The sequence below is a fragment of the Triticum urartu genome, chromosome 7A, assembly GCF_056163025.1.
Source record: "Triticum urartu cultivar PI428250 chromosome 7A, HENAU_Tu73, whole genome shotgun sequence".
In the NCBI taxonomy this organism is placed as follows: domain Eukaryota; kingdom Viridiplantae; phylum Streptophyta; class Magnoliopsida; order Poales; family Poaceae; genus Triticum; species Triticum urartu.
The window spans coordinates 378,172,917-378,317,095 of NC_141879.1; the positions used below are offsets into that span (position 1 = coordinate 378,172,917).

General features: G+C 44.3%; 1 pseudogene; it reads right to left on the bottom strand.

The window, feature by feature from the left end:
* Nucleotides 1-8,271: 8,271 nt before the first annotated feature.
* On the bottom strand, nucleotides 8,272-86,026 carry LOC147959658 (uncharacterized; annotated as a pseudogene).
* Nucleotides 86,027-144,179: the final 58,153 nt, after the last annotated feature.

The window sequence follows — 144,179 nt, forward strand, 5'->3', positions numbered from 1 at the left end:
GCTGTAATGAGACAACAATTTTTCCCTCCTTATTATCGTCGTGAATTGCTTCGCAAATTTGAACAATTTAAACAAGGCAACAACAATGTTCATGCTTACTACCAAGAGTTCAAATCTTATATGCATCATTGTGACATAGAAGAATCTGAGAATGATACAATGAATAGATTTTTTGGTGGTTTGAACCATAATATTCAGGCAAGATTTCAGTATATTCCTCGTTGCATTACTGGTATGTATGTCCGTGCCTGTACCTTTGAGAGACAGATACAGGAGGATGCATTAGGTGACTACGACAACTACTATTCCAGTTCATGCTCACCACCGCCGGTGGGTTCCTCCATCATTGCACCTCGGATTATGAGCACGGCATCATCTCAAGGGTATGGTACATTGTCAACGTCCATACCTACATCAGCTACATCTTTGCCACAAGGTAACAGTAAAGGTATTGATGATATAACTTCACATGAGAATGATGCATGTCTAGTTAACTTGAATGCGTCATGTATTGAGTTACCTGTTGATTTGAGCACACCACCTATTTTAGAGAATCTTGTTACTGTCATGAATGCGTCATGTGATCAAACAACTGAAATATCAATAATTTTGAGTGCACCCATTGAATTAACTGTTGATGCAAAAGAACCAATGTTTAATCATTTTGATATGACCTCTAATCTTGATGATGATTCTGTGTCCAATGACTTATTGCATGTTTGCTTATTTAAGCATGTTGTAGCATGTAAATTTGATGCAAGTAAGGTTTATTCATCGAAGTTAGGATGGTTTAATGATGAACATTGCCAATCTTTTGAAATGAATAAGAGCTTCACTTATATGTGCAAACCGAGTTCTAATATTTTCATGCCTTCTACTTCTTGTGATAATGTTTTGGCTTTAGTTTTTATGAACTATGAAAGTTACTCATGTATACATGTGTCATACGTGCAAAAATCAAAGGAAGTTAAACTGGATGACATATACATATACAACATGTACACCTTGTCTCTTTTGTTAGCCACATTTCAGATTAAGCAACGCGGAGGACGGCTTTGTTTTCAAAAAGGGGAGGATGATGAGGACATGACTACCTTGGATACGACCAAAAATATTGCATACATGCATATTTGTCAGGTGATTTCTAATGCAAACTATTCAATAATCTATTTATGTTATCCGGAACAAAAATACTTCACACACTTTTGTGTTTTGTCTAATTGCAGGTGTATGGGACATTTGTATAATCCACATATGAAGATAAGGGAAAAGGAGAAGTTTATGTTGTGTTCAAAAAGTCATCTCATGTCACTTTTGGGCCAAGAGAAGATAGAGTCCAAGTCTTTCACGTTCTGGATTCAGATTCGGACTGCACAGACATACCTGACTCAAAACGCCAACAACTTTTTCATACGGACTCCGAATTGGGTGATTCTTTTTTTGTTGGAAACTAGATTTCGTGCTCTTTCCAACCCAATTGGATTCACCTTCAAATTCGTCCGGAGCATTGATTTACGGACGAAACAATCTGATGTTGCAGCAGAATCCGAGTCAAACTACAAGCCCAAAGGTGTTGCATCACCTCCACTTGGGCCCATGAGCCTTGTACGACCTAGGGTTAGTTTTAGGCTGCCTTGGGACGTCCTCCCACCTCCTTGGCCGCCACCCCTTTCTCCTATATAAGTAGATCCATCTAGTAGCTTTTTCCTTGGGATTTGTTTAGTTAAAAGTTAGCCATTGCAACTTCGTGTACTTCGTTTGTGTCCAACGATCAGACCAAGACCGCTTACGGATCCCCACCATTATCAATACCTCATATATATTTGCAATATTCAGATTGCTTTATCATATTCTTGCTCGTTCTTCGATTGCTTGCAGGAATAGACCTTCGTGGTCAGGCTGACCGTGCTTCCGGCATCGTCAGTAACCTCAGGAGATTGGTTTAGCGATTGCTAAGGCGCAACGTCGTGCACGTTTGTAGTCGGATCGTCAAAGTCGTCTCCACCAAATCGATAGTTATCATCTCATCGAAAGATCGGGACACCCTCGCCTCTATCAGATCTTTCTTGATGGCATATTCATACATCATGATCATATTACCCATCATCAATTGCATGATCACATACTCATCTTGAGCAACCATTGCCATATTCATGCTAGTGATAAACCGTCTCTCTATGACATCATTTTGCACCGTGGTTGCATTGATCATATTCACAACACATTTGTGTGCACATTGATTGCATTTTCTCCCACGAATGCTTTGCATATCATTCTAGATCTTCTCGATAAGCTTCATGCGCTTTGTCACGAACAATCTTGTTGCACGGACTCATTCTTACATGATGGACACTTTGTGTGCACTAACCATTGTATTTCTGAGTGTCCCTTGTGTTTGCTCTTTTTGCATGTACACCACTCCGGAGACACCTTGGAGTACTTGGATAGCGCAATGTCTTCCACTTCGTCCTTCTACAAGTCCGTCCACGACAACCGTTTTCATGGTGATGAGGTTTTCGATCCGATGTCGGATCTTTCCCAAGGGAGGGGAGATGATGCGGAGCATCCTACTATCATCCCCATATACACTTCGACTACTCCCCAAGCCCCAAGAGGACATACGATGAGACCTCGACCATACGCCATTGGACACAAGGTGAACTCACTCCTCTTCGAACCGTCACTTTCCACATATGAGACATGGCTACTACCTCATGCATGGACCTTGCATATACTCAGGTACAACCGAGACGACCATGGAGGATCCAAGGACCAAGGCCAAGCATGGAAGAGGAGAAGGAAGAAGAAGCAGGGACAAGCTTCTGGAAAGCCCGGCCCTTCCGGCCTGCCCGGAACCTCCGACCCTCGGAGTCCAGACCAGTCCCGATCTTTCGATGAGATGATAACTATCGATTTGGTGGAGACGACTTTGACGATCCGACTACAAACGTGCACGACGTTGCGCCTTAGCAATCGCTAAACCAATCTCCTGAGGTTACTGACGATGCTGGAAGCACGGTCAGCCTGACCACGAAGGTCTATTCCTGCAAGAAATCGAAGAACGAGCAAGAATATGATAAAGCAATCTGAATATTGCAAATATATATGAAGTATTGATAATGGTGGGGATTCGGAAGCGGTCTTGGTCTGGTCGTTGGACACAAACGAAGTACACGAAGTTGCAATGGCTAACTTTTAACTAAACAAATCCCAAGGAAAAAGCTACTAGATGGATCTACTTATATAGGAGCAAGGGGTGGCGGCCAAGGAGGTGGGAGGACGTCCCAAGGTATCCTAAAACTAACCCTAGGTCGTACAAGGCTCATGGGCCCAAGTGGAGGTGATGCAACACCTTTGGGCTTGTAGTTTGACTCGGATTCTGCTGCAACGTCAGATTGTTTCGTCCGTAACTCAACGCTCAGGATGAATTTGAAGGTGAATCCAATTGTGTTAGAAAGAGAACGAAATCTAGTTTCCAACAAAAAAAGAATCACCCAATTCGGAGTCCGTATGAAAAAGTTGTTGGCGTTTTGAGTCAGGTATGTCTGTGCAGTCCGAATCTGAATCCAGAACGTGAGAGACTTGGACTCTATCTTCTCTTGGCCCAAAAGTGACGTGAGAGGACTTTTTGAACACAACCTAAACTTCTCCTTTTCCCTTGTCTTCATATGTGGATTGTACAAATGTCCCATACACCTGCAATTAGACAAAACACAAAAGTGTGTGAAGTATTTTTGTTCTGGATAACATAAATAGATTATTGAATAGTTTGCATTGGAAATCACCTGACAAATATGCATGTATGCAATATTTTTGGTCGTATCCAAGGTAGTCATGTCCTCATCATCCTCCCCTTTTTGAAAATAAAGCCGTCCTCGGCATTTCTTAATCTGAAATGTGGCTAACAAAAGAGACAAGGTGTACATGTTGTATATGTATATGTCATCCATTTTAATTTCCCTTGATTTTTGCACATATGTCACATGTATACATGAGTAACTTTCATCGTTCATAAAATCTAAAGCCAAAAAATTATCACAGGAAGTAGAAGGCATGAAAATATTGGAACTCAGTTTGCACATATAAGTGAAGCTCTTATTCTCTTCAAAAGATTGGCAATGTTCATCATTAAACCATCCTAACTTCGATGAATAAACCTTACTTGCATCAAATTTACATGCTACAACATGCTTAAATAAGCAAACATGCAATAAGTCATTGGACACAGAATCATCATCAAGATTAGAGGTCATATCAAAATGATTAAACATTGGTTCTTTTGCATCAACAGTTAATTCAATGGGTGCACTCAAAATTGTTGATATTTCAGTTGTTTGATCACATGACGCATTCATGACAGTAACAAGAGTCTCTAAAATAGGTGGTGTGCTCAAATCAACAAGTAACTCAACACATGATGCATTCAAGTTAACTAGGCATGCTTCATTCTCATGTGAAGTTATATCATCAATACCTTTACTGTTACCTCGCAGAGATGTAGCTGATGTAGGTACGGACGTTGACAATGTACCATACTCTTGAGATGATATTGCGCTCACAATCCGAGGTGGGGCTGCTCTAGTAGGTGCAATAGTGGAGTAACCAACCGGCGATGGTGAGCATGAACTGGAATAGTAGTTGTTGTAGTCACCCAATGCATCCTCCTGTATCTGTCTCTCAAAGGTACAAGCACGGACATACATACCAGTAATGCAACGAGGAATATACCGAAATCTTGCCTGAATATCATGGTTCAAACCACCAAAAAATCTATTCATTGTATCATTCTCAGATTCTTCTATGTCACAATGATGCATATAAGATTTGAACTCTTGGTAGTAAGCATGAACATTGTTACTGCCTTGTTTTATTTGCTCCAATTTGCAACGCAATTCACGAATATAGTAAGGAGGAAAAAATTGTTGTCTCATTACAGCTTTCAAAACTTTCCAAGTTGTGGGTTGGTTATCAATGTTTTTCTTACAATGTACACTCCACCAAACAGAAGCAAAACCAGTAAATGCTCTAATGGTAGCTCGTACTCTCTCAAGTTCAGAAAAATCATGGTGACTAAAAACTTGTTCTACTTCAAGCTCCCAAGCTAGATAAATAGCAGGATTAAATCTACCCTCAAATGATGGTAAAGAGATAACCTGACCATATGCTTGTGTGTGTTGTCCCAACTCTCGTGATGGTGAAGATGTGTCCGTCATCCAAGAACTTCTATCTCTGGAACCTGTCATGATTAGTAGACACAAGAACCAAAATTCGAGAATAATGTTCCTATGAACTACTAGGATGTGGTTGTAAAGTGCTCACAGTAAAGCAAATATCAATATCTTACAAGTTCTTACCATGCAGCAGGTGGTGAGAGGCAACTAACGGTGTCAAATAATTTCGAAGATTGTGTAAAGCGATTGCCAGGGGAACATGCATATACACGATGTAGAAATATGTGGAGCTGGGTTGGCTATATATGGTAGCAAAAGATTAGCAATAATCAATCCAGAGATGCAATGTTGAATAAACGCTCAACGACGGTACTGTGCTGGTCCTAGGCTAGACCGAACTAGAGACGCGAGACTAGAACACTAATGAGGTCACGTCGTAGCACAACTAGCATCAATGAAGGATACTAAGTAGCTCTGGACAGCAAGATATAAGTGAAAATCACAACGGCAGTAAAGATAATGATGTGAAACAACAGCCAAGCTGTTTTACTGAACAGTGCACAAAACAGATTCCAATCCGAATTCAACTACGAGATTGAGTCTAAAAAGATCTGAATTTTGTTTTTTTTTCTCTTTTTTTTTCCTCACACTTTTTTTTCTATCTCTCCTTTTTTTTCTATGACTTTTTTTTCTCGTTTTTTTCTCTCTTTTTTTCTCCCTCTTTCCAAAACAAACTAGATAAGATGCAGATTGGATCAAGTGAAGATGTGAACGATCTCAACTATTATTATGACAATGAATGGTGGGTAGCACGTGGTGGAAATTGATGGATGGGTGGTGGACAGCGGAAGAGATAATGATGCAGCGGTGGCGTGACTAATGTGAACAGAACTCGAAACTCTAAATGAACTAGACACTAAGACCAGCAACTCGACACGACGATGCAACCGATAATTCAACTATGCAAGCAATGAAAAGAAAATTGCAAAGGCTCAGACTGGCTTGACCAAGGATGAATAGATCTAACTCTTTTTTGTGGCTTTTTCTTGGACAATAGGTAAGAAAATAAATCTAATCTAGGAAAACTGGAAATTCTCACCGAGCAACCTGAAAACTGATACCACTTGATAGAGGCGAGGGTCCCGATCTTTCGATGAGATGATAACTATCGATTTGGTGGAGACGACTTTGACGATCCGACTACAAACGTGCACGACGTTGCGCCTTAGCAATCGCTAAACCAATCTCCTGAGGTTACTGACGATGCTGGAAGCACGGTCAGCCTGACCACGAAGGTCTATTCCTGCAAGAAATCGAAGAACGAGCAAGAATATGATAAAGCAATCTGAATATTGCAAATATATATGAGGTATTGATAATGGTGGGGATCCGTAAGCGGTCTTGGTCTGGTCGTTGGACACAAACGAAGTACACGAAGTTGCAATGGCTAACTTTTAACTAAACTAATCCCAAGGAAAAAGCTACTAGATGGATCTACTTATATAGGAGCAAGGGGTGGCGGCCAAGGAGGTGGGAGGACGTCCCAAGGTAGCCTAAAACTAACCCTAGGTCGTACAAGGCTCATGGGCCCAAGTGGAGGTGATGCAACACCTTTGGGCTTGTAGTTTGACTCGGGTTCTGCTGCAACGTCAGATTGTTTCGTCCGTAACTCAACGCTCCGGATGAATTTGAAGGTGAATCCAATTGGGTTGGAAAGATAACGAAATCTAGTTTCCAACAAAAAAAGAATCACCCAATTCGGAGTCCGTATGAAAAAGTTGTTGGCATTTTGAGTCAGGTATGTCTGTGCAGTCCGAATCTGAATCCAGAACGTGAGAGACTTGGACTCTATCTTCTCTTGGCCCAAAAGTGACGTGAGAGGACTTTTTGAACACAACCTAAACTTCTCCTTTTCCCTTGTCTTCATATGTGGATTGTACAAATGTCCCATACACCTGCAATTAGACAAAACACAAAAGTGTGTGAAGTATTTTTGTTCTGGATAACATAAATAGATTATTGAATAGTTTGCATTGGAAATCACCTGACAAATATGCATGTATGCAATATTTTTGGTCGTATCCAAGGTAGTCATGTCCTCATCAAACTCTCTGGATAACCCAGAACCCGACCGGAACCTGCCCGGAACTTCTGGAGCCCGGAACTTCCGGCCCCACCCGAAACTTCTGGCCTGCGTGCGTGCAAAGACTCGGGCCAAGGGCCCATGTATCCCCCCTCTCACTTACCCCTTCATGGGCTAGCACTATATATACTCCCCCACTTCCTCCTAGTTAGGGTCAGCATTGGTTTAGCTCATTGAGAGATAGAGCATTGCTCATCCATATCGGATCTACTCTGCGAGAGAGACCGCGACCCCTCTACGGAGAAGATCCACCTTGGATTCAAGACCCCTTTACGGGAAGATCCCCTTGTGGATTCAAGACCTCCTCATGGAGAAGAACCGGCTACCCTTTTGTATCGTCCTTAGTTGTCCATGGATTCGTGTATCGTTCTATCTACCCGAGGATCTAGCACATGTGTGACTTGTTCTTGTTAGTTTGAGTGTTCCTCTTGTGTTTCCCCTTGTGTTTTCCCCCGTTTTTCCTTGTTCCCCTCTCCGCGTTCATCGTGTTCTTCGCGGGATCCGCTCCTTTCGTGAAAGATCGGGCCACTAGGGTTCTACCCTACATCATCTTGGTATCATGAGCCACGTTGGTCACGATTTCGGAGCCTCCCCTCTTTTTTTTCTAGCCTTCTTTTGCTTGATTTCATCCTAAATTCAAAAATCCCTACCAAAAATAGCCCCAATTTTTTTTGTGATTGGTTGGTTTTGATGATGTTTTGTTGATTTTGATCCATGGATTCGCTGTGTTATGAGTGGATCTAGCATTCCCAATCTTTTCCCCCATTTCTATCCACAAAATCTTCCCAATTTTGACCTTGGAAATTTTCCTGAAGCACCGTTTGATATCCTTTGACTCAGGACTCCAAATTCACTCTCATATCCTTTGTCTCAGGACTCCAAATGATGCACCGTTTGATTTTCCTGAAAGTAGACTTCATATGCTCTCCATTTTGTACTGCCACACATGCTGGATGCTCATATATTTGCGTTGCATGATTCAGCAAGTTCTGGGACGAATTCTGGAACTGCACATGGAACAATAGAGTGTTGAGATGACTTGCTATTCTTGCGGTGTAACTAGTTGTCCTTGTCACCAAAACAAGGCTTTCATCAGAGTTGAAACTTGTTCTCTTTAAACTTATTGAATGGGCTCCAAAACTTGCTTCTTCATTTGCTGAATGTTGTTGGTTGTCCTCGACATTGTACCTAAGTAAAATCAGCAAACGAGATTTAGGCAGTATAAAGTTCTCATGGTCATTTGAATTACGATGAGCTAGGAGCGTGTTCACCTCTTGTGCTATTTGTTTGGCACGGCTCCTTGTCATGAGACCCAAATAGATCTTCTTTGTAGAAGCTTCACTTGATGGCTGAGATTTATCATCAGGAGAAGATGATAAACGAGGTGAACCTGGGATGTCCTCATCACGTGCTCTCATGACATCCTTCATTTGCGCCCAAGTAGTGATGGGTGGATCACCTCTTGCCTCGCGGCGCTCAATGACTTGTTCCCACCAAATGAGGACATAGTCTTGGAACTCAAGAGATGACATCGCGGTCTTCTTCTCTTCTTCATAATTGTGCAAATGGAAGATCTTGTCAACTTTCAATGCCCATGAAAGGTATTCTTCGGGATCGTTGCTTCCGTTGAACTAGGGCATGGTGAACTTGAGCTTGCCGTAGCGTTGCTCTTCATTGTGTTGGGGTCGGGGGTGATGACGCCCATGTTGTAGATGATTGTCCACCTCGTGGTGCTCTTGACACGGAGGGTTGTCAACCTCGTGTTGCTCTTGTCGTGGAGGATTCCCATTGTCTTCATGCTCTTGATGAACTTGATGGTCTTGGAGAGCTTGTGGAGGAGCGCGTCGAGCTCGAGGAGGAACTAGACGATGCATGCGAGCTTGAAATCGTCGTTCGTGAATTTCTTCGCGAAGTGCTTCCTCTTCTTCATGGGCTTGTCGGCCTCGGTCGGCAACGGCTCGACTCGCATCACGTAGAGCTTATTGCGCCTCAAGTGCTTGAGCGTCACGGAGTTGTTGTTCTTGACGTTGAGCCTCGGCATCTTGTGCATTTCGGTGTAGACGCGCGCGTTCTTCCTCTTCATGTTGGCGTTGTTGTTGCCGTTCTCGAGCTAGCGCAAAGGCTTCTTCGGCTTGACGTCGTCGGCGCTCTTGAGAGTCGGTGTCCCGAAGCGGATTGAGGTTTGCTTGACGGTCGGTGCGCGCGGCTCGACGAAGAGTGTTCGATGTCGGTGTACTTGAGTTGGAATGGCGACTTGAGCGCCTCCTTCTTGAAGTGGAAGAAGAGCGGTTGAGCAACAAAGAGCGAATCTCGTCCATCCTTGCATCATTCTCTTGCTTGTGACCGTCGAGCTTGTGGTCGAAGTAGTCCTTTGTACGTTGCTTGGAAAGTCGCAAGTCGGTGGCAAGGTTGTCGATGTGTTCAGTCATAGCTTGTTGCTCTTGATGCAAAGCACGTTGTGCACCAAAGAGATGACTCTTGGTGACGAAGGAGTTCATGTCATCGTCCTGCTCCATGAAGAGTGGGTTGGTAGAAGTACTTGGCTTATCCATCATTCCAAGATAAGTGTGAGTGGTAGAAAGAGAAGAACGAATACCAAATGTACCTTGACCGAAGTTGAAAGTGAATCGATGATCACTCCAATGTAGGACAAGGAAATAGCCCAATTGGTATGAATTCTCGTCGGTTTCTCACACCTACACAAGTACAAGCTTATGGTGGAGCTTGGCTAGGATGGTGGCACAATTTTTAATGTGAATGTAAGCAAGATTCAATAATGTTGGAGAAGATTCGCAAGACTCAATGTAACAAGTAGACCAAGCATATACGGTACACGGAAACACACACGCAAAAAGATAAGTGGGGTTGTGCAACCAAGGATGAGCCAAAATGTGGTATCCACAAAAATGCTCTTGTTGCACAACACTAGAGAGATGCTAGCACGATTGCACGATAGGCGGATACAAGAACTTGTGCACAACCTACTTAGCAAAAATGCAACGACTTCTATCCCAAATATGTTTGATGCAAGGTGTTGCTATGATATGATCCAAGATGATCGAGTATGACAATCTTAATGTTGTATGATGCTATGGTTCTTGCTTAAAAGCTCTTTGCTTATCTTTCCTCTTTGCTTAAAAGCTTGGTTGGCTCTTTGATGTTTGAGCTCTTTTCTCATGCAATGCTTGACGAACCAAGATAGCAAGTGAGTATGCGATGACTACTTTGTGACACAAGAGATGATACCAATATTGGCAACAATGATGTATGTATGTATGCTATCGGAAGTATGATCACTAAAGTGCACAAGTCTCATTGCCGGCAATACTCAATGGCTAGTCTCGATGGGTAAGCAACGCAAAGGAGTAAGGTGATGATGTCTATCAATGTAATGGCAAGAGTGATATGTCCAATACCAAAATGAGGTTACCGGTCTTGCTTCTGGTATGGTGTCAAAATGGTGGCACGAATACCAAGTCGTAGTCGAGGTGGTCGTTGTTGACGACGCGTCCGTGGCGAAGATGAGAGGCGATGATGTCGATGTCAAACCGTACCTAGATAGCCGAAACACAAAAGGATACGGTACCGCAACTCAAATTCTCAAAACCAAAAGGCAACCAAAATCATCGGAGTAGGTAGCGCTTAAGTGGTGGTGTGGGTGGGGATATTGGAAAGGTTTGCGCTAGTTGGAGGTGGTGTAGCGGATGATGTGGTGGAAGCAGCGGTCGTACGGAACTGGACGGATGTCCGGTCGCCGGTCATCCGGTAAGGTCGGACGTCCGGTGCTTCCTGGGTCACCGGACGTCCGGTGAAGTTACGGTCGTCCGGTGGTCGGGGTCAACGCGGAATTTCAGATCTGGGAGGTGATTTTGGGGAGTTTGGGAGGGATTTCGAGGTGGAGATGGTGGGGAAAGACTAGATCCACTTGCAACACAACAAATTCACGGATCAAAACCAACAAAACATCATCAAAACTCACAAAACACAAAAAAAATTGGGAGGTGATTTTGGGGATTTTGGGAGGGATTTCGAGGTGGAGATGGTGGGGGAAGACTAGATCCACTTGTAACACAACAAATTCACGGATCAAAGCCAACAAAACATCATCAAAACTCACAAAACACAAAAAAAATTGGGGCTATTTTTGTGGGGATTTTCGGATTGGGACGAAAAACAACTAAATCAAGCTAGAAGAACGAAGAGGGGGCTCCGAAATCGTGATCAACCTTGCTCATGATACCAAGATGATGTAGGTTAGAGACCCTAATCGCCCGATCTTTCACGAAAGGAGCGGATCCCAGGGAAAACATGAAGAACACGAGGATGAACAGAAGGAAAACACAAGAGGAAATCACTAAACTGACACGAATAAGTCACACATGGGCTAGATCCCCGAGTACATAGAACGATACACGAATCCACGGACAACCGGTTCTTCTCCGTGAGGAGGTCTTGAATCCACAAGGGGATCTTCCCTTGAAAAGGGGTCTTGAATCCAAGGTGGATCTTCTCTGAAGAGGGGCCGCGGTCTCTCTCGTGGAGTAGATCCGATATGGATGAGCAATGCTCTATCTCTCAAATGAGCTAAACCAGTGCTAACCCTAGCTAGGATGAATGGGGGGTCTATTTATAGTCTAAGTGCAAAAGGGGGCGAAGTGAAGGGGTACCTGGGCCTCGGGCCTGAACTCTGTGCGCAGAAAGGTACCGGACGTCCGCTGGGGACCGGTCGTCCGGTGTCTCAGGAGCTGCCGGACGTCCGGTGTCCTCCGGTCGTCCGCTGGTTCCGCTCTGTGATGGGGGTGCCGGACGTCCGGAGGCTCCGGACTTCCGCTGACTTCGGCTCGGGTGCGGTCGCGCCGGTCGTCCGGTCGGTGCCGGACGTCCGCTCATTGGCCTCGGGTGCAGGGGCGCTGGTCGTCCGGTCTGGACCGGACGTCCACTGGCTGGGGCTCGGCTAACGCTTCAGGCGCCGGACGTCCGGTCCCGGCCGGTCGTCCGGTGGCTGGGACTTTTCCTGCAGCCCTTCTTCTTCTCCGTCTTCTCGTCCATCTTCCTCTTCTTCTTGTCCTTGCTCCTTAGCTTCTCCATTGTACCTGAGTATGCACAAGGTATCCATATGAGGTAGTAGCCATGCTTCATGTGCATCGAAGTGGAATTGTGAGAGGAGAGATGTCACCTCAGTTTCAAGGGCTCGTGCACGTGATCGAGTCATGGGTCCGGTAGGCGCTTGATGAGATGATGGTAGGTCCATGGGGATGACCTTGGGATGCTCCGCATCACATAGTAATCGAGTCGTGCAAGCTAGTAGTGCGAAGATGCAACATACTAGAGGAAATCATGGCAATCATGTCATGTGAGCAAATAATAGACATAGACAATGCACATGACATATCGCAAGCACGAACACAAAGCAATATGAAAGTATCATCATATGCATGGGGCACAAAGCAAACATGGCAATAACAAGAAATGTCTCCACCAAGCTTGCAAATACACATACAAGTATGAGAATCAATCATCATGTGTAATGCAAAGCATGGGTCACGAATGCATGGCAAAAGCATAGTAATGAGCATAACATGCAAAGTGAACATGGCAAGATGGGCATAGAATATGTAGTGTACAATAATCCATAGACAAGTGAGGGTCATGTAGAAGAAAATGCACGAAGACTTTGCGTGAAGAGAGCGGTGGGAAAGGCAATCCATGGGATCCCAAGTCATCATTGCTCTCTAGAGCTCGTTTTGTCAACTTGTGGGATTGCAAGGTTGACAAGTATTCATGGGTACCTACACAAAAGAGGCACAAACCAAAGAAATTGTGCGCGTGATAAATGTAGACATCATCCATCATGATGTGTATTTGCACGTGGAAGTTAGCACAAGATAAGCATCGCTCAAAGAAATTTGATGCATGGTATAAAAACATGTCATCCATCATGAAAGAATAGTTATTGTGTATAACATGATGGGGATGCATATTGAGCATACAAGTATTGGGATCATTGATGTAGGGTAGGAACCCTATAGCCTGATCTTTCACGAAAGGAGCGAATCCCGCGATGAACACAAAGAACACGAGGAGGGAAACGAGGGGAAAATCATGAGGGAAACACAAGAGAACACTCAAACCAACAAGAATGATCACACATGCGCTAGATTCTCGAATACATAAGAGAAGATACATGATCCACAATCAACTAAGGACGATACAAAAGGTAGCCGGTTCTTCTCCGTGAGGAGGTCTTGTATCCACGAGGGGATCTTCTCCGCGAGGAGGTCTTGAATCCAAGTGGATCTTCTCCGAAGAGGACGCGGTCTCTCGCAAGGAGGAGATCCGATATGGATGAGCGTAGCTCTATCTCTCAAATGAGCTATCACAATGCTAACCCTAACTAGGAGGAGGTGGAGGAGTATATATAGTCTAGGTGAATGAAAGGGTAAGTGGCTTCGGCCCAACACACGGGCGGGCGCACAGGCGTCGGACGTCCGACAGGTACCGGACGTCCGGTGGCTCGCGAGGGTCCGGTCGTCCGGTTTATGTTGGACGTCCGGCGTTTTGGCTCTGGACAGGTGGTGTCGGATGTCCGGTCGGTGTCGGTCGTCCGGGCGCTGGAGAGTGTCGGACGTCCTGTGTCTGGTGGTCGTCCGGGCGCTGGGAGTCGTCGGACGTCTGGTGGCTCCAGTCGTCCGTATATTCGGCTCGGGTCCTCAGGGGTCGGATGTCCGGGCTGGGCCGGTTGTCCGGTGGCTGTAGCTTCGTGCAGCTTCTTCTCTGGGTCCTTGTACTTGGCGTCCTCGCTAGCTGTTCCGTTGGATGTGGTGGCTTCGTGGCTTTCCTCCAAGTACCTGATCATGCATAGAACACACGTTGGAGGTAGTATCCATATCTCACATGTAGAAAGTGATGGTTCGGACAGGAGCGAGTTCACCTTGTGTCCAATGGCGTATGTTCGAGGTCTCGTCATATGTCCAATTGGGGTTTGGAGAGTAGTCAGAGTGTACATGGGGATGAACGTGGGATGCTCCGCATCATCTCCCCTCCCTTGGGAAAGATCCGACCTCGGATCGTGATCCTCATCACCATGGAAACGGTTGTCGTAGATGGATTTGTAGTTTGTCGAAGTTGAGGACATGGCGCAATCCAAGTAGTCCAAGGTGTCGCCAGAGTGATAGACATGCAAAAAGAGCAAACACAAGAAACACTCGGAAATACAACGGTTAGTGCACACAAAGTGTCCATCATGTAAGAATGAGTCCGTGCAACAAGATTGTTCGTGACAAAGCGCATGAAGCTTATCGAGATGATCTAGAATGATATGCAAAGCATTCGTGGGAGAAAATGCAATCAATGTGCACACAAATGTGTTGTGAATATGATCAATGCAACCACGGTGCAAAATGATGTCATAGAGAGACGGTTTATCACTAGCATGAATATGGCAATGGTTGCTCAAGATGAGTATGTGATCATGCAATTGATGATGGGTAATATGATCATGATGTATGAATATGCCATCAAGAAAGATCACAACAAATTTGCTAAGGAAATGCACAAGCTCATATATCATGGATGACATGGGAATACAAGATGCAACAAGGCAATCATGATGTGAGTCAATCCATGCATAAGATGCAAATTTGTCATGTGTATGATATGTCCATCGAGCATGACATGTGTGAACACAATCAAATAATATGGAGGTGTTGGTATACCAATGCTCGATGTCGTGGCATGAGTGGAGGTTCGAAGGTGCATCCAATAAATCCGAGCGCTCCTCAACTTGAAGGTCCATGGGTTCCATCTCCAATGTCGGTCCTCCATCCAATAGATGTAGCATGTAGACAAGAAGAAGGAAACAACAATGAAAGAGTGACCCATCCAATATGCATATTTGAGATGGCTCAAAGGGCAGGAGTTCACCTTTAGGAGATTCTCGCAAATGTTGGTGTTGCACATCGTGTATGCCTTCACATGATCAAATTGTGTCATGACGGTATCGCCTTGTGAATCCTTCAACATGAAAGAACATGACAAACACTCGGAAAAACAAATGAGGTTAGCGGAAAACCTATTGTTCGTGCGGTAAAATACCCAACAAGTGGATGCATCATGCTCATCATAATGAAGGACAACGGAGCATTTCATAGTACGGATGCATATGATGTGAGAACAACCAAATAGAATAGGCGCAAGCAAGCAAGCATGCATCACAAGATGTATCATGTGAGAGGCATGAACATATACGTCATCAACCCAAGAAAGCAAGTAATAATGGAACATGGGTGATGCGACAAAGCAAGCAATCATATGAATCAAGGCAAGCTGATGAGGACATCAATACCATTTTTACACCCACAGCCCCTACGGTTACATATACTGGACCAATTACTAGAGCTCGCGCACGCCAATTAAATTACCAGGTACTTTCGTTTCTTGGTAATGATTCTAATGTTCATGAGATTATGATGCTGCCTAAATTGGATACATTTGTTTTGCTTACAAATGAAGGGCCTGGCTTGGAGAAGGATGAACATTGGAGCAAGAACACGCATGGAGTTGATGGCATGCGCAAGGGGATCAAGAACGGAGTTACAAGTGATGATTTCAGGACTTTGAAGCCGCCATAAGGAGTGCATGAAGCCTTGGACGAAATATACAAGATGCCACTTCATAATATTCGTCCATAGGCTATTCTAGGTGCTGCGTCACCTTATTAATGGGCCAGGCCCATGTAATTTCGAAATACTTAAGTATAGGCTATTTTTAGAGTCCGTATGTGTGGGGAAACAAGAGTTAGGGTTGGTTTCGGACCCCACCCTCAAGGGCCACGAAATTCCCCCCTCTTCCTCCATATATACAGCCCTTAGGGCGTCGTTTAGACTTTGGGTTTTGTTTAGATTAAAAGTTCGCCATAGCTGCAACTTCGCGTACTTCGTTTGTGTCCAACGACCAGACCAAGACGTCACAGAACCCCACCTTGATCAATAAAGCTTTCATCTTATATTCGCAATATCCAGATTGCAATCTCAGTTTCTTGCTTGTTCTTCGTTTGCTCGCAGGAAACAGACCCTCGTGGTCAGGTTGATCGTGCTCCGGCGTGGTCAATAACCCTCGGAAGTTGGTTTAGCGATTGCTAAGGCGCGACGTCTCGCACGTTCGTAGTCGGATCGTCAAGGTCAACTCCCACAGAAAACGATAGCCACCATCTCATCGAAACATCGGGACACCTTAGCCTCTATCATGTGGTATCAGATTTCCAGGTTGCTCGGTGAGATTTTACAATTTTTCATAAATTAGATCGAGTCTGTTCTTCATACCTACAGTCCACGAAAAAGCCAGAAAAAAAAATTAGCGTTAGTTCATCATATCTGAACCAATCTGAGCCTTTGCATAATCTTTTTAGGGTTTTTGCTTTGTTGAATTTGCGGTTGCATCGTCGTGTCAAGTTGCTGGTCTTAGAGTCTAGTCTTTTAGAGTTTCGAGTTCTGGTCACAAGTTGTCACGCCGCCGCCGCACCATCATCATCGCCCATATACCACTTTTGCTTATCCGCCACCGCTCTGAATCCATATCCATATACCACCACCAATCCGTATCCATATACCACCATCAATCTCTATCCATATACCACCACCGCTACCATATACCACCACCGCTGCCATATACCACAACCATATATCCACCACCAATCCGAGTTCTTCTCATATTAGGTTTGTTCTTGAGATTAATCCAAATTCCGATTCGTGTTTCCTTGCCTGCGTAGGTCTCGAAAAAAAAAGAGTCTGGAGACCCCCGGGCAGTTTTTAGGCCAAAATTTTCACGGGCAAATTTTTTTTTCCCTATCCTATTTTTAGACTTTTCTGAGTCTTTTGAGCCACGTGCCATCATAGTGATTTTTTGTCGCACTTTTTCGTCGTCGCTCCCCTGATTTCCGAAAAAAAAGTGAAAAAAAAAATTTCGTGCCCATCCTATCAGTTTGACGAGGGAAGAGTTTTGAGACACTCGCCATTATAGTGATTTTTCACAAAAAAAAGAGGAGCGCAAAAAAAAAAGAGGAGCGCAAAAAAAGGAGCGCAAAAAAAAAAGAGAGCGAAAAAAAAGAGAGAGTTCCAGAGTGTGCTTTTCCCTTATTTACGTGCAGCGCCGTGATTTTGTTAGTGTTCTAGGCTCGCGTCTCTAGCACGGTCTAGCCTAGGACCAGCACAGTACCGTCGTTGAGTGTTTATTCAACTTTGCATCTCTGAATTGATTATTGCTGACCCTTTTTGCTACCATACTATAAGCCTTCCCAGCTCCACATACATCTACGTCGTGCATTTGACTCTCCCTGGCAATCGCTCTATCCAAGCTTTTGAGAGTTTTTGACTACAACGGTTGCCGATCACCGCCTGCTGCTGGGTAAGAACTGGTAAGAATTTGAGATTTGCTTGACGGATTTGTGACACCCGCCACCACCACCACTTGTTAGTAGTCTGTAGGATCATATTCTTGTGTGTTTCTATTGCTGCTAACCATGCCAGGATCACAAGCCGACGAGACTGACTGGGAGAACTTGACGAACAAGGAGCTTCATGATACGTTTCAGCAAATGATGAATGGACAGGTGCAAGATGTGATAAACAGATTTGAAGAGGCCATGGAGAAGATAGATGGCATGGAGAAGACGTTTGAAACAAAGCTCGATAACAAGTTTGCTGAATTGCTGTCGCGTTTTCCACCACCACCACCGGCTTCTCCTGCCGCACCTCTGCAACAACAGCAACAACACCGACTACCTCCACGTCGGGAAACAGCCCTCCGCCGAGCGAGCCGTGTCCCTCTTCAGTCGGGCCAAACTGCTGGTGTTGCTGTTGATACTTCTGTGGCTCCTACTGTTGATGTGGAGGAGGATGCTTATGTGGGAGATTATGAGGATGAGGTTGATCAAAATCAGAACTACGTGCCACAAACAGCACAGCAACCACCAGGTCGTCCACATGCAAATAATGGCAATGGTAGGGCTCACCCTCAGGTACGAGATCATGACCATCTCCCTAAACTAAAATTGAATATTCCACCATTTGAGGGTAGATATGTTCCTGATATATATCTTACTTGGGAGTTAGAAACTGAACAACGATTGACATGTTTACAATATCCCGAGGAGAGACGTGTTCCTGCTGCTGTTTGTGCTTTTACTAGTTTTGCATGTGTTTGGTGGTCTGAGCATTGTAGATTATATCCTATTCCGGCTACTTGGGCTGCTTTGAAAACTGCTATGCGTACTCGTTGGGTTCCACCATATTATGAACGTGAATTACTTCAAAAATTGCAGCGCTTAAGACAGGGAAAAAATTCTGTAGAAGAATATTATCAGGAATTACAAACTGGCATGATTAGATGTGGTATTGTTGAGGAGAATGAAGCTATGCTTGCACGTTTTATGGGTGGATTAAATAGAGAGATTCAAACGATTCTAGAGTATAAGGAGTATACTAATATCACTCGCTTATTCCATCTTGCTTGTAAAGCTGAACGTGAAGTGCAGGATCGACAGGCATTGGCGCGGACTAACTTTTCTGCAGGTCGACCTTCATCATGGACACCACGTGCATCATCTACTTCCACACGTTCTGCTACACCGGCGCCTCCGTCGGCTGCCACCTCCAACCGTGATACAATAAAGCAGGCACAATCACCACTATCTGCCAAGAGCACACCTTCTGGGCCTGCAAAGAGCTCTTCTTCATCCATGGCATCAACAGGGCAAACACATGATATTATTTGTCGACGTTGCAAGGGTGGAGGTCATTATGCGAGAGAATGCCCATCTAAGTGTGTGATGATTGTTACTGAGGATGGTGGGTATGAGTCCGCTAGTGACTATGATGAGGAGACTTTGGCTCTTATTACACGTGACGAACACGGTGGAGACGATTCTGATCATGAGACGCAATACATGGCTCCTGAAGATGCTGACAGGTATGAATGTTTAGTTGCTCAACGTGTTTTGAGTGTGCAGGTTACACAAGCTGAGAAAAATCAGAGGCATAATTTGTTCCATACAAAGGGAGTTGTGAAGGAACGTTCTGTCCGCGTGATCATAGATGGAGGGAGCTGCAATAACTTGGCTAGCATGGAGATGGTGGAGAAACTATCTCTCACCACAAGACCACATCCACATCCTTACTACATCCAATGGTTCAACAACAGCGGCAAGATTAAGGTAACACGTACTGTTCGTGTGCATTTTAGTATCTCTACATATGCTGATTATGTTGATTGTGATGTGGTACCTATGCAAGCATGTTCCTTATTACTTGGTAGACCATGGAAATTTGATAAAAATTCTATACACCATGGTAGAAACAATCAGTATACTCTTGTTCATAACGATAAAAATATTACTTTGCTTCCTATGACTCCTGATTCCATTTTGAAGGATGATATTAATAGAGCTAATAAAGCAAAACAGGAGACAAATAAGAGTGAAAATCAGATTGTGGCAAAAGAATTTGAGCACCAAATGAAGCCTAATAATAAACCATCTACTGTTGTTTCTGAAATTAAATTGAAAAGTGCATGTTTACTTGCCACCAAATCTGATATTGATGAGCTAGATTTTAGCAAATCTGTTTGCTATGCTTTTGTGTGCAAAGAGGCATTATTTTCATTCGAGGACGTGCCTTCCTCTTTGCCCCCTGCTGTCACTAACATTTTGCAGGAGTTCGCTGACGTCTTTCCACAAGACGTGCCACCGGGATTACCACCTATTCGAGGGATTGAGCATCAAATTGACTTAATTCCCGGTGCTTCGCTACCCAACCGTGCACCATACCGTACCAATCCAGAGGAGACGAAGGAGATTATGCGTCAAGTACAAGAACTGCTCGACAAAGGTTATATACGCGAATCCCTTAGTCCTTTTGCTGTTCCTATCATTTTAGTGCCGAAAAAGGATGGTACGTCGCGTATGTGCGTTGATTGTAGAGGCATTAATAATATTACTATTCATTATCGTCATCCTATTCCTAGGTTAGATGATATGCTTGATGAATTGAGTGGCTCTACAATATTCTCCAGAGTTGATTTGCGTAGTGGATACCATCAAATTCGTATGAAATTGGGAGATGAATGGAAAACAGCATTTAAAACTAAGTTTGGATTATATGAGTGGTTAGTCATGCCTTTTGGGTTAACTAATGCACCTAGTACTTTCATGAGGTTAATGAACGAAGTTTTACGTGCTTTCATTCGACGATTTGTGGTAGTTTACTTTGATGACATATTGATTTATAGCAAATCTTTGGAGGAACATTTGGAACATTTACGTGCTGTTTTTATTGCTCTACGTGATGCACGTTTGTTTGGAAACCTTGGAAAGTGCACCTTTTGCACCGACCGAGTATCTTTTCTTGGCTATGTTGTTACTCCACAGGGAATTGAAGTTGATAAAGCCAAGATTGAAGCTATTGAGAGCTGGCCGCAGCCCAAAACGGTCACACAAGTGAGGAGTTTCCTTGGCCTCGCTGGTTTCTATAGGCGTTTTGTGAGAGATTTCAGCACCATTGCTGCACCTCTCAACGAGCTTACAGAGAAGGATGTGCCTTTTGTTTGGGGTACCGCACAGGAAGAAGCCTTCACGGTATTGAAAGATAAGTTGACACATGCTCCTTTACTCCAACTTCCTAATTTCAATAAGACTTTTGAGCTTGAATGTGATGCTAGTGGAATTGGATTAGGAGGTGTTTTATTACAAGATGGAAAACCTGTTGCATACTTTTCTGAAAAATTGAGTGGGCCTAGTCTGAACTATTCTACTTATGATAAAGAATTATATGCTCTTGTTCGGACCTTAGAAACATGGAAACATTATTTATGGCCCAAGGAATTTGTTATACATTCTGATCATGAATCTTTGAAACACATTAAAAGTCAAGCAAAACTGAACCGTAGACATGCTAAATGGGTTGAATTCATTGAGACTTTCCCTTATGTCATTAAACACAAGAAGGGTAAAGAAAATGTTATTGCTGATGCCTTGTCTCGTCGTTATACTATGCTTTCCCAACTTGACTTTAAAATATTTGGTTTGGAGACCATCAAAGATAAATATGTTCATGATGCTGAATTTAAAGATGTATTGCAGAATTGTAAGGAAGGGAGAACTTGGAACAAGTTCGTTCTTAACGATGGATTTGTTTTTCGTGCTAACAAGCTATGCATTCCAGCTAGCTCCGTTCGTCTTTTGTTGTTGCAGGAGGCGCATGGAGGAGGATTAATGGGACACTTTGGCGTCAAGAAGACGGAGGATATACTTGCTACACATTTCTTTTGGCCAAAGATGAAACGGGATGTTGAGCGTTTTGTTGCTCGCTGCACTACATGTCAAAGAGCTAAGTCACGACTCAATCCTCATGGTTTATATATGCCTTTGCCTGTACCTAGTGTTCCTTGGGAGGATATATCTATGGACTTTGTTTTAGGTTTACCTCGAACAAAGAAGGGGAGGGATAGCATATTTGTTGGATAGGTTCTCGAAAATGGCACACTTTATACCATGTCATAAAAGCGATGATGCTGTTAATGTTGCTGATTTGTTCTTTCGTGTAATTATTTGCTTACATGGTGTGCCAAATACTATTGTTTCAGATCGTGATACTAAATTTCTTAGCCACTTTTGGAGATGTTTACGGGCTAAGTTGGGGACTAAGCTGCTTTTTAGTACTTCTTGTCACCCCCAAAGTGATGGACAAACTGAAGTAGTCAATAGAACATTGTCTACTATGCTTAGGGCTGTTTTGAAGAATAACAAGAAAATGTGGGAAGAATGCTTGCCTCATATTGAATTTGCTTATAATCGTTCATTGCATTCTACTACTAAGATGTGCCGTTTTGAAATTGTGTATGGTTTCCTACCTCGTGCACCTATTGATTTGTTGCCTCTTCCATCTTCGGAGAAGGTTAATTTTGATGCTAAAGAACGTTCTGAATTGATTTTAAAAATGCATGAGTTAACTAAGGAAAACATTGAGCGTATGAATGCTAAATATAAACTTGCTGGAGATAAGGGTAGAAAACATGTTGTGTTTGCACCTGGAGATCTTGTTTGGTTACATTTGCGTAAAGATAGATTTCCTAATCTGCGCAAATCAAAGCTAATGCCACGTGCTGATGGTCCTTTTAAGGTGTTAGAGAAAATAAATGATAATGCATATAAACTTGAGCTACCTGCAGATTTTGGGGTTAGTCCCACTTTTAATATTGCAAATTTGAAGCCATATTTGGGTGAGGAAGATGAGCTTCCGTCGAGGACGACTTCATTTCAAGAAGGGGAGGATGATGAGGACATCAATACCATTGTTACACCCACAGCCCCTACTGTTACATATACTGGACCAATTACTAGAGCTCGCGCACGCCAATTAAATTACCAGGTACTTTCGTTTCTTGGTAATGATTCTAATGTTCATGAGATTATGATGCTGCCTAAATTGGATACATTTGTTTTACTTACAAATGAAGGGCCTAGCTTGGAGAAGGATGAACATTGGAGCAAGAACACACATGGAGTTGATGGCATGCGCAAGGGGATCAAGAACGGAGTTACAAGTGATGATTTCAGGACTTTGAAGCCGCCATAAGGAGTGCATGAAGCCTTGGACGAAATATACAAGATGCCACTTCATAATATTCGTCCATAGGCTATTCTAGGTGCTGCGTCACCTTATTAATGGGCCAGGCCCATGTAATTTCGAAATACTTAAGTATAGGCTATTTTTAGAGTCCGTATGTGTGGGGAAACAAGAGTTAGGGTTGGTTTCGGACCCCACCCTCAAGGGCCACGAAATTCCCCCCTCTTCCTCCATATATACAGCCCTTAGGGCGTCGTTTAGACTTTGGGTTTTGTTTAGATTAAAAGTTCACCATAGCTGCAACTTCGCGTACTTCGTTTATGTCCAACGACCAGACCAAGACGTCACAGAACCCCACCTAGATCAATAAAGCTTTCATCTTATATTCGCAATATCCAGATTGCAATCTCAGTTTCTTGCTTGTTCTTCGTTTGCTCGCAGGAAACAGACCCTCGTGGTTAGGTTGATCATGCTCCGGCGTGGTCAATAACCCTCGGAAGTTGGTTTAGCGATTGCTAAGGCGCGACGTCTCGCACGTTCGTAGTCAGATCATCAAGGTCAACTCCCACAGAAAACGATAGCCACCATCTCATCGAAACATCGGGACACCTTAGCCTCTATCACAAGCAAGCTAGTAGTGCGAAGATGCAACGTACTAGAAGGAATCATGTTAAGTATGTCATGTGTGCAAATGGTAGTCATGAATAATGCACAAGACACATCACAAGCATGAAGGCAAGATATGAGCAAACTAGCATCAATAGCATGAGGCACATGATAAACATGGCAATAGCAACAATGATCTCCACCAAGCATGCAAATACACATAGAAGTAGCATAATGGTGAATCATGGGTAGATGCAAGCAAGGGTCACAATTGCATGGCAAAGGCATAGAAGTAAGCATAGCATGCAAGGTGAACACGATAAAATGAGCAAGAAGCGAGAAGCGGTATATAGCCCATAGCCGTGTGAGAGCCAAATGAGAAAGATGCGCGTAGGCGTTGCGCGAAGAGAGCGGTGGTAAGGATAGTCCACGGGATCCAAAGTCATCTTTGCTCTCAAGAGCTCGTTTCATCAACTCTTGTGATTGAGAGGTTGACGAGTATACGTGAGTACCTACACAAAGCAAAGACAAAGGGAAAATTGTGTGTGCGTGGTAGATGTACACATCATCCATCATGATGTGCACGTGCATGTGTTTGTTAGCACAAAATAGCCAATGCTCAAATAAGTGAGATGCGAGATATAGAAACATGTCATCCATCATGAGAGGTTTGTTATGATGTATGTCATAAAGGAGACTCAAAGGATGTAATGCATCATGAAAAATATCTAGAGCATTGTTATTCATGGAATGCATATGGTGTACACTATCATGGGAGTCATGCAAAGTATGAAATGCATCAAGATCTCCTAATATGTATGAGGAAACTATGGGGTCTCCTCATGAGCATGAGTAGCAACATCACATGGAGAATATTGACAACATGCAAAACAATGCATATTTGGAACAATGTGATCATGGCATGGTATAGTAGATGAATTGCGCAAATCATGTAAAGGAAGCATGGCAATATCATCACAAGAGAAGCAAAAGCCAATGACCATCATCTCGTCATCTATGCCATAAGTGCAAATGGGATGTATTTTAATGGGGCATGCATAGTTACTATGTTGAGATTGAAATGAGGCTATATGGGAGATCTCACTCATAGCATATGACAAGTTCAATGGATTGTCAAACATGAAGTGACCAATAGAATTTTCACAAGATATCCTATGAAGCATAGCATCACAACTAGGCAACTCAACATGCTCATCATCATATTCATCATAAATAATTAAGTCAAGGCATGAAGAAGTCTCACTAGCGTGAAGCATGGTAATAGGTAGGTCAACATCATGGGAGCAATCGATGTCAAGATAGTCCACTAGGGGGACAAGAGAAGTACCATCACCTATGTTACCTTTGGAGCGTCACTCATGTGTTGTAGGTGAGGTGTTGAAGATCGTCTCGTTGTCATCTTCATCTTGATGGAACCATGTGGGGGGTGCATCATCGTCCACCATGGCCATCGTCGTCTCCATTGGAGGTATGGACTCGTCGAGGATAGGCATGTTGTCATGTAGGAGACCTAGCACCAAAGAAGAAAACACACTCGGAGCAGGGGTTAAGTCGTTAGAAATCAAAGTGGCCTCACATGCCGTGTCAACTACCTCGCTCACTAAATGTTGTGGCTCACTCACTCCCTCTCGGATGCTCTCACTCATATGGTTGGTGGAGTCACACAAATGGCTCTCAACCTCACATAGGATGTGTGGCATGCTCTCAAGTGTGGGGCTAGTGGTGGTCACACTCATCCTCTCATAGGAAATGCTCTCAATGTCACGTGTGGTGGAGTCACTAATGTCACTCATGTGGTGGTGGCTCTCCTCACATGGGAATTGGGTCATCTCTTTATATGTGGGTGTTGGAGAGATGTTGGTGCAAACGTCTCCATGCTCAACTCCTATCGCCGCCTTGGTTGAAGGGATAGTCCCATGCTCAACCTTCTTGTCACCGTCTTGTTGTTGGAGGCCCATATGATGTGGCACCTCGTAGCTCGTCTCCATGACCGAAGGGAAATTCCCATGCTCGGCCATCTTCCTTGAGAGGCTTCATAAGATGGAAGTGTCTCCCTCGCGCGTAGTTGGTCGCCTTGTAGTTGAAGATGTCGATGTAGGCGAACTCACGGGAAGTAGGCGAAGATGCCGTACGTCCAAAGGCGAAGATGCCTTGATAGCACTTGGTGAAGATGCCGAAGTGGTTGGTGTAGCCATAGCTCCGTCTTGGTGGTGGTCGTCTCGCGGTCTTTTCTTGTGCTCATGAAGTTTGGACTTGGCGTGAAGTAGGGCTTGTTGGGACTTGTAGGAAGGCGCATCTCGAGCATCTTCATGTTGATGGTGGCGTTGTCACACTTGAGCTCATAGTAGATGTCGTTCGTCGTCGTCGTGCACATGTTTCTTGGAGGTGACTTGCCCTTCATGACAAGGTGGATCACGAACGTGATGGTGGTCGCCATGGAGATGTGGACGTGGACTTCTTGCGCTTGTGTCGCTGGGCGCTCCGAAGAGGATCGATGTTCTTGCCGCCGCCTTGAAGATGACGAAGGGGAAGTAGACTTGATCAAGGCCCGAATCTCCTCCATCCTTGCATCTTGCTCCTCCGTTTGTGCGGAAAGCTTGTTGTCGATGTAGTCCCTTTTCCTCGCTTCGGAGTGACGAATGTCGATGGAGAGGTTCTCGATGCGCTCTCGCAGTCTTGATTGTGCGCCTTGTATTTGTCGTTGTAGATCGAAGATTGACACTTTGGTGATGTAGTTGTTCACGCCGTCATTGTTGTGGAAGACCGGAGATGAAATGCCTTGCCTATCCATCACAAGATTCGAGCCAATATGAGTGGAGAAAGAGAAGAACGAATACCAAATGTACCTTGACCGAAGTTGAAAGTGGATCAATGATCACTCCAATGTGGACAAGGAAATAGCACAAAGCAAATCCATGGATCAAAATCAACAAAACATCATCAAACCAACAAATCACAAAAAAAAATTGGGGCTATTTTTGGTGGGGATTTTCGAATTTAGGACGAAATCAAGCAAAAGAAGGCTAGAAAACGGTGGGGGAGGCTCCGAAATCATGATCAACGTGGCTCATGATACCAAGATGATGTAGGGTAGGAACCCTATAGCCCGATCTTTCACGAAAGGAGCGAATCCTGCGATGAACACGAAGAACACGAGGAGGGAAATGAGGGGAAAATCATGAGGGGAACACAAGAGAACACTCAAACCAACAAGAATGATCACACATGCGCTAGATTCTCGAATACATAAGAGAAGATACACGATCCACAATCAACTAAGGATGATACAAAGGTAGCCGGTTCTTCTCCGTGAGGAGGTCTTGTATCCACGAGGGGATCTTCTCCGCGAGGAGGTCTTGAATCCAAGTGGATCTTCTCCGAAGAGGCCGCGGTCTCTCGCAAGGCGGAGATCCGATATGGATGAGCGTAGCTCTATCTCTGAAATGAGCTATCACAACGCTAACCCTAACTAGGAGGAGGTGGAGGAGTATATATAGTCTAGGCGAATGAAAGGGTAAGTGGCTTCGGCTCAACACACGGGCGGGCGCACAGGCGTCGGACGTCCGGTGGCTCGCGAGGGTCCGGTCGTCCGGTTTATGTCGGACGTCCGGCGTTTTGGCTCTGGACAGGTGCTGTCGGACGTCCGGTCGGCGTCGGTCGTCCGGGCGCTGGAGAGTGTCGGACGTCCCGTGTCTGGCGGTCGTTCGGGCGCTGGGAGTCGTCGGACGTCTGGTGGCTCCGGTCGTCCGTATATTCGGCTCGGGTCCTCAGGGGTCGGACGTCCGGGCTGGGCCGGTCGTCTGGTGGCTGTAGCTTCGGGCAGCTTCTTCTCTGGGTCCTTGTACTTGGCGTCCTCGCTAGCTGTTCCGTTAGATGTGGTGGCTTCGTGGCTTTCCTCCAAGTACCTGATCATGCATAGAACACACGTTGGAGGTAGTAGCCAGATCTCACATGTAGAAAGTGATGGTTCGGACAGGAGCGAGTTCACCTTGTGTCCAATGGCGTATGTTCGAGGTCTCGTCATATGTCCACTTGGGGTTTGGAGAGTAGTCAGAGTGTACATGGGGATGAACGTGGGATGCTCCGCATCAATCATGCAATGGATGGGAGTGATCAAAATCTCCAAATATGTATGAGGAAACTATGGGGGTCTCCTCATGAGCAATAATGGGAACATCATATGGAGAAAAAGGACAACATCCAAAGTAATGCATATCCGAAGCTAGGTGGTTATGGCATGGCATATGAGATAAATGATGCAAAGGTAGCATGTCAATATCATCACAAGAGAAACAAATGCCAATAACCATAGGCTTGTCATCTATGCCATAAGTGCAAATTGGGTTAATCTTAATGGCATATGCATAGTCACTATGAAGAGATTGCAAATATGACATGTGGTCGATCTCATGCATAGCATATGACAAGTCAAGCGGATTGGCAAACATGATATGACCGAGAGAATTAGCACAAGAAATCCTATGCAACATGGCATCACAACTAATAGACTTCACATGAGAATCATCATACTCATCGTAAATGGGCAACAAATCATCACATGAGGAAGTTGCACTAGCATGAATCATGGAAATAGGTGGATCAACAACATGCAAGCAATCAATGTCAAAAATGTCCACTAGTGGGACTAGAGCATCACCTTCACCTATGTTACCATTGTCATTCCACTCATGTGGTGTAGGTGAGGTGGGAAAGACCGAATGGTGGTCAAGATCATCATTGTGATGGAACCATGTGGGGGGTGCATCATATTCCACCATGGCCATCGTCTTGTCCAAAGGTAGAACGAAGTCGTCGAGAATCGGCGCGTCATCATATAAGGGACCTAGCACCAAATGAGAAGACACAATAGAGGTAGAGGTCAAGTCGTTAGTGTTGAAAGTGGCCTCACATGACCTATCAACTATCTCACTCTCTCTATGTGGTGGTTCACTCACTCCCTCAAAATAGGGGCACTCAAACTCACATATGGTGGAGTCACTCATCTCACTCAAGTGGTGGGGGTTGTGGCTCTCCTCACATGGGAATTGTGGCAACACATATATGTGGCTAGTGGTGAAGTCACTCTCACTCTCAATATGGTGGCACAAGTCACTCAAGTCATCATACGTCGCCGTGGTCGAAGGGAAAATCCCATGCTCAACCATCTCGTCGTTGTCGCTGTGGATGAAGGCCGAAGATGGCACATCATCACTCTCGCCTCCTAAGATGGAAGCATCATCCTTGCTCGTCACCATGTCGCTCGCCTCCAAAGTTTGGTCCTTGATGGTGTCCGTAGTCATAGTCGTCGCTGCACCATCTTGAAAAAGAGTCGAAGTAGACTCGGCATCGTCAATGCCACAAAGAGGGATGGCGGTGAAATCGAACTTGGGAGCATCGTCTTGGAGCTCGTCGGGCTTGGACATCTTGGTGATACAATCCTCATGCTCGCCTTCTTGGAGCTTGGTCTTCGAGAAGTGTGCTTGGTGATAGAGGCAAAGGTGTCCTGATGTTTCGATGAGATGGTGGCTATCGTTTTCTGTGGGAGTCGACCTTGACGATCCGACTACGAACGTGCGAGACGTCGCGCCTTAGCAATCGCTAAACCAACTTCCGAGGGTTATTGACCACGCCGGAGCACGATCAACCTGACCATGAGGGTCTGTTTCTTGCAAGCAAATGAAGAACAAGCAAGAAACTGAGATTGCAATCTGGATATTGCGAATATAAGATGAAATCTTTATTGATCAAGGTGGGGTTCTGTGACTCCTTGGTCTGCTCGTTGAACACCAACGAAGTACGTGAAGTTGTAGCTATGGCGAACTTTTAATCTAAACAAAACCCGAAGCCTAAACGATGCCCTAAGGGCTGTATATATGGAGAAGAGAGGGGGAATTTCGTGGCCCTTGGTGGAAGGGTCCGAAACCAACCCTAACTCTTGTTTCCCCACACATACGGTCTCTAAAAACAGCCTATATTTAAGTACTTCGAAAATACATGGGCCTGGCCCAATAATAAGGTGACGCAGCACCTAAAATAGCATGTGGATGAAATTTATGAAGTGGCATCTTGTATATTTCGTCCCATGCTTCATACACTCATTATGGTGGCTTCAGAGTCCTGGAATCATCACCTGTAACTCTGTTCTTGTTCCCCTTGTGCATGCCATCATCTCCATGCTTGAACTTGCTCCAAGGTTCATCTTTCTTGTCCAAGCTAGGCCCTTCATTTGTAAGCAAAACAAATGTATCCAATTTAGGCAGCATCATATTCTCATGAACATTAAAATTGTTACCAAGAAACGGAAGTACCTGATAATTAAATTGGCGTGCGCGAGCTCTAGTAATCGGTCCAGTATGTATAGCAGCAAGGGCTGTGGGTGTAACAATGGTATTGATGTCCTCATCATCCTCCCGTTCTTGAAATGAAGTCGTCCTCGACGAAAGTGCATCGTCCTCACCCAAATGAGGCTTCAAATCTGCAATGTTAAAAGTGGGACTAACCCCAAAATCTGCAGGCAGCTCAAGTTTATATGCACTATCATTTATTTTCTCTAACACCTTGAAAGGACCATCAGCACGTGGCATTAGCTTTGATTTGCGCAAATTAGGGAATCAACCCTTACACAAATGTAACCAAACAAGATCTCCAGGTGCAAACACAACATGTTTTCTACCCTTATCTCCAGCAAGTTTATATTTAGCATTCATACGCTCAATGTTTTCCTTAGTTAACTCATGCACTTTTAAAATCAATTCAACATGTTCTTTAGCATCAAAATTAACCTTCTCCGAAGATGGAAGAGGCAACAAATCAATAGGTGCACGAGGTAGGAAACCATACACAATTTCAAAAGGGCACATCTTAGTAGTAGAGTGCAATGAACGATTATAAGCAAATTCAATATGAGGCAAGCATTCTTCCCACATTTTCTTGTTATTCTTCAAAACAGCCCTAAGCATAGTAGACAATGTTCTATTGACTACTTCAGTTTGTCCATCATTTTGGGGGTGACAAGTAGTACTAGAAAGCAGCTTAGTCCCCAACTTAGCAAATAAACATCTCCAAAAGTGGCAAAGAAATTTAGTATCATGATATGAAACAATAGTATTTGGCACACCATGCAAGCGAATAATTTCATGAAAGAACAAATCAGCAACATTAACAACATCATCGCTTTTATGACATGGTATAAAGTGTGCCATTTTCGAGAACCTATCCATGACAACAAATATGCTATCCCTCCCCTTCTTTGTTCGAGGTAAACCTAAAAAAAAGTCCATAGATATATTGATAGAGGCTAAGGTGTCCCGATGTTTCGATGAGATGGTGGCTATCGTTTTCTGTGGGAGTCGACCTTGACGATCCGACTACGAACGTGCGAGACGTCGCGCCTTAGCAATCGCTAAACCAACTTCCGAGGGTTATTGACCACGCCGAAGCACGATCAACCTGACCACGAGGGTCTGTTTCCTGCGATCAAACGAAGAACAAGCAAGAAACTGAGATTGCAATCTGGATATTGCGAATATAAGATGAAATCTTTATTGATCAAGGTGGGGTTCTGTGACTCCTTGGTCTGCTCGTTGAACACAAACGAAGTACGTGAAGTTGCAGCTATGGCGAACTTTTAATCTAAACAAAACCCGAAGCCTAAACGATGCCCTAAGGGCTGTATATATGGAGGAGAGAGGGGGAATTTCGTGGCCCTTGGTGGAGGGGTCCGAAACCAACCCTAACTCTTGTTTCCCCACACATACGATCTCTAAAAACAGCCTATATTTAAGTACTTCAAAAATACATGGGCCTGGCCCAATAATAAGGTGACGCAGCACCTAAAATAGCCTGTGGATGAAATTTATGAAGTGGCATCTTGTATATTTCGTCCCATGCTTCATGCACTCATTATGGTGGCTTCAGAGTCCTGGAATCATCACTTGTAACTCCGTTCTTGTTCCCCTTGCGCATGCCATCATCTCCATGCTTGAACTTGCTCCAAGGTTCATCTTTCTTGTCCAAGCTAGGCCCTTCATTTGTAAGCAAAACAAATGTATCCAATTTAGGCAGCATCATATTCTCATGAACATTAAAATTGTTACCAAGAAACGAAAGTACCTGATAATTAAATTGGCGTGCGCGAGCTCTAGTAATCGGTCCAGTATGTATAGCAGCATGGGCTGTGGGTGTAACAATGGTATTGATGTCCTCATCATCCTCCCCTTCTTGAAATGAAGTCGTCCTCGACGAAAGTGCATCGTCCTCACCCAAATGAGGCTTCAAATCTGCAATGTTAAAAGTGGGACTAACCCCAAAATCTGCAGGCAGCTCAAGTTTATATGCACTATCATTTATTTTCTCTAACACCTTGAAAGGACCATCAGCACGTGGCATTAGCTTTGATTTGCGCAAATTAGGGAATCAACCCTTACGCAAATGTAACCAAACAAGATCTCCAGGTGCAAACACAACATGTTTTCTACCCTTATCTCCAGCAAGTTTATATTTAGCATTCATACGCTCAATGTTTTCCTTAGTTAACTCATGCACTTTTAAAATCAATTCAACATGTTCTTTAGCATCAAAATTAACCTTCTCCGAAGATGGAAGAGGCAACAAATCAATAGGTGCACGAGGTAGGAAACCATACACAATTTCAAAAGGGCACATCTTAGTAGTAGAGTGCAATGAACGATTATAAGCAAATTCAATATGAGGCAAGCATTCTTCCCACATTTTCTTGTTATTCTTCAAAACAGCCCTAAGCATAGTAGACAATGTTCTATTGACTACTTCAGTTTGTCCATCATTTTGGGGGTGACAAGTAGTACTAGAAAGCAGCTTAGTCCCCAACTTAGCAAATAAACATCTCCAAAAGTGGCAAAGAAATTTAGTATCATGATATGAAACAATAGTATTTGGCACACCATGCAAGCGAATAATTTCATGAAAGAACAAATCAGCAACATTAACAACATCATCGCTTTTATGACATGGTATAAAGTGTGCCATTTTCGAGAACCTATCCATGACAACAAATATGCTATCCCTCCCCTTCTTTGTTCGAGGTAAACCTAAAAAAAAGTCCATAGATATATTGATAGAGGCTAAGGTGTCCCGATGTTTCGATGAGATGGTGGCTATCGTTTTCTGTGGGAGTCGACCTTGACGATCCGACTACGAACGTGCGAGACGTCGCGCCCTAGCAATCGCTAAACCAACTTCCGAGGGTTATTGACCACGCCGAAGCACGATCAACCTGACCACGAGGGTCTGTTTCCTGCGATCAAACGAAGAACAAGCAAGAAACTGAGATTGCAATCTGGATATTGCGAATATAAGATGAAATCTTTATTGATCAAGGTGGGGTTCTGTGACTCCTTGGTCTGCTCGTTGAACACAAACGAAGTACGTGAAGTTGCAGCTATGGCGAACTTTTAATCTAAACAAAACCCGAAGCCTAAACGATGCCCTAAGGGCTGTATATATGGAGGAGAGAGGGGGAATTTCGTGGCCCTTGGTGGAGGGGTCCGAAACCAACCCTAACTCTTGTTTCCCCACACATACGATCTCTAAAAACAGCCTATATTTAAGTACTTCAAAAATACATGGGCCTGGCCCAATAATAAGGTGACGCGGCACCTAAAATAGCCTGTGGATGAAATTTATGAAGTGGCATATTGTATATTTCGTCCCATGCTTCATGCACTCATTATGGTGGCTTCAGAGTCCTGGAATCATCACTTGTAACTCCGTTCTTGTTCCCCTTGCGCATGCCATCATCTCCATGCTTGAACTTGCTCCAAGGTTCATCTTTCTTGTCCAAGCTAGGCCCTTCATTTGTAAGCAAAACAAATGTATCCAATTTAGGCAGCATCATATTCTCATGAACATTAAAATTGTTACCAAGAAACGAAAGTACCTGATAATTAAATTGGCGTGCGCGAGCTCTAGTAATCGGTCCAGTATGTATAGCAGCAAGGGCTGTGGGTGTAACAATGGTATTGATGTCCTCATCATCCTCCCCTTCTTGAAATGAAGTCGTCCTCGACGAAAGTGCATCGTCCTCACCCAAATGAGGCTTCAAATCTGCAATGTTAAAAGTGGGACTAACCCCAAAATCTGCAGGCAGCTCAAGTTTATATGCACTATCATTTATTTTCTCTAACACCTTGAAAGGACCATCAGCACGTGGCATTAGCTTTGATTTGCGCAAATTAGGGAATCAACCCTTACGCAAATGTAACCAAACAAGATCTCCAGGTGCAAACACAACATGTTTTCTACCCTTATCTCCAGCAAGTTTATATTTAGCATTCATACGCTCAATGTTTTCCTTAGTTAACTCATGCACTTTTAAAATCAATTCAACATGTTCTTTAGCATCAAAATTAACCTTCTCCGAAGATGGAAGAGGCAACAAATCAATAGGTGCACGAGGTAGGAAACCATACACAATTTCAAAAGGGCACATCTTAGTAGTAGAGTGCAATGAACGATTATAAGCAAATTCAATATGAGGCAAGCATTCTTCCCACATTTTCTTGTTATTCTTCAAAACAGCCCTAAGCATAGTAGACAATGTTCTATTGACTACTTCAGTTTGTCCATCATTTTGGGGGTGACAAGTAGTACTAGAAAGCAGCTTAGTCCCCAACTTAGCAAATAAACATCTCCAAAAGTGGCAAAGAAATTTAGTATCATGATATGAAACAATAGTATTTGGCACACCATGCAAGCGAATAATTTCATGAAAGAACAAATCAGCAACATTAACAACATCATCGCTTTTATGACATGGTATAAAGTGTGCCATTTTCGAGAACCTATCCATGACAACAAATATGCTATCCCTCCCCTTCTTTGTTCGAGGTAAACCTAAAAAAAAGTCCATAGATATATTGATAGAGGCTAAGGTGTCCCGATGTTTCGATGAGATGGTGGCTATCGTTTTCTGTGGGAGTCGACCTTGACGATCCGACTACGAACGTGCGAGACGTCGCGCCCTAGCAATCGCTAAACCAACTTCCGAGGGTTATTGACCACGCCGAAGCACGATCAACCTGACCACGAGGGTCTGTTTCCTGCGATCAAACGAAGAACAAGCAAGAAACTGAGATTGCAATCTGGATATTGCGAATATAAGATGAAATCTTTATTGATCAAGGTGGGGTTCTGTGACTCCTTGGTCTGCTCGTTGAACACAAACGAAGTACGTGAAGTTGCAGCTATGGCGAACTTTTAATCTAAACAAAACCCGAAGCCTAAACGATGCCCTAAGGGCTGTATATATGGAGGAGAGAGGGGGAATTTCGTGGCCCTTGGTGGAGGGGTCCGAAACCAACCCTAACTCTTGTTTCCCCACACATACGATCTCTAAAAACAGCCTATATTTAAGTACTTCAAAAATACATGGGCCTGGCCCAATAATAAGGTGACGCGGCACCTAAAATAGCCTGTGGATGAAATTTATGAAGTGGCATATTGTATATTTCGTCCCATGCTTCATGCACTCATTATGGTGGCTTCAGAGTCCTGGAATCATCACTTGTAACTCCGTTCTTGTTCCCCTTGCGCATGCCATCATCTCCATGCTTGAACTTGCTCCAAGGTTCATCTTTCTTGTCCAAGCTAGGCCCTTCATTTGTAAGCAAAACAAATGTATCCAATTTAGGCAGCATCATATTCTCATGAACATTAAAATTGTTACCAAGAAACGAAAGTACCTGATAATTAAATTGGCGTGCGCGAGCTCTAGTAATCGGTCCAGTATGTATAGCAGCAAGGGCTGTGGGTGTAACAATGGTATTGATGTCCTCATCATCCTCCCCTTCTTGAAATGAAGTCGTCCTCGACGAAAGTGCATCGTCCTCACCCAAATGAGGCTTCAAATCTGCAATGTTAAAAGTGGGACTAACCCCAAAATCTGCAGGCAGCTCAAGTTTATATGCACTATCATTTATTTTCTCTAACACCTTGAAAGGACCATCAGCACGTGGCATTAGCTTTGATTTGCGCAAATTAGGGAATCAACCCTTACGCAAATGTAACCAAACAAGATCTCCAGGTGCAAACACAACATGTTTTCTACCCTTATCTCCAGCAAGTTTATATTTAGCATTCATACGCTCAATGTTTTCCTTAGTTAACTCATGCACTTTTAAAATCAATTCAACATGTTCTTTAGCATCAAAATTAACCTTCTCCGAAGATGGAAGAGGCAACAAATCAATAGGTGCACGAGGTAGGAAACCATACACAATTTCAAAAGGGCACATCTTAGTAGTAGAGTGCAATGAACGATTATAAGCAAATTCAATATGAGGCAAGCATTCTTCCCACATTTTCTTGTTATTCTTCAAAACAGCCCTAAGCATAGTAGACAATGTTCTATTGACTACTTCAGTTTGTCCATCATTTTGGGGGTGACAAGTAGTACTAGAAAGCAGCTTAGTCCCCAACTTAGCAAATAAACATCTCCAAAAGTGGCAAAGAAATTTAGTATCATGATATGAAACAATAGTATTTGGCACACCATGCAAGCGAATAATTTCATGAAAGAACAAATCAGCAACATTAACAACATCATCGCTTTTATGACATGGTATAAAGTGTGCCATTTTCGAGAACCTATCCATGACAACAAATATGCTATCCCTCCCCTTCTTTGTTCGAGGTAAACCTAAAAAAAAGTCCATAGATATATTGATAGAGGCTAAGGTGTCCCGATGTTTCGATGAGATGGTGGCTATCGTTTTCTGTGGGAGTCGACCTTGACGATCCGACTACGAACGTGCGAGACGTCGCGCCCTAGCAATCGCTAAACCAACTTCCGAGGGTTATTGACCACGCCGAAGCACGATCAACCTGACCACGAGGGTCTGTTTCCTGCGATCAAACGAAGAACAAGCAAGAAACTGAGATTGCAATCTGGATATTGCGAATATAAGATGAAATCTTTATTGATCAAGGTGGGGTTCTGTGACTCCTTGGTCTGCTCGTTGAACACAAACGAAGTACGTGAAGTTGCAGCTATGGCGAACTTTTAATCTAAACAAAACCCGAAGCCTAAACGATGCCCTAAGGGCTGTATATATGGAGGAGAGAGGGGGAATTTCGTGGCCCTTGGTGGAGGGGTCCGAAACCAACCCTAACTCTTGTTTCCCCACACATACGATCTCTAAAAACAGCCTATATTTAAGTACTTCAAAAATACATGGGCCTGGCCCAATAATAAGGTGACGCGGCACCTAAAATAGCCTGTGGATGAAATTTATGAAGTGGCATATTGTATATTTCGTCCCATGCTTCATGCACTCATTATGGTGGCTTCAGAGTCCTGGAATCATCACTTGTAACTCCGTTCTTGTTCCCCTTGCGCATGCCATCATCTCCATGCTTGAACTTGCTCCAAGGTTCATCTTTCTTGTCCAAGCTAGGCCCTTCATTTGTAAGCAAAACAAATGTATCCAATTTAGGCAGCATCATATTCTCATGAACATTAAAATTGTTACCAAGAAACGAAAGTACCTGATAATTAAATTGGCGTGCGCGAGCTCTAGTAATCGGTCCAGTATGTATAGCAGCAAGGGCTGTGGGTGTAACAATGGTATTGATGTCCTCATCATCCTCCCCTTCTTGAAATGAAGTCGTCCTCGACGAAAGTGCATCGTCCTCACCCAAATGAGGCTTCAAATCTGCAATGTTAAAAGTGGGACTAACCCCAAAATCTGCAGGCAGCTCAAGTTTATATGCACTATCATTTATTTTCTCTAACACCTTGAAAGGACCATCAGCACGTGGCATTAGCTTTGATTTGCGCAAATTAGGGAATCAACCCTTACGCAAATGTAACCAAACAAGATCTCCAGGTGCAAACACAACATGTTTTCTACCCTTATCTCCAGCAAGTTTATATTTAGCATTCATACGCTCAATGTTTTCCTTAGTTAACTCATGCACTTTTAAAATCAATTCAACATGTTCTTTAGCATCAAAATTAACCTTCTCCGAAGATGGAAGAGGCAACAAATCAATAGGTGCACGAGGTAGGAAACCATACACAATTTCAAAAGGGCACATCTTAGTAGTAGAGTGCAATGAACGATTATAAGCAAATTCAATATGAGGCAAGCATTCTTCCCACATTTTCTTGTTATTCTTCAAAACAGCCCTAAGCATAGTAGACAATGTTCTATTGACTACTTCAGTTTGTCCATCATTTTGGGGGTGACAAGTAGTACTAGAAAGCAGCTTAGTCCCCAACTTAGCAAATAAACATCTCCAAAAGTGGCAAAGAAATTTAGTATCATGATATGAAACAATAGTATTTGGCACACCATGCAAGCGAATAATTTCATGAAAGAACAAATCAGCAACATTAACAACATCATCGCTTTTATGACATGGTATAAAGTGTGCCATTTTCGAGAACCTATCCATGACAACAAATATGCTATCCCTCCCCTTCTTTGTTCGAGGTAAACCTAAAAAAAAGTCCATAGATATATTGATAGAGGCTAAGGTGTCCCGATGTTTCGATGAGATGGTGGCTATCGTTTTCTGTGGGAGTCGACCTTGACGATCCGACTACGAACGTGCGAGACGTCGCGCCCTAGCAATCGCTAAACCAACTTCCGAGGGTTATTGACCACGCCGAAGCACGATCAACCTGACCACGAGGGTCTGTTTCCTGCGATCAAACGAAGAACAAGCAAGAAACTGAGATTGCAATCTGGATATTGCGAATATAAGATGAAATCTTTATTGATCAAGGTGGGGTTCTGTGACTCCTTGGTCTGCTCGTTGAACACAAACGAAGTACGTGAAGTTGCAGCTATGGCGAACTTTTAATCTAAACAAAACCCGAAGCCTAAACGATGCCCTAAGGGCTGTATATATGGAGGAGAGAGGGGGAATTTCGTGGCCCTTGGTGGAGGGGTCCGAAACCAACCCTAACTCTTGTTTCCCCACACATACGATCTCTAAAAACAGCCTATATTTAAGTACTTCAAAAATACATGGGCCTGGCCCAATAATAAGGTGACGCGGCACCTAAAATAGCCTGTGGATGAAATTTATGAAGTGGCATATTGTATATTTCGTCCCATGCTTCATGCACTCATTATGGTGGCTTCAGAGTCCTGGAATCATCACTTGTAACTCCGTTCTTGTTCCCCTTGCGCATGCCATCATCTCCATGCTTGAACTTGCTCCAAGGTTCATCTTTCTTGTCCAAGCTAGGCCCTTCATTTGTAAGCAAAACAAATGTATCCAATTTAGGCAGCATCATATTCTCATGAACATTAAAATTGTTACCAAGAAACGAAAGTACCTGATAATTAAATTGGCGTGCGCGAGCTCTAGTAATCGGTCCAGTATGTATAGCAGCAAGGGCTGTGGGTGTAACAATGGTATTGATGTCCTCATCATCCTCCCCTTCTTGAAATGAAGTCGTCCTCGACGAAAGTGCATCGTCCTCACCCAAATGAGGCTTCAAATCTGCAATGTTAAAAGTGGGACTAACCCCAAAATCTGCAGGCAGCTCAAGTTTATATGCACTATCATTTATTTTCTCTAACACCTTGAAAGGACCATCAGCACGTGGCATTAGCTTTGATTTGCGCAAATTAGGGAATCAACCCTTACGCAAATGTAACCAAACAAGATCTCCAGGTGCAAACACAACATGTTTTCTACCCTTATCTCCAGCAAGTTTATATTTAGCATTCATACGCTCAATGTTTTCCTTAGTTAACTCATGCACTTTTAAAATCAATTCAACATGTTCTTTAGCATCAAAATTAACCTTCTCCGAAGATGGAAGAGGCAACAAATCAATAGGTGCACGAGGTAGGAAACCATACACAATTTCAAAAGGGCACATCTTAGTAGTAGAGTGCAATGAACGATTATAAGCAAATTCAATATGAGGCAAGCATTCTTCCCACATTTTCTTGTTATTCTTCAAAACAGCCCTAAGCATAGTAGACAATGTTCTATTGACTACTTCAGTTTGTCCATCATTTTGGGGGTGACAAGTAGTACTAGAAAGCAGCTTAGTCCCCAACTTAGCAAATAAACATCTCCAAAAGTGGCAAACAAATTTAGTATCATGATATGAAACAATAGTATTTGGCACACCATGCAAGCGAATAATTTCATGAAAGAACAAATCAGCAACATTAACAACATCATCGCTTTTATGACATGGTATAAAGTGTGCCATTTTCGAGAACCTATCCATGACAACAAATATGCTATCCCTCCCCTTCTTTGTTCGAGGTAAACCTAAAAAAAAGTCCATAGATATATTGATAGAGGCTAAGGTGTCCCGATGTTTCGATGAGATGGTGGCTATCGTTTTCTGTGGGAGTCGACCTTGACGATCCGACTACGAACGTGCGAGACGTCGCGCCCTAGCAATCGCTAAACCAACTTCCGAGGGTTATTGACCACGCCGAAGCACGATCAACCTGACCACGAGGGTCTGTTTCCTGCGATCAAACGAAGAACAAGCAAGAAACTGAGATTGCAATCTGGATATTGCGAATATAAGATGAAATCTTTATTGATCAAGGTGGGGTTCTGTGACTCCTTCGTCTGCTCGTTGAACACAAACGAAGTACGTGAAGTTGCAGCTATGGCGAACTTTTAATCTAAACAAAACCCGAAGCCTAAACGATGCCCTAAGGGCTGTATATATGGAGGAGAGAGGGGGAATTTCGTGGCCCTTGGTGGAGGGGTCCGAAACCAACCCTAACTCTTGTTTCCCCACACATACGATCTCTAAAAACAGCCTATATTTAAGTACTTCAAAAATACATGGGCCTGGCCCAATAATAAGGTGACGCGGCACCTAAAATAGCCTGTGGATGAAATTTATGAAGTGGCATATTGTATATTTCGTCCCATGCTTCATGCACTCATTATGGTGGCTTCAGAGTCCTGGAATCATCACTTGTAACTCCGTTCTTGTTCCCCTTGCGCATGCCATCATCTCCATGCTTGAACTTGCTCCAAGGTTCATCTTTCTTGTCCAAGCTAGGCCCTTCATTTGTAAGCAAAACAAATGTATCCAATTTAGGCAGCATCATATTCTCATGAACATTAAAATTGTTACCAAGAAACGAAAGTACCTGATAATTAAATTGGCGTGCGCGAGCTCTAGTAATCGGTCCAGTATGTATAGCAGCAAGGGCTGTGGGTGTAACAATGGTATTGATGTCCTCATCATCCTCCCCTTCTTGAAATGAAGTCGTCCTCGACGAAAGTGCATCGTCCTCACCCAAATGAGGCTTCAAATCTGCAATGTTAAAAGTGGGACTAACCCCAAAATCTGCAGGCAGCTCAAGTTTATATGCACTATCATTTATTTTCTCTAACACCTTGAAAGGACCATCAGCACGTGGCATTAGCTTTGATTTGCGCAAATTAGGGAATCAACCCTTACGCAAATGTAACCAAACAAGATCTCCAGGTGCAAACACAACATGTTTTCTACCCTTATCTCCAGCAAGTTTATATTTAGCATTCATACGCTCAATGTTTTCCTTAGTTAACTCATGCACTTTTAAAATCAATTCAACATGTTCTTTAGCATCAAAATTAACCTTCTCCGAAGATGGAAGAGGCAACAAATCAATAGGTGCACGAGGTAGGAAACCATACACAATTTCAAAAGGGCACATCTTAGTAGTAGAGTGCAATGAACGATTATAAGCAAATTCAATATGAGGCAAGCATTCTTCCCACATTTTCTTGTTATTCTTCAAAACAGCCCTAAGCATAGTAGACAATGTTCTATTGACTACTTCAGTTTGTCCATCATTTTGGGGGTGACAAGTAGTACTAGAAAGCAGCTTAGTCCCCAACTTAGCAAATAAACATCTCCAAAAGTGGCAAACAAATTTAGTATCATGATATGAAACAATAGTATTTGGCACACCATGCAAGCGAATAATTTCATGAAAGAACAAATCAGCAACATTAACAACATCATCGCTTTTATGACATGGTATAAAGTGTGCCATTTTCGAGAACCTATCCATGACAACAAATATGCTATCCCTCCCCTTCTTTGTTCGAGGTAAACCTAAAAAAAAGTCCATAGATATATTGATAGAGGCTAAGGTGTCCCGATGTTTCGATGAGATGGTGGCTATCGTTTTCTGTGGGAGTCGACCTTGACGATCCGACTACGAACGTGCGAGACGTCGCGCCTTAGCAATCGCTAAACCAACTTCCGAGGGTTATTGACCACGCCGAAGCACGATCAACCTGACCACGAGGGTCTGTTTCCTGCGATCAAACGAAGAACAAGCAAGAAACTGAGATTGCAATCTGGATATTGCGAATATAAGATGAAATCTTTATTGATCAAGGTGGGGTTCTGTGACTCCTTCGTCTGCTCGTTGAACACAAACGAAGTACGTGAAGTTGCAGCTATGGCGAACTTTTAATCTAAACAAAACCCGAAGCCTAAACGATGCCCAAAGGGCTGTATATATGGAGGAGAGAGGGGGAATTTCGTGGCCCTTGGTGGAGGGGTCCGAAACCAACCCTAACTCTTGTTTCCCCACACATACGATCTCTAAAAACAGCCTATATTTAAGTACTTCAAAAATACATGGGCCTGGCCCAATAATAAGGTGACGCGGCACCTAAAATAGCCTGTGGATGAAATTTATGAAGTGGCATCTTGTATATTTCGTCCCATGCTTCATGCACTCATTATGGTGGCTTCAGAGTCCTGGAATCATCACTTGTAACTCCGTTCTTGTTCCCCTTGTGCATGCCATCATCTCCATGCTTGAACTTGCTCCAAGGTTCATCTTTCTTGTCCAAGCTAGGCCCTTCATTTGTAAGCAAAACAAATGTATCCAATTTAGGCAGCATCATATTCTCATGAACATTAAAATTGTTACCAAGAAACGAAAGTACCTGATAATTCAATTGGCGTGCGCGAGCTCTAGTAATCGGTCCAGTATGTATAGCAGCAAGGGCTGTGGGTGTAACAATGGTATTGATGTCCTCATCATCCTCCCCTTCTTGAAATGAAGTCGTCCTTGACGAAAGTGCATCGTCCTCACCCAAATGAGGCTTCAAATCTGCAATGTTAAAAGTGGGACTAACCCCAAAATCTGCAGGCAGCTCAAGTTTATATGCACTATCATTTATTTTCTCTAACACCTTGAAAGGACCATCAGCACGTGGCATTAGCTTTGATTTGCGCAAATTAGGGAATCAACCCTTACGCAAATGTAACCAAACAAGATCTCCAGGTGCAAACACAACATGTTTTCTACCCTTATCTCCAGCAAGTTTATATTTAGCATTCATACGCTCAATGTTTTCCTTAGTTAACTCATGCACTTTTAAAATCAATTCAACATGTTCTTTAGCATCAAAATTAACCTTCTCCGAAGATGGAAGAGGCAACAAATCAATAGGTGCACGAGGTAGGAAACCATACACAATTTCAAAAGGGCACATCTTAGTACTAGAGTGCAATGAACGATTATAAGCAAATTCAATATGAGGCAAGCATTCTTCCCACATTTTCTTGTTATTCTTCAAAACAGCCCTAAGCATAGTAGACAATGTTCTATTGACTACTTCAGTTTGTCCATCATTTTGGGGGTGACAAGTAGTACTAGAAAGCAGCTTAGTCCCCAACTTAGCAAATAAACATCTCCAAAAGTGGCAAACAAATTTAGTATCATGATATGAAACAATAGTATTTGGCACACCATGCAAGCGAATAATTTCATGAAAGAACAAATCAGCAACATTAACAACATCATCGCTTTTATGACATGGTATAAAGTGTGCCATTTTCGAGAACCTATCCATGACAACAAATATGCTATCCCTCCCATTCTTTGTTCGAGGTAAACCTAAAAAAAAGTCCATAGATATATTGATAGAGGCTAAGGTGTCCCGATGTTTCGATGAGATGGTGGCTATCGTTTTCTGTGGGAGTCGACCTTGACGATCCGACTACGAACGTGCAAGACGTCGCGCCCTAGCAATCGCTAAACCAACTTCCGAGGGTTATTGACCACGCCGAAGCACGATCAACCTGACCACGAGGGTCTGTTTCCTGCGAGCAAACGAAGAACAAGCAAGAAACTGAGATTGCAATCTGGATATTGCGAATATAAGATGAAATCTTTATTGATCAAGGTGGGGTTCTGTGACTCCTTGGTCTGCTCGTTGAACACAAACGAAGTACGTAAAGTTGCAGCTATGGCGAACTTTTAATCTAAACAAAACCCGAAGCCTAAACGATGCCCTAAGGGCTGTATATATGGAGGAGAGAGGGGGAATTTCGTGGCCCTTGGTGGAGGGGTCCGAAACCAACCCTAACTCTTGTTTCCCCACACATACGATCTCTAAAAACAGCCTATATTTAAGTACTTCAAAAATACATGGGCCTGGCCCAATAATAAGGTGACGCAGCACCTAAAATAGCCTGTGGATGAAATTTATGAAGTGGCATCTTGTATATTTCGTCCCATGCTTCATGCACTCATTATGGTGGCTTCAGAGTCCTGGAATCATCACTTGTAACTCCGTTCTTGTTCCCCTTGCGCATGCCATCATCTCCATGCTTGAACTTGCTCCAAGGTTCATCTTTCTTGTCCAAGCTAGGCCCTTCATTTGTAAGCAAAACAAATGTATCCAATTTAGGCAGCATCATATTCTCATGAACATTAAAATTGTTACCAAGAAACGAAAGTACCTGATAATTAAATTGGCGTGCGCGAGCTCTAGTAATCGGTCCAGTATGTATAGCAGCAAGGGCTGTGGGTGTAACAATGGTATTGATGTCCTCATCATCCTCCCCTTCTTGAAATGAAGTCGTCCTCGACGAAAGTGCATCGTCCTCACCCAAATGAGGCTTCAAATCTGCAATGTTAAAAGTGGGACTAACCCCAAAATCTGCAGGCAGCTCAAGTTTATATGCACTATCATTTATTTTCTCTAACACCTTGAAAGGACCATCAGCACGTGGCATTAGCTTTGATTTGCGCAAATTAGGGAATCAACCCTTACGCAAATGTAACCAAACAAGATCTCCAGGTGCAAACACAACATGTTTTCTACCCTTATCTCCAGCAAGTTTATATTTAGCATTCATACGCTCAATGTTTTCCTTAGTTAACTCATGCACTTTTAAAATCAATTCAACATGTTCTTTAGCATCAAAATTAACCTTCTCCGAAGATGGAAGAGGCAACAAATCAATAGGTGCACGAGGTAGGAAACCATACACAATTTCAAAAGGGCACATCTTAGTAGTAGAGTGCAATGAACGATTATAAGCAAATTCAATATGAGGCAAGCATTCTTCCCACATTTTCTTGTTATTCTTCAAAACAGCCCTAAGCATAGTAGACAATGTTCTATTGACTACTTTAGTTTGTCCATCATTTTGGGGGTGACAAGTAGTACTAGAAAGCAGCTTAGTCCCCAACTTAGCAAATAAACATCTCCAAAAGTGGCAAAGAAATTTAGTATCATGATATGAAACAATAGTATTTGGCACACCATGCAAGCGAATAATTTCATGAAAGAACAAATCAGCAACATTAACAACATCATCGCTTTTATGACATGGTATAAAGTGTGCCATTTTCGAGAACCTATCCATGACAACAAATATGCTATCCCTCCCCTTCTTTGTTCGAGGTAAACCTATAAAAAAGTCCATAAATATATTGATAGAGGCTAAGGTGTCCCGATGTTTCGATGAGATGGTGGCTATCGTTTTCTGTGGGAGTCGACCTTGACGATCCGACTACGAACGTGTGAGACGTCGCGCCCTAGCAATCGCTAAACCAACTTCCGAGGGTTATTGACCACGCCGGAGCACGATCAACCTGACCACGAGGGTCTGTTTCCTGCGAGCAAACGAAGAACAAGCAAGAAACTGAGATTTCAATCGGGATATTGCGAATATAAGATGAAAGCTTTATTGATCAAGGTGGGGTTCTCTGACGTCTTGGTCTGGTCGTTGGACACAAACGAAGTACGCGAAGTTGCAGCTATGGCGAACTTTTAATCTAAACAAAACCCAAAGTCTAAACGACGCCCTAAGGGCTGTATATATGGAGGAAGAGGGGGGAATTTCGTGGCCCTTGAGGGTGGGGTCCGAAACCAACTCTAAAAATAGCCTATACTTAAGTATTACGAAATTACATGGGCCTGGCCCATTAATAAGGTGACGCAGCACCTAGAATAGCCTATGGACGAATATTATGAAGTGGCATCTTGTATATTTCGTCCAAGGCTTCATGCACTCCTTATGGCAGCTTCACAGTCCTGAAATCATCACTTGTAACTCCGTTCTTGTTCCCCTTGCGCATGCCATCATCTCCATGCTTGAACTTGCTCCAAGGTTCATCTTTCTTGTCCAAGCTAGGCCCTTCATTTGTAAGCAAAACAAATGTATCCAATTTAGGCAGCATCATATTCTCATGAACATTAAAATTGTTACCAAGAAACGAAAGTAGCTGATAATTCAATTGGCGTGCGCGAGCTCTAGTAATCGGTCCAGTATGTATAGCAGCAAGGGCTGTGGGTGTAACAATGGTATTGATGTCCTCATCATCCTCCCCTTCTTGAAATGAAGTCGTCCTCGACGAAAGTGCATCGTCCTCACCCAAATGAGGCTTCAAATCTGCAATGTTAAAAGTGGGACTAACCCCAAAATCTGCAGGCAGCTCAAGTTTATATGCACTATCATTTATTTTCTCTAACACCTTGAAAGGACCATCAGCACGTGGCATTAGCTTTGATTTGCGCAAATTAGGGAATCAACCCTTACGCAAATGTAACCAAACAAGATCTCCAGGTGCAAACACAACATGTTTTCTACCCTTATCTCCAGCAAGTTTATATTTAGCATTCATACGCTCAATGTTTTCCTTAGTTAACTCATGCACTTTTAAAATCAATTCAACATGTTCTTTAGCATCAAAATTAACCTTCTCCGAAGATGGAAGAGGCAACAAATCAATAGGTGCACGAGGTAGGAAACCATACACAATTTCAAAAGGGCACATCTTAGTAGTAGAGTGCAATGAACGATTATAAGCAAATTCAATATGAGGCAAGCATTCTTCCCACATTTTCTTGTTATTCTTCAAAACAGCCCTAAGCATAGTAGACAATGTTCTATTGACTACTTCACTTTGTCCATCAGTTTGGGGGTGACAAGTGGTACTAAAAAGCAGCTTAGTCCCCAACTTAGCCCATAAACATCTCCAAAAGTGGCTAAGAAATTTTGTACCACGATCTGAAACAATAGTATTTGGCACACCATGTAAGCGAATAATTTCACGAAAGAACAAATCAGCAACATTAACAGCATCATCGCTTTTACGACATGGTATAAAGTGTGCCATTTTCGAGAACCTATCCACGACAACAAATATGCTATCCCTCCCCTTCTTTGTTCGAGGTAAACCTAAAACAAAGTCCATAGATATATCCTCCCAAGGAACACTAGGTACAGGCAAAGGCATATATAAACCATGAGGATTGAGTCGTGACTTAGCTCTTTGACATGTAGTGCAGCGAGCAACAAAACGCTCAACATCCCGTCTCATCTTTGGCCAAAAGAAATGTGTAGCAAGTATATCCTCCGTCTTCTTGACGCCAAAGTGTCCCATTAATCCTCCTCCATGCGCCTCCTGCAACAACAAAAGACGAACGGAGCTAGCTGGAATGCATAGCTTGTTAGCACGATACACAAATCCATCGTTAAGAATGAACTTGTTCCAAGTTCTCCCTTCCTTACAATTCTGCAATACATCTTTAAATTCAGCATCATGAAGATATTGATCTTTAATGGTCTCCAAACCAAATATTTTAAAGTCAAGTTGTGAAAGCATAGTATAACGACGAGACAAGGCATCAGCAATAACATTTTCTTTACCCTTCTTGTGTTTAATGACATAAGGGAAAGTCTCAATGAATTCAACCCATTTAGCATGTCTACGGTTCAGTTTTGCTTGACTTTTAATATGCTTCAAAGATTCATGATCAGAATGTATAACAAATTCCTTGGGCCATAAATAATGTTGCCATGTTTCTAAGGTCCGAACAAGAGCATATAATTCTTTATCATAAGTAGAATAGTTCAGACTAGGCCCACTCAATTTTTCAGAAAAGTATGCAATAGGTTTGCCATCTTGTAATAACACACCTCCTAATCCAATTCCACTAGCATCACATTCAAGCTCAAAAGTCTTATTGAAATTAGGAAGTTGGAGTAAAGGAGCATGTGTCAACTTATCTTTCAATACCGTGAAGGCTTCTTCCTGTGCGGTACCCCAAACAAAAGACACATCCTTCTTTGTAAGCTCGTTGAGAGGTGCAGCAATGGTGCTGAAATCTCTCACAAAACGCCTATAGAAACCAGCGAGGCCAAGGAAACTCCTCACTTGTGTGACCGTTTTGGGCTGCGGCCCACTCTCAATAGCTTCAATCTTGGCTTTATCAACTTCAATTCCCCGTGGAGTAACAACATAGCCAAGAAAAGATACTCGGTCAGTGCAAAAGGTGCACTTTCCAAGGTTTCCAAACAAACGTGCATCACGTAGAGCAATAAAAACAGCACGTAAATGTTCCAAATGTTCCTCCAAAGATTTGCTATAAATCAATATGTCATCAAAGTAAACTACGATAAATCGTCCAATGAAAGCACGTAAAACTTCGTTCATTAACCTCATGAAAGTACTAGGTGCATTAGTTAACCCAAAAGGCATGACTAACCACTCATATAATCCAAACTTAGTTTTAAATGCTGTTTTCCATTCATCACCCAATTTCATACGAATTTGATGGTATCCACTACGCAAATCAACTTTGGAGAATATTGTAGAGCCACTCAATTCATCAAGCATATCATCTAGCCTAGGAATAGGATGATGATAACGAATAGTAATATTATTAATGCCTCTACAATCAACGCACATACGCGACGTACCATCCTTTTTTGGCACTAAAATGATAGGAACAGCACAAGGACTAAGGGATTCGCGTATATAACCTTTGTCGGGCAGTTCTTGTACTTGACGCATAATCTCCTTCGTCTCCTCTGGATTGGTACGGTATGGTGCACGGTTGGGTAGCGAAGCACCGGGAATTAAGTCAATTTGATGCTCAATCCCTCGAATAGGTGGTAATCCTGGTGGCACGTCTTGTGGAAAGACGTCAGCGAACTCCTGCAAAATGTTAGTGACAGCAGGGGGCAAAGAGGAAGGCACGTCCTCGAATGAAAATAATGCCTCTTTGCACACAAAAGCATAGCAAACAGATTTGCTAAAATCTAGCTCATCAATATCAGATTTGGTGGCAAGTAAACATGCACTTTTCAATTTAATTTCAGAAACAACAGTAGATGGTTTATTATTAGGCTTCATTTGGTGCTCAAATTCTTTTGCCACAATCTGATTTTCGCTCTTATTTGTCTCCTATTTTGCTTTATTAGCTCTATTAATATCATCTTTCAAAATGGAATCAGGAGTCATAGGAAGCAAAGTAATATTTTTATCGTTATGAACAAGAGTATACTGATTGTTTCTACCATGGTGTACAGAATTTTTATCAAATTGCCATGGTCTACCAAGTAATAAGGAACATGCGTGCATAGGTACCACATCACAATCAACATAATCAGCATATGTAGAGATACTAAAATGCACACGAACAATACGTGTTACCTTAACCTTGCCGCTGTTGTTGAACCATTGGATGTAGTAAGGATGTGGATGTGGTCTTGTGGTGAGAGATAGCTTCTCCACCATCTCCATGCTAGCCAAGTTATTGCAGCTCCCTCCATCTATGATCACGGGAACACAACGTTCCTTCACAACTCCCTTTGTATGGAACAAATTATGCCTCTGATTTTGCTCAGCTTGTGTAACCTGCACACTCAAAACACGTTGAGCAACTAAACATTCATACCTGTCAGCATCTTCAGGAGCCATGTATTGCGTCTCATGATCAGAATCGTCTCCACCGTGTTCTTCACGTGTAATAAGAGCCAAAGTCTCCTCATCATAGTCACTAGCGGAATCATACCCACCATCCTCAGTAACAATCATCACACGCTTAGATGGGCATTCTCTCGCATAATGACCTCCACCCTTGCAACGTCGACAAATAATATCATGTGTTTGCCCTGTTGATGCCATGGATGAAGAAGAGCACTTTGCAGGCCCAGAAGGTGTGCTCTTGGCAGATAGTGGTGATTGTGCCTGCTTTATTGTATCACGGTTGGAGGTGGCAGCCGACGGAGGCGCCGGTGTAGCAGAACGTGTGGAAGTAGATGATGCACGTGGTGTCCATGATGAAGGTCGACCTGCAGAAAAGTTAGTCCGCGCCAATGCCTGTCGATCCTGCACTTCACGTTCAGCTTTACAAGCAAGATGGAATAAACGAGTGATATTAGTATACTCTATAATCGTCTGAATCTCTCTATTTAATCCACCCATAAATGTGCAAGCATAGCTTCATTCTCCTCAGCAATACCACATCTAATCATGCCAGTTTGTAATTCCTGATAATATTCTTCTACAGAATTTTTTCCCTGTCTTAAGCGCTGCAATTTTCGAAGTAATTCACGTTGATAATATGGTGGAACCCAACGAGTATGCATAGCAGTTTTCAAAGCAGCCCAAGTAGCCGGAATAGGATATAATCTACAATGCTCAGACCACCAAACACATGCAAAACTAGTGAATGCACAAACAGCAGCAGGAACACGTCTCTCCTCGGGATATTGTAAACATGTAAATCGTTGTTCAGTTTCTAACTCCCAAGTAAGATATATATCAGGAACATATCTACCCTCAAATGGTGGAATATTCAATTTTAGTTTAGGGAGATGGTCATGATCTCGTACCTGAGGGTGAGCCCTACCATTGCCATTATTTGCATGTGGACGACCTGGTGGTTGCTGTGCTGGTGGTGGCACGTAGTTCTGATTTTGAACAACCTCATCCTCATAATCTCCCACATAATCATCCTCCTCCACATCAGCAGTAGGAGCCACAGAAGTATCAACAGCAGCACCAGCAGTTTGGCCCGACTGAAGAGGGACACGGCTCGCTCGACGGAGGGCTGTTTCCCGACGTGGAGGTAGTCGGTGTTGTTGCTGTTGTTGCAGAGGTGCGGCAGGAGCAGCCGGTGGTGGTGGTGGAAAACGCGAAAGCAATTCAGCAAACTTGTTATCGAGCTTTGTTTCAAACGTCTTCTCCATGCCATCTATCTTCTCCATGGCCTCTTCAAATCTGTTTATCACATCTTGCACCTGTCCACTCATCATTTGCTGAAACGTATCATGAAGCTCCTTGTTCGTCAAGTTCTCCCAGTCAGTCTCGTCGGCTTGTGATCCTGGCATGGTTAGCAGCAATAGAAACACACAAGAATATGATCCTACAGACTACTAACAAGTGGTGGTGGAGGCGGGTGTCACAAATCCGTCAAGCAAATCTCAAATTCTTACCAGTTCTTACCCAGCAGCAGGCGGTGATCGGCAACCGTTGTAGTCAAAACTCTCAAAAGCTTGGATAGAGCGATTGCCAGGGAGAGTCAAACGCACGACGTAGATGTATGTGGAGCTGGGAAGGCTTATAGTATGGTAGCAAAAAGGGTCAGCAATAATCAATTCAGAGATGCAAAGTTGAATAAACGCTCAACGACGGTACTGTGCTGGTCCTAGGCTAGACCGTGCTAAAGACGCGAGCCTAGAACACTAACAAAATCACGGCGCTGCACGTAAATAAGGGAAAAGCACACTCTGGAACTCTTTTTTTTCGCTCTTTTTTTTGCGCTCCTTTTTGTGCGCTCCTCTTTTTTTTTGCGAAAAATCACTATAGGATGGGCACGAAATTTTTTTTTCACTTTTTTTTTCGGAAATCAGGGCAGCGACGACGAAAAAGTGCGACAAAAAATCACTATGATGGCACGTGGCTCAAAAGACTTAGAAAAGCCTAAAAATAGGATAGGGAAAAGAAAATTTTGCCCGTGAATATTTTGGCCTATAAACTGCCCGGGGGCTCCAGACTCTTTTTTTTTCCGAGACCTACGCAAGCAAGGAAACACGAAACGGAATTTAGATTGATCTCAAGAACAAACCTAATATGAGAAGAACTCGGATTGGTGGTGGATATATGGTTGTGGTATATGGCAGCGGTGGTGGTATATGGTAGCGGTGGTGGTATATGGATACAGATTGGTGGTGGTATATGGATACGGATTGGTGGTGGTATATGGATATGGATTCAGAGCGGTGGCGGATAAGAAAAAGTGGTAGATGGGCGATGATGATGGTGCAGCGGCGGCGTGACAACTTATGACCAGAACTCGAAACTCTAAAAGACTAGACTCTAAGACCAGCAACTTGGCACGACGATGCAACCGCAAATTCAACAAAGCAAAAACCCTAAAAAGATTATGCAAAGGCTCAGATTGGTTCGGATATGATGAACTAACCCTAATTTTTTTCTGGCTTTTTCGTGGACTGTAGGTATGAAGAACAGACTCGATCTAATCTATGAAAAACTGTAAAATCTCACCGAGCAACCTGGAAATCTGATACCACTTGATAGAGGCAAAGGTGTCCCTATGTTTCGATGAGATGGTGGCTATCGTTTTCTGTGGGAGTCGACCTTGACGATCCGACTACGAACGTGCGAGACGTCGCGCCTTAGCAATCGCTAAACCAACTTCCGAGGGTTATTGACCACGCCGAAGCACGATCAACCTGACCACGAGGGTCTGTTTCCTGCGAGCAAACGAAGAACAAGCAAGAAACTGAGATTGCAATCGGGATATTGCGAATATAAGATGAAAGCTTTATTGATCAAGGTGGGGTTCTGTGACGTCTTGGTCTGGTCGTTGGACACAAACGAAGTACGCGAAGTTGCAGCTATGGCGAACTTTTAATCTAAACAAAACCCAAAGTCTAAATGACGCCCTAAGGGCTGTATATATGGAGGAAGAGGGGGGAATTTCGTGGCCCTTGAGGGTGGGGTCCGAAACCAACCCTAACTCTTGTTTCCCCACACATACGGACTCTAAAAATAGCCTATACTTAAGTATTTCGAAATTACATGGGCCTGGCCCATTAATAAGGTGACGCAGCACCTAGAATAGCCTATGGACGAATATTATGAATTGGCATCTTGTATATTTTGTCCAAGGCTTCATGCACTCCTTATGGCGGCTTCAAAGTCCTGAAATCATCACTTGTAACTCCGTTCTTGATCCCCTTGCGCATGCCATCAACTCCATGCGTGTTCTTGCTCCAATGTTCATCCTTCTCCAAGCTAGGCCCTTCATTTGTAAGCAAAACAAATGTATCCAATTTAGGCAGCATCATAATCTCATGAACATTAGAATCATTACCAAGAAACGAAAGTACCTGGTAATTTAATTGGCGTGCGCGAGCTCTAGTAATTGGTCCAGTATATGTAACAGTTGGGGCTGTGGGTGTAACAATGGTATTGATGTCCTCATCAGTAGTAGTCCACCATGTAAATATAGTAGTCCGAGCACTTTTGCGATAGTTAGATCGATTGTATGCCCTTGTTTGATTGAATGAAGTGAATTGTTTGCTTTTCCCTCATGTGCATATGGGTAGTGTTTTCTCTCTAGACCCCCTCTATTCTTAATCTCATCTTCTCTAAACCCTTAGATGCCTCCGAGACGTGAGCCCGGATTTACCTTCCCACCGGAGCTCACTCAGCTGATCCAGCAGCAGAACGCATTGATGCAGTTACTAGTCCAGAATCAGAATCAGGGGAACAACAACAACAACCCACCACCACCACCACATGTTGATCACTTAGCCCGTTTTCTTAGGCTGAATCCGTCGGTGTTCTCTAGTAGCACCGAGCCGATAGTAGCAGATGATTGGGTCCGCAAGACAGCTAGGGAGTTGACCACGGCAGCATGCACAGATGCGGAAAAGGTGAAGTTTGCCGCACATTAGCTTGAAGGACCCGCAGCATCATGGTGGGAGAATTTCATAGCCACTTTCCCTATTGATAGAGGCAAACGTGTCCCGATGTTTCGATGAGATGGTGGCTATTGTTTCTATGCGAGTCGACCTTGACGATCCGACTACGAATAGGGATGGCAATGGGTAGGGTATGGGTGGGTACAACCTCCTTCTACCCAAACCCATACCCACAGAAAATTTCTATACCCACCCATTTCAACACCCATGGGCATAAATTGGCACCCATGCCCATACCCATTGGGTATCCTGTACCCAATGGGTTTCCAGTGGATATAATATATAGCATTTAAAATTTTAAAATGTAGAGTAATGGTTTTAAACTTCAAGTGATCATGGACGAGTAGTATATCACCAACACATGCTACTATGGTGGGTGGCCTCTTTGAGGCATCAAGGGAGTATGAGCGGCGATTAGTAGAAACCCGATACAGTGGGAGGTTGTGCTGAGAATGGGGAATCGCTGGATCGAGCGTTGGATAGGAGTCTGGTAGCAAAGAGTCAAGATTTCATCTTTTCAATGAGTCACATAGGACGCGTAAGGAGTGGCAAGCGGGTGATTACGGGCCTATGAGCTATGGTCAATTTAAGGAATTGAGACTTAGGATGGGTCATAGGAGATGGATGATGACCCCACATGTCATAGGAGTTATTTTCATTTATTAAATGTTTCTGGGTATCCATTGGGTTACCCATGGGTGCAATGTCATACCCATATCCTACCCATATATTTTGTGGGTATCGATACCCATTACCCATGGGTACAAAATCTCTTGAAGTCTCGCCCATACCCATTGTTTTCGGGTAGGGTACCCGTGGGTACCCATACCCATGGGCAAAACTGCCATCCCTAACTACGAACAAGCGAGACGTCACGCCTTAGCAATCGCTAAACCAACTTCCGAGGGGTTATTGACCACGAGGGTCTGTTTCCTGTGAGCCGAAGAACAAGCAAGAAACTGAGATTGCAATCTGGATATTGCGAATATAAGATGAAATCTTTATTGATCAAGGTGGGGTTCTGTGACGTCTTGGTCTGGTCATTGGACACAAACGAAGTACGCGAAGTTGCAGCTATGGCGAACTTTTAATCTAAACAAAACCAAAGTCTAAACGATGCCCTAAGGGCTGTATATATGGAGGAGAGAGGGGGAATTTTGTGGCCCTTGGTGGAGGGGTCCGAAAGCAACCCTAACTCTTGTTTCCCCACACATACGGACTCTAAAAACAGCCTATACTTAAGTACTTCGAAAATACATGGGCCTGGCCCAATAATAAGGTGACGCAGCACCTAGAATAGCCTCTGGACGAAATTTATGAAGTGGCATCTTGTAAATTTCGTCCCATGCTTCATGCACTCATTATGGTGGCTTCAGAGTCCTGGAATCATCACTTGTAACTCCGTTCTTATTCCCCTTGCGCATGCCATCATCTCCATGCTTGAACTTGATCCAAGGTTCATCTTTCTTGTCCAAGCTAGGCCCTTCATTTGTAAGCAAAACAAATGTATCCAATTTAGGCAGCATCACATTCTCATGAACATTAGAATCGTTACCAAGAAACGAAAGTACTTGATAATTCAATGCGCGAGCTCTAGTAATTGGTCTAGTATGTATAGCAGCAGGGGCTGTGGGTGTAACAATGGTATTGATGTCCTCATCACCTATTGACACTTTCACATGGGACCAGTTTCAGCAGGCTTTCCGTACTGCCCATGTTTCAGCAGGAGATATGGCCATGAAGAAGCGTGAGTTTCGCAACTTGCACCAAGGAGGACGAACAGTTGGCCAGTATGTGGAGGACTTTAGTAAGTTAGCACGTAATGCCCCAGATGATGTTGCTACAGATGCAGCCAAACAGGAGAAGTTTCTAGAAGGACTGAATGATGAGTTGAGCATGTAGTTAATGGTAGCAACCTGCAACAACTACCAAGAGTTGGTAGATCGTGCTCTTATGATTGAAGGGAAGCAGCAGCAGATCGAGAACCGCAAAAGGAGGTATGGACAAGGGAAGTACAATTCTGGAGCTCAGCAGAAGCCGCGTTTTACCCCTAGACCGGGAGGACACTTTCAGCATACCCATGGAGGAGGTAGCTCGCACAATCATAATGGCCCCAAGAATGGTAATGGGAATGGAGGAAGCAACGGCCAGAACCGTACCAACCCATCAACCCCAGCCAAGAGGGACCTGAGCCAAGTCACTTGCTTTAAGTGCCAGAAGACCGGATATTACGCCAATGAATGTCCTGAATCCCAGAATGGAAATGGCAATGGAAGCTCTGGGAAGAAGCCGAACCCTTTCAATAGGGGACGGGTGAACCACGTAAACATGGAGGAGGTTGAAGAGCAGCCGGATGAAGTAATCGGTAAGTTTTTGGTTAAGTCATTTACTGCACTCGTTCTTTTTGATACTGGTGCATCGCATTCATACATCTCAAGGGGATTTGTGGATAAGTATAAATTGCCAACCCAAGAACTTAGGTCACCCATGTTAGTAACCTCACCTGGAGCAGAGTATATGGCTAGTCTATGGTGTGATCGGTTACCATTAAGGATTGGTAACTACGTACTTCCCTCATACCTAATAGTATTGGAATCTCAAGGATTGGATGTGATATTAGGCATGGATTGGTTATCGAAGTATGAAGGGAATATTGAATGCGCTAGTAAGTCAATTTTGCTTACAACGCCAGAAGGAAGAAGGATCAAGTATGTATCCCGGCATGTGCCAAAGAGGACTCATGTAAATTCCCTAACAGGAGTTGTGCAGGAGGAAGTACCAGTAGTGAAGGATTTCCCTGACGTATTTCCAGAGGAGTTGCCAGGCATGCCACCGGATAGAGATATTGAGTTTTTGATTGAACTTTTTCCAGGCACAGGACCAATATCTAAGAGACCATACAGGATGCCCGCAAAGGATTTGGAGGAGATTAAGAAGCAGATTAAAGAGTTATTGGATAAAGGTTATATTCGCCCAAGTTCTTCACCTTGGGGATCGCCGGTACTTCTAGTGGAGAAGAAGGATGGATCGTCAAGGATGGTTGTTGATTATCGAGGATTGAATGAAGTAACCATCATGAACAAGTACCCACTACCGATGATCAATGATCTATTTGATCGATTGCAAGGAGCTAAGGTATTTTCCAAGATCGATCTGCGATCAGGATACCATCAGTTGAAGATTCGACCAAGTATAGGCTGTATGAGTATACCGTTATGTCATTTGGTCTGACTAACGCACCTGCATATATTATGAACATGATGAACAAAGTGTTTATGGAGTTTTTGGATAAGTTCGTCGTAGTGTTCATGTTGGGGAACGTAGTAATTTCAAAAAAATTCCTACGCACACGCAAGATCATGGTGATGCATAGCAACAAGAGGGGAGAGTGTGATCTACGTACCCTTGTAGATCGACAACGGAAGCGTTTGGTTGATGTAGTCATACGTCTTCACGGCCCGACCGATCAAGCACCGAAACTACGGCACCTCCGAGTTCTAGCACACGTTCAGCTCGATGACGATCCCCGGACTCCGATCCAGCAAAGTGTCGGGGAAGAGTTCCGTCAGCACGACGGTGTGGTGAGGATCTTGATGCACTACCGTCGCAGGGCTTCGCCTAAGCACCGCTACAATATTATCGAGGACTATGGTGGAAGGGGGCACCGCACACGGCTAAGAGTATGATCACGTGGATCAACTTGTCTCTAGGGGTGCCCCTTGCCTCCGTATATAAAGGATCCAAGGGAGGGGTGGCCGGCCCTAGTAGGAGGCGCGCAGGAGGAGTCCTACTCCTACCGGGAGTAGGACTCCCCTCCCTTTCCTCGTCCAAGTAGGAGAGGGGGAAGGAGAGAAGGAAAAGGGGGGGCGCCGCCCCTCCCTCCTTGTCCAATTCGGACTAGGGGGAGAGGGGGCGCGCGGCCTGCCCTGGCATCCCCTCCTCTTCTCCACTTTAGGCCCATGAGGCCCATTAACCCCCCGGGGGGTTCCGGTAACCCCCCGGTGCTCCGGTTTTATTCGAAACTTCCCCGGAACACTTCCGGTGTCCGAATATAGTCGTCCAATATATCAATCTTTATGTCTCGACCATTTCGAGACTCCTCGTCATGTCCGTGATCACATCCGGGACTCCGAACAACCTTCGGTACATCAAAATGCATAAACTCATAATATAACTGTCATCGTAACCTTAAGCGTGCGAACCCTACGGGTTCGAGAACAATGTAGACATGACCGAGACACGTCTCCGGTCAATAACCAATAGCGGAACCTGGATGCTCATATTGGCTCCTACATATTCTACGAAGATCTTTATCGGTTAAACCACATAACAACATACGTTGTTCCCTTTGTCATCGGTATGTTACTTGCCCGAGATTCGATCGTCGGTATCCCATACCTAGTTCAATCTCGTTACTGGCAAGTCTCTTTACTCGGTCCGTAATACATCATCTCGCAACTAACTCATTAGTTGCATTGCTTGCAAGGCTTATGTGATGTGTATTACCGAGAGGGCCCAGAGATACCTCTCCGACAATCAGAGTGACAAATCCTAATCTCGAAATACGCCAACCCAACATGTACCTTTGGAGACACCTGTAGAGCACCTTTATAATCACCCATTTATGTTGTGACGTTTGGTAGCACACAAAGTGTTCCTCCGGCAAACGGGAGTTGCATAATCTCATAGTCATAGGAACATGTATAAGTCATGAAGAAAGCAATAGCAACATACTAAACGATCGGGTGCTAAGCTAATGGAATGGGTCATGTCAATCAGATCATTCACCTAATGATGTGATCCCGTTAATCAAATAACAACTCTTTGTTCATGGTTAGGAAACATAACCATCTTTGATTAACAAGCTAGTCAAGTAGAGGCATACTAGTGACACTCTGTTTGTCTATGTATTCACACATGTATTATGTTTCCGGTTAATACAATTCTAGCATGAATAATAAACATTTATCATGATATAAGGAAATAAATAATAAATTTATTATTGCCTCTAGGGCATATTTCCTTCAGTCTCCCACTTGCACTAGAGTCAATAATCTAGATTACACAGTAATGATTCTAACACCCATGGAGCTTTGGTGCTGATCATGTTTTGCTCGTGGAAGAGAATTAGTTAACGGGTCTGCAACATTCAGATCCGTATGTATCTTGCAAATCTCTATGTCTCCCATCTGGACTAGATCCCGGATGGAATTGAAGCGTCTCTTGATGTGCTTGGTTCTCTTGTGAAATCTGGATTCCTTTGCCATGGCAATTGCACCAGTATTGTCACAAAAGATTTTCATTGGACCCGATGCACTAGGTATGACACCTAGATCGGATATGAACTCCTTCATCCAGACTCCTTCATTTGCTGCTTCCGAAGCAGCTATGTACTCCGCTTCACATGTAGATCCCGCTACAATGCTTTGTTTAGAACTACACCAACTGACAGCTCCACCGTTTAATGTAAACACGTATCCAGTTTGCAATTTAGAATCGTCCGGATCAGTGTCAAAGCTTGCATCAACATAACTGTTTACGATGAGCTCTTTGTCACCTCCATATACGAGAAACATATCCTTAGTCCTTTTCAGGTACTTCAGGATGTTCTTGACCGCTGTCCAGTGATCCACTCCAGGATTACTTTGGTACCTCCCTGCTAGACTTATAGCAAGGCACACATCAGGTCTGGTACACAGCATTGCATACATGATAGAGCCTATGGCTGACGCATAGGGAACATCTTTCATTTTCTCTCTATCTTCTGCAGTGGTCGGGCATTGAGTCTGACTCAACTTCACACCTTGTAACACAGGCAAGAACCCTTTCTTTGCTTGATCTATTTTGAACTTCTTCAAAATCTTGTCAAGGTATGTGCTTTGTGAAAGTCCAATTAAGCGTCTTGATCTATCTCTATAGATCTTTATGCCTAATATGTAAGCAGCTTCACCGAGGTCTTTCATTGAAAAAACTCTTATTCAAGTATCCCTTTATGCTATCCAGAAATTCTATATCATTTCCAATCAATAATATGTCATCCACATATAATATTAGAAATGCTACAGAGCTCCCACTCACTTTCTTGTAAATACAGGCTTCTCCAAAGGTCTGTATAAAACCAAATGCTTTGATCACACTATCAAAGCGTTTATTCCAACTCCGAGAGGCTTACACCAGTCCATAAATGGATCGCTGGAGCTTGCACACTTTGTTAGCTCCCTTTGGATCGACAAAACCTTCAGGTTGCATCATATACAACTCTCCTTCCAGAAATCCATTCAGGAATGCAGTTTTGATATCCATCTGCCAAATTTCATAATCATAAAATGCGGCAATTGCTAACATGATTCGGACAGACTTAAGCATCGCTACGGGTGAGAAGGTCTCATCGTAGTCAACCCCTTGAACTTGTCGAAAACCTTTTGCGACAAGTCGAGCTTTGTAGACAGTAATATTACCGTCAGCGTCAGTCTTCTTCTTGAAGATCCATTTATTCTCAATTGCTTGCTGATCATCGGGCAAGTCAACCAAAGTCCATACTTTGTTCTCATACATGGATCCCATCTCAGATTTCATGGCTTCAAGCCATTTTTCGGAATCTGGGCTCACCATCGCTTCTTCATAGTTCGTAGCATGACTTCTAGAACAGGATTACCGTACCACTCTGGTGCGGATCTTACTCTGGTTGATCTACGAGGTTCAGTAGTATCTTGTTCTGAAGTTTCATGATCATCATCATTAGCTTCCTCACTAACTGGTGTAGGTGTCATAGAAACAGTTTTCTGTGATGCACTACTTTCCAATAAGGGAGCAGGTACAGTTACCTCATCAAGTTCTACTTTCCTCCCACTCACTTCTTTCGAGAGAAACTCCTTCTCTAGAAAGGATCCATTCTTAGCAACGAATGTCTTGCCTTCGGATCTGTGATAGAAGGTGTACCCAACAGTCTTCTTTGGGTATCCTATGAAGACACATTTCTCCGATTTGGGTTCGAGCTTATCAGGTTGAAGCTTTGCACATAAGCATCGCAGCCCCAAACTTTAAGAAACGACAACTTTGGTTTCTTGCCAAACCATAGTTCATAAGGTGTCGTCTCAACGGATTTTGATGGTGCCCTATTTAACGTGAATGCGGCCGTCTCTAAAGCATAACCCCAAAATGATAGCGGTAAATTTGTAAGAGACATCATAGATCGCACCATATCAAGTAAAGTATGATTACGACGTTCGGACACACCATTACGCTGAGGTGTTCCGGGTGGCGTGAGTTGCAAAACTATTCCGCATTGTTTCAGATGTAGACCAAACTCGTAACTCAAATATTCTCCTCCACGATCAAATCGCAGAAACTTTATTTTCTTGTTACGATGATTTTCAACTTCACTCTGAAATTCTTTGAACTTTTCAAATGTTTCAGACTTATGCTTCATTAAGTAGATATACCCATATCTGCTTAAATCATCTGTGAAGGTGAGAAAATAACGATATCCGCCACGAGCCTCAACATTCATCGGACCACATACATCTGTATATATGATTTCCAACAAATCTGTTGCTCTCTCCATTGTACCGGAGAATGGTGTTTTAGTCATCTTGCCCATAAGGCACGGTTCGCAAGTACCAAGTAATTCATAATCAAGAGGTTCCAAAAGTCCATCGGTATGGAGTTTCTTCATGCGCTTTACACCGATATGACCTAAACGGTAGTGCCACAAATAAGTTGCACTATCATTATCAACTCTGCATCTTTTGGCTTCAACATTATGAATATGTGTGTTACTACTATCGAGATTCATAAAAAATAGACCACTCTTCAAAGGTGCATGACCATAAAAGATATTACTCATATAAATAGAACAACCATTATTCTCTGATTTAAATGAATAACCGTCTCGCATTAAACAAGATCCAGATATAATGTTCATGCTCAACGCTGGCACCAAATAACAATTATTTAGGTCTAATATTAATCCCGAAGGTAGATGTAGAGGTAGCGTGCCGACTGCGATCACATCGACTTTAGAACCATTTCCCACGCGCATCGTCACCTCGTCCTTTGCTAGTGTTCGCTTAATCCGTAGTCCCTGTTTCGAGTTGCAAATATTAGCAACAGAACCAGTATCAAATACCCAGGTGCTACTGCGAGCTCTAGTAAGGTACACATCAATAACATGTATATCACATATACCTTTGTTCACCTTGCCATCCTTCTTATCCGCCAAATACTTGGGGCAGTTCCGCTTCCAGTGACCAGTCTGCTTGCAGTAGAAGCACTCAGTTTCAGGCTTAGGTCCAGACTTGGGTTTCTTCTCCTGATCAGCAACTTGCTTGCTTTTCTTTTTGAAGTTCCCCTTCTTCTTTCCTTTGCCCTTTTTCTTGAAACTAGTGGTCTTGTTGACCATCAACACTTGATGCTCCTTCTTGATTTCTACCTCCGCAGCTTTCAGCATTGCGAAGAGCTCGGGAATAGTCTTATTCATCCCTTGCATATTATAGTTCATCACAAAGCTCTTGTAGCTTGGTGGCAGTGATTGGAGAATTATGTCAATGACGCAATCATCTGGAAGATTAACTCCCATCTGAATCAAGTGATTATTATACCCAGACATTTTGAGTATATGCTCACTGATAGAACTATTCTCCTCCATCTTGCAGCTATAGAACTTATTGGAGACTTCATATCTCTCAATACGGGCATTTGCTTGAAATATTAACTTCAACTCCTGGAACATATCATATCCTCCATGACGTTCAAAACGTCGTTGAAGTCCCGATTCTAAGCCGTAAAGCATGGCACACTGAACTATCGAGTAGTCATCAGCTTTGCTCTGCCAGACATTCATAACATCTGGTGTTGCTCCAGCAGCAGGCCTGGCACCCAGCGGTGCTTCCAGGACGTAATTCTTCTGTGCAGCAATGAGGATAATCCTCAAGTTACGGACCTAGTCCGTGTAATTGCTACCATCATCTTTCAACTTTGCTTTCTCAAGGAACGCATTAAAATTCAACGGAACAACAGCACGAGCCATCTATCTACAATCAAGCATAAACAAGCAAGATACTATCAGGTACTAAGTTCATGATAAATTTAAGTTCAATTAATCATATTACTCAAGAACTCCCACTTAGATAGACATCCCTCTAATCATCTAAGTGATCACGTGATCCAAATCAACTAAACCATAACCAATCATCACGTGAAATGGAGTAGTTTTCAATGGTGAACATCGCTATGTTGATCATATCTACTATATGATTCACGCTCGATCTTTCGATCTCAGTGTTCCGAGGCCATATCTGCATATGCTAGGCTCGTCAAGTTTAACCTGAGTATTCTGCGTGTGCAAAACTGGCTTGCACCCGTTGTAGATGGACGTAGAGCTTATCACACCCGATCATCACGTGGTGTCTGGGCACGACGAACTTTGGCAACAGTGCATACTCAGGGAGAACACTTTTATCTTGAAATTTAGTGAGAGATCATCTTATAATGCTACCGTCAATCAAAGCAAGATAAGATGCATAAAAGATAAACATCACATGCAATCAATATAAGTGATATGATGTGGCCATCATCTTGTGCTTGTGATCTCCATCCTTGAAGCACCGTCGTGATCACCATCGTCACCGGCGCGACACCTTGATCTCCATCATAGCATCGTTGTCGTCTCGCCAATCTTATGCTTCTATGACTATCGCTACCGCTTAGTGATAAAGTAAAGCATTACAGGGCGATTGCATTGCATACAATAAAGCGACAACCATATGGCTCCTGCCAGTTGCCGATAACTCGGTTACAAAACATGATCATCTCATACAATAAAATTTAGCATCATGTCTTGACCATATCACATCACAACATGCCCTGCAAAAACAAGTTAGACGTCCTCCACTTTGTTGTTGCAAGTTTTACGTGGCTGCTACGGGCTTAAGCAAGAACCAATCTTACCTACACATCAAAACCACAACGATAGTTTGTCAAGTTGGTGCTGTTTTAACCTTCGCAAGGACCGGGCGTAGCCACACTCGGTTCAACTAAAGTTGGAGAAACTGTCACCCGCAAGCCACCTATGTGCAAAGCACGTCGGGAGAACCGGTCTCGTGTAAGCGTACGCGTAATGTTAGTCCGGGCCGCTTCGTCCAACAATACAGCCGAACCAAAGTATGACATGCTGGTAAGCAGTATGACTTATATCGCCCACAACTCACTTGTGTTCTACTCGTGCATATAACATCAACATATAAAACCTAGGCTCGGATGCCACTGTTGGGGAACGTAGTAATTTCAAAAAATTTCCTACGCACACGCAAGATCATGGTGATGCATAGCAACGAGAGAGGAGAGTGTGATCTACGTACCCTTGTAGATCGACAACGGAAGCGTTTGGTTGATGTAGTCGTCCGTCTTCACGGCCCGACCGATCCAGCACCGAAACTACGGCACCTCCGAGTTCTAGCACACGTTCAGCTCGATGACGATCCCCGGACTCCGATCCAGCAAAGTGTCGGGGAAGAGTTCCGTCAGCACGACAGCGTGGTGACGATCTTGATGCACTACCGTCGCAGGGCTTCGCCTAAGCACCGCTACAATATTATCCAGGACTATGGTGGAAGGGGGCACCGCACACGGCTAAGAGTATGATCACATGGATCAACTTGTCTCTAGGGGTGCCCCTTGCCTCCGTATATAAAGGATCCAAGGGGGGGTGCGGCCGACCCTAGTAGGAGGCGCGCAGGAGGAGTCCTACTCCTACCGGGAGTAGGACTCCCCTCCCTTTCCTTGTCCAAGTAGGAGAGGGGGAAGGAGAGAAGGAAAAGGGGGGGCGCCGCCCCTCCCTCCTTGTCCAATTCGGACTAGGGGGAGAGGGGGCGCGCGGCCTGCCCTGGCAGCCCCTCCTCTTCTCCACTTTAGGCCCATGAGGCCCATTAACCCCCGGGGGGTTCCGGTAACCCCCCGGTGCTCCGGTTTTATCCGAAACTTCCCCGGAACACTTCCGGTGTCCGAATATAGTCGTCCAATATATCAATCTTTATGGCTCGACCATTTCGAGACTCCTTGTCATGTCCGTGATCACATCCGGGACTCCAAACAACCTTCGGTACATCAAAATGCATAAACTCATAATATAACTGTCATCGTAACCTTAAGCATGCGGACCCTACGGGTTCGAGAACAATGTAGACATGACCAAGACACGTCTCCGGTCAATAACCAATAGCAGAACCTGGATGCTCATATTGGCTCCTACATATTCTACGAAGATCTTTATCGGTCAGACCGCATAACAACATACGTTGTTCCCTTTGTCATCGGTATGTTACTTGCCCGAGATTCGATTGTCGGTATCCCATACCTAGTTCAATCTTGTTACCGGCAAGTCTCTTTACTCGTTCCGTAATACATCATCTCGCAACTAACTCATTAGTTGCATTGCTTGCAAGGCTTATGTGATGTGTATTACCGAGAGGGCCCAGAGATACCTCTCCGACAATCGGAGTGACAAATCCTAATCTCGAAATACGCCAACCCAACATGTACCTTTGGAGACACCTGTGGAGCACCTTTATAATCACCCATTTACATTGTGACGTTTGGTAGCACACAAAGTGTTCCTCCGGCAAACGGGAGTTGCATAATCTCATAGTCATAGGAACATGTATAAGTCATGAAGAAAGCAATAGCAACATACTAAACGATCGGGTGCTAAGCTAATGGAATGGGTCATGTCAATCAGATCATTCACCTAATGATGTGATCCCGTTAATCAAATAACAACTCTTTTTTCATGGTTAGGAAACATAACCATCTTTGATTAACGAGCTAGTCAAATAGAGTCATACTAGTGACACTCTGTTTGTCTATGTATTCACACATGTATTATGTTTCCGGTTAATACAATTCTAGCATGAATAATAAACATTTATTATGATATAAGGAAATAAATAATAACTTTATTATTGCCTCTAGGGCATATTTCCTTCAGTTCATTGATGATATCCTAGTTTACTCGAAGAATGAAAAGGAGCATAAGGAGCATTTGCGTTTGGTACTTGGAAAGCTCAGAGAACATCAGTTATATGCCAAGTTTAGCAAATGTGAGTTTTGGTTGAAGGAAGTTGGATTCCTCGGACACGTTATATCTGGAGAAGGTATAGCAGTAGATCCCACTAAGGTTGACACTGTGACAAATTGGGAAGCCCCAACAACAGTTGGAGAGATCCGGAGTTTTCTTGGACTCGCAGGATACTATCGGAGATTCATTAAAAACTTCTCGAAGATTGCGAAGCCTATGACGGAATTGTTGAAGAAAGATACCAAGTACAAATGGACTGAAGAATGTGAGGCTAGTTTCCAGGAGTTGAAGAAACGTTTGGTTACATCACCTGTGTTGATTTTGCCAGATCAGACCAAGGATTATGAGGTGTATTGCGAAGCTTCACGTCGAGGACTTGGAGCAGTGCTTATGCAGGAAGGAAGAGTTGTTTCATATGCCTCACGACAACTTAAGCCTCAGGAGTTGAATTATGCCACGCATGATTTGGATTTAGCAGTCGTAATGCATGCGTTGAAGACTTGGAGAAATTTTCTCATTGGAAACCATTGTGAGGTATACACGGATCACAAGAGTTTGAAGTATATCTTCACGCAGAAGGAGTTAAATCTCAGGCAGAGGAGATGGTTGGAGCTCATTAAGGATTATGATATGAGATTGCATTATCATCCCGGAAAGGCTAACGTAGTAGCTGACGCATTGAGCCGTAAAAGCCATGTCAACACCCTATTGACAGGAGATTTACCAAGAGAGTTAGCCGAGAATCTTCGTGAGCTATGTTTGGAGATAGTTCCGGGAGGCTATGTAGAAGCATTGGAGATTTAGTCTACTCTGATGGATAAGATCAGAGAAGCCCAGAAGACTTACAAGGAGATTTCTTCTATTAAGGGGAAAATGAGCAAAGGAAAAGCTAAAGGATTTCGTGAGGATGAGCACGATACCCTATGGTTTGAAGACCGTGTCTATGTGCCCAATGACCCAGAGATCAGGAAGTTGATTCTGCAAGATGCCCATGATTCACCATATTCGGTTCACCTAGGAAATACCAAGATGTATCTGGATTTGAAGGATATTTTGTGGTGGACCAGAATGAAGAAGGATATTGCGGAGTATGTAGCAGTTTGTGATGTATGTCACAGAGTAAAGGCAGAGCATCAGAAGCCAGCCAGATTGCTACAGCCATTGCCAATACCCGAATAGAAGTGGGATAAGCTAGGCATGGATTTTATTATAGGTTTGCCCAGAACTCATTCAGGCTATGACTCGATTTGGGTAGTAGTCGATCGTTTGACAAAGGTAGCTCATTTCATCCTAGTGAAGACTACCTATACTAGTGCCAAATTGGCAAAGATATACATGACCAGGATCGTATGTCTGCATGGAGTTCCAAGGAGCATTGTATCAGATAGAGGAACCCAGTTTACCTCAAAGTTCTGGAATCAGTTGCATGAAACTTTGGGTACTAGGCTAGAAATCAGTACATCTTTCCATCCGCAGACAGATGGACAGACTGAGAGAGTCAATCAGATTTTGGAGGATATGCTGAGAGCTTGTGCGCTAGATTATGGATCTAGTTGGGACGACAATTTGCCATATGACGAGTTCTCTTACAACAACAGTTATCAATCCAGTTTGAAGATGGCCCCTTTCGAAGCCTTGTACGGAAGGAGGTGCAGGACCCCACTGTCATGGGATGAAGTTGGAGACCGCCAGTTATTTGGACCGGATCTGATTAAGGAGTCTGAACAGAAGGTGAAATTGATTCGCGATAGGCTCAAGGTAGCCCAGTCCAGGCAGAAGAGCTACGCAGATTCTGATGAGGACATCAATACCATTGTTACATCCACAGCCCCTACTGTTACATATACTGGACCAATTACTAGAGCTCACGCACGCCAATTAAATTACCAGGTACTTTCGTTTCATGGTAATGATTCTAATGTTCATGAGATTATGATGCTGCCTAATTTGGATACATTTGTTTTGCTTACAAATGAAGGGCTTACCTTGGAGAAGGATGAACATTGGAGCAAGAACACACATGGAGTTGATGGCATGCGCAAGGGGATCAAGAACGGAGTTACAAGTGATGATTTCAGGACTTTAAAGCCGCCATAAGGAGTGCATGAAGCCTTGGACGAAATATACAAGATGCCACTTCATAATATTCGTCCATAGGCTATTCTAGGTGCTGCGTCACCTTATCAATGGGCCAGGCCCATGTAATTTCGAAATACTTAAGTATAGGCTATTTTTAGAGTCCATATGTGTGGGGAAACAAGAGTAAGGGTTGGTTTCGGACCCCACCCTCAAGGGCCACGAAATTCCCCCCTCTTCCTCCATATATACAGCCCTTAGGGCGTCGTTTAGACTTTGGGTTTTGTTTAGATTAAAAGTTCGACAGAGCTGCAACTTCGCGTACTTCGTTTGTGTCCAACGACCAGACCAAGACGTCACAGAACCCCACCTTGATCAATAAAGCTTTCATCTTATATTCGCAATATCCCGATTGCAATCTCAGTTTCTTGCTTGTTCTTCGTTTGCTTGCAGGAAACAGACCCTCGTGGTCAGGTTGATCGTGCTCCGGCGTGGTCAATAACCCTCGGAAGGTTGGTTTAGCGGTTGCTAAGGCGCGACGTCTCGCACGTTCGTAGTCGGATCGTCAAGGTCGACTCCCACAGAAAACGATAGCCACCATCTCATCGAAACATCGGGACACCTTAGTCTCTATCAACTGGTATCAGATTTCCAGGTTGCTCGGTGAGATTATACAGTTTTTCGTAGATTAGATCGAGTCTGTTCTTCATACCTACAGTCCACGAAAAAGCCACAAAAAAATTAGGGTTAGTTCATCATATCCGAACCAATCTGAGCCTTTGCATAATCTTTTTAGGGTTTTTGCTTTGTTGAATTTGCGGTTGCATCGTCGTGTCAAGTTGCTGGTCTTAGAGTCTAGTCTTTTAGAGTTTCGAGTTCTGGTCATAAGTTGTCACGCCGCCGCCGCACCATCATCATCGCCCATCTATCACTTTTGCTTATCCGCCACCGCTCTGAATCCATATCCATATACCACCACCAATCCGTATCCATATACCACCACCAATCTGTATCCATATACCACCACCGCTACCATATACCACCACCGCTGCCATATACCACAACCATATATCCACCACCAATCCGAGTTCTTCTCATATTAGGTTTGTTCTTAAGATCAATCTAAATTCCGTTTCGTGTTTCCTTGCCTGCGTAGGTCTCAGAAAAAAAAAGAGTCTGAAGACCCCCGGGCAGTTTTTAGGCCAAAATTTTCATGGGCAATTTTTTTCCCTATCCTACTTTTAGGCTTTTCTGAGTCTTTTGAGCCACGTGCCATCATAGTGATTTTTTGTCGCACTTTTTCGTTGTCGCTGCCCTGATTTCCGAAAAAAAAGTGGAAAAAAAAATTCTTGCCCATCCTATCAGTTTGACGAGAGAAGAGTTTTGAGACACTCGCCATTATAGTGATTTTTCGCAAAAAAAAGAGGAGCGCAAAAAAAGGAGCGCAAAAAAAAGAGCGAAAAAAAAGAGTTCCAGAGTGTGCTTTTCCCTTATTTACGTGCAGCGCCGTGATTTTGTTAGTGTTCTAGGCTCGCGTCTCTAGCACGGTCTAGCCTAGGACCAGCACAGTACCGTCGTTGAGCGTTTATTCAACTTTGCATCTCTGAATTGATTATTGCTAACCCTTTTTGCTACCATACTATAAGCCTTCCCAGCTCCACATACATCTACGTCGTGCGTTTGACTCTCCCTGGCAATCGCTCCATCCAAGCTTTTGAGAGTTTTGACTACAACGGTTGCCGATCACCGCCTGCTGATGGGTAAGAACTGGTAAGAATTTGAGATTTGCTTGACGGATTTGTGACACCCGCCTCCACCACCACTTGTTAGTAGTCTGTAGGATCATATTCTTGTGTGTTTCTATTGCTGCTAACCATGCCAGGATCACAAGCCGACGAGACTAACTAGGAGAACTTGACGAACAAGGAGCTTCATTATACGTTTCAGCAAATGATGAGTGGACAGGTGCAAGATGTGATAAACAGATTTGAAGAGGCCATGGAGAAGATAGATGGCATGGAGAAGACGTTTGAAACAAAGCTCGATAACAAGTTTGCTGAATTGCTTTCGCGTTTTCCACCACCACCACCGGCTGCTCCTGCCGCACCTCTGCAACAACAGCAACAACACCGACTACCTCCATGTCGGGAAACAGCCCTCCGCCGAGCGAGCCGTGTCCCTCTTCAGTCGGGCCAAACTGCTGGTGCTGCTGTTGATACTTCTGTGGCTCCTACTGCTGATGTGGAGGAGGATGATTATGTGGGAGATTATGAGGATGAGGTTGATCAAAATCATAACTACGTGCCACCACCAGCACAGCAACCACCAGGTCATCCACATGCAAATAATGGCAATGGTAGGGCTCACCCTCAGGTACGAGATCATGACCATCTCCCTAAACTAAAATTGAATATTCCACCATTTGAGGGTAGATATGTTCCTGATATATATCTTACTTGGGAGTTAGAAACTGAACAACGATTTACATGTTTACAATATCCCGAGGAGAGACGTGTTCCTGCTGCTGTTTGTGCTTTCACTAGTTTTGCATGTGTTTGGTGGTCTGAGCATTGCAGATTATATCCTATTCCGGCTACTTGGATATAATCTACAATGCTCAGACCACCAAACACATGCAAAACTAGTGAATGCACAAACAGCAGCAGGAACACGTCTCTCCTCGGGATATTGTAAACATGTAAATCGTTGTTCAGTTTCTAACTCCCAAGTAAGATATATATCAGGAACATATCTACCCTCAAATGGTGGAATATTCAATTTTAGTTTAGGGAGATGGTCATGATCTCGTACCTGAGGGTGAGCCCTACCATTGCCATTATTTGCATGTGGACGACCTGGTGGTTGCTGTGCTGGTGGTGGCACGTAGTTATGATTTTGATCAACCTCATCCTCATAATCTCCCACATAATCATCCTCCTCCACATCAGCAGTAGGAGCCACAGAAGTATCAACAGCAGCACCAGCAGTTTGGCCCGACTGAAGAGGGACACGGCTCGCTCGGCGGAGGGCTGTTTCCCGACGTGGAGGTAGTCGGTGTTGTTGCTGTTGTTGCAGAGGTGCGGCAGGAGCAGCCGGTGGTGGTGGTGGAAAACGCGAAAGCAATTCAGCAAACTTGTTATCGAGCTTTGTTTCAAACGTCTTCTCCATGCCATCTATCTTCTCCATGGCCTCTTCAAATCTGTTTATCACATCTTGCACCTGTACACTCATCATTTGCTGAAACGTATTATGAAGCTCCTTGTTCGTCAAGTTCTCCCAGTCAGTCTCGTCGGCTTGTGATCCTGGCATGGTTAGTAGCAATAGAAACACACAAGAAGATGATCCTACAGACTACTAACAAGTGGTGGTGGTGGCGGGTGTCACAAATCCGTCAAGCAAATCTCAAATTCTTACCAGTTCTTACCCAGCAGCAGGCGGTGATCGGCAACCGTTGTAGTCAAAACTCTCAAAATCTTGGATAGAGCGATTGCCAGGGAGAGTCAAACGCACGACGTAGATGTATGTGGAGCTGGGAAGGCTTATAGTATGGTAGCAAAAAGGGTCAGCAATAATCAATTCAGAGATGCAAAGTTGAATAAACGCTCAACGACGGTACTGTGCTGGTCCTAGGCTAGACCGTGCTAGAGACACGAGCCTAGAACACTAACAAAATCACGGCGCTGCACGTAAATAAGGGAAAAGCACACTCTGGAACTCTTTTTTTTCGCTCTTTTTTTTGCGCTCCTTTTTTTTGCGCTCCTCTTTTTTTTCGCTCCTTTTTTTTGCGCTCCTCTTTTTTTTTGCGAAAAATCACTATAATGGCGAGTGTCTCAAAACTCTTCCCTCGTCAAGCTGATAGGATGGGCATGAAATTTTTTTTTTTCACTTTTTTTTCGGAAATCAGGGCAGCGATGACGAAAAAGTGCGACAAAAAATCACTATGATGGCACGTGGCTCAAAAGACTCAGAAAAGCCTAAAAATAGGATAGGGAAAAAAAAATTTGCCCATGAAAATTTTGGCCTAAAACTGCCCGGGGGTCTCCAGACAAGGAAACACGAATCAAATTTTTTTTTCCGAGACCTACGCAGGCAAGGAAACACGAATCAAAATTTAGATTGATCTCAAGAACAAACCTAATATGAGAAGAACTCGGATTGGTGGTGGATATATGGTTGTGGTATATGGCAGCGGTGGTGGTATATGGTAGCGGTGGTGGTATATGGATACGGATTGGTGGTGGTATATGGATATGGATTTAGAGCGGTGGCGGATAAGCAAAAGTGGTAGATGGCAAGGCGATGAGGATGGTGCGGCGGCGGCGGGACAACTTATGACCAGAACTCGAAACTCTAAAAGACTAGACTCTAAGACCAGCAACTTGACACGACGATGCAATCGCAAATTCAACAAAGCAAAAACCCTAAAAAGATTATGCAAAGGCTCAGATTGGTTCGGATATGATGAACTAACCCTAATTTTTTTTCTGGCTTTTTCGTGGACTGTAGGTATGAAGGACATACTCGATCTAATCTACGAAAAACTGTAAAATCTCACCGAGCAACCTGGAAATCTGATACCACTTGATAGAGGCTAAGGTGTCCCGATGTTTCGATGAGATGATGGCTATCGTTTTCTGTGGGAGTCGACCTTGACGATCCAACTACGAACGTGCGAGACGTCGCGCCTTAGCAATCGCTAAACCAACTTCCAAGGGTTATTGACCACGCCGGAGCACGATCAACCTGACCACGAGGGTCTGTTTCCTGCGAGCAAACGAAGAACAAGCAAGAAACTGAGATTGCAATCTGGATATTGCGAATATAAGATGAAAGCTTTATTGATCAAGGTGGGGTTCTGTGACGTCTTGGTCTGGTCGTTGGACACAAACGAAGTACGCGAAGTTGCAGCTCTGTCGAACTTTTAATCTAAACAAAACCCAAAGTCTAAACGACGCCCTAAGGGTTGTATATATGGAGGAAGAGGGGGGAATTTCGTGGCCCTTGGAGGAGGGGTCCGAATCCAACCCTAACTCTTGTTTCCCCACACATACGGACTCTAAAAACAGCGTATACTTAAGTATTTCGAAAATACATGGGCCTGGCCCAATAATAAGGTGATGCAGCACCTAAAATAGCCTCTGGACGAAATTTATGAAGTGGCATATTGTATATTTTGTCCAAGGCTTCATGAACTCCTTATGATGGCTTCAAAGTCCTCAAATCATCACTTGTAACTCCTTTCTGGATACCCTTGCGCATGCCATCATCTCCACGCTTGAACTTGTTCCAAGGTTCATCTTTCTTGTCCAAGCTAGGCCCTTCATTTGTAAGCAAGACAAATGTATCCAATTTAGGCAGCATCATATTCTCATGAACATTAGAATCGTTACCAAGAAACGAAAGTACTTGATAATTCAATTGGCGTGCGCGAGCTCTAGTAATTGGTCCAGTATGTATAGCAGTAGGGGATGTGGGTGTAACAATGGTAGTGATGTCCTCATCATCCTCCCCTTCTTGAAATGAAGTCGTCCTCGATGAAAGTTCATCGTCCTCACCCAAATAAGGCTTCAAATCTGCAATGTTAAAAGTGGGACTAACCCCAAAATCTGCAGGCAGCTCTGCAGGCAGCTCAAGTTTATATGCATTATTATTTATTTTCTCTAACACCTTAAAAGGACCATCAGCGCGTGGCATTAGCTTTGATTTGCGCAAATTGGGAAATCTATCCTTACGCAAATGTAACCAAACAAGATCTCCAGGTGCAAACACAACATGTTTTCTACCCTCATCTCCAGCAAGTTTATATTTAGCATTCATACGCTCAATGTTTTCCTTAGTTAACTCATGCATTTTTTAAAATCAATTCAGCACGTTATTTAGCATCAAAATTAACCTTCTCCGAAGATGGAAGAGGCAACAAATCAATAGGTGCATGAGGTAGGAAACCATACACAATTTCAAAAGGGCACATCTTAGTAGTAGAATGCAATGAACGATTATAAGCAAATTCAATATGAGGCAAGCATTCGTCCCACATTTTCTTGTTATTCTTCAAAACAGCCCTAAGCATAGTAGACAATGTTCTATTGACTACTTTAGTTTGTCCATCAGTTTGGGGGTGACAAGTAGTACTAAAAAGCAGTTTAGTCCCCAACTTAGCCCATAAACATCTCCAAAAGTGGCTAAGAAATTTAGTATCACAATCTGAAACAATAGTATTTGGCACACCATGCAAGCGAATAATTTCACGAAAGAACAAATAAGCAACATTAACAGCATCATCACTTTTATGACATGGTATAAAGTGTGCCATTTTCGAGAACCTATCCACGACAACAAATATGCTATCCCTCCCCTTCTTTGTTGGAGGTAAACCTAAAACAAAGTCCATAGATATATCCTCCCAGGGAACACTAGGTACAGGCAAAGGCATATATAAACCATGAGGATTGAGTCGTGACTTAGCTTTTTGACATGTAGTGCAGCGAGCAACAAAACGCTCAACATCCCGTCTCAACTTTGACCGAAAGAAATGTGTAGCAAGTATATCCTCCGTCTTCTTGAGGCCAAAGTGTCCCATTTATCCTCCTCCATGCGCCTCCTGCAACAACAAAAGACGAACAGAGCTAGCTGGAATGCATAGCTTGTTAGCACGAAACACAAATCCATCGTTAAGAACAAACTTGTTCCAAGTTCCCCCTTCCTTACAATTGTGCAATACATCTTTAAATTCAGCATCATGCACATATTGATCTTTGATGGTCTCCAAACCAAATATCTTAAAGTCAAGTTGTGAAAGCATAGTATAACGACGAGACAATGCATCAGCAATAACATTTTCTTTACCCTTCTTGTGTTTAATGACATAAGGAAAAGTTTCAATGAATTCAACCCATTTATCATGTCTATGGTTCAGTTTTGCTTGACTTTTAATGTGTTTCAAATATTCATGATCAGAATGTATAACAAATTCCTTGGGCCATAAATAATGTTGCCATGTTTCTAAGGTCCGAACAAGAGCATATAATTCTTTGTCATAAGTAGAATAGTTCAGACTAGGCCCACTCAATTTTTCAGAAAAGTATGCAACGTGTTTGCCATCTTGTAATTACACACCTCCTAATCCAATTCCACTAGCATCACATTCAAGCTCAAAAGTCTTTTTAAAATCGGGAAGTTGGAGTAAAGGAGCATGTGTCAACTTATCTTTCAATACCGTGAAGGCTTCTTCCTGTGCGGTACCCCAAACAAAAGACACATCCCTCTTTGTAAGCCCGTTGAGAGGTGCAGCAATGGTGCTGAAATCTCTCACAAAACACCTATAGAAACCAGCGAGGCCAAGGAAACTCCTCACTTGTGTGACCGTTTTGGGCTGCGGCCAACTCTCAATAGCTTCAATCTTAGCTTTAACAACTTCAATTCCTTGTGGAGTAACAACATAGCCAAGAAAAGATACTCAACCGGTGCAAAAGGTGCACTTTCCAAGGTTACCAAACAAACATGCATCATGTAGAGCAATAAAAATAGCACGTAAATGTTCCAAATGTTCCTCCAAAGATTTGCTATAAATCAATATGTCATCAAAGTAAACTACCACAAATCGTTCGATGAATGCACGTAAAACTTCGTTCATTAACCTCATGAAAGTACTAGGTGCATTAGTTAACCCAAAAGGCATGACTAACCACTCATGAGGACATCAATACCAATGTTACACCCACAGCCCCTGCTGCTATACGTACTGGACCAATTACTAGAGCTCGCGCATGCCAATTGAATTATCAGGTACTTTCATTTCTTGGTAATGATTCTAATGTTCATGAGAATATGATGTTGCCTAAATTGGATATATTTGTCTTTCTTACAAATGAGGGGCCTAGCTTGGACAAGAAAGATGAACCTTGGAACAAGTTCAAGCGTGGAGATGATGCCATGCGCAAGGGGATCCAGAACGGAGTTACAAGTGATGATTTCAGGACTTTGAAGCCACCATAAGGAGTGCATGAAGCCTTGGACGAAATATACAAGATGCCACTTCATAAATTTCGTCCAGAGGCTATTTTAGGTGCTGCGTCACCTTATTATTGGGCCAGGCCCATGTATTTTCGAAATACTTAAGTATACGTTGTTTTTAGAGTCCGTATGTGTGGGGAAACAAGAGTTAGGGTTGGTTTCGGACCCCTCCTCCAAGGGCCAGGAAATTCCCCCCTCTTCCTCCATATATACAGCCCTTAGGGCGTCGTTTAGACTTTGGGTTTTGTTTAGATTAAAGGTTCACCATAGCTGCAACTTCGCGTACTTCGTTTGTGTCCAACGACCAGAACAAGACGTCAGAGATCCCCACCTTGATCAATAAAGCTTTCATCTTATATTCGCAATATCCAGATTGCAATCTCAGTTTCTTGCTTGTTCTTCATTTGATCGCAGGAAACAGGCACTCGTGGTCAGGTTGATCGTGCTCTGGCGTGGTCAATAACCCCTCGGAGTTGGTTTAACGATTGCTAAGGCACGACGTCCTCGCACGTTCGTAGTCGGATCGTCAAAGTCGACTTGCTCTAAAACGATAGCCACTATCTCATCGAAAGACGGGACACCTTTGCCTCTATCAAGTGGTATCAGATTTTCAGGTTGCTCGGTGAGATTTTACAGTTTTTCGTAGTTTAGGTGGAGTCTGTTCTTCATACCTATAGTCCACGAAAAAGCCACAAAAAATTTAGGGTTAGATCATCATATCCGAACCAATCTGAGCCTTTGCATAGTCTTTTTAGAGCTTTGCTTTGTTGAATTTGCGGTTGCATCGTCGTGTCGACTTGCTGGTCTTAGCGTCTAGTCCCTTAGAGTTTCGAGTTCTGTTCACAGGTTGTCACGCCGCCGCCGCACCATCGTCATCATCATTACCATATACCACCACCCCACCATATACATCGCCGCTGCCATATACAACCACCAATCCAAGTCCACATATACCATCGCCATATACCACCACCAATCCGAGTCCAGATATACCATCGTCATATACCACCACCAATCCGAGTCCAGATATACCACCACAGTCCAAGTTCCACCAGATTCATCTCCGTCACCAGTCCTAGTCCGAGTCCAGTATTTGTTGCTTTGTTTTCGAGTTCCAGATCACGCCATACTCCGAGTCGTGAGAGAGTAGGACTCCTGAGATTCCGTGCTACCCGCAGAAGAAAAATAGTTCCAAACTCAAAAAAAAAACTAAGTCTGGAAAATTCTGGCTAGGTAGTTTTTAGACCATTTGTAGACTTTTTCGGAAAAAAATTGTTGCGGAGCAAAAAAAAGAGGAAAAAAGTGCAAAAAAAGTGAAAAAAAGGAAAAAAAATTCAGAGTGTGCTCCTCCATTGTTTACGTGTAGCGTCGTGATTTTGTTAGTGTTCTAGGCTCGCGTCTCTAGCACGGTCTAGCTTAGGACCAGCACAGTACCGTCGTTGAGCGTTTATTCAACTTTTCATCTCTAAATTGATTATTGCCGACCCTTTTTGCTACCATATTATAAGCCTTCCCAGGTCCACATACATCTACGTCGTGCGTTTGACTCTCCCTGGTAATCGCTCTATCCAAGCTTTGAGGGTTTTGACTACAACGGTTGCCGATCACCGCCTGCTGCTGGGTAAGAACTGGTAAGAATTTGAGATTGGCTTGACGGATTTGTGACACCACCACCACCTCTTGTTAGGATTCTGTAGGATCATATTCTTGTGTGTTTCTATTGTTGCTAACCATGGCAGGATCACAAGCCGACGAGACTGACTGGGAGAACATGACGAATAAGGAGTTGCATGATAAATTTCAGCAAATGGTGAGTGGACAGGTGCATGATGTGCTAAACAGATTTGAAGAGGCCATGGAGAAGATAGATGGCATGGAGAAGACGTTCGAAACAAAGCTCGATAACAGGTTTAATGAATTGTTCGCGCGTCTTCCACCACCACCACCGGCTGCACCTAACGCACCTCCACAACAACAACAACAACAACAACAACGTCGCTTTCCAAATCAAGTGGGACGAGCACAGTGCGTTCCCATTGACCCTGGGCAAAATTCTGGTGCCGCTGTTGATGCTTCTGCCGCTCCTGCTGCTACTGCAGAGGTGGAGGACCATTACGAGGATGAGTTTGACCAAAATCAGAACTACATGCAACCACCAGCACCACCACCACCAGGTCGTCCTCATGCATATCATCGCAACGGTAGGGCTGCACCACCACCTGATGGAGTGGACAGGTGTTAGATGTGCTAAACAGATTTGAAGAGGCCATGGAGAAGATAGATGGCATGGAGCAGACGTTCGAAACAAATCTCGATAACAGGTTTAATGAACTGCACGCGTGTCTTCCACCACCACCACCGGCTGCACCTAACGCACCTCTAAAACAACAACAACAACGACTACCTGCACATCGCGAAATAGCCCTCCGCCAAGCGAGCCGTCTCCCTCTTGCACCTGGCCAAACTGTTGGTGCTGCACTTGATACTTCTGTGGCTCCTGCTGCTGATGCGGAGGAGGATGATTTTGCGGGAGATTATGAGGATGAGGTTGATCAAAATCAGAACTACGTGCCACCACCAGCACAGCAACCACCAGGCCGTCCACATGCAAATAATGGCAATGGTAGGGCTCACCCTCAGGTACGAGATCATGACCATCTCCCTAAACTAAAATTGAATATTCCACCATTTGAGGGTAGATATGTTCCTGATATATATCTTACTTGGGAGTTAGAAACTGAACAACAAATTTACATGTTTACAATATCCCAAGGAGAGACGTGTTCCTGCTGCTGTTTGTGCTTTCAGTAGCTTTGCATGTGTTTGGTGGTCTGAGCATTGTAGACTATATCCTATTCCAACTACTTGGGCTGCTTTGAAAACTGCTATGCGTACTCATTGGGTTCCACCATATTATCAACGTGAATTACTTCAAAAATTGCAGCGTTTAAGACAAGGAAAAAATTCTGTAGAAGAATATTATCAGGAATTACAAACTGGCATGATTAGATGTGGTATTGTTGAGGAGAATGAAGCTATGCTTGCACGTTTTATGGGTGGATTAAATAGAGAGATTCAGACCATTCTAGAGTATAAGGAGTATACTAATATCACTCGTTTATTCCATCTTGCTTGTAAAGCTGAACGTGAAGTGCAGGATCGACAGGCATTGGCGCGAACTAACTTTTCTGCAGGTCGATCTTCATCATGGATAACACGTGCATCCTCTAATTCCACTACACCAGCACATCCATCAGGTGCCACCTCCAGTTGTGATACAAGAAAGCAGGCACAACCACCACTATCTGCCAAGAGCACACCTCCCGGGCCTGCGCAGAGTTCTTCTTCCATGGCATCAACAGGGCACACAAGTGATATTATTTGTCGTCATTGTAAGGGAAGAGGACATTTTGCGAGAGAATGCAAATCTCAGCGTGTGATGATTGCTACTGAGGATGGTGGGTATGAGTCCGCTAGTGACTATGATGAGGAGACTTTGGCTCTTATTACATGTGAAGAACACGGTGGTGATGATTCTGATCATGAGACGCAATACATGGCTCCTGAAGATGCTGACAGGTATGAATGTTTAGTTGCTTAACGTGTTTTGAGTGTGCAGGTCACACAAGCTGAGCAAAATCAGAGGCATAATTTGTTCCATACAAAGTGAGTTGTGAAGGAACGTTCTGTTCGCATCATCATAGATGGAGGGAGCTGCAATAACTTGGCTAGCATGGAGATGGTGGAGAATCTATCACTCACCACAAGACCACATCCACATCCTTACTACATCCAATGGTTCAACAACAGTGGCAAGGTTAAGGTAACATGTACTATTCGTGTGCATTTTAGTATCTCTACATATGCTGATTATGTTGATTGTGATGTGGTACCTATGCAAGCATGTTCCTTATTACTTGGTAGACCATGGCAATTTGATAAAAATTATGTACACCATGGTAGAAACAATCAGTATACTCTTGTTCATAAGGATAAAAATATTACTTTGCTTTCGATGACTCCTCATTCCATTTTGAAAGATGATATTAATAGAGCTAATAAAGCAAAACAGGAGAAAAAAAGTGAAAATCAGATTGTGGCAAAAGAATTTGAGCAACAAATGCAGCCTAATAATAAACCATCAAGTGTTGCTTCTGAAATTAAATTGAAAAGTGCATGTTTAATTGCCACCAAATCTGATATTGATGATTTAGATTTTAGCAAATCTGTTTGCTATGCTTTAGTGTGCAAAGAGGCATTATTTTCATTTGAGGACGTGCCTTCCTTTTTGCCTCCTGCTGTCACTAACATTTTGCAGGGGTTCGCTGACGTCTTTCCACAAGACGTGCCACCGGGATTACCACCTATTCAAGGGATTGAGCATCAAATTGACTTAATTCCTGGTGCATCATTACCCAACCGTGCACCATACCGTACCAATCCAGAGGAGACGAAGGAGATTATGCGTCAAGTACAAGAACTGCTCGACAAAGGTTATATACGCGAATCCCTTAGTCCTTGTGTTGTTCCTATCATTTTAGTGCGGAAAAAGGATGGTACATCACGTATGTGCGTTGATTGTAGAGGCATTAATAATATTACTATTCGTTATCGTCATCCTATTCCTAGGCTAGATGATAGGCTTGATGAATCTAGTGGCTCTACAATATTCTCCAAAGTTGATTTGCGTAGTGGATACCATCAAATTCGTATGAAATTGGGAGATGAATGGAAAACAGCATTTAAAACTAAGTTTGGATTATATGAGTGGTTAGTCATGCCTTTTGGGTTAACTAATGCACCTAGTACTTTCATGAGGTTAATGAACGAAGTTTTACGTGCTTTCATCGAACGATTTTTGGTAGTTTACTTTGATGACATATTGATTTATAGCAAATCTTTGGAGGAACATTTGGAACATTTACGTGCTGTTTTTATTGCTCTACGTGATGCATGTTTGTTTGGTAACCTTGGAAAGTGCACCTTTTGCACCCATTGATTATCTTTTCTTGGCTATATTGTTACTCCACAGGGAATTGAAGTTGATAAAGCCAAGATTGAAGCTATTGAGAGTTGGCCGTAGCCCAAAACGGTCACACAAGTGAGGAGTTTCCTTGGCCTCGCTGGTTTCCATAGGCGTTTTGTGAGAGATTTCAGCACCATTGCTGCACCTCTCAACGAGCTTACAAAGAAGGATGTGTCTTTTGTTTGGGGTACCGCACAGGAAGAAGCCTTCACGGTATTGAAAGATAAGTTGACACATGCTCCTTTACTCCAACTTCCCGATTTTAAAAAGACTTTTGAGCTTGAATGTGATGCTAGTGGAATTGGATTAGGAGGTGTGTTATTACAAGATGGCAAACCTGTTGCATACTTTTCTGAAAAATTGAGTGGGCCTAGTCTGAACTATTCTACTTATGACAAAGAATTATATGCTCTTGTTCGAACCTTAGAAACATGGCAACATTATTTATGGCCCAAGGAATTTGTTATACATTCTGATCATGAATCTTTGAAACACATTAAAAGTCAAGCAAAACTGAACCATAGACATGCTAAATGGGTTGAATTCATTAAGACTTTTCCTTATGTCATTAAACACAAGAAGGGTAAAGAAAATGTTATTGCTGATGCATTGTCTCGTCGTTATACTATGCTTTCACAACTTGACTTTAAAATATTTGGTTTGGAGACCATCAAAGATCAATATGTGCATGATGCTGAATTTAAAGATGTATTGCACAATTGTAAGGAAGGGGGAACTTGGAACAAGTTTGTTCTTAACGATGGATTTGTGTTTCGTGCTAACAAGCTATGCATTCCAGCTAGCTCTGTTCGTCTTTTGTTGTTGCAGGAGGCGCATGGAGGAGGATAAATGGGACACTTTGGCCTCAAGAAGACAGAGGATATACTTGCTACACATTTCTTTCGATCAAAGTTGAGACGGGATGTTGAGCGTTTTGTTGCTCGCTGCACTACATGTCAAAAAGCTAAGTCACGACTCAATCCTCATGGTTTATATATGCCTTTTGCCTGTACCTAGTGTTCCCTGGGAGGATATATCTATGGACTTTGTTTTAGGTTTACCTCCAACAAAGAAGGGGAGGGATAGCATATTTGTTGTCGTGGATAGGTTCTCGAAAATGGCACACTTTATACCATGTCATAAAAGTGATGATGCTGTTAATGTTGCTGATTTGTTCTTTCGTGAAATTATTCGCTTGCATGGTGTGCCAAATACTATTGTTTCAGATTGTGATACTAAATTTCTTAGCCACTTTTGGAGATGTTTATGGGCTAAGTTGGGGACTAAACTGCTTTTTAGTACTACTTGTCACCCCCAAACTGATGGACAAACTCAAGTAGTCAATAGAACATTGTCTACTATGCTTAGGGCTGTTTTGAAGAATAACAAGAAAATGTGGGACGAATGCTTGCCTCATATTGAATTTGCTTATAATCGTTCATTGCATTCTACTACTAAGATGTGCCCTTTTGAAATTGTGTATGGTTTCCTACCTCTTGCACCTATTGATTTGTTGGCTCTTCCATCTTCGGAGATGGTTAATTTTGATGCTAAAGAACGTGCTGAATTGATATTAAAAATGCGTGAGTTAACTAAGGAAAACATTGAGCGTATGAATGCTAAATATAAACTTGGTGGAGATAAGGGTAGAAAACATGTTGTGTTTGCACCTGGAGATCTTGTTTGGTTAAATTTGCGTAAGGATAGATTTCCTAATTTGCCTAAATCAAAGCTAATGCCACGTGCTGATGGTCCTTTTTAGGTGTTAGAGAAAATAAATGATAATGCCTATAAACTTGAGCTGCCTGCAGATTTTGGGGTTAGTCCCACTTTTAACATTGGAGATTTGAAGCCTTATTTGGGTGAGGACGATGAACTTTCGTCGAGGACGACTTCATTTCAAGAAGGGGAGGATGATGAGGACATCAATACCATTGTTACACCCACAGCCCCTGCTGCTATACATACTGGACCAATTACTAGAGCTCGCGCACGGCAATTGAATTATCAGGTACTTTCGTTTTTTGGTAACGATTCTAATGTTCATGAGAATATGATGCTGCCTAAATTGGATACATTTGTCTTGCTTACAAATGAAGGGCCTAGCTTGGACAAGAAACATGAACCTTGGAACAAGTTCAAGCGTGGAGATGATGCCATGCGCAAGGGGATCCAGAACGGAGTTACAAGTGATGATTTCAGGACTTTGAAGCCACCATAAGGAGTGCATGAAGCCTTGAACGAAATATACAAGATGCCACTTCATAAATTTCGTCCAGAGGCTATTTTAGGTGCTGCGTCACCTTATTATTGGGCCAGGCCCTTGTATTTTCGAAATACTTAAGTATAGGCTGTTTCTAGAGTCCGTATGTGTGGGGAAACAAGAATTAGGGTTGGTTTCGGACCCCTCCTCCAAGGGCCACGAAATTCCCCCTCTTCCTCCATATATACAGCCCTTAGGGCGTCGTTTAGACTTTGGGTTTTGTTTAGATTAAAAGTTCGCCATAGCTGCAACTTCGCGTACTTCGTTTGTGTCCAACGACCAGACCAAGACGTCACAGAACCCCACCTTGATCAATAAATCTTTCATCTTATATTCGCAATATCCAGATTGCAATCTCAGTTTCTTGCTTGTTCTTCGTTTGCTCGTAGGAAACAGGCCCTCGTGGTCAGGTTGATCGTGCTCCGGCGTGGTCAATAACCCCTCGGAGTTGGTTTAGCGATTGCTAAGGCACGACGTCCTCGCATGTTCGTAGTCGGATCATCAAAGTCGACTTCCTCTAAAATGATAGCCACTATCTCATCGAAATATGGGACACCTTTGCCTCTATCAATATACCATATATACTTCCGCATACCCCCACCACTTCCGCATAACCCAACCATTTTTATACCGTTTCGCTCTCCGACACAATTGCTACTTCGAGGTTTGAGAATTTGAGTTGCAGTACCGTATCCTTTTGTGTTTCGGCTATCTAGGTACGGTTCGACATCGACTTCATCGCCGCTCATCTTCGCCACGAACACGTCATCAACAATGACCACCTCGACTACAACTTGGTATTCATGCCACCATTTTGACACCATACCGGAAGCAAGACCGGTAACCTCATCTTGGTATTGGACATATCATTCTTGCCATTAGATTGATAGCCATCATAGCCTTACTCCCTTGCGTTGCTTACCCTTCGAGACTAGCCATTGAGTATTGCCGGCAACGAGACTTGTGCACATTAGTGATCATACTTCCCATACCATACATACATCACTGTTGCATATCTTGGTATCATCTCTTGTGTCACAAAGTTGTCATCGCATACTCATTTGCTATCTTGGTTCATGAAGCATTGCATGAGAAAAGAGCTCAAACATCAAAGAGCCAAACAAGCTTTTAAGCAAAGAGAAAAGATAAACAAAGAACTTTTAAGCAAGAACCATAGCATCTCACGTGATGCGGAGCATCCCAATATCATCCCCATGGACGCACCCACACCTCCAACGGCACCACTTGGACCAATGACACGAGCCCGAGCTAAAGCTATCGAAGATAAGGTGAACTCACTCCTCTCCGAACTTCCACTTTATATGCATGAGACATGGCTACTACCTAAGTCCGAGGTGTTGTGCATGATTAGGTACCAAGAGGGTCCTCCCGAAGATGCGCATGAAGATGTACAAGTCCCCAAGTCCAGGGATGAGGAGAACCAACGGAAGGACATCTGGCCCCGCAAGCCCGGACATCTGGCACTTCCCGAGGTCCCGGATATCCGGCCCCCTGCCCGGAAATCCAGACCCCCTGAACCTGAGAGCAACATGGCCAGCTTCACCAGCCCGGACATCCGGCCTCCACAGCCCGGACATCCGTCCCTCCGCGAACGCCCGGACATCCGGCCCGACGCCCGGACGTCCGGCCTCCCTGTTTGCGAACAGTAAAGGGCCGAGGCCCGTGTACCCCTTCCACCCCCTAGACTATATATACTCTATCCCGTACAACTTTCTAGGGTTAGCGTCCGAGTAATTGGGCACGGATACCCCGAAGACGGCGAGACAAGAATTCAAGACATCGGGGCTAGCAAAGCCCCTCAGTCCAACTACTTGGCCGGCGGCTGACTGCTGGTTGCTGACTGCTCCACCAGGCTGACTGCTGGCTGCCGACTGCTCCACCAGGCCGACTGCTAGCTGCCGACTGCTGGCTGCTGACTGCTCCACCAGGCCGACTGCTGGCTGCCGACTGCTGGCTGCTGACTCCTCCACCCGGCCGACTGCTGGCTGCCGACTGCTCCACCAGGCCGACTGCTGGCTGCCGACTCCTCCACCAGGCCGACTGCTGGCTGCCGACTCCTCCGCCAGGCCGACTGCCCGAAGTCAACTGCAGCCTGACGAGACACCGACGGGACGACCATACCGCGAGTCATCTACAGTGTACTGTGTCCCCTGGGTACTGATTTAAAAAGTACCCCAGGGGACAAGCATGACATGCACCATGCCACTAGCCATGCCTACATAGCTTGGCTTGTAAGCTACCCAAGGTAGCTTACAACCAAAGCCACTACCACCCATGCCAACTCCTATATATATATAGGCACACATCCATCCATCAGGGGATGGACTCACACACTCACGCACACACACAAGCAAGCTAGCTAGCAAGAGAGCTAGCTTGCAAGCCATCCACACACACGCATGAGCATACACATGCTCACGGCCATGAGCCATGAGCATGGCCGGCCACTAGAGCATGCCACATACTCGCATATATGAAACCAGATGCCTGTGGCACTGCTTTCAGATACAGCTCCAGGAGCACTCTGTACCAGATATACCAGATATACTCAGACATGCAGGAGTAGGGGTGTTATCCCTTCGGAGAGCCCCGAACCTGGGTAAACTAGCGCGTGATACTCGCATACCCGTCCCTGGATATTCCGGCAGCAGTCTTTCCCTCACACGAAGCCACCTTGTGGCGTATGTCGTCTTGCACCCCCCGTGAGAATACCACGACATTTGGCGCCCACCGTGGGGCGGTACTATGCTACCGCGCTGCTGCTGGTTTCGCAGTCCGGGCGGGACCATCTTCATCTTCACCGCCGCGGCGTCGCGCCGTACCTCCGGTAGCGCTCGGGGGCTCGACTTCGACCCGGCCCCGGAGCGGCCGCATGGGACGGCGCATCCTCGCCGTCGGCCTTGCCATCTTCATCATCACCACGACGTCGCCACCTCTCCGGCACCGGTCGAGGGCTCGACATCAGCACGCCCTCGGCGCGTATGTGCTGGGCGGTGCATCTTCGTCGCCACCGTTGCAACGCCGGCAGTCCGCCTGCGCCCGCGCGCGGCGCGGGCTCATTTCAGTCGGCCGTGTCCAACCACGCGTCGTTCGCGTCTGCTCTCCTCCAAGCCGCGCCTTGCTTCCAGCCGGAACGCGTGTTCGCTCCTCCATATACCATCTATGCAAGCTAACTAGATGCAAGTCAAACCATTAGCCATACACCAGCAAAATACTACCCTATACACCCATGCATAGTCGAGATGCAAGTCAGATACTAGTCGGATAGCCTGAACATTGCTCAGATGCTATTCAGACAATGTTCAGAGAATGGCCACGCACGGCATCGCCTCCGCTCTGCTCCACCCCGGCCCCGGGTCTCTTCGCGTACGCCCTCGCGACTCTGCCCGTGGTCGGCTCCCGTCCCGCAGCTGGCCCTCGCTGCACGCGTCGGGTCCCCGCTCCGGCTTCCACCCCCGCGACGTGGGCCGTCCGTCACGGCTCTGCGGATACTCTACACCGCGCACCTCACCAACAAGCGTCCGCGGCCCAACGTCCCGCTGTCCAGGCAGCAGCGGCGCTGCTCAGCGTCGTTGCCGAGTCCGGCCAGTGTGCACTCGTCTTCCTCCTGCTGCTCCCTGCTCATCCTCGTACATGAGTGCCCACGCTGCGCTGGCTCCAGCTCACTTCCATACACAAGCCGGATAATGGTCGTATATAGCCTGTACACTTCCCAGACACAAGCAATATATGCCTAGAACACTGCTCGTGTTGCAACCAGATAATGGTCAGATGCTAATCAGACTATTGTCGGATACTCCTCGTACACTTGCCAGAGGCAAGTTGGATATTATCTGTATATTCATCAGATAATGGACAGATACTAGCTCCACCTCTACTCCACAAAACGCTGCTGCAGGCCGCTTCCTCTGCCCCTGCCTCGTTGCGTCGCCTCCGCCTGGTCGCATTGTCCTCGCCCCTGCACAGTCGGACCCCCGCATCGCCTCCTGCTGTCTTCGCCGCTGTAGCCAGCCATGGCCGCCAGCCGCGCAAGCCCGCTGCTCGCGCCGGCTGTGCCGCCCCTGGCCTCCCGCGCCGCCTGCCGGTCGCCTATCGGGTCGCCGCCCCACGGTCGCCTGCTGCTCCCTGGCCGGCCGGGTGCTCTGCCGACACGCCCGCATCATCCCGGGCCGCCGGCTCCCCGGTCCTCCGTTCCCGCGTAGCGGCCCACGCCTGCCGGCCTGGCCGCATCCACGTCTCCGGCCTCGCGCCCTCGCCCTCGCGTCGTTCGGCCGTGTTCGGCTACGACCCGGCGGTTGCTCCTCGTCCGCCTGCTGCTCGCCGGCTGGCTCTGAGCGAGCCGGCTCCGGGCCGCCTCCCCGCGCCCTGCCGCGTCCGGCCCCGCGCCTCTCTGCCTTCTGCGCCATGGCCTCCTCGACGGGATCGAGCCCGCTACCGCGCCCGCGGCTCCACCTCGAGCGACGCGCCCTCCACTCCGCCCGCCTCAGCATGCATGCCGGGCGACCGGCTTCGCCTTTGCGCGCGACCGGGCACTGGGCCCGCCGGCCGGCTCCGTGCCGCCCGGCCCGCGTCCGCCTACGCGCCCGCAGTCGGCCGCCCCTGATCCGGTTGCCCCATCACCCTCGCGCGCTCGCGCCTGTGTCCGGCCGCCTCCCCGCGCTGGCCCCGCGCCGGCTCCGCCTTCTCGCCCAGCCGGCCCTGAGCATCCGGCTCCTCCCCGCCGCTCGGCGCCCCGGTGGCTCCCTGCTTCGACTGCCGCGTGCCCGCCGACTCCCGCGCCGACTGCGGCTGGCCCGACCGGCTCCGACTCGCTCCGTGGCCGGCTCGCCGCCGTGCGTCATCTCAGCGCGCCCATTATGGGCCGACTCCGGGTCGCGGCCAACCTCCCGCGCCCGCCCGCCGTCTTCTCCAGCCGGCCGACGCCGCGCCCGCTTGCCGGCTTCTCCATCCGACTGGTGCTGCACCCGCCCGGCTTCCCGCCGGCCGGCTTGCTGCACCTCGCGTGCTCCCGCCAGATCCCATTGCAGCCGCGTGCTGTCCATAAGAAAAAGAAGAGGCCGGCTGCCCCATGCGAGGAAAAGAGAAAAGCAAGTGGGAGGCCGGGTGAAAAAAGAAAAGTCAAGCCGGCTGAAAAAAAATGTGTGTGTTTGCATCCGGCTGCCCAGAGCCGGGTAAAGAAAAGGCCGGGTGCCCACGGCCGGCTGACTTAAAAAAAGAGAAAGAAAGAAAGAAGAAGCGTCCGGCTGCTACGTTCGGCTGAAAAAAGAGAACACCGCGTCCGGCTGGAAGAGAAAGACAAGGCCGGCTTGATGAAAAGAGGTGGAAGCCGGCTGCGCGTGTACGGGCTCGCTAGAAAAGACAAGACCGGCTCCCCATCGAAGAAAGAAAAAAGAAGGGTCCGGCTCTCTGCGTGGAGTCGGACAGAAAGAGAGAAGAGAAAAGAAAGGGCCGGCTGCCCAAGTCAACGGCCGACTGCCTATCGCCGGCTTGCTGAAAAAAAAGAGCAGCTTATACGTCTGCCAGCCATAAGAGAAAAAGAAAGAAGACATAGTAGTTGCTGGGAGATCCGGCCTGACTTCTTAGCAGTTGGCCCAGATCTCGGGGGCTACACCCAGCGGGTGCGCTGACGCACCCCCGCGAAGAAGAAGACATAGTAGTTGCCGGGAGATCCGGCCCGACTACTCAGCAGTTGGCCCAGATCTCGGGGGCTACACCCAGCGGGTGCGCTGAGATGCCCCCGCGAAGAAGAAGACATAGTAGTTGCCGGGAGAGCCGGCCCGACTGCTCAGCAGTCGGCCCAGATCTCGGGGGCTACACCCAGCGGGTGCGCTGACGCGCCCCTATGAGGAAGAAGACAAAGTAGTTGCTGGGAGATCCGGCCCGACTGCTCAGCAGTCGGCCCGAATCTCGGGGGCTACACCCAGCGGCGCTGACGCGCCCCCGCGAAGATTGCAGACAAGAGAAAAGTTTTGTCCGGCTGTCAGTAGCCGGTAGAAGAGAAAAAAGAAGAAAAAGGGCGCTATAAGACACCTCGCCGCCTGGCCGGTCGAGTCTGACCAGCTAGGCCCCCTTCGAGCACCCGAAGGCTGCACCTAGCAGGTGCGCCGGCACACTCCGCGAGCGTCGAGCTGCGCCCGCTATCTTCGGCAAACTCCGGCTCGGCTACGCGAAACTCAATGTGAGCTCCTCACCCGCATATTTTTTGCACCACGCAAGCACGGATAACCCCGAGCGATGCTCGAGGGCTGTCTCCGCATTTTATTATAGTAGCATCTGATGAGGACATCAATACCATTGTTACACCCACAGCCCCTACTGTTACATATACTGGACCAATTACTAGAGCTCGCGCACGCCAATTAAATTACCAGGTACTTTCGTTTCTTGGTAATGATTCTAATGTTCATGAGATTATGATGCTGCCTAAATTGGATACATTTGTTTTGCTTTCAAATGAAGGGCCTAGCTTGGAGAAGGATGAACATTGGAGCAAGAACACGCATGAAGTTGATGGCATGCGCAAGGGGATCAAGAACGGAGTTACAAGTGATGATTTCAGGACTTTGAAGCCGCCATAAGGAGTGCATGAAGCCATGGACGAAATATACAAGATGCCACTTCATAATATTCGTCCATAGGCTATTCTAGGTGCTGCGTCACCTTATTAATGGGCCAGGCCCATGTAATTTCGAAATACTTAAGTATAGGCTATTTTTAAAGTCCGTATGTGTGGGGAAACAAGAGTTAGGGTTGGTTTCAGACCCCACCCTCAAGGGCCACGAAATTCCCCTCTCTTCCTCCATATATACAGCCCTTAGGGCGTCGTTTAGACTTTGGGTTTTGTTTAGATTAAAAGTTCGCCATAGCTGCAACTTCGCGTACTTCGTTTGTGTCCAACGACCAGACCAAGACGTCACAGAACCCCACCTTGATCAATAAAGCTTTCATCTTATATTCGCAATATCCAGATTGCAATCTCAGTTTCTTGCTTGTTCTTCGTTTGCTCGCAGGAAACAGGCCCTCGTGGTCAGGTTGATCGTGCTCCGGCGTGGTCAATAACCCCTCGGAAGTTGGTTTAGCGATTGCTAAGGCGCGACGTCTCGCACGTTCGTAGTCGGATCGTCAAGGTCGACTCCCACTGAAAACGATAGCCACCATCTCATCGAAACATCGGGACACCTTTGCCTCTATCAAGTGGTATCAGATTTCCAGGTTGCTCGGTGAGATTTTTACAGTTTTTCGTAGATTAGATCAAGTCTGTTCTTCATACCTACAGTCCACGAAAAAGCCACAAAAAAAATTAGGGTTAGTTCATCATATCCGAACCAATCTGAGCCTTTGCATAATATTTTAGGGTTTTTGCTTTGTTGAATTTGCGGTTGCATCGTCGTGTCAAGTTGCTGGTCTTAGAGTCTAGTCTTTTAGAGTTTCGAGTTCTGGTCATAAGTTGTCATGCCGCCACCGCACCATCGTCATCGCCCATCTACCACCATTGCTTATCCGCCACCGTTCTGAATCCGTATCCATATACCACCACCAATCCGAGTTCTTCTCATATTAGGTTTGTTCTTGAGATCAATCTCAATTCCGATTCGTGTTTCCTTGCCTGCGTAGGTCTCGGAAAAAAAAAATATTTCGTCGGGCAGTTTTTAGGCCAAAATTTTCACGGGCAAAAATATTTTTCCCTATCCTATTTTTAGGCGTTTCTGAGTCTTTTGAGCCACGTGCCATCATAGTGATTTTTTGTCGCACTTTTTCGTCGTCGCTGCCCTGATTTCCGAAAAAAAGTGAAATTTTTTTTTCATGCCCATCCTATCAGTTTGACGAGGGAAGAGTTTTGAGACACTCGCCATTATAGTAATTTTTCGCAAAAAAAAGAGGAGCGCAAAAAAAAAAGAAAAAAAGAGGAGCGCAAAAAAAAAAGAGGAGCGCAAAAAAAAGCAAAAAAAAAAGTTCCAGAGTGTGCTTTTCCCTTATTTACGTGCAGCGCCGTGATTTTGTTAGTATTCTAGGCTCGCGTCTCTAGCACGGTCTAGCCTAGGACCAGCACAGTACCGTCGTTGAGCGTTTATTCAACTTTGCATCTCTGAATTGATTATTGCTGACCCTTTTTGCTACCATACTATAAGCCTTCCCAGCTCCACATACCTCTACGTCGTGCGTTTGACTCTCCCTGGCAATCGCTCTATCCAAGCTTTTGAGAGTTTTGACTACAATGGTTGCCGATCACCACCTGCTGCTGGGTAAGAACTGGTAAGAATTTGAGATTTGCTTGACGGATTTGTGACACCCGCCACCACCACCTCTTGTTAGTATTCTGTAGGATCATATTCTTGTGTGTTTTCTATTGTTGCTAACCATGGCAGGATCACAAGCCGACGAGACTGACTGAGAGAACATGACGAATCAGGAGTTGCATGATAAATTTCAGCAAATGATGAATGGACAGGTGCAGGATGTGCTGAACAGATTTGAAGAGGCCGTGGAGAAGATAGATGACATGGAGAAGACGTTCGAAACAAAGCTCGATAACAGGTTTAATGAATTGCTCGCGCGTCTTCCACCACCACCACCGGCTGCACCTAACGCACCTCTACTACAACAACAACGACGACTACCTACACATCGTGAAACAGCCCTCTGCCGAGCGAGCCGTCTCCCTCTTGCACCTGGCCAAACTGTTGGTGCTGCTGTTGCTACTTCTGTGGCTCCTGCTGCTGATGCGGAGGAGGATGATTTTGCTGGCGATTACGAGGATGAGGTTGATCAAAATCAGAACTACGTGCCACCACCAGCACAACAACCATCAGGTCGTCCACATGCAAATAATGGCAATGGTAGGGCTCACCCTCAGGTACGAGATCATGACCATCTCCCTAAACTAAAATTGAATATTCCACCATTTGAGGGTAGATATGTTCCTGATATATATCTTACTTGGGAGTTAGAAACTGAACAACGATTTACATGTTTACAATATCCCAAGGAGAGACGTGTTCCTGCTGTTGTTTGTGCATTCACTAGTTTTGCATGTGTTTGGTGGTCTGAGCATTGTAGATTATATCCCATTCCTGCTACTTGGGCTGCTTTGAAAACTGCTATGCGTACTCGTTGGGTTCCACCATATTATCAACGTGAATTACTTCAAAAATTGCAGCGCTTAAGACAGGGAAAAAATTCTGTAGAAGAATATTATCAGGAATTACAAACTGGCATGATTAGATGTGGTATTGTTGAGGAGAATGAAGCTATGCTTGCACGTTTTATGGGTGGATTAAATAGAGAGATTCAGACGATTCTAGAGTATAAGGAGTATACTAATATCACTCGTTTATTCCATCTTGCTTGTAAAGCTGAACGTGAAGTGCAGGATCGACAGGCATTGGCGCGGACTAACTTTTCTGCAGGTCGACCTTGTTCATGGACACCACGTGCATCATCTACTTCCACACATTCTGCTTCACCGGCGCCTCCGCCGGCTGCCACCTCCAACCGTGATACAATAAAGCAGGCACAATCACCACTATCTGCCAAGAGCACACCTTCTGGGCCTGCAAAGAGCTCTTCTTCATCCATGGCATCAACAGGGCAAACACATGATATTATTTGTCGACGTTGCAAGGGTGGAGGTCATTATGCGAGAGAATGCCCATCTAAGCGTGTGATGATTGTTACTGAGGATGGTGGGTATGAGTCCGCTAGTGACTATGATGAAGAGACTTTGGTTCTTATTACACGTGACGAACACGGTGGAGACGATTCTGATCATGAGACGCAATACATGGCTCCTGAAGATGCTGACAGGTATGAATGTTTAGTTGCTCAACGTGTTTTGAGTGTGCAGGTTACACAAGCTGAGCAAAATTAGAGGCATAATTTGTTCCATACAAAGGGAGTTGTGAAGGAACGTTCTGTTCGCGTGATCATAGATGGAGGGAGTTGCAACAACTTGGCTAGCATCGAGATGGTGGAGAAGCTATCTCTCACCACAAGACCGCATCCACATCCTTACTACATCCAATGGTTCAACAACAGCGGCAAGGTTAAGGTAACACGTACTGTTCGTGTGCATTTTAGTATCTCTACATATGCTGATTATGTTGATTGTGATGTGGTACCGATGCAAGCATGTTCCTTATTACTTGGTAGACCATGGCAATTTGATAAAAATTCTATTCACCATGGTAGAAACAATCAGTATACTCTTGTTCATAAGGATAAAAATATTACTTTGCTTCCTATGACTCCTGATTCCATTTTGAAAGATGATATTAATAGAGCTAATAAAGCAAAACAGGAGAAAACTAAGAGTGAAAATCAGATTGTGGCAAAAGAATTTGAGCAACAAATGCAGCCTAATAATAATAAACAATCTAGTCTTGCTTCTGAAATTAAATTGAAAAGTGCATGTTTACTTGCCACCAAATCTGATATTGATGATCTAGATTTTAGCAAATCTGTTTGCTATGCTTTTGTGTGCAAAGAGGCATTATTTTCATTCGAGGACGTGCCTTCCTCTTTGCCTCCTGCTGTCACTAACATTTTGCAGGAGTTCGCCGACGTCTTTCCACAAGATGTGCCACCGAGATTACCACCTATTCGCGGGATTGAGCATCAAATTGACTTAATTCCTGGTGCATCATTACCCAACCGCGCACCATACCGTACCAATCCAGAGGAGACGAAGGAGATTATGCGTCAAGTACAAGAACTGCTCGACAAAGGTTATATACGCGAATCCCTTAGTCCTTGTGCTGTTCCTATCATTTTAGTGCCGAAAAAGGATGGTACGTCGCGTATGTGCGTTGATTGTAGAGGCATTAATAATATTACTATTCGTTATCATCATCCTATTCCTAGGCTAGATGATATGCTTGATGAATTGAGTGGCTCTACAATGTTCTCCAAAGTTGATTTGCGTAGTGGTTACCATCAAATTCGTATGAAATTGGGAGATGAATGGAAAACAGCATTTAAAACTAAGTTTGGATTATATGAGTGGTTAGTCATGCCTTTTGGGTTAACTAATGCACCTAGTACTTTCATGAGGTTAATGAATGAAGTTTTACGTGCTTTCATTGGACGATTTGTGGTAGTTTACTTTGATGACATATTTATTTATAGCAAATCTTTGGAGGAACATTTGGAACATTTACGTGCTGTTTTTATTGCTCTACGTGATGCACGTTTGTTTGGTAACCTTGGAAAGTGCACCTTTTGCACCGACCGAGTATCTTTTCTTGGCTATGTTGTTACTCCACAGGGAATTGAAGTTGATAAAGCCAAGATTGAAGCTATTGAGAGTTGGCCGCAGCCCAAAACGGTCACACAAGTGAGGAGTTTCCTTGGCCTCGCTGGTTTCTATAGGCGTTTTGTGGGAGATTTCAGCACCATTGCTGCACCTCTCAACGAGCTTACAAAGAAGGATGTACCTTTTGTTTGGGGTACCGCACAGGAAGAAGCCTTCACGGTATTGAAAGATAAGTTGACACATGCTCCTTTACTCCAACTTCCTAATTTCAATAAGACTTTTGAGCTTGAATGTGATGCTAGTGGAATTGGATTAGGAGGTGTGTTATTACAAGATGGAAAACCTGTTGCTTACTTTTCTGAAAAATTGAGTGGACCTAGTCTGAACTATTCTACTTATGATAAAGAATTATATGCTCTTGTTCGGACCTTAGAAACATGGCAACATTATTTATGGCCCAAGGAATTTGTTATACATTCTGATCATGAATCTTTGAAACACATTAAAAGTCAAGCAAAACTAAACCGTCGACATGCTAAATGGGTTGAATTCATTGAGACTCTCCCTTATGTGATTAAACACAAGAAGGGTAAAGAAAATGTTATTGTTGATGCCTTGTCTCGTCGTTATACTATGCTTTCACAACTTGACTTTAAAATATTTGGTTTGGAGACCATCAAGGATCAATATGTTAATGATGCTGAATTTAAAGATGTATTGCAGAATTGTAAGGAAGGGAGAACTTGGAACAAGTTCGTTCTTAACGATGGATTTGTGTTTCGTGCTAACAAGCTATGCATTCCAGCTAGCTCCGTTCGTCTTTTGTTGTTGCAGGAGGCGCATGGAGGAGGATTAATGGGACACTTTGGCGTCAAGAAGACGGAGGATATACTTGCTACACATTTCTTTTGGCCAAAGATGAGACGGGATGTTGAGCGTTTTGTTGCTCGCTGCACTACATGTCAAAGAGCTAAGTCACGACTCAATCCTCATGGTTTATATATGCCTTTGCCTGTACCTAGTGTTCCTTGGGAGGATATATCTATGGACTTTGTTTTAGGTTTACCTAGAACAAAGAAGGGGAGGGATAGCATATTTGTTGTCGTGGATAGGTTCTCGAAAATGGCACACTTTATACCATGTCATAAAAGCGATGATGCTGTTAATGTTGCTGATTTGTTCTTTCGTGAAATTATTCGCTTACATGGTGTGCCAAATACTATTGTTTCAGATCGTGATACTAAATTTCTTAGCCACTTTTGGAGATGTTTATGGGCTAAGTTGGGGACTAAGCTGCTTTTTAGTACTACTTGTCACCCCCAAACTGATGGACAAACTGAAGTAGTCAATAGAACATTGTCTACTATGCTTAGGGCTGTTTTGAAGAATAACAAGAAAATGTGGGAAGAATGCTTGCCTCATATTGAATTTGCTTATAATCGTTCATTGCATTCTACTACTAAGATGTGCCCTTTTGAAATTGTGTATGGTTTCCTACCTCGTGCACCTATTGATTTGTTGCCTCTTCCATCTTCGGAGAAGGTTAATTTTGATGCTAAAGAACGTTCCGAATTGATTTTAAAAATGCATGAGTTAACTAAGGAAAACATTGAGCGTATGAATGCTAAATATAAACTTGCTGGAGATAAGGGTAGAAAACATGTTGTGTTTGCACCTGGAGATCTTGTTTGGTTACATTTGCGTAAAGATAGATTTCCTAATCTGCGCAAATCAAAGCTAATGCCACGTGCTGATGGTCCTTTTAAGGTGTTAGAGAAAATAAATGATAATGCATATAAACATGAGCTACCTGCAGATTTTGGGGTTAGTCCCACTTTTAATATTGCAGATTTGAAGCCATATTTGGGTGAGGAAGATGAGCTTCCGTCGAGGACGACTTCATTTCAAGAAGGGGAGGATGATGAGGACATCAATACCATTGTTACACCCACAGCCCCTACTGTTACATATACTGGACCAATTACTAGAGCTCGCGCACGCCAATTAAATTACCAGGTACTTTCGTTTCTTGGTAATGATTCTAATGTTCATGAGATTATGATGCTGCCTAAATTGGATACATTTGTTTTGCTTTCAAATGAAGGGCCTAGCTTGGAGAAGGATGAACATTGGAGCAAGAACACGCATGAAGTTGATGGCATGCGCAAGGGGATCAAGAACGGAGTTACAAGTGATGATTTCAGGACTTTGAAGCCGCCATAAGGAGTGCATGAAGCCATGGACGAAATATACAAGATGCCACTTCATAATATTCGTCCATAGGCTATTCTAGGTGCTGCGTCACCTTATTAATGGGCCAGGCCCATGTAATTTCGAAATACTTAAGTATAGGCTATTTTTAAAGTCCGTATGTGTGGGGAAACAAGAGTTAGGGTTGGTTTCAGACCCCACCCTCAAGGGCCACGAAATTCCCCTCTCTTCCTCCATATATACAGCCCTTAGGGCGTCGTTTAGAATTTGGGTTTTGTTTAGATTAAAAGTTCGCCATAGCTGCAACTTCGCGTACTTCGTTTGTGTCCAACGACCAGACCAAGACGTCACAGAACCCCACCTTGATCAATAAAGCTTTCATCTTATATTCGCAATATCCAGATTGCAATCTCAGTTTCTTGCTTGTTCTTCGTTTGCTCGCAGGAAACAGGCCCTCGTGGTCAGGTTGATCATGCTCCGGCGTGGTCAATAACCCCTCGGAAGTTGGTTTAGCGATTGCTAAGGCGCGACGTCTCGCACGTTCATAGTCGGATCGTCAAGGTCGACTCCCACAGAAAACGATAGCCACCATCTCATCGAAACATCGGGACACCTTTGCCTCTATCAGCATCACTGTTCGCCCCGGCGCCAGCCAGAATTGGCCCGGGGGCTGGCCGCTTGGCCTGAGACGTTTGTTCCAGCAGACGGCTTAGTACTGTGCGCGGTACCAAAGGCCCACTCTTAGTCACAGACCGCAAAGCGGCTGTCCGACTAGCAAGAGTGAACGCCGGAGGCCACCCATGCGAAAAACGTCAGGGAAGAAAAACGGATCGGGCGATCCGGCCGTTTCCTTTACAAGTATCTACTCGGTTGAATCCGCTCCCAGACTCTGAGTGCTGTACACTCCACTTTGTGGCCCACTCTCAGCCACAGACCGCAGAGCGGCTGTCCGGCAAGCAAGAGCACAAGCCAAAAAGTGGAGGGAACACGAAAAAGATTAAGGGGGCTCGAACAAAACCGAGTCGGCACCCTCTGCATTAAACTTGCAATGCTTAAAGTAAACATTTGATATATCTGCGTGGACTAACTTTGTCTTTTTCATGATCATTTCCATGAACACTCGCCAAAAAACCTCCGCCCAACTTTGCCAAGTTGCCCGGAGGCTTGGGGGCTACTGTCGGAGTAATTGGACACGGATACCCCGAAGACGGCGAGACAAGAATTCAAGACATCGGGGCTAGCAAAGCCCCTCAGTCCAACTACCTGGCCAGCGGCTGACTGCTAGCTGCTGACTGCTCCACCAGGCCGACTGCTGGCTGCCGATTGCTCCACCAGGCCGACTACTGGCTGCCGACTGCTGGCTGCTGACTGCTCCACCCGGTCGACTGCTGGCTGCCGACTACTCCACAAGGCCGACTGCTGGCTGCCGACTCCTCCACCAGGCCGACTGCCCGAAGTCAACTGTAGCCTGACGAGACACCGACGGGACGACCATACCGCGACGTCATCTACAGTGTACTGTGTCCCCTGGGTACTGATTTATAAAGTACCCCAGGGGACAAGCATGACATGCACCATGCCACTAGCCATGCCTACATAGCTTGGCTTGTAAGCTACCCAAGGTAGCTTACAACCAAAGCCACTACCACCCATGCCAACTCCTATATATATAGGCACACATCCATCCATCAGGGGATGGACTCACACACTCATGCACACACACAAGCAAGCTAGCTAGCAAGAGAGCTAGCTAGCAAGCCATCCACACACACGCATGAGCATACACATGCTCACGGCCATGAGCCATGAGCATGGCCGGCCACTAGAGCATGCCACATACTCGCATATATGAAACCAGATGCCTGTGGCACTGCTTTCAGATACAGCTCCAAGAGCACTCTGTACCAGATATACCAGATATACTCAGACATGCAGGAGTAGGGGTGTTATCTCTCCGGAGAGCCCCAAACCTGGGTAAACTAGCGCGTGATACTCGCATACCCGTCCCTGGATATTCCGGCAGCAGTCTTGCCCTCACATGAAGCCACCTTGTGGCATATGTCGTCTTACACCCCCCCCGCCCGTGAGAATACCACGACAAGATCCACTTGGATTCAAGACCTCCTCGCGGAGAAGATCCCCCCGTGGATTCAAGACCTCCTCACGGAGAAGACCGGCTACCCTTGTATCGTCCTTAGTTGTCCGTGGATTCGTGTATCGTTCTATGTATCCGAGGATCTAGCACATGTGTGACTTGTTCTTCTTAGATTGAGTGTTCCTGATGAGGACATCAATACCATTGTTACACCCACAGCCCCTACTGTTACATATACTGGACCAATTACTAGAGCTCGCCCACGCCAATTAAATTACCAGGTACTTTCGTTTCTTGGTAATGATTCTAATGTTCATGAGATTATGATGCTGCCTAAATTGGATACATTTGTTTTGCTTACAAATGAAGGGCCTAGCTTGGAGAAGGATGAACATTGGAGCAAGAACACGCATGGAGTTGATGGCATGCGCAAGGGGATCAAGAACGGAGTTACAAGTGATGATTTCAGGACTTTGAAGCCGCCATAAGGAGTGCATGAAGCCTTGGACGAAATATACAAGATGCCACTTCATAATATTCGTCCATAGGCTATTCTAGGTGCTGCGTCACCTTATTAATGGGCCAGGCCCATGTAATTTCGAAATACTTAAGTATAGGCTATTTTTAGAGTCCGTATGTGTGGGGAAACAAGAGTTAGGGTTGGTTTCGGACCCCACCCTCAAGGGCCACGAAATTCCCCCCTCTTCCTCCATATATACAGCCCTTAGGGCATCGTTTAGACTTTGGGTTTTGTTTAGATTAAAAGTTCGCCATAGCTGCAACTTCGCGTACTTCGTTTGTGTCCAACGACCAGACCAAGACGTCACAGAACCCCACCTTGATCAATGAAGCTTTCATCTTATATTCGCAATATCCCGATTGCAATCTCAGTTTCTTGCTTGTTCTTCGTTTGCTCGCAGGAAACAGACCCTCGTGGTCAGGTTGATCGTGCTCCGGCGTGGTCAATAACCCTCGGAAGTTGGTTTAGCGATTGCTAAGGCGCGACGTCTCGCACGTTCGTAGTCGGATCGTCAAGGTCGACTCCCACAGAAAACGATAGCCACCATCTCATCGAAACATCGGGACACCTTAGCCTCTATCAAGTGGTATCCGATTTCCAGGTTGCTCGGTGAGATTTTTACAGTTTTTCGTAGATTAGATCGAGTCTGTTCTTCATACCTACAATCCACGAAAAAAAGCCACACAAAAAAAATTAGGGTTAGTTCATCATATCCGAACCAATCTGAGCCTTTGCATAATCTTTTTAGGGTTTTTGCTTTGTTGAATTTGCGGTTGCATCGTCGTGTCAAGTTGCTGGTCTTAGAGTCTAGTCTTTTAGAGTTTCGAGTTCTGGTCATAAGTTGTCACGCCGCCGCCGCACCATCATTATCGCCCATCTACCACTTTTGCTTATCCGCCACCGCTCTGAATCCATATCCATATACCACTACCAATCCGTATCCATATACCACCACCAATCTCTATCCATATACCACCACCGCTACCATATACCACCACCGCTGCCATATACCACAACCATATATCCACCACCAATCCGAGTTCTTCTCATATTAGGTTTGTTCTTGAGATCAATCTAAATTCCGAGTCGTGTTTCCTTGCCTGCGTAGGTCTCGGAAAAAAAAAATTTAGTGCCCATATATCCCCCGGGCAGTTTTTAGGCCAAAATTTTCACGGGCAAATTTTTTTTCCCTATCCTATTTTTAGGCTTTTCTGAGTCTTTTGAGCCACGTGCCATCATAGTGATTTTTTGTCGCACTTTTTCGTCGTCGCTGCCCTGATTTCCGAAAAAAAGTGAAAAAAACATTTTCGTGCCCATCCTATCAGTTTGACGAGGGAAGAGTTCTGAGACACTCGCCATTATAGTGATTTTTTGCAAAAAAAAAGGAGCGCAAAAAAAAGAGCGAAAAAAAAGTTCCAGAGTGTGCTTTTCCCTTATTTACGTGCAGCGCCGTGATTTTGTTAGTGTTCTAGGCTCGCGTCTCTAGCACGCTCTAGCCTAGGACCAGCACAGTACCGTCGTTGAGTGTTTATTCAACTTTGCATCTCTGAATTGATTATTGCTAACCCTTTTTGCTACCATACTATAAGCCTTCCCAGCTCCACATACATCTACGTCGTGCGTTTGACTCTCCCTGGCAATCGCTCTATCCAAGCTTTTGAGAGTTTTTGACTACAACGGTTGCCGATCACCGCCTGCTGCTGGGTAAGAACTGGTAAGAATTTGAGATTTGCTTGACGGATTTGTGACACCCGCCACCACCACCACTTGTTAGTAGTCTGTAGGATCATATTCTTGTGTGTTTCTATTGCTGCTAACCATGCCAGGATCACAAGCCGACGAGACTGACTGGGAGAACTTGACGAACACGGAGCTTCATGATACGTTTCAGCAAATGATGAATGGACAGGTGCAAGATGTGATAAACAGATTTGAAGAGGCCATGGAGAAGATAGATGGCATGGAGAAGACGTTTGAAACAAAGCTCGATAACAAGTTTGCTGAATTGCTTTCGCGTTTTCCACCACCACCACCGGCTGCTCCTGCCGCACCTCTGCAACAACAGCAACAACACCGACTACCTCCACGTTGGGAAACAGCCCTTCGCCGAGCGAGCCGTGTCCCTCTTCAGTCGGGCCAAACTGCTGGCGCTGCTGTTGATACTTCTGTGGCTCCTACTGCTGATGTGGAGGAGGATGCTTATGTGGGAGATTATGAGGATGAGGTTGATCAAAATCAGAACTACGTGCCACCAACAGCACAGCAACCACCAGGTCGTCCACATGCAAATAATGGCAATGGTAGGGCTCACCCTCAGGTACGAGATCATGACCATCTCCCTAAACTAAAATTGAATATTCCACCATTTGAGGGTAGATATGTTCCTGATATATATCTTACTTGGGAGTTAGAAACTGAACAACGATTTACATGTTTACAATATCCCGAGGAGAGACGTGTTCCTGCTGCTGTTTGTGCTTTCACTAGTGATGAGGACATCAATACCATTGTTACACCCACAGCCCCTACTGTTATATATACTGGACCAATTACTAGAGCTCGCGCACGCCAATTAAATTACCAGGTACTTTCGTTTCTTGGTAATGATTCTAATGTTCATGAGATTATGATGCTGCCTAAATTGGATACATTTGTTTTGCTTACAAATGAAGGGCCTAGCTTGGAGAAGGATGAACATTGGAGCAAGAACACGCATGGAGTTGATGGCATGCGCAAGGGGATCAAGAACGGAGTTACAAGTGATGATTTCAGGACTTTGAAGCCGCCATAAGGAGTGCATGAAGCCTTGGACGAAATATACAAGATGCCACTTCATAATATTCATCCATAGGCTATTCTAGGTGCTGCGTCACCTTATTAATGGGTCAGGCCCATGTAATTTCGAAATACTTAAGTATAGGCTATTTTTAGAGTCCGTATGTGTGGGGAAACAAGAGTTAGGGTTGGTTTCGGACCCCACCCTCAAGGGCCACGAAATTCCCCCCTCTTCCTCCATATATACAGCCCTTAGGGCGTCGTTTAGACTTTGGGTTTTGTTTAGATTAAAAGTTCGCCATAGCTGCAACTTCGCGTACTTCGTTTGTGTCCAACGACCAGACCAAGACGTCACAGAACCCCACCTTGATCAATAAAGCTTTCATCTTATATTCGCAATATCCCGATTGCAATCTCAGTTTCTTGCTTGTTCTTCGTTTGCTCGCAGGAAACAGACCCTCGTGGTCAGGTGATCGTGCTCCGGCGTGGTCAATAACCCTCGGAAGTTGGTTTAGCGATTGCTAAGGCGCGATGTCTCGCACGTTCGTAGTCGGATCGTCAAGGTCGACTCCCATAGAAAACGATAGCCACCATCTCATCGAAACATCGGGACACCTTAGCCTCTATCAACTAGTTTTGCATGTGTTTGGTGGTCTGAGCATTGTAGATTATATCCTATTCCGGCTACTTGGGCTGCTTTGAAAACTGCTATGCGTACTCGTTGGGTTCCACCATATTATCAACGTGAATTACTTCAAAAATTGCAGCGCTTAAGACAGGGAAAAAATTCTGTAGAAGAATATTATCAGGAATTACAAACTGGCATGATTAGATGTGGTATTGTTGAGGAGAATGAAGCTATGCTTGCACGTTTTATGGGTGGATTAAATAGAGAGATTCAGACGATTCTAGAGTATAAGGAGTATACTAATATCACTCGTTTATTCCATCTTGCTTGTAAAGCTGAACGTGAAGTGCAGGATCGACAGGCATTGGCGCGGACTAACTTTTCTGCAGGTCGACCTTCATCATGGACACCACGTGCATCATCTACTTCCACACGTTCTGCTACACCGGCGCCTCCGTCGGCTACCACCTCCAACCGTGATACAATAAAGCAGGCACAATCACCACTATCTGCCAAGAGCACACCTTCTGGGCCTGCAAAGAGCTCTTCTTCATCCATGGCATCAACAGGGCAAACACATGATATTATTTGTCGATGTTGCAAGGGTGGAGGTCATTATGCGAGAGAATGCCCATCTAAGTGTGTGATGATTGTTACTGAGGATGGTGGGTATGAGTCCGCTAGTGACTATGATGAGGAGACTTTGGCTCTTATTACACGTGACGAACACGATGGAGACGATTCTGATCATGAGACGCAATACATGGCTCCTGAAGATGCTGACAGGTATGAATGTTTAGTTGCTCAACGTATTTTGAGTGTGCAGGTTACACAAGCTGAGCAAAATCAGAGGCATAATTTGTTCCATACAAAGGGAGTTGTGAAGGAGCGTTCTGTTCGCGTGATCATAGATGGAGGGAGTTGCAATAACTTGGCTAGCATGGAGATGGTGGAGAAGCTATCTCTCACCACAAGACCACATCCACATCCTTACTACATCCAATGGTTCAACAACAGCGGCAAGGTTAAGGTAACACGTACTGTTCGTGTGCATTTTAGTATCTCTACATATGCTGATTATGTTGATTGTGATGTGGTACCGATGCAAGCATGTTCCTTATTACTTGGTAGACCATGGCAATTTGATAAAAATTCTGTACACCATGGTAGAAACAATCAGTATAATCTTGTTCATAACGATAAAAATATTACTTTGCTTCCTATGACTCCTGATTCCATTTTGAAAGATGATATTAATAGAGCTAATAAAGCAAAACAGGAGACAAATAAGAGTGAAAATCAGATTGTGGCAAAAGAATTTGAGCACCAAATGAAGCCTAATAATAAACCATCTACTGTTGTTTCTGAAATTAAATTGAAAAGTGCATGTTTACTTGCCACCAAATCTGATATTGATGAGCTAGATTTCAGCAAATCTGTTTGCTATGCTTTTGTGTGCAAAGAGGCATTATTTTCATTCGAGGACATGCCTTCCTCTTTGCCCCCTGCTGTCACTAACATTTTGCAGGAGTTCGCTGACGTCTTTCCACAAGACGTGCCACTGGGATTACCACCTATTCGAGGGATTGAGCATCAAATTGACTTAATTCCCGGTGCTTCGCTACCCAACCGTGCACCATACCGTACCAATCCAGAGGAGACGAAGGAGATTATGCGTCAAGTACAAGAACTGCTCGACAAAGGTTATATACGCGAATCCCTTAGTCCTTGTGCTGTTCCTATCATTTTAGTGCCGAAAAAGGATGGTACGTCGCGTATGTGCATTGATTGTAGAGGCATTAATAATATTACTATTCGTTATCGTCATCCTATTCCTAGGCTAGATGATATGCTTGATGAATTGAGTGGCTCTACAATATTCTCCAATGTTGATTTGCGTAGTGGATACCATCAAATTCGTATGAAATTGGGTGATGAATGGAAAACAGCATTTAAAACTAAGTTTGGATTATATGAGTGGTTAGTCATGCCTTTTGGGTTAACTAATGCACCTAGTACTTTCATGAGGTTAATGAATGAAGTTTTACGTGTTTTCATTGGACGATTTGTGGTAGTTTACTTTGATGACATATTGATTTATAGCAAATCTTTGGAGGAACATTTGGAGCATTTACGTGTTGTTTTTATTGCTCTACATGATGCACGTTTGTTTGGAAACCTTGGAAAGTGCACCTTTTGCACCGACCGAGTATCTTTTCTTGGCTATGTTGTTACTCCACAGGGAATCGAAGTTGATAAAGCCAAGATTGAAGCTATTGAGAGTTGGCCGCAGCCCAAAACGGTCACACAAGTGAGGAGTTTCCTTGGCCTCGCTGGTTTCTATAGGCGTTTTGTGAGAGATTTCAGCACCATTGCTGCACCTCTCAACGAGCTTACAAAGAAGGATGTGCCTTTTGTTTGGGGTACCGCACAGGAAGAAGCCTTCACGGTTTTGAAAGATAAGTTGACACATGCTCCTTTACTCCAACTTCCTAATTTCAATAAGACTTTTGAGCTTGAATGTGATGCTAGTGGAATTGGATTAGGAGGTGTGTTATTACAAGATGGAAAACCTGTTGCATACTTTTCTGAAAAATTGAGTGGGCCTAGTCTGAACTATTCTACTTATGATAAAGAATTATATGCTCTTGTTCGGACCTTAGAAACATGGCAACATTATTTATGGCCCAAGGAATTTGTTATACATTCTGATCATGAATCTTTGAAACACATTAAAAGTCAAGCAAAACTGAACCGTAGACATGCTAAAAGGGTTGAATTCATTGAGACTTTCCCTTATGTCATTAAACACAAGAAGGGTAAAGAAAATGTTATTGCTGATGCCTTGTCTCATCGTTATACTATGCTTTCACAACTTGACTTTAAAATATTTGGTTTGGAGACCATCAAAGATCAATATGTTCATGATGCTGAATTTAAATATGTATTGCAGAATTGTAAGGAAGGGAGAACTTGGAACAAGTTCGTTAACGATGGATTTGTGTTTCGTGCTAACAAGCTATGCATTCCAGCTAGCTCCGTTCGTCTTTTGTTGTTGCAGGAGGCGCATGGAGGAGGATTAATGGGACACTTTGGCGTCAAGAAGACGGAGGATATACTTGCTACACATTTCTTTTGGCCAAAGATGAGACGGGATGTTGAGCGTTTTGTTGCTCGCTGCACTACATGTCAAAGAGCTAAGTCACGACTCAATCCTCATGGTTTATATATGCCTTTGCCAGTACCCAGTGTTCCTTGGGAGGATATATCTATGGACTTTGTTTTAGGTTTACCTCGAACAAAGAAAGGGGAGGGATAGCATATTTGTTGTCGTGGATAGGTTCTCGAAAATGGCACACTTTATACCATGTCATAAAAGCGATGATGCTGTTAATGTTGCTGATTTGTTCTTTCGTGAAATTATTCGCTTACATGGTGTGCCAAATACTATTGTTTCAGATCGTGATACTAAATTTCTTAGCCACTTTTGGAGATGTTTATGGGCTAAGTTGGGGACTAAGCTGCTTTTTAGTACTACTTGTCACCCCCAAACTGATGGACAAACTGAAGTAGTCAATAGAACATTGTCTACTATGCTTAGGGCTGTTTTGAAGAATAACAAGAAAATGTGGGAAGAATGCTTGCCTCATATTGAATTTGCTTATAATCGCTCATTGCATTCTACTACTAAGATGTGTGCCCGTTTGAAATTGTGTATGGTTTCCTACCTCGTGCACCTATTGATTTGTTGCCTCTTCCATCTTCAGAGAAGGTTAATTTTGATGCTAAAGAACGTTCTGAATTGATTTTAAAAATGCATGAGTTAACTAAGGAAAACATTGAGCGTATGAATGCTAAATATAAACTTGCTGGAGATAAGGGTAGAAAACATGTTGTGTTTGCGCCTGGAGATCTTGTTTGGTTACATTTGCGTAAAGATAGATTTCCTAATCTGCGCAAATCAAAGCTAATGCCACGTGCTGATGGTCCTTTTAAGGTGTTAGAGAAAATAAATGATAATGCATATAAACTTGAGCTACCTGTAGATTTTGGGGTTAGTCCCACTTTTAACATTGCAGATATGAAGCCTTATTTGGGTGAGGAAGATGCGCTTCCGTCGAGGACGACTTTATTTCAAGAAGGGGAGGATGATGAGGACATCAATACCATTGTTACACCCACAACCCCTACTGTTACATATACTGGACCAATTACTAGAGCTCGCGCACGCCAATTAAATTACCAGGTACTTTCGTTTCTTGGTAATGATTCTAATGTTCATGAGATTATGATGCTGCCTAAATTGGATACATTTGTTTTGCTTACAAATGAAGGGCCTAGCTTGGAGAAGGATGAACATTGGAGCAAGAACACGCATGGAGTTGATGGCATGCGCAAGGGGATCAAGAACGGAGTTACAAGTGATGATTTTAGGACTTTGAAGCCGCCATAAGGAGTGCATGAAGCCTTGGACGAAATATATAAGATGCCACTTCATAATATTCGTCCATAGGCTATTCTAGGTGCTGCGTCACCTTATTAATGGGCCAGGCCCATGTAATTTCGAAATACTTAAGTATAGGCTATTTTTAGAGTCCGTATGTGTGGGGAAACAAGAGTTAGGGTTGGTTTCGGACCCCACCCTCAAGGGCCACGAAATTTCCCCCTCTTCCTCCATATATACAGCCCTTAGGGCGTCGTTTAGACTTTGGGTTTTGTTTAGATTAAAAGTTCGCCATAGCTGCAACTTCGCGTACTTCGTTTGTGTCCAACGACCAGACCAAGACGTCACAGAACCCCACCTTGATCAATAAAGCTTTCATCTTATATTCGCAATATCCCGATTGCAATCTCAGTTTCTTGCTTGTTCTTCGTTTGCTCGCAGGAAACAGACCCTCGTGGTCAGGTTGATCGTGCTCCGGCGTGGTCAATAACCCTCGGAAGTTGGTTTAGCGATTGCTAAGGCGCGACGTCTCGCACGTTCGTAGTCGGATCGTCAAGGTCGACTCCCACAGAAAACGATAGCCACCATCTCATCGAAACATCGGGACACCTTAGCCTCTATCAGTTCCTCTAGTGTTTCCCTTTGTGTTTTCCCTCATTTTCCCTCGTTTCTCTCTTTGTGTTCCTCATGTTCTCCGCGGGATCCACTCCTTTCATGAAAGATCGGGCAATTAGGTTTCTACCCTACATCATCTTGGTATCTAGAGCAAGGTTGACCACGATTTCGGAGCCTCCCCATTGTGTTTCTAGCCTAATTTTGTTGTTTTTCGTCCTAATTCGAAAAATCCCCACCAAAAATAGCCCCAAATTTTTTTTTGATTTGTTGGTGTGTTGAGATTTTATTGGTTTGGATCCATGGATTTGCTTTGTTTTGAGTGGATCTAGCTTCCCTTCCTTTTTCCCCAATTTCCATCCACAAATTCCTCCGAATTTCACCCGAATTTAACCTCCCCACGCGGTGTTCATCCCGTTCGTCCCCGGACCCATCGCCAGGACGTCCGGCCCGCAGAGCACGGACATCCGGCCCTGCCCGCACATCCGGCCTTCCACCCAAACATCCGGCCCCTGGCAGCAACTTCTCCATCCACCGCCCCATTTTCCGCCCAATTTCCACCAAATTTTGTTTCGGTGCCCACCATATACCATATATACTTCCCCATACCTCTGCCACTTCCGCATAACCCAACCAATTTTGGACCATTTCGCTCTCCGACACAATTGCTACTTCGAGGTTTGAGAATTTGAGTTGTGGTACCGTATCCTTTTGTGTTTCAGCTATTTAGGTATGGTTCGACATCGACATCACCGCCGCTCATCTTCGCCACGAACGCGTCATCAACAACGACCACCTCGACTACGACTTGGTATTCGTGCCACCATTTTGACACCATACCGGAAGCAAGACCGGTAACCTCATCTTGGTATTGGACATATCATTCTTGACTTTACATTGATAGCCATCATAGCCTTACTCCTTTGCGTTGCTTACCCATCGAGACTAGCCATTGAGTATTGCCGGCAACGAGACTTGTGCACATTAGTGATCATACTTCCCATATCATACATACATCATTGTTGCATATCTTGGTATCATCTCTTGTGTCACAAAGTTGTCATCGCATACTCATTGCTATCTTGGTTCGTCAAGCATTGCATGCAAAAAGAGCTCAAACATCAAAGAGCCGAACAAGCTTTTAAGCAAAGAGAAAAGATAAGCAAAGAGCTTTTAAGCAAGCACCATAGCATCTTACAACATTAAGATTGTCATACTCGATCATCTTGGATCATATCATCGCAACACCTTGCATAGAACATATTTGGGATAGAAGTCGTTGCATTTTTGCTAAGTAGGTTGTGCACAAGTTCTTGTATCCGCCTATTGTGCAATCGTGCTAGCATCTCTCTAGTGTTGTGCAACAAGAGCATTTTTGTGGATTCCACATTTTGGCTCACCTTTGGTTGCACAACCCCACTTATCTTTTTTGCGTGTGTGTTTCCGTGCACCTTATATGCTTGGTCTACTTGTTACATTGCATCTTGCGCATCTTTTCCAATATTATTGATGCTCACTTACAATTACATCAAATTTTGTGCCACCATCCTAACCAAGCTCCACCAAAAGCTTTTACTTGTGTAGGTGTGATAAACTGACAAGAACTCGTACCAATTGTGCTATTTCCTTGTCCTACATTGGAGTGATCCTCGATCCACTTTCAACTTCGGTCAAGGTACATTTGGTACTCGTTCTTCTCTTTCTACCACTCACATTTGTCTTGGAATGAGGGATAGGCCAAGTACTTCTACCAACCCACTCTTCATGGAGAAAGACGACGACATGAACTCCTTCGTCACCAAGAGTCACCTCTTTGTTGCACAACGTGCTTTGCATCAAGAGCAACAAGCTATGAGTGAACGCATCGACAACCTTGCCGCCGACTTGCGACTTTCCGAGCCACGTACAAGGGACTACTTCAACCACAAGCTCGACGATCACAAGCAAGAGAATGACGCAAGGATGGACGAAATTCGTGCTTTGTTTCTCAACCGCTCGTCTTCCACTTCAAGAAGGAGCCGTTCAAGCCGCCACTCTGACCTCACCCTCTTCGGCTCAAGTACACCGACATCAAACACTCTTCATTGAGCCGCGGGCACCGATCGTGATAGAGGCAAAGGTGTCCCGATGTTTCGATGAGATGGTGGCTATCGTTTTCTGTGGGAGTCGACCTTGACGATCCGACTACGATCGTGCGAGACGTCGCGCCTTAGCAATCGCTAAACCAACTTCCGAGGGGTTATTGACCACGCCGGAGCATGATCAACCTGACCACGAGGGCCTGTTTCCTGCGAGCAAACGAAGAACAAGCAAGAAACTGAGATTGCAATCTGGATATTGCGAATATAAGATGAAAGCTTTATTGATCAAGGTGGGGTTCTGTGACGTCTTGGTCTGGTCGTTGGACACAAACGAAGTACGCGAAGTTGCAGCTATGGCGAACTTTTAATCTAAACAAAACCCAAAGTCTAAACGACGCCCTAAGGGCTGTATATATGGAGGAAGAGAGGGGAATTTCGTGGCCCTTGAGGGTGGGGTCCGAAACCAACCCTAACTCTTGTTTCCCCACACATACGGACTCTAAAAATAGCCTATACTTAAGTATTTCGAAATTACATGGGCCTGGCCCATTAATAAGGTGACGCAGCACCTAGAATAGCCGATGGACGAATATTATGAAGTGGCATCTTGTATATTTCGTCCATGGCTTCATGCATTCCTTATGGCGGCTTCAAAGTCCTGAAATCATCACTTGTAACTCCGTTCTTGATCCCCTTGCGCATGCCATCAACTTCATGCGTGTTCTTGCTCCAATGTTCATCCTTCTCCAAGCTAGGCCCTTCATTTGAAAGCAAAACAAATGTATCCAATTTAGGCAGCATCATAATCTCATGAACATTAGAATCATTACCAAGAAACGAAAGTACCTGGTAATTTAATTGGCGTGCGCGAGCTCTAGTAATTGGTCCAGTATATGTAACAGTAGGGGCTGTGGGTGTAACAATGGTATTGATGTCCTCATCATCCTCCCCTTCTTGAAATGAAGTTGTCCTCGACGAAAGCTCATCTTCCTCACCCAGATAAGGCTTCAAATCTGCAATATTAAAAGTGGGACTAACCCCAAAATCTGCAGGTAGCTCAAGTTTATATGCATTATCATTTATTTTCTCTAAAACCTTAAAAGGACCATCAGCACGTGGCATTAGCTTTGATTTGCGCAGATTAGGAAATCTATCTTTACGCAAATGTAACCAAACAAGATCTCCAGGTGCAAACACAACATGTTTTCTACCCTTATCTCCAGCAAGTTTATATTTAGCATTCATACGCTCAATGTTTTCCTTAGTTAACTCATGCATTTTTAAAATCAATTCAGAACGTTCTTTAGCATCAAAATTAACCTTCTCCGAAGATGGAAGAGGCAACAAATCAATAGGTGCACGAGGTAGGAAACCATACACAATTTCAAAAGGGCACATCTTCGTAGTAGAATGCAATGAACGATTATAAGCAAATTCAATATGAGGCAAGCATTCTTCCCACATTTTCTTGTTATTCTTCAAAACAGCCCTAAGCATAGTAGACAATGTTCTATTGACTACTTCAGTTTGTCCATCAGTTTGGGGGTGACAAGTAGTACTAAAAAGCAGCTTAGTCCCCAACTTAGCCCATAAACATCTCCAAAAGTGGCTAAGAAATTTAGTATCACGATCTGAAACAATAGTATTTGGCACACCATGTAAGCGAATAATTTCACGAAAGAACAAATCAGCAACATTAACAGCATCATCGCTTTTATGACATGGTATAAAGTGTGCCATTTTCGAGAACCTATCCACGACAACAAATATGCTATCCCTCCCCTTCTTTGTTCGAGGTAAACCTAAAACAAAGTCCATAGATATATCCTCCCAAGGAACACTAGGTACAGGCAAAGGCATATATAAACCATGAGGATTGAGTCGTGACTTAGCTCTTTGACATGTAGTGCAGCGAGCAACAAAACGCTCAACATCCCGTCTCATCTTTGGCCAAAAGAAATGTGTAGCAAGTATATCCTCCGTCTTCTTGACGCCAAAGTGTCCCATTAATCCTCCTCCATGCGCCTCCTGCAACAACAAAAGACGAACGGAGCTAGCTGGAATGCATAGCTTGTTAGCACGAAACACAAATCCATTGTTAAGAACGAACTTGTTCCAAGTTCTCCCTTCCTTACAATTCTGCAATACATCTTTAAATTCAGCATCATTAACATATTGATCCTAGATGGTCTCCAAACCAAATATTTTAAAGTCAAGTTGTGAAAGCATAGTATAACGACGAGACAAGGCATCAGCAATAACATTTTCTTTACCCTTCTTGTGTTTAATCACATAAGGGAAAGTCTCAATGAATTCAACCCATTTAGCATGTCGACGGTTCAGTTTTGCTTGACTTTTAATGTGTTTCAAAGATTCATGATCAGAATGTATAACAAATTCCTTGGGCCATAAATAATGTTGCCATGTTTCTAAGGTCCGAACAAGAGCATATAATTCTTTATCATAAGTAGAATAGTTCAGACTAGGCCCACTCAATTTTTCAGAAAAGTATGCAACAGGTTTCCCATCTTGTAATAACACACCTCCTAATCCAATTCCACTAGCATCACATTCAAGCTCAAAAGTCTTATTGAAATTAGGAAGTTGGAGTAAAGGAGCATGTGTCAACTTACCTTTCAATACCGTGAAGGCTTCTTCCTGTGCGGTACCCCAAACAAAAGGTACATCCTTCTTTGTAAGCTCGTTGAGAGGTGCAGCAATGGTGCTGAAATCTCTCACAAAACGCCTATAGAAACCAGCGAGGCCAAGGAAACTCCTCACTTGTGTGACCGTTTTGGGCTGCGGCCAACTCTCAATAGCTTCAATCTTGGCTTTATCAACTTCAATTCCCTGTGGAGTAACAACATAGCCAAGAAAAGATACTCGGTCGGTGCAAAAGGTGCACTTTCCAAGGTTACCAAACAAACGTGCATCACGTAGAGCAATAAAAACAGCACGTAAATGTTCCAAATGTTCCTCCAAAGATTTGCTATAAATCAATATGTCATCAAAGTAAACTACCACAAATCGTCCAATGAAAGCACATAAAACTTCGTTCATTAACCTCATGAAAGTACTAGGTGCATTAGTTAACCCAAAAGGCATGACTAACCACTCATATAATCCAAACTTAGTTTTAAATGCTGTTTTCCATTCATCTCCCAATTTCATACGAATTTGATGGTAACCACTACGCAAATCAACTTTGGAGAATATTGTAGAGCCACTCAATTCATCAAGCATATCATCTAGCCTAGGAATAGGATGACGATAACGAATAGTAATATTATTAATGCCTCTACAATCAACGCACATACGCGACGTACCATCCTTTTTCGGCACTAAAATGATAGGAACAGCACAAGGACTAAGGGATTCGCGTATATAACCTTTGTCGAGCAGTTCTTGTACTTGACGCATAATCTCCTTCGTCTCCTCTGGATTGGTACGGTATGGTGCCCGGTTGGGTAATGATGCACCGGGAATTAAGTCAATTTGATGCTCAATCCCGCGAATAGGTGGTAATCCCGGTGGCACGTCTTGTGGAAAGACGTCGGCGAACTCCTGCAAAATGTTAGTGACAGCAGGAGGCAAAGAGGAAGGCATGTCCTCGAATGAAAATAATGCCTCTTTGCACACAAAAGCATAGCAAACAGATTTGCTAAAATCTAGATCATCAATATCAGATTTGGTGACAAGTAAACATGCACTTTTCAATTTAATTTCAGAAGCAACACTAGATTGTTTATTATTATTAGGCTGCATTTGTTGCTCAAATTCTTTTGCCACAATCTGATTTTCACTCTTAGTTTTCTCCTGTTTTGCTTTATTAGCTCTATTAATATCATCTTTCAAAATGGAATCAGGAGTCATAGGAAGCAAAGTAATATTTTTATCCTTATGAACAAGAGTATACTGATTGTTTCTACCATGGTGAATAGAATTTTTATCAAATTGCCATGGTCTACCAAGTAATAAGGAACATGCTTGCATCGGTACCACATCACAATCAACATAATCAGCATATGTAGAGATACTAAAATGCACACGAACAGTACGTGTTACCTTAACCTTGCCGCTGTTGTTGAACCATTGGATGTAGTAAGGATGTGGATGTGGTCTGGTGGTGAGAGATAGCTTCTCCACCATCTCGATGCTAGCCAAGTTGTTGCAACTCCCTCCATCTATGATCACGCGAACAGAACGTTCCTTCACAACTCCCTTTGTATGGAACAAATTATGCCTCTGATTTTGCTCAGCTTGTGAAACCTGCACACTCAAAACACGTTGAGCAACTAAACATTCATACCTGTCAGCATCTTCAGGAGCCATGTATTGCGTTTCATGATCAGAATCGTCTCCACCGTGTTCGTCACGTGTAATAAGAGCCAAAGTCTCCTCATCATAGTCACTAGCGGACTCATACCCACCATCCTCAGTAACAATCATCACACGCTTAGATGGGCATTCTCTCGCATAATGACCTCCACCCTTGCAACGTCGACAAATAATATCATGTGTTTGCCCTGTTGATGCCATGGATGAAGAAGAGCTCTTTGCAGGCCCAGAAGGTGTGCTCTTGGCAGATAGTGGTGATTGTGCCTGCTTTATTGTATCACGGTTGGAGGTGGCAGCCGACGGAGGCGCCGGTGTAGTAGAACGTGTGGAAGTAGATGATGCACGTGGTGTCCATGAAGAAGGTCGACCTGCAGAAAAGTTAGTCCGCGCCAATGCCTGTCGATCCTGCACTTCACGTTCAGCTTTACAAGCAAGATGGAATAAACGAGTGATATTAGTATACTCCTTATACTCTAGAATCGTCTGAATCTCTCTATTTAATCCACCCATAAAACGTGCAAGCATAGCTTCATTCTCCTCAACAATACCACATCTAATCATGCCAGTTTGTAATTCCTGATAATATTCTTCTACAGAATTTTTTCCCTGTCTTAAGCGCTGCAATGTTTGAAGTAATTCACGTTGATAATATGGTGGAACCCAACGAGTACGCATAGCAGTTTTCAAAGCAGCCCAAGTAGCAGGAATGGGATATAATCTACAATGCTCAGACCACCAAACACATGCAAAACTAGTGAATGCACAAACAGCAGCAGGAACACGTCTCTCCTCGGGATATTGTAAACATGTAAATCGTTGTTCAGTTTCTAACTCCCAAGTAAGGTATATATCAGGAACATATCTACCCTCAAATGGTGGAATATTCAATTTTAGTTTAGGGAGATGGTCATGATCTCGTACCTGAGGGTGAGCCCTACCATTGCCATTATTTGCATGTGGACGACCTGATGGTTGCTGTGCTGGTGGTGGCACGTAGTTCTGATTTTGATCAACCTCATCCTCGTAATCGCTAGCAAAATCATCCTCCTCCGCATCAGCAGCAGGAGCCACAGAAGTAGCAACAGGAGCACCAACAGTTTGGCCAGGTGCAAGAGGGAGACGGCTCGCTCGGCGGAGGGCTGTTTCACGATGTGTAGGTAGTCGTCGTTGTTGTTGTTGTAGAGGTGCGTTAGGTGCAGCCGGTGGTGGTGGTGGAAGACGCGCGAGCAATTCATTAAACCTGTTATCGAGCTTTGTTTCGAACGTCTTCTCCATGTCATCTATCTTCTCCATGGCCTCTTCAAATCTGTTTAGCACATCCTGCACCTGTCCATTCATCATTTGCTGAAATTTATCATGCAACTCCTGATTCGTCATGTTCTCCCAGTCAGTCTCGTCGGCTTGTGATCCTGGCATGGTTAGCAGCAATAGAAACACACAAGAATATGATCCTACAGACTACTAACAAGTGGTGGTGGTGGCGGGTGTCACAAATCCGTCAAGCAAATCTCAAATTCTTACCAGTTCTTACCCAGCAGCAGGTGGTGATCGGCAACCGTTGTAGTCAAAACTCTCAAAAGCTTGGATAGAGCGATTGCCAGGGAGAGTCAAACGCACGACGTAGAGGTATGTGGAGCTGGGAAGGCTTATAGTATGGTAGCAAAAAGGGTCAGCAATAATCAATTCAGAGATGCAAAGTTGAATAAACGCTCAACGACGGTACTGTGCTGGTCCTAGGCTAGACCGTGCTAGAGACGCGAGCCTAGAACACTAACAAAATCATGGCGCTGCACATAAATCAGGGAAAAGCACACTCTAGAACTTTTTTTTTTGCGCTCCTCTTTTTTTTTTTTTTTTGCGCTCCTCTTTTTTTTTTTGCGCTCCTCTTTTTTTTTTTTTGCGAAAAATTACTATAATGGCGAGTGTCTCAAAACTCTTCCCTCGTCAAACTAATAGGATGGGCACGAAATTTTTTTTTTTCACTTTTTTTTTCGGAAATCAGGGCAGCGACGACGAAAAAGTGCGACAAAAAATCACTATGATGGCAAGTGGCTCAAAAGACTCAGAAAAGCCTAAAAATAGGATAGGGAAAAAATATTTTTGCCCGTGAAAATTTTGGCCTAAAAACTGCCCGGGGGTCTCCAGACTCTTTTTTTTTCCCGGGACCTACGCAGGCAAGGAAACACGAATCGGAATTGAGATTGATCTCAAGAACAAACCTAATATGAGAAGAACTCGGATTGGTGGTGGATATATGGTGGATTCAGAGCGGTGGCGGATAAGCAAAAGTGGTAGATGGGCGATGATGATGGTGCGGCGGTGGCGTGACAACTTGTGACCAGAACTCGAAACTCTAAAAGACTAGACTCTAAGACCAGCAACTTGACACGACGATGCAACCGCAAATTCAACAAAGCAAAAACCCTAAAAAGATTATGCAAAGGCTCAGATTGGTTCGGATATGATGAACTAACCCTAATTTTTTTTTGTGTGGCTTTTTCGTGGACTGTAGGTATGAAGAACAGACTCGATCTAATCTACGAAAAACTGTAAAATCTCACCGAGCAACCTGGAAATCTGATACCACTTGATAGAGGCAAAGGTGTCCCGATGTTTCGATGAGATGGTGGCTATCGTTTTCTGTGGGAGTCGACCTTGACGATCCGACTACGATCGTGCGAGACGTCGCGCCTTAGCAATCGCTAAACCAACTTCCGAGGGGTTATTGACCACGCCGGAGCACGATCAACCTGACCACGAGGGCCTGTTTCCTGCGAGCAAACGAAGAACAAGCAAGAAACTGAGATTGCAATCTGGATATTGCGAATATAAGATGAAAGCTTTATTGATCAAGGTGGGGTTCTGTGACGTCTTGGTCTGGTCGTTGGACACAAACGAAGTACGCGAAGTTGCAGCTATGGCGAACTTTTAATCTAAACAAAACCCAAAGTCTAAACGACGCCCTAAGGGCTGTATATATGGAGGAAGAGAGGGGAATTTCGTGGCCCTTGAGGGTGGGGTCCGAAACCAACCCTAACTCTTGTTTCCCCACACATACGGACTCTAAAAATAGCCTATACTTAAGTATTTCGAAATTACATGGGCCTGGCCCATTAATAAGGTGACGCAGCACCTAGAATAGCCGATGGACGAATATTATGAAGTGGCATCTTGTATATTTCGTCCATGGCTTCATGCATTCCTTATGGCGGCTTCAAAGTCCTGAAATCATCACTTGTAACTCCGTTCTTGATCCCCTTGCGCATGCCATCAACTTCATGCGTGTTCTTGCTCCAATGTTCATCCTTCTCCAAGCTAGGCCCTTCATTTGAAAGCAAAACAAATGTATCCAATTTAGGCAGCATCATAATCTCATGAACATTAGAATCATTACCAAGAAACGAAAGTACCTGGTAATTTAATTGGCGTGCGCGAGCTCTAGTAATTGGTCCAGTATATGTAACAGTAGGGGCTGTGGGTGTAACAATGGTATTGATGTCCTCATCAGACCGTCAAGCAAGCCTCAATCCCCTACAAGACACCGACTCTCAAGAGCGCCGACAAAGTCAAACTCAAGAGGCCTTTGCGCTAGCACGAGAACGGCAACGACAACGCCAACATGAAGAGGAAGAGTGAGCGCGCCTACACCAAAATGCCCAAGATGCCGAGGCACAACATCAAGAACAACAACTTCGTGACGCTCAAGCACTTGCGGTGCAACAAGCTCTACGCGAGTCAAGTCGAGTCGTTGCCGACCGAAGCCGACAAGCCCATGAACAAGAGGAAGCACATCACGAAGAAATTCAAGAACAAAGATTTCACGCTCGCGTGCATCGTCAAGTTCCTCTTCGAGCTTGCGAAGATCCTCCACAAGCTCGCCAACACCATCAAGTTCATCGAGAGCATGAAGACAATGGAAATCCTCCACGACAAGAGCAACATGAGGATAACAACCCTCCGCGCCAAGAGCACCACGAGTTGAACAATCATCTACAACAAGGGCGTCATCATCCCCGACCCCAACACAATGAAGAGCAACGCTACGGCAAGCTCAAGTTCACCATGCCCAAGTTCAACAGAAGCAACGATCCCGAAGAGTACCTTTCATGGGCATTGAAGGTTGACAAGATCTTCCGTTTGCACAATTTTGAAGAAGAGAAGAAGATCGCGATGGCATCCCTTGATTTCCAAGATTATGTCCTCATTTGGTGGGAACAAATCATAGAGTGCCGAGAGGCAAGAGGTGAACCACCCATCACTACTTGGGCGCGAATGAAGGATCTCATGAGAGCACGCTTCGTACCTACCTACTACAACCGCGACCTCTTCAAGAAACTCCAACAACTCAAGCAAGGAACAAGAGCGTTGAACAATACTACAAGGAGATGGAGATTGCAATGATAAGAGCCAATGTCACGGAAGATGATGAGCAAACAATGGCACGTTTCTCGACAGACTCAATCACCCTATCAAGAAGATCACCGACTTCCAACCATACTCAAATTTCATCGAGCTAGTGCACCAAGCTACCAAAGCGGAACGCCAAGTGCAAGATGATTTCAATTATGCCAAGTTCTCATCCAAGTCCTACGGCTTCTCCAATAACCAAGCTTCAACGAGTCCAACACCGACTACAAGACCTTCTACTTCCAACATTGACAAGTCGACTTCCAAGAAAGCTTCGTCACCTACAAGCCATCCTCCTACGAGCAACTTCAAGCCAAGAGCTTCATCATCATCAACTCCAACCGATGAGACCGTCAAGATGAGTTCCTTCAAGTGTTTCACTTGCGGAGGCCGAGGCCACAAGTCCTACGAGCGCACCAACAAGCGAACCATGGTCTTCAACAACGATGACACTTATGACTCCATGAGCGAAGGCAAAATGGAAGCCCTCGAGCAAGTCGCCATGCACCGCCAAGTGAACAATGAAGAGGAACAAGTCTTTTGTGATGAAGACTCAAGTCCCGCACTTGTTGTCTCCAAAGTCTTGACTCTCCAACGTCACCAAGAAGAAGACCAACGATGCCACATATTCCACACTAAGGCCGGCGTCAATGGACGATCTGTCAAGGTCATCATCGATGGAGGGAGTTGTCATCTCGCAAGTGAAGAACTTTGCTCCAAGCTCCAATTGCCCAAGACGAAGCATCCACATCCATACAAAGTGCAATGGCTTAGTGACTCCGGCACTATCCAAGTAGAGCATTGAGTACAAGTCTCCTTCAAGATCGGCGCCTACGGAGACACCTTGGAGTGCGATGTTGTTCCAATGACCATTTGTCATCTTCTCCTTGGACGACCATGGCAATTCGATAGAGGAGTCGTACACAACGGCCGAACGAAGCACTACATCTTCAAGATGAAGGGAAAGGAGTACGTCCTCCGTCCAATGTCGCCAAGTCAAGTGATTGCCGACAAGCAACCCACCCATCGTGGAGATCATAGTGAGAGAGCGAGCCACCAAAACGAGAGTGAGCGCCACAAGCCAAAATTGAGTGCCTCCACGATGAGCGAAAACAAGAACCTAGTTCTATTTGCCACCAAATGTGAGATGAGAGAAGTGTGTGAGAACCCATCTAGTGTCCTACACTACGTCCTCGTGTGGAAGGATAATACACCACAAACTAACACTTCTCACACTCTTCCTCTAGTGTTGTCTTCTCTTTTGCAGGAATTTCAAGATGTTTTTCCCGATGAGCTACCTCCGGGTCTACCTCCTCTACGAGGCATTGAGCACCGAATCGACCTCATCCCCGGAGCACCTCTTCCGAACAAAGCTCCATACCGTGTCAACCCCGACGAAACAAAAGAAATACAAAGGCAAGTAAAGCATCTCATAGACCATGGACATGTGCGTGAAAGTTTGAGCCCTTGTGCCGTTCCGGTCATTCTTGTGCCAAAACGTGATGGTAGTTTTCGCATGTGCTCCAATTGTAGACCTATCAATGCTATCACCATTCGCTATAGGTATCCCATTCCACGCCTAGATGATATGCTTGATGAGCTTAGCGGTGCCACTATATATTCCAAAATTGATCTTAAGAGTGGTTACTATCAAATCCGCATACAAGAGGGTGATGAATGGAAAACCGTCTTCAAAACCAAGTTTGGTTTGTATGAGTGGTTAGTCATGCCTATGGGTCTTTCGGAAGCACCAGGCACTTTTATGTGCCTCATGAATCATGTCTTTCGCCCTTACATTGGTATATTTGTTGTGGTCTACTTTGATGATATTCTTGTGTTTAGCAAATCTATCAAAGAGCATGTCACCCATGTCCGCACCGTTTTGGAAACTCTTAGAAAAGAGCGCCTCTATGCTAATATGGATAAATGCCTTTTTGGTGTTGATAAGCTCGTTTTCTTGGGTTTTGTAGTTTCTTATAAGGGTGTTCATGTTGATGAGTCCAAGATTAATGCTATTAAGACTTGGCCGCAACCAACCAACTTGCATCAAGCGCGTACTTTTCTTGCCCTTGCGGGTTTCTATCGTCGCTTTGTGAAGGATTTTAGCACCATTGCTTCGCCTTTGCATGCTTTGAGCAAGAAGAATGCGCCTTTTGTTTGGGGACCATCCCAAGATACCGCATTCAATGAGCTTAAGAATTTGCTTACTCATGCTCCCATGCTTGCTTTCCCCAACTTCGACAAGCCTTTTGAAATTCATTGTGATGCTAGTGGTAATGGCATAGGAGGTGTGTTAACGCAAGAGAAGCGCCCCATAGCTTACTTTAGTGAGAAACTTTCCGGAGCGCAACTCAATTATCCCATCTATGACAAAGGGCTATATGCTTTAGTCCGTGTTTTGCGTGAATGGGAACATTACCTTTGTCCCCATGAGTTTTTCATTCATACCGATCATGGGACTCTCAAGTATCTTAAGGGATAAACTAAGTTGAACAAGCGTCATGCTAAATGGAGTGAATTTATTGAGTCTTTTCCCTATGTCATCAAGTACATCAAGGGTAAAGAAAACATAGTAGCGGATGCTCTTTCCCGCATATGCATGCTTGTCACGCAACTTGAGTTAGATGTCATTGACTTCGAGCATATCAAGGACTTGTATGAGCATGATGCAACTTTTGCTACTCCTTATGCCAAGTGTTTGTCGAATACATCTTGGGAACGCTATTACATAAAAGACGGCTATCTTATGAGAGCTAACAAACTTTGCATCCCCGAGTCATCTCTTCGTCTGTTGCTTTTGCAGGAATCGCATGGAGGAGGCTTAATGGGACACTTCGGACGCGACAAGACGTTCGCCACGCTCTCGAAGAGCTACTTTTGGCCAAAGATGTTTCGGGACGTCAATCGCTTCACCAACTGGTGTTCTACATGTCGCAAAGCTAAGTCCAAAGCTCAATCTCATGGTCTCTATATGCCTTTACCAATTCAATACCAACCATGGGAAGACATTACCATGGACTTTGTACTTGGTTTGCCTAGAACTCGAAATGGGAAAGATTCTATATTTGTCGTTGTGGACCGTTTATCCAAAATGGCACATTTTATTCCTTGCCACAAGATAGACGATGCTTCACATGTTGCTAGTCTCTTTTGTAGGGAAATTTTGCGTCTCCATGGTGTGCCAAAAACCATCGTCTCAGGCCACGACGTCAAGTTCCTTAGCTACTTTTGGAAGACCCCATGCGCCAAGCTCGGAATCAAGCTACTCTTCTCCACGGCGTACCATCCTCAAACCGATGGCCAAACGGAGGTGACAAACCGCACACTCTCCGCTCTACTTCGAGTACTCATCAAGAAGAACATCAAGGAGTGGGAGGAGTGTCTACCCATCGCCGAGTTCGCCTACAACCGAGCAAGACACTCAACAACCGGCAAGTCCCCTTTCGACGTCGTCTGCGGATTCAATCCTTTGTCACTATTGTATATTCTACCTCTACCACTCCAAGAGCGAATCAATTTGGACGCAAGTGCAAGAGCGACCCATATCAAGAAGGTGCATGAAGATACTAGAAACAGCATCGAGCGCCAAGTACAACGCCTAGCGACCAAGCTCAACGTCAACAAGCACCCTATGATATTCAACATTGGACACCTCATGTGGCTACACCTTCGCAAGGACCATTTTCCCCAAGAACGCAAGTCCAAACTTCGACCACGCGTGGACGGACCATTCAAGGTGCTTGCACGCTACAACAACAACGCTTACAAGATCGACATTCCACGTGACAACTACTCCGTGAGCGACATCTTCAACATCAAAGATCTCTCGCCCTACCATGGTGATGAGGATTTCGATCCAAGGACGGATCTTCCCCAAGGGAGGGGAGATGATGTGGATCATCCCAAGATCATCCCCATGGACGCACCTACACCTCCAATGACACCACTTGGACCAATGGCACGAGCCCGAGCCAAGGCTATCGAAGATAAGTTGAACTCACTCCTCTTCGAATTTCCACTTTCTATGCATGAGACATGGGTACTACCTAAGTCCGAGATGTTGTGCATGATTAGGTACCAAGAGGGTCCTCCCGAAGATGCGCATGAAGACGGACAAGTCCCCAAGTCCACGGATGAGGAGAACCAACGGGAGGAGCCAAGAGCATCTCCCAGGCCCCGGACATCCGGCCAAGGCCCCGGACATCCAGCCCCTGGAGCGCCTTCCTCTTCAGCTGCTCAGCCTCCAAGTGCCTACAGGCCCCGGACATCCGGCCCGCAAGCCCGGACGTCCGGCCCTTCTCGAGGCCCCGAATATCCGGCCCCCCTGCCCAGAAATCCGAGCCCCCCCCCCCCGAATCCGAGAGCAACATGGCCAGCTTCACTAGCCCGGACATCCGGCCCTCCGCGAACGCCCGGACATCTGGCCCGACGACTGATGTCCGGCCTCCCTGTCTACCCACGGTAAAGGGCCGAGGCCCGTGTATCCCCTTCTCCCCCTAGACTATATATACTCTATACCGTACAACTTTCTAGGGTTAGCGTTGGTTTAGCTCATACTTAGAGATAGAGCTTCGCTCATCCACATCGGATCTACTCCTCATGAGATACCGCGGCCTCTTCGGAGAAGATCCCTTTGGATTCAAGACCTCCTTGCGGAGAAGAACTTCAAGACCTCCTCACGGAGAAGACCGGCTACCCTTGTATCGTCCTTAGTTGTTCGTGGATTCGTGTATCGTTCTATGTATCCGAGGATCTAGCACATGTGTGACTTGTTCTTGTTAGTTTGAGTGTTCCTCTTGTTTTTCCCCTTGTGTCTTCCCCCATTTCCCCTCGTTTCCCTCTTTGTGTTCCTCGTGTTCTTCGCGGGATCCGCTCCTTTCGTGAAAGATCGGGCAATTAGGGTTCTACCCTACATCAGAAAGTGTGTCCGGACAAAGGGGATCGAGCGTGTTGGGAAATGTGGAGGTTAATCTATACTCGTGATCTTCGGTAACAGGACGACTTGGAGTTGTACATTGACCTTATGACAACTAGAACCGGATACTTAATAAAATACACCCTTCCAAGTGCCAGATACAACCGGTGATCGCTCTCTCACAGGGCGACGAGGGGAGGATCATCGGTTAGGATTATGCTATGCGATGTTACTTGGTGAACTTACCATCTACTCTCTTCTTCTGCTGCAAGATGGAGGTTACCAGAAGTGTAGTCTTTGAATGGACTAGCTATCCCCCTCTTATTCCGGCATTCTGCAGTTCCGTCCACATATGATACCCCCTTTTCCATTTGATACCAAAGCATACATATGTAGTGTAGCTCCTTGCTTGCGAGTACTTTGGATGAGTACTCATGGTTGCTTTGCTCCCCCTTTTCCCCCTTTTCTATACTCATTTGCTGCGACCAGACGATGGAGCCCGGGAGCCAGACACCACTGTTGATGACGACTATTACTACTCGAGAGGTGCCTACTACTATGTGCAGCCCACTGACGATGACCAGGAGTAGTTTAGGAGGATCCCAGGCAGGAGGCCTGCGCCTCTTTCGATCTGTATCCCAGTTTGTGCTAGCCTTCTTAAGGTAGACTTGTTTACTTATGTATGTACTCAAATATTGTTGCTTTCGCTGACTCGTCTATGATCGAGCTCTTGTATTCGATCCCTCAAGGTCCCTGGCTAGTAATATGATGCCTGTATGACTTATTCTGTTTGTAGAGTTGTGTTGTGATATCTTCCCGTGAGTGCCTGATCTTGATCATACACGTTTGCGTGTATGATTAGTGTACGATTGAATCGGGGGCATCACAGAGAAGGTCTATCGTGTTACATCACGGCATCTTTCCAAAAAAAGTGATATGACTTTTGTCAACCTATAAGGCATGTCTGTCAAATTAACCTTGAGGTACATGTTCTCGAATTAACCTCTGGGTCTTGTAGGAGTACTTGTTTTTTGAACACATGTTAATCAAAGGTCTATCGCGTTACTTTTTGATATTTTTTATTTTTTGAACGCATGTTAATTGGCTTGAAAGAAGGTCTATCATGTTACTTCATGACATCTTCCCAAAAAAGTTATATGACTTTTGTCAACCTATAACGCATGTCTGTCAAATTACTTGTTCTCGAATTAACCTCTACGTCTTGCTGGAGTAGTTGTTTTCTGAATGCATGTTAATCGAAGGTCTATCGCATTACTTTTTGATATTTTTTGTTTTTTGTACACATGTTAATTGGCTTGAAAGAAGGTCTATCGTGTTACTTCACATCTTCCCAAAAAAAGTGATATGACTTTTGTCAACCTATAAGGCATGTCTGTCAAATTAACCTCAAGGTAGTTGTTCTCGAATTAACCTCTGGGTCTTGCAGGAGTACTTGCTTTTTTAACACATGTCAATCGAAGGTCCATTGCATTACTTTTTGAAAAAAATTGTTTTCTGAACACATGTTAATTGGCTTGAAAAAGGTATATCTTGTTACTTCACGACATCTTTCCAAAAAAATGATATGACTTTTGTCAACGTCTAAGGCATGTCTGTCAAATTAACCTCGAGGTACTTGTTCTCGAATTAAACTTTGGGTCTTGTTGGTGTACTTGCGTTTTGAACACATGTTAATCGAAGGTCTATCATGTTACTTTGTGATAATTTTTGTTTTTTTGAACACATGTTAATTGGCTTGAAAGATGGTCTATCGTGTTACTTCACGTCATGTTTCGAAAAAAAGTGATATGACTTTTGTCAAGCTATAAGGCATGTCTGTCAAATTAACCTCGAGGTACTTGTTCTCGAATTAACCTCTGGGTCTTACAGGAATAATGGTTTTTTGAACACATGTTAATCGAAGGTCTATCGCCTTACTTTTCAATAATTTTCGTTTTTTTAACACATGTTAATTGGCTTGAAAGATGGTCTATCGTGTTACTTCACGTCATGTTTCGAAAAAAGTGATATGACTTTTGTCAAGCTATAAGGCATGTCTATCAAATTCACCACGAGGTACTTGTTCTCGAATTAACCTCTGGGTCTTGCAGGAGTAATGGTTTTTTGAACACATGTTAATCAAAGGTCTATCGCGTTAGTTTTTGATAATTTTTGATTTTGAACACATGTTAATAGGCTTGAAAGAAGGTCTACCATGTTACTTCACGACATCTTTCCCAAAAAAGTGATATGACTCTTGATACAGGCTAAGGTGTCCCGATGTTTCAATGAGATGGTGGCTATCATTTTCTGTGGGAGTCGACCTTGACGATCCGACTACGAACGTGTGAGACGTTGCGCCTTAGAAATCGCTAAACCAACTTCCGAGGGTTATTGACCACGCCGGAGCACGATCAACCTGACCACGAGGGTCTGTTTCCTGCGAGCAAACGAAGAACAAGCAAGAAACTGAGATTGCAATCGGGATATTGCGAATATAATATGAAAGCTTTATTGATCAAGGTGGGGTTCTGTGACGTCTTGCTCTGGTCGTTGGACACAAACGAAGTACGAGAAGTTGCAGCTATGGCGAACTTTTAATCTAAACAAAACCCAAAGTCTAAACGACGCCCTAAGGGCTGTATATATGGAGGAAGAGGGGGGGAATTTCGTGGCCCTTGAGGGTGGGGTCCGAAACCAACCCTAACTCTTGTTTCCCCACACATACGGACTCTAAAAATAGCCTATACTTAAGTATTTCGAAATTACATGGGCCTGGCCCATTAATAAGGTGACGCAGCACCTAGAATAGCCTATGGACGAATATTATGAAGTGGCATCTTGTATATTTCGTCCAAGGCTTCATGCACTCCTTATGGCGGCTTCAAAGTCCTGAAATCATCACTTGTAACTCCGTTCTTGATCCCCTTGCGCATGCCATCAACTCCATGCGTGTTCTTGCTCCAATGTTCATCCTTCTCCAAGCTAGGCCCTTCATTTGTAAGCAAAACAAATGTATCCAATTTAGGCAGCATCATAATCTCATGAACATTAGAATCATTACCAAGAAATGAAAGTACCTGGTAATTTAATTGGCGTGCGCGAGCTCTAGTAATTGGTCCAGTATATGTAACAGTAGGGGCTGTGGGTGTAACAATGGTATTGATGTCCTCATCATTTGTCAACCTATAAGGCATGTCTGTCAAATTAACCTAGAGGTACTTGTCTCAAATAAACCTATGGCACTTGCTAGAGTACTTTTTTCGAACACATGTTAATCAAAGGTCTATCGCGTTACTTTTTGATATTTTTTATAACACATGTTAGTTGGCTTGAAAGACGGTCTACCGTGTTACTTCACGAATTCTTTCCAGAAAAAGTGGTATGACTTTTGTCAACCTATAAGGCATGTCCGTCAAATTAACCTCGACGTATTTGTTCTCAAATTAACCTCTGGGTCTTGCAGGAGTACATGTTTTTGAACACATGTTAATCTAAGGTCTATCGCGTGACTTTCATAATTTTTGTTCTTTGAACACATGTTAATTGGCTTGAAAGTAGGTCTATTGTGTTACTTCACGATGTCTTTCTGAAAAAAGTGATAAGAATTTTGTCAACCTATAAGGCATGTCTGTCAAATTAAGCTCGAGGTACTTATTCTCGAATTAACCTCTGGGTCTTGCAGGAGTACTCATTTTTTGAACGCATGTTAGTCGAAGGTCTATAATTGGCTTAAAGAATGTCTATCGTGTTACTTCACGGCATCTTTCCAAAAAAGTGATATGAGTTTTCTCAACCTATAAGGAATGTCTGTAAAATTAACCTCAAGGTATTTGTTCTCGAATTAACCTTTGGTTCTTGCAGGAGTAATTGTTTTTTGAACACATGTTAATCGAAGGTCTATCGTGTTACTTTTTGATAAATTTTGTTTTTTGAACACATGTTAATTGGCTTGAAAGAAGGTCTATCGTGTTACTTCATGACATCTTTCCAAAAAAGTGATATGACTTTTGTCAACCTATAAGGCATGTCTGTCAAATTATCCTCGAGGTACTTGTTCTCGAATTGACCTCTGGGTCTTGCTAGATTACTTGTTTTTTTGAACGCATGTTAATCGAAGGTCTATCGTGTTACTTTATGATATTTTTTGTTTTTTGAACACATGTTTATTAGCTTGAAAGAAGGTCTACCGTGTTACTTCACGACATGTTTCCAAAAAAGTGATATGACTTTTGTCAACCTAGAATGTCTGTCAAATTAACCTCGGGGTACTTCTTCTCGAATTAACCTCTGAGTCTTGCAGGGGTACTTGTTTTTTGAACACATGTTAATCGAAGCTCTAACGCGATACTTTTTGTTTTTTGAGCTCAAGTTAATTGGCTTGAAAGAAGGTCTATCGTGTTACTTTACGACATCTGTCCAAAAAAAGTTATATGACTTTTGTGAACCTATAAGGCATGTCTGTCAAATTAACCTCGAGGTACTTGTTCTCGAATTAACCTCTAGGTCTTGCTAGATTACTTTTTTTGGAACGAATGTTAATCGAAGGTGTATCGCGTTACTTTTTGAAATTTTTTGTTTTTTGAACACATGTAAATTGGCTTGAAAGATGGTCTGGTGTGGAGCATCCGACAATCATCTCCATGTACACTATGACTACTTCCCAAGCCCCAAGTGGACATATGACGGGACCTGAAACATACGCCATTTGATACAAGGTGAACCTGTTCCTAAATGCTTCCCTTTTCCACTCGTGCAAGACATGGTTGCTACCTAATGCAAATACACTACATGTGCTAAGGAACCGAGGAGATAACCATGGAGATGCTCGAAGCATAGGACAAGTCCACACGGAAGCGGATCAAGAAGTGCCTCAAGTGGAGTCACTTCGGAGCTACAGCGGCCAGACATCCGGCAGGAGGCCGAACATCCGGTGCCACCAACGAAAGGAAGACCAGAGAGAGACGGACGCCAGGTGACTCTACAGCGGCCGGACATCTGGCCGACCCACGGACATCCGGTGCCCCATGACGGGCTGGACATCCGGCACCTGCCTGGAAATGCGGCGTAGGCTATCCACATAGCACCGAGATCAGCCCCGCCAGCCCGGACATTCGGCTCCTCATGAAGGCCCGGAGATCCGGCCTGACGCCCAGACATCCGGCTCTGCCTGCCTGTGCACAATAAAGGGCCGAGTCCCATGCACCCCATCGCCCACCTAGACTATATATACTCCTCGTCCTCCCTCTTTCTAGGGTTAGCATTGTGTTAGCTCATATGTGAGATAGAGCTTCGCTCATCCATCCAGATCTACTCCATCGCGAGGGACGGTTACCTCTTCGGAGAAGATCCACATTGGATTCAAGACCCCTTCATGGGAAGACCCCTCAAGACCTACTCAGGGAGAAGAACCGGTTACCCTTTGTATCGTCCCTTGTTGATCGTGGATATTGTATCTCTTTTGTGTTTCGAGGATCTAGCATATGTGTGACCTAATCTCGTTGGTTTGAGTGATTCTCTCATGTTTTCCCTCGTGTTCTTCGTGTTCCTCATTGGGATCCGCTCCTTTCGTGAATGATCGGACATCTAGGGTTCCACCCTACATTATCTTGGTATCATGAGCCACGTTGATCACGATTTCGGAGCCTCCCCTCTTTACTTTCTAGCCTAATTTTGTTGATTTCATCCCTAATTCGAAAATTCCCCGCAAAAAGTAGCCCCCAATTTTTTTGTGATTTGTTGGTTTGATGATGTTTTGTTGATTTGTTTTGGCGATTAGTAGAAACCCGATACAGTGGGAGGTTGTGCTGAGAATGGGGAATCGCTGGATCGAGCGTTGGATAGGAGTCTGGTAGCAAAGAGTCAAGATTTCATCTTTTCAATGAGTCACATAGGACGCGTAAGGAGTGGCAAGCGGGTGATTACGGGCCTATGAGCTATGGCCAATTTAAGGAATTGAGACTTAGGATGGGTCATAGGAGATGGATGATGACCCCACATGTCATAGGAGTTATTTTCATTTATTAAATGTTTCTGGGTATCCATTGGGTTACCCATGGGTGCAATGTCATACCCATATCCTACCCATATATTTTGTGGGTATCGATACCCATTACCCATGGGTACAAAATCTCTTGAAGTCTCGCCCATACCCATTGTTTTCGGGTAGGGTACCCGTGGGTACCCATACCCATGGGCAAAACTGCCATCCCTAACTACAAACAAGCGAGACGTCACGCCTTAGCAATCGCTAAACCAACTTCCGAGGGGTTATTGACCACGAGGGTCTGTTTCCTGTGAGCAAACGAAGAACAAGCAAGAAACTGAGATTGCAATCTGGATATTGCGAATATAAGATGAAATCTTTATTGATCAAGGTGGGGTTCTGTGACGTCTTGGTCTGGTCATTGGACACAAACGAAGTACGCGAAGTTGCAGCTATGGCGAACTTTTAATCTAAACAAAACCAAAGTCTAAACGATGCCCTAAGGGCTGTATATATGGAGGAGAGAGGGGGAATTTTGTGGCCCTTGGTGGAGGGGTCCGAAAGCAACCCTAACTCTTGTTTCCCCACACATACGGACTCTAAAAACAGCCTATACTTAAGTACTTCGAAAATACATGGGCCTGGCCCAATAATAAGGTGATGCAGCACCTAGAATAGCCTCTGGACGAAATTTATGAAGTGGCATCTTGTAAATTTCGTCCCATGCTTCATGCACTCATTATGGTGGCTTCAGAGTCCTGGAATCATCACTTGTAACTCCGTTCTTGTTCCCCTTGCGCATGTCATCATCTCCATGCTTGAACTTCATCCAAGGTTCATCTTTCTTGTCCAAGCTAGGCCCTTCATTTGTAAGCAAAACAAATGTATCCAATTTAGGCAGCATCACATTCTCATGAACATTAGAATCGTTACCAAGAAACGAAAGTACTTGATAATTCAATGCGCGAGCTCTAGTAATTGGTCTAGTATGTATAGCAGCAGGGGCTGTGGGTGTAACAATGGTATTGATGTCCTCATCACCTATTGACACTTTCACATGGGACCAGTTTCAGCAGGCTTTCCGTACTGCCCATGTTTCAGCAGGAGATATGGCCATGAAGAAGCGTGAGTTTCGCAACTTGCGCCAAGGAGGACGAACAGTTGGCCAGTATGTGGAGGACTTTAGTAAGTTAGCACGTAATGCCCCAGATGATGTTGCTACAGATGCAGCCAAATAGGAGAAGTTTCTAGAAGGACTGAATGATGAGTTGAGCATGTAGTTAATGGTAGCAACCTGCAACAACTACCAAGAGTTGGTAGATCGTGCTCTTATGATTGAAGGGAAGCAGCAGCAGATCGAGAACCGCAAAAGGAGGTATGGACAAGGGAAGTACAATTCTGGAGCTCGGCAGAAGCCGCGTTTTACCCCTAGACCGGGAGGACACTTTCAGCATACCCATGGAGGAGGTAGCTCGCACAATCATAATGGCCCCAAGAATGGTAATGGGAATGGAGGAAGCAACGGCCAGAACCGTACCAACCCATCAACCCCAGCCAAGAGGGACCTGAGCCAAGTCACTTGCTTTAAGTGCCAGAAGACCGGACATTACGCCAATGAATGTCCTGAATCCCAGAATGGAAATGGCAATGGAAGCTCTGGGAAGAAGCCGAACCCTTTCAATAGGGGACGGGTGAACCACGTAAACATGGGGGAGGTTGAAGAGCAGCCGGATGAAGTAATCGGTAAGTTTTTGGTTAAGTCATTTACTGCACTCGTTCTTTTTGATACTGGTGCATCGCATTCATACATCTCAAGGGGATTTGTGGATAAGTATAAATTGCCAACCCAAGAACTTAGGTCACCCATGTTAGTAACCTCACCTGGAGCAGAGTATATGGCTAGTCTATGGTGTGATCGGTTACCATTAAGGATTGGTAACTACGTACTTCCCTCATACCTAATAGTATTGGAATCTCAAGGATTGGATGTGATATTAGGCATGGATTGGTTATCGAAGTATGAAGGGAATATTGAATGCGCTAGTAAGTTAATTTTTCTTACAACGCCAGAAGGAAGAAGGATCAAGTATGTATCCCGGCATGTGCCAAAGAGGACTCATGTAAATTCCCTAACAGGAGTTGTACAGGAGGAAGTACCAGTAGTGAAGGATTTCCCTGACGTATTTCCAGAGGAGTTGCCAGGCATGCCACCGGATAGAGATATTGAGTTTTTGATTGAACTTTTTCCAGGCACAGGACCAATATCTAAGAGACCATACAGGATGCCCGCAAAGGATTTGGAGGAGATTAAGAAGCAGATTAAAGAGTTATTGGATAAAGGTTATATTCGCCCAAGTTCTTCACCTTGGGGATCGCCGGTACTTCTAGTGGAGAAGAAGGATGGATCGTCAAGGATGGTTGTTGATTATCGAGGATTGAATGAAGTAACCATCATGAACAAGTACCCACTACCGATGATCAATGATCTATTTGATCGATTGCAAGGAGCTAAGGTATTTTCCAAGATCGATCTGCGATCAGGATACCATCAGTTGAAGATTCGGGAACATGATATACCTAAGACAGCTTTTCGACCAAGTATGGGCTGTATGAGTATACCGTTATGTCATTTGGTCTGACTAACGCACCTGCATATATTATGAACATGATGAACAAAGTGTTTATGGAGTTTTTGGATAAGTTCGTCGTAGTGTTCATGTTGGGCAACGTAGTAATTTCAAAAAAATTCCTACGCACACGCAAGATCATGGTGATGCATAGCAACAAGAGGGGAGAGTGTGATCTACGTACCCTTGTAGATCGACAACGGAAGCGTTTGGTTGATGTAGTCATACGTCTTCACGGCCCGACCGATCAAGCACCGAAACTACGGCACCTCCGAGTTCTAGCACACGTTCAGCTCGATGACGATCCCCGGACTCCGATCCAGCAAAGTGTCGGGGAAGAGTTCCGTCAGCACGACAGCTTGGTGACGATCTTGATGCACTACCGTCGCAGGGCTTCGCCTAAGCACCGCTACAATATTATCCAGGACTATGGTGGAAGGGGGCACCGCACACAGCTAAGAGTATGATCACGTGGATCAACTTGTCTCTAGGGGTGCCCCTTGCCTCCGTATATAAAGGATCCAAGGGGGGGTGCAGCCGACCCTAGTAGGAAGCGCGCAGGAGGAGTCCTACTCCTACCGGGAGTAGGACTCCCCTCCCTTTCCTTGTCCAAGTAGGAGAGGGGGAAGGAGAGAAGGAAAAGGGGGGGCGCCGCCCCTCCCTCCTTGTCCAATTCGGACTAGGGGGAGAGGGGGCGCGCGGCCTGCCCTGGCAGCCCCTCCTCTTCTCCACTTTAGGCCCATGAGGCCCATTAACCCCCGGGGGGTTCCGGTAACCCCCCGGTGCTCCGGTTTTATCCGAAACTTCCCCGGAACACTTCCGGTGTCCGAATATAGTCGTCCAATATATCAATCTTTATGTCTCGACCATTTCGAGACTCCTTGTCATGTCCGTGATCACATCCGGGACTCCAAACAACCTTCGGTACATCAAAATGCATAAACTCATAATATAACTGTCATCGTAACCTTAAGCATGCGGACCCTACGGGTTCGAGAACAATGTAGACATGACCAAGACACGTCTCCGGTCAATAACCAATAGCAGAACCTGGATGCTCATATTGGCTCCTACATATTCTACGAAGATCTTTATCGGTCAGACCGCATAACAACATACGTTGTTCCCTTTGTCATCGGTATGTTACTTGCCCGAGATTCGATCGTCGGTATCCCATACCTAGTTCAATCTTGTTACCGGCAAGTCTCTTTACTCGTTCCGTAATACATCATCTCGCAACTAACTCATTAGTTGCATTGCTTGCAAGGCTTATGTGATGTGTATTACCGAGAGGGCCCAGAGATACCTCTCCAACAATCAGAGTGACAAATCCTAATCTCGAAATACGCCAACCCAACATGTACCTTTGGAGACACCTGTAGAGCACCTTTATAATCACCCATTTATGTTGTGACGTTTGGTAGCACACAAAGTGTTCCTCCAGCAAACGGGAGTTGCATAATCTCATAGTCATAGGAACATGTATAAGTCATGAAGAAAGCAATAGCAACATACTAAACGATCGGGTGCTAAGCTAATGGAATGGGTCATGTCAATCAGATCATTCACCTAATGATGTGATCCCGTTAATCAAATAACAACTCTTTGTTCATGGTTAGGAAACATAACCATCTTTGATTAACAAGCTAGTCAAGTAGAGGCATACTAGTGACACTCTGTTTGTCTATGTATTCACACATGTATTATGTTTCCGGTTAATACAATTCTAGCATGAATAATAAACATTTATCATGATATAAGGAAATAAATAATAAATTTATTATTGCCTCTAGGGCATATTTCCTTCAGTCTCCCACTTGCACTAGAGTCAATAATCTAGATTACACAGTAATGATTCTAACACCCATGGAGCTTTGGTGCTGATCATGTTTTGCTCGTGGAAGAGAATTAGTTAACGGGTCTGCAACATTCAGATCCGTATGTATCTTGCAAATCTCTATGTCTCCCATCTGGACTAGATCCCGGATGGAATTGAAGCGTCTCTTGATGTGCTTGGTTCTCTTGTGAAATCTGGATTCCTTTGCCATGGCAATTGCACCAGTATTGTCACAAAAGATTTTCATTGGACCCGATGCACTAGGTATGACACCTAGATCGGATATGAACTCCTTCATCCAGACTCCTTCATTTGCTGCTTCCGAAGCAGCTATGTACTCCGCTTCACATGTAGATCCCGCTACAATGCTTTGTTTAGAACTACACCAACTGACAGCTCCACCGTTTAATGTAAACACGTATCCAGTTTGCAATTTAGAATCGTCCGGATCAGTGTCAAAGCTTGCATCAACATAACTGTTTACGATGAGCTCTTTGTCACCTCCATATACGAGAAACATATCCTTAGTCCTTTTCAGGTACTTCAGGATGTTCTTGACCGCTGTCCAGTGATCCACTCCAGGATTACTTTGGTACCTCCCTGCTAGAATTATAGCAAGGCACACATCAGGTCTGGTACACAGCATTGCATACATGATAGAGCCTATGGCTGACGCATAGGGAACATCTTTCATTTTCTCTCTATCTTCTGCAGTGGTCGGGCATTGAGTCTGACTCAACTTCACACCTTGTAACACAGGCAAGAACCCTTTCTTTGCTTGATCTATTTTGAACTTCTTCAAAATCTTGTCAAGGTATGTGCTTTGTGAAAGTCCAATTAAGCGTCTTGATCTATCTCTATAGATCTTTATGCCTAATATGTAAGCAGCTTCACCGAGGTCTTTCATTGAAAAAACTCTTATTCAAGTATCCCTTTATGCTATCCAGAAATTCTATATCATTTCCAATCAATAATATGTCATCCACATATAATATTAGAAATGCTACAGAGCTCCCACTCACTTTCTTGTAAATACAGGCTTCTCCAAAGGTCTGTATAAAACCAAATGCATTGATCACACTATCAAAGCGTTTATTCCAACTCCGAGAGGCTTACACCAGTCCATAAATGGATCGCTGGAGCTTGCACACTTTGTTAGCTCCCTTTGGATCGACAAAACCTTCAGGTTGCATCATATACAACTCTCCTTCCAGAAATCCATTCAGGAATGCAGTTTTGATATCCATCTGCCAAATTTCATAATCATAAAATGCGGCAATTGCTAACATGATTCGGACAGACTTAAGCATCGCTACGGGTGAGAAGGTCTCATCGTAGTCAACCCTTTGAACTTGTCGAAAACCTTTTGCGACAAGTCGAGCTTTGTAGACAGTAATATTACCGTCAGCGTCAGTCTTCTTCTTGAAGATCCATTTATTCTCAATTGCTTGCTGATCATCGGGCAAGTCAACCAAAGTCCATACTTTGTTCTCATACATGGATCCCATCTCAGATTTCATGGCTTCAAGCCATTTTTCGGAATCTGGGCTCACCATCGCTTCTTCATAGTTCGTAGCATGACTTCCAGAACAGGATTACCGTACCACTCTGGTGCGGATCTTACTCTGGTTGATCTACGAGGTTCAGTAGTATCTTGTTCTGAAGTTTCATGATCATCATCATTAGCTTCCTCACTAACTGGTGTAGGTGTCATAGAAACAGTTTTCTGTGATGCACTACTTTCCAATAAGGGAGCAGGTACAGTTACCTCATCAAGTTCTACTTTCCTCCCACTCACTTCTTTCGAGAGAAACTCCTTCTCTAGAAAGGATCCATTCTTAGCAACGAATGTCTTGCCTTCGGATCTGTGATAGAAGGTGTACCCAACAGTCTTCTTTGGGTATCCTATGAAGACACATTTCTCCAATTTGGGTTCGAGCTTATCAGGTTGAAGCTTTTTCACATAAGCATCGCAGCCCCAAACTTTAAGAAACGACAACTTTGGTTTCTTGCCAAACCATAGTTCATAAGGTGTCGTCTCAACGGATTTTGATGGTGCCCTATTTAACGTGAATGCGGCCGTCTCTAAAGCATAACCCCAAAATGATAGCGGTAAATTTGTAAGAGACATCATAGATCGCACCATATCAAGTAAAGTATGATTACGACGTTCGGACACACCATTACGCTGAGGTGTTCCGGGTGGCGTGAGTTGCAAAACTATTCTGCATTGTTTCAGATGTAGACCAAACTCGTAACTCAAATATTCTCCTCCACGATCAAATCGCAGAAACTTTATTTTCTTGTTACGATGATTTTCAACTTCACTCTGAAATTCTTTGAACTTTTCAAATGTTTCAGACTTATGCTTCATTAAGTAGATATACCCATATCTGCTTAAATCATCTGTGAAGGTGAGAAAATAACGATATCCGCCACGAGCCTCAACATTCATCGGACCACATACATCTGTATGTATGATTTCCAACAAATCTGTTGCTCTCTCCATTGTACCGGAGAACGGTGTTTTAGTCATCTTGCCCATAAGGCACGGTTCGCAAGTACCAAGTAATTCATAATCAAGAGGTTCCAAAAGTCCATCGGTATGGAGTTTCTTCATGCGCTTTACACCGATATGACCTAAACGGTAGTGCCACAAATAAGTTGCACTATCATTATCAACTCTGCATCTTTTGGCTTCAACATTATGAATATGTGTGTTACTACTATCGAGATTCATAAAAAATAGACCACTCTTCAAAGGTGCATGACCATAAAAGATATTACTCATATAAATAGAACAACCATTATTCTCTGATTTAAATGAATAACCGTCTCGCATTAAACAAGATCCAGATATAATGTTCATGCTCAACGCTGGCACCAAATAACAATTATTTAGGTCTAATATTAATCCCGAAGGTAGATGTAGAGGTAGCGTGCCGACTGCGATCACATCGACTTTAGAACCATTTCCCACGCGCATCGTCACCTCATCCTTTGCTAGTGTTCGCTTAATCCGTAGTCCCTGTTTCGAGTTGCAAATATTAGCAACAGAACCAGTATCAAATACCCAGGTGCTACTGCGAGCTCTAGTAAGGTACACATCAATAACATGTATATCACATATACCTTTGTTCACCTTGCCATCCTTCTTATCCGCCAAATACTTGGGGCAGTTCCGCTTCCAGTGACCAGTCTGCTTGCAGTAGAAGCACTCAGTTTCAGGCTTAGGTCCAGACTTGGGTTTCTTCTCCTGATCAGCAACTTGCTTGCTTTTCTTTTTGAAGTTCCCCTTCTTCTTTCCTTTGCCCTTTTTCTTGAAACTAGTGGTCTTGTTGACCATCAACACTTGATGCTCCTTCTTGATTTCTACCTCCGCAGCTTTCAGCATTGCGAAGAGCTCGGGAATAGTCTTATTCATCCCTTGCATATTATAGTTCATCACAAAGCTCTTGTAGCTTGGTGGCAGTGATTGGAGAATTATGTCAATGACGCAATCATCTGGAAGATTAACTCCCATCTGAATCAAGTGATTATTATACCCAGACATTTTGAGTATATGCTCACTGATAGAACTATTCTCCTCCATCTTGCAGCTATAGAACTTATTGGAGACTTCATATCTCTCAATACGGGCATTTGCTTGAAATATTAACTTCAACTCCTGGAACATATCATATCCTCCATGACGTTCAAAACGTCGTTGAAGTCCCGATTCTAAGCCGTAAAGCATGGCACACTGAACTATCGAGTAGTCATCAGCTTTGCTCTGCCAGACATTCATAACATCTGGTGTTGCTCCAGCAGCAGGCCTGGCACCCAGCGGTGCTTCCAGGACGTAATTCTTCTGTGCAGCAATGAGGATAATCCTCAAGTTACGGACCTAGTCCGTGTAATTGCTACCATCATCTTTCAACTTTGCTTTCTCAAGGAACGCATTAAAATTCAACGGAACAACAGCACGAGCCATCTATCTACAATCAAGCATAAACAAGCAAGATACTATCAGGTACTAAGTTCATGATAAATTTAAGTTCAATTAATCATATTACTCAAGAACTCCCACTTAGATAGACATCCCTCTAATCATCTAAGTGATCACGTGATCCAAATCAACTAAACCATAACCGATCATCACGTGAAATGGAGTAGTTTTCAATGGTGAACATCGCTATGTTGATCATATCTACTATATGATTCACGCTCGATCTTTCGATCTCAGTGTTCCGAGGCCATATCTGCATATGCTAGGCTCGTCAAGTTTAACCTGAGTATTCTACGTGTGCAAAACTGGCTTGCACCCGTTGTAGATGGACGTAGAGCTTATCACACCCGATCATCACGTGGTGTCTGGGCACGACGAACTTTGGCAACAGTGCATACTCAGGGAGAACACTTTTATCTTGAAATTTAGTGAGAGATCATCTTATAATGCTACCGTCAATCAAAGCAAGATAAGATGCATAAAAGATAAACATCACATGCAATCAATATAAGTGATATGATGTGGCCATCATCTTGTGCTTGTGATCTCCATCCTTGAAGCACCGTCGTGATCACCATCGTCACCGGCGCGACACCTTGATCTCCATCATAGCATCGTTGTCGTCTCGCCAATCTTATGCTTCTATGACTATCGCTACCGCTTAGTGATAAAGTAAAGCATTACAGGGCGATTGCATTGCATACAATAAAGCGACAACCATATGGCTCCTGCCAGTTGCCGATAACTCGGTTACAAAACATGATCATCTCATACAATAAAATTTAGCATCATGTCTTGACCATATCACATCACAACATGCCCTGCAAAAACAAGTTAGACGTCCTCCACTTTGTTGTTGCAAGTTTTACGTGGCTGCTACGGGCTTAAGCAAGAACCAATCTTACCTACGCATCAAAACCACAACGATAGTTTGTCAAGTTGGTGCTGTTTTAACCTTCGCAAGGACCGGGCGTAGCCACACTCGGTTCAACTAAAGTTGGAGAAACTGTCACCCGCAAGCCACCTATGTGCAAAGCACGTCGGGAGAACCGGTCTCGTGTAAGCGTACGCGTAATGTTAGTCCGGGCCGCTTCGTCCAACAATACAGCCGAACCAAAGTATGACATGCTGGTAAGCAGTATGACTTATATCGCCCACAACTCACTTGTGTTCTACTCGTGCATATAACATCAACATATAAAACCTAGGCTCGGATGCCACTGTTGGGGAACGTAGTAATTTCAAAAAATTTCCTACGCACACGCAAGATCATGGTGATGCATAGCAACGAGAGAGGAGAGTGTGATCTACGTACCCTTGTAGATCGACAACGGAAGCGTTTGGTTGATGTAGTCGTCCGTCTTCACGGCCCGACCGATCCAGCACCGAAACTACGGCACCTCCGAGTTCTAGCACACGTTCAGCTCGATGACGATCCCCGGACTCCGATCCAGCAAAGTGTCGGGGAAGAGTTCCGTCAGCACGACAGCGTGGTGACGATCTTGATGCACTACCGTCGCAGGGCTTCGCCTAAGCACCGCTACAATATTATCCAGGACTATGGTGGAAGGGGGCACCGCACACGGCTAAGAGTATGATCACGTGGATCAACTTGTCTCTAGGGGTGCCCCTTGCCTCCGTATATAAAGGATCCAAGGGGGGGTGCGGCCGACCCTAGTAGGAAGCGCGCAGGAGGAGTCCTACTCCTACCGGGAGTAGGACTCCCCTCCCTTTCCTTGTCCAAGTAGGAGAGGGGGAAGGAGAGAAGGAAAAGGGGGGGCGCCGCCCCTCCCTCCTTGTCCAATTCGGACTAGGGGGAGAGGGGGCGCGCGGCCTGCCCTGGCAGCCCCTCCTCTTCTCCACTTTAGGCCCATGAGGCCCATTAACCCCCGGGGGGTTCCGGTAACCCCCCGGTGCTCCGGTTTTATCCGAAACTTCCCCGGAACACTTCCGGTGTCCGAATATAGTCGTCCAATATATCAATCTTTATGTCTCGACCATTTCGAGACTCCTTGTCATGTCTGTGATCACATCCGGGACTCCAAACAACCTTCGGTACATCAAAATGCATAAACTCATAATATAACTGTCATCGTAACCTTAAGCATGCGGACCCTACGGGTTCGAGAACAATGTAGACATGACCAAGACACGTCTCCGGTCAATAACCAATAGCAGAACCTGGATGCTCATATTGGCTCCTACATATTCTACGAAGATCTTTATCGGTCAGACCGCATAACAACATACGTTGTTCCCTTTGTCATCGGTATGTTACTTGCCCGAGATTCGATCGTCGGTATCCCATTCCTAGTTCAATCTTGTTACCGGCAAGTCTCTTTACTCGTTCCGTAATACATCATCTCGCAACTAACTCATTAGTTGCATTGCTTGCAAGGCTTATGTGATGTGTATTACCGAGAAGGCCCAGAGATACCTCTTCGACAATCGGAGTGACAAATCCTAATCTCGAAATACGCCAACCCAACATGTACCTTTGGAGACACCTGTGGAGCACCTTTATAATCACCCATTTACGTTGTGACGTTTGGTAGCACACAAAGTGTTCCTCCGGCAAACGGGAGTTGCATAATCTCATAGTCATAGGAACATGTATAAGTCATGAAGAAAGCAATAGCAACATACTAAACGATCGGGTGCTAAGCTAATGGAATGGGTCATGTCAATCAGATCATTCACCTAATGATGTGATCCCGTTAATCAAATAACAACTCTTTGTTCATGGTTAGGAAACATAACCATCTTTGATTAACGAGCTAGTCAAATAGAGTCATACTAGTGACACTCTGTTTGTCTATGTATTCACACATGTATTATGTTTCCGGTTAATACAATTCTAGCATGAATAATAAACATTTATTATGATATAAGGAAATAAATAATAACTTTATTATTGCCTCTAGGGCATATTTCCTTCAGTTCATTGATGATATCCTAGTTTACTCGAAGAATGAAAAGGAGCATAAGGAGCATTTGCGTTTGGTACTTGGAAAGCTCAGAGAACATCAGTTATATGCCAAGTTTAGCAAATGTGAGTTTTGGTTGAAGGAAGTTGGATTCCTTGGACACGTTATATCTGGAGAAGGTATAGCAGTAGATCCCACTAAGGTTGACACTGTGACAAATTGGGAAGCCCCAACAACAGTTGGAGAGATCCGGAGTTTTCTTGGACTCGCAGGATACTATCGGAGATTCATTGAAAACTTCTCGAAGATTGCGAAGCCTATGACGGAATTGTTGAAGAAAGATACCAAGTACAAATGGACTGAAGAATGTGAGGCTAGTTTCCAGGAGTTGAAGAAACGTTTGGTTACATCACCTGTGTTGATTTTGCCAGATCAGACCAAGGATTATGAGGTGTATTGCGAAGCTTCACGTCGAGGACTTGGAGCAGTGCTTATGCAGGAAGGAAGAGTTGTTTCATATGCCTCACGACAACTTAAGCCTCAGGAGTTGAATTATGCCACGCATGATTTGGATTTAGCAGTCGTAATGCATGCGTTGAAGACTTGGAGAAATTTTCTCATTGGAAACCATTGTGAGGTATACACGGATCACAAGAGTTTGAAGTATATCTTCACGCAGAAGGAGTTAAATCTCAGGCAGAGGAGATGGTTGGAGCTCATTAAGGATTATGATATGAGATTGCATTATCATCCCGGAAAGGCTAACGTAGTAGCTGACGCATTGAGCCGTAAAAGCCATGTCAACACCCTATTGACAGGAGATTTACCAAGAGAGTTAGCCGAGAATCTTCGTGAGCTATGTTTGGAGATAGTTCCGGGAGGCTATGTAGAAGCATTGGAGATTTAGTCTACTCTGATGGATAAGATCAGAGAAGCCCAGAAGACTTACAAGGAGATTTCTTCTATTAAGGGGAAAATGAGCAAAGGAAAAGCTAAAGGATTTCGTGAGGATGAGCACGATACCCTATGGTTTGAAGACCGTGTCTATGTGCCCAATGACCCAGAGATCAGGAAGTTGATTCTGCAAGATGCCCATGATTCACCATATTCGGTTCACCCAGGAAATACCAAGATGTATATGGATTTGAAGGATATTTTGTGGTGGACCGGAATGAAGAAGGATATTGCGGAGTATGTAGCAGTTTGTGATGTATGTCAGAGAGTAAAGGCAGAGCATCAGAAGCCAGCCAGATTGCTACAGCCATTGCCAATACCCGAATAGAAGTGGGATAAGCTAGGCATGGATTTTATTATAGGTTTGCCCAGAACTCATTCAGGCTATGACTCGATTTGGGTAGTAGTCGATCGTTTGACAAAGGTAGCTCATTTCATCCTAGTGAAGACTACCTATACTAGTGCCAAATTGGCAAAGATATGCATGACCAGGATCGTGTGTCTGCATGGAGTTCCAAGGAGCATTGTATCAGATAGAGGAACCCAGTTTACCTCAAAGTTCTGGAATCAGTTGCATGAAACTTTGGGTACTAGGCTAGAAATCAGTACATCTTTCCATCCGCAGACAGATGGACAGACCGAGAGAGTCAATCAGATTTTGGAGGATATGCTGAGAGCTTGTGCGCTAGATTATGGATCTAGTTGGGACGACAATTTGCCATATGACGAGTTCTCTTACAACAACAGTTATCAATCCAGTTTGAAGATGGCCCCTTTCGAAGCCTTGTACAGAAGGAGGTGCAGGACCCCACTGTCATGGGATGAAGTTGGAGACCGCCAGTTATTTGGACCGGATCTGATTAAGGAGTCTGAACAGAAGGTGAAATTGATTCGCGATAGGCTCAAGGTAGCCCAGTCCAGGCAGAAGAGCTACGCAGATTCTGATGAGGACATCAATACCATTGTTACATCCACAGCCCCTACTGTTACATATACTGGACCAATTACTAGAGCTCACGCACGCCAATTAAATTACCAGGTACTTTCGTTTCTTGGTAATGATTCTAATGTTCATGAGATTATGATGCTGCCTAATTTGGATACATTTGTTTTGCTTACAAATGAAGGGCTTACCTTGGAGAAGGATGAACATTGGAGCAAGAACACACATGGAGTTGATGGCATGCGCAAGGGGATCAAGAACGGAGTTACAAGTGATGATTTCAGGACTTTAAAGCCGCCATAAGGAGTGCATGAAGCCTTGGACGAAATATACAAGATGCCACTTCATAATATTCGTCCATAGGCTATTCTAGGTGCTGCGTCACCTTATCAATGGGCCAGGCCCATGTAATTTCGAAATACTTAAGTATAGGCTATTTTTAGAGTCCATATGTGTGGGGAAACAAGAGTAAGGGTTGGTTTCGGACCCCACCCTCAAGGGCCACGAAATTCCCCCCTCTTCCTCCATATATACAGCCCTTAGGGCGTCGTTTAGACTTTGGGTTTTGTTTAGATTAAAAGTTCGACAGAGCTGCAACTTCGCGTACTTCGTTTGTGTCCAACGACCAGACCAAGACGTCACAGAACCCCACCTTGATCAATAAAGCTTTCATCTTATATTCGCAATATCCCGATTGCAATCTCAGTTTCTTGCTTGTTCTTCGTTTGCTTGCAGGAAACAGACCCTCGTGGTCAGGTTGATCGTGCTCCGGCGTGGTCAATAACCCTCGGAAGGTTGGTTTAGCGGTTGCTAAGGCGCGACGTCTCGCACGTTCGTAGTCGGATCGTCAAGGTCGACTCCCACAGAAAACGATAGCCACCATCTCATCGAAACATCGGGACACCTTAGTCTCTATCAACTGGTATCAGATTTCCAGGTTGCTCGATGAGATTATACAGTTTTTCGTAGATTAGATCGAGTCTGTTCTTCATACCTACAGTCCACGAAAAAGCCACAAAAAAATTAGGGTTAGTTCATCATATCCGAACCAATCTGAGCCTTTGCATAATCTTTTTAGGGTTTTTGCTTTGTTGAATTTGCGGTTGCATCATCGTGTCAAGTTGCTGGTCTTAGAGTCTAGTCTTTTAGAGTTTCGAGTTCTGGTCATAAGTTGTCACGCCGCCGCCGCACCATCAACATCGCCCATCTATCACTTTTGCTTATCCGCCACCGCTCTGAATCCATATCCATATACCACCACCAATCCGTATTCATATACCACCACCAATCTGTATCCATATACCACCACCGCTACCATATACCACCACCGCTGCCATATACCACAACCATATATCCACCACCAATCCGAGTTCTTCTCATATTAGGTTTGTTCTTAAGATCAATCTAAATTCCGTTTCGTGTTTCCTTGCCTGCGTAGGTCTCAGAAAAAAAAAGAGTGTGAAGACCCCCGGGCAGTTTTTAGGCCAAAATTTTCATGGGCAATTTTTTTTCCCTATCCTACTTTTAGGCTTTTCTGAGTCTTTTGAGCCACGTGCCATCATAGTGATTTTTTGTC